Source organism: Tiliqua scincoides, chromosome 2 (assembly GCF_035046505.1).
Source record: "Tiliqua scincoides isolate rTilSci1 chromosome 2, rTilSci1.hap2, whole genome shotgun sequence".
Taxonomy (NCBI): domain Eukaryota; kingdom Metazoa; phylum Chordata; class Lepidosauria; order Squamata; family Scincidae; genus Tiliqua; species Tiliqua scincoides.
Window position 1 is genome coordinate 201,006,450 of NC_089822.1, and position 122,764 is coordinate 201,129,213.

The window sequence follows — 122,764 nt, forward strand, 5'->3', positions numbered from 1 at the left end:
ATATTGGGGCAAAAAATCAAGACATATAGGCTAATGGATTCTGAGCTATATGTGATAGATCAGGAGAGAGATCTTGGGGTGCTGGTGGACAGCTCGATGAAAGTGTCGACCCAATGTGCGGCAGCCAATGTGCGACCCAATGTGCGACCCAATGTGTGAAGAAGGCCAATTCTATGCTTGGGATAATTAGAAAACGTATTGAGAATAAAACAACTAACTTATAATGCTATTATACAAATCAATGGTAAGGCCACACCTGGAGTATTACATCTTGTTCTGGTCACCACATCTCAAAAAGGATATAGTGGAAATGGAAAAGAAGCAAACAAGAGTGACTAAAATGATTACTGGGGTACTTCCCTTAAGAGGAAAGGCTACCGCATTTGGGGCTCTTCAGTCTAGAAAAAAGGCAGCTGAGGGGGGACATGATTGAGACATATAAAATTATGTAGGGGATTGATAGAGTGGATAGAGATGATGCCTTTGAACCCACAAAGGCAGAGTAAGATTCATAAACCAGAGTGCTAGATCCCAATTTAATGCTCTGAGGGAAGGTATAGCAAAAAACAACTTGTTTGTTGCTGGTACCAAAGCAAGGCAGCAAGGAGACCAGATGCCTCAGATCATGCGGAAGTGTCAGCTGAATGAAGTCAACCTTTTATACTCAGTTCAAGGCAATGTGTTCAACAGGCAAAAAGTTCAGTAAATTTCCATCCCTGCCACACTCAAACACCCCCTTTACCCCTCCTATTGGTTGTTGCTTTGGCAAGATAATGCAGACCTGCTCTTTCTGGTCTTCAACTGAGATAACCGAGATACTGGGAAATGATGCTACTTTGGCCAGAGTTTAGTGAGAGCTCTTGGCTCACGGCATCAGAGAGATGCTCTTTTCCCTCTCACAAAACTCCAGAACTAGGGGACATTCACTAAAATTGAGTGTCGGGAGGGTTAGAACAGACAAAAGAAAATATTTCTTTACACAGCATGTAATTAGTCTGTGGAACTCCTTGCTACAGGATGTGGTGGTGGCATCTGGCTTAGATGCCTTTAAAAGGGGATTGTACAGTTTTCTGGAGGAAAACTCTGTCACAGGTTACAAGCCATGATGGGTATACACAGTCTGAGATTAGCTGGTCATTCATCATAAAGGCTGGATAGGAATTTTTTTCTGTCATCTGAATTGGCCATGGATGGCAGTTTTTTCATCTACCCCAGACTGCCAAGGGAGGGAAGATGTGTACAGTAGTTTTCATGCATTAAAAATTGGTTACTTGTGTTTAACAAAGTGCCCCAAGTTAAGCATAGTACAGTCGGATATCTTCTTTGGGGGATGCAAGGGTAAATAGAACGTCAAGTACAAGGGAGTGGCAGTGAGATGCAAGTATCTTGCAGTCTTGTGTGCTCCCTGAGGCGTCTGGTGTGCCGCTATGAGATACAGAAAGCTGGACTAGATGGGCTCTGGGCCTGATTAGCAGGGCTCTTCTTATGTTCTTATTTTCTTAACATCTAATGGAGGCAGTTGTGAAAGTGGGCCAGAAATTGCCAGAAAAGCATTCTGAAATTCCAGAAAAACAAATCACCAAAAATACATCATTGAGCTTAGAGTACCAGAAAAATTATGAGAGTTCCAGAAAACATGAGAACATAGGAAGAGCACAAAAACATGTAGTCTACTTGCATCATTGGTTCAAGAATGGCTATATGAGCCCAAGTGCCTTCATTATTATGTGATAAAGACCCTAGGAAGATGCCATATGCTGAGGCAAAACTCTGATCTGGCAGCAGCTCTCCAGAACTTCAGACAAAGGTCTTCTTCTCAGACCTACCTGGAGGTGCCAAGGGCTTTAGCTGGGAATTTCTGCATTTAGTCACTAGACCGAATCCCATTAATTTAGTACTAGCAATCTCTGATGGGAGGTAGATCAAAGTCCATGGCTACTTTAAAATATATTCACAGAACTTACTGGTCCACAACATTTTTACAAGCCAAGTTGCCCACATCTGTGGCCTAAAATAAATTTAAAAAAACCTCTAATTTGGTTTCTCTGCCTGGTCACCAGGAAGGAATTCTTGCTCACCATAGGCAACTGGGCAAGTGGTTATATACTAACCTGTTCTTAAGTGTGCCACTGTGTGTTCTTCCTATGCCTATTGGTGCCTCTGACCTATTTTTGTTTTCCGAAAGTGACAGGCTTAGAAATGTCTATGTAAAACTAAGAGTGCAGAAAAGTTCACCACATTACTCAGCTCTGGTTTCTGTGCCCTCCTTGAAATAGCTGGCTTCCATTCTGCTATTCCTAAATTCCTTATGCAAGCAAGGAACAGAAATAATGCCACAGGACACCAGGCTGATCTGCAGATAATTAATGACTAGTTGACTCCCAGAAAACTGTGGCCTCAGCTGGAATTTCTTCCCATGAAACCACTGAGCAATTCCAAAGAGTCCAGGCTTGTTGCAGTCTACGCATAATTTACTAATGAGTGCACAAACTCCTCCCTTCCCAAGTCATATATTATGTTTACCTGTGTTGTTCACAACTGGGGAGGACATCTATCTTGTTGATCTTGTCTTGGTTGTGATTATTAGTATTTTTGTAAGCTCTGCAGTATGGGAACTTTATCCTTCGTCTCAGTTGCCCTAGCAGGAAAGTATGAAACATGCAGTCAATCAAATGGCACCTCCATATACGGGTCTACTGGTTTGATTTCCATACCTCAGTCTGGAGTCCTCATGCTGACACTCCATATGCAACTAACCCAGGACTGTAGTCAGGGTAAGGCCAGTGAGTGCACCTCCCCATCTAGAGCACTGCATTGCCCCACCGAGGATCACCTTTATTCAGGGTCTATGAAAAGAATTTTATCAGGGGGTACAAAGTTTCTTCTGGGCCCATTCCCAAAGGGGGAGAGGGGCAATGGGGGCAGGCAGAATGAGGGGGGCAAAATAAGGCAGGGAGACGGTACTGACAGCCACAGTAGTCTTTAGAGCCCAGGTCTACTAGGCTTCTTGATGCAGAGCACAGGTCTACCTGATCATGTGGCATTGGCAGCTAGATAAAATAATATGGAAAACCAAACAAACTCCTAAGTTTCTCTAAAATCTTGGAAATATAGAAAAGCGATTGCAGAAAATCAGCATCATTATATTTAGGCTCGCACTAGGATGGACCAAAATGAACTTCTGCAGCAGCAGTAGACACCTGGGTCTCTGAGCTTCTTTACACTCCTTCATGGTTATGGGATCCACAAGCCAAAGAGCTACTGTAGCAAGTCTGTTTCCTCCCAGATTTGACTCTGTGTTCAGGAGGGTCATGGATGCATTCCTGAGCCCGGTGTGTATGGCTTGCAGCAGCAGTTAACACTGCATATACGTGGTTGTGCCCGAGCATCATGCACAGGCAGTGAGTTCAGATGAGACAGAAAATGTCAGATCCCAGGAACTTTCTGGGCCCCCTCCTTTGGCTCCTGGGCCCCCTTTCTGACCCTGGGCCCAGGTACAAATCACCCCCTTTACCGCCCTCTCCTAGGCCCTGCCTTTATTCTTTATTCTTTATTCTTAAGTGATCCTGAAACAAGGATCCCAGGAGATACTGTAGGTGACCACTCTCATCTCCTTCTGCACCCCTTTGCCTTTTTAAAATCACGAGGAGCAGTTGTTGGATCTGAAGCTGGTGCAGTGCAGAAGGGCCAGAAGGAAAAGGTGGGATTGTGGAGGCTAGTAGAAGTGATGTGCACTGATCCTCTGATCTGCCACCTCCTGCCAATCTGCGGCCTGAGGGCCAAATCCTATCCAACTTTCCAGTCCTGGTGTAGCTGTGCCAATAGTGTCTATGCGGCATCCTGTTGTGGGAATGTACTTATGGAGGCCTCCCAAAGGTAAGGGAACATTGCAGCTGAATTGGGTTGCATTGCAGCTGCACCGGTGCTGGAAAGTTGTATAGGATTGGGCTCTGAGGAAGCAGACCAGCTGTGGTTTCACCTAGAAACATGGTTATTCCACCTAGCAAGGAAGGCCAGCCACAAAACCCTGTCTAGCCTCAAAACTATAGCTGCAAGTTAAACTATTAAGGGCAAGATACAAGAAGCAGTTTACCAGTGAGTTTACCAATGAGGTAAACTCAAAATATCCTGGCTGGCTGTCATACTGTATTTTGGTTGTCTAGCTGGTTGCCCATACTGATGGTTGCCAGTTTTTGTATAGGACCTGAATGATCCTGTTTAACTATTGATTGAATACTACAGGAAGTTCATGATGCCAGATTTTTCACATCTATACCGTTTATGCTTATTCCTTCATGGTGGCAGATGTGAAATGTCTAGAGCAGCAGTTCCCAAAGTTTACCATGCCGCAACCCAGCTCATCCTCATGCTCCTGGTGGTGCTGGGAGAGACCCCATTCAGGTTGCACCAGGCCAGTGACCCACTCTATTGACCTTCATAGGCCTCAGAACGGCCCACAGAAGCATCCACAAACTACTTCTGGTTTTGCAGGCCATTCTGAGGCCCACAGATGGTTGGCAACCTTCAGTCTCGAAAGACTATGGCATAAGCCTACAGCCCCCGGTATTCCCAGGAGGTTTCCCATCCAAGTACTAACCAGGCCTGACCCTGCTTAGCTTCCAAGATGAGACGAGATCAGGCATCTGCAGGGTAATATAATGGGTTGCCGGTGCAACTCGGAAGAGGTCTCTGGGACCTCCCATTAAGAGTTCGCAGTTAGCAGTGTTGCTAGGCTGGCACTGCTCCTTCCAAAATGGCTCCAATTTGGAGCCAAACAATCCCAGGGGCAAGCACGAGGGCCCAGGTCAGGACCCACTGTACAGGGGCTTGCAGCCTACCATTGGATCATGAGCCACATGTTGAGAATCGCTGGTCTAGAGGTACTGAGTAATCTACTGGGTTTAAACTCACTGTTCTGGGAAATCTTTGTTATTTCTTAGATAGATTCAGGCAGTGCATTTGGGGACAGTGACTTGCTCTAGATTTATGGAGGGGATGGGTCTCCCATTCCTTAGGAATAATAGGCAATGACTTGGTGCAGGTTGAACTTCTCTATTACAGATCTTTTCAACCCAGGATATGTATGAATGCTGTGCTTATCTGTCCCTGGAGTCATAATGAATTCAACATGAGTGGCTCTATGGTTAACCATGGATGATTTCCATTGCCACAGGCACACCATACAAAGCAACAGAGGAGGTTGATGACTGTAAACCAAGAGGGTGAGTCTCCACCACTTCCTGTCCCCCAAGACTACAACTGAGGCAGTCTGTGCCAATTTGTGAAAAATAAAAGAGGCTCAAGTAAGCTTTCATGTCCCCAACTGTTCAGTAAACTAATATTTAACAGGTATAGTACCTTTGTGTATGGGATGCTGGTATGTATTGAACAGTACCTAATACCAACTTTCATCTACTAATGATACCTATTTGGCTGGAACTATAATATCTGTCTTACCCAGAAACGGCTTCTCACAATTTTGTATTGAATCTTAAAAAGAACTTATTTTGGTTAGCACATACTGAACAAGCTTTTCAATAATCTGGCAAGTGAGATGAGATTTATGACAGAATGTGCACATTTTTGGCATCCAAATATGTGCTTTCCAGGTTGCAGAAAAACCTATAAACTAACATTTCAGAAATTATATAGCAAGCATGCCACAGAGTTGTGCATGTGCCTTTATTTTTCTTGTGTCTTACCACAATTATGAACCTTTTCTTTATTGATCATAAAACAAATGAACCTATATTTCTCCGTTCGGATAGTGGGAGGCACTTCCTTCTTTGATTTAGGGAGATTTGCAAACAGAACTTTTTGCATCCCTTCTCTAGAAAGGAAAAAAAAAGGAGCTATGACCTTCTCTCTTTCTCCCAGTGCAGTATAATGCATACATAGATCCCATTTATGCACTCAAGCTTCTGGTTTCTGAGTGATAGCACTCTTTCACCCTCCCAAGCCCTTCAGCAAGAGGCTACACTGATTAGCAAGGGGCTGTCAACAGCAGTGTCACCATGGTAGCCCATGCTGCTGTTTAAGGAACACAGTCAGTGGGCCAAAGGGAGCTAATGCAGCCATGCTGTCCTACTGCAAGGAGAGGTGGTTCTGCACTAGCCAGAAGTGAGAGGCACATGTGAGGCCTGTCCAGGGCAGGGAAGTGGGGGGGGGGGGGCTGCTCAAAGCCCACAACAACTGGAGGCCGTTTTATTGTTTAACATTCCTGATATTTTCAGTCAGGGCTGAACCAATTGTCCCTAATCCACCAGGCTCTGCTGGCCAAACAAATGCAGCTGAATCCTCGGCATCCTGTTTCCACTGAACAGGCATCTTTTGTGAGGGGGGATTTAGAGCGTAGCCCAGTAAATCCAGCTAGTTTCCTGAGTTGGGGTTCCCACACACACTCTCCCAGCTGCCAGGCCTTGCCCATCACACAGGGTATGGAGATGACTTCTTCTGCCTCTGTTGAACAAATACTGGAGGTCCTTCTCTCTTTCAGGACCCTCTTGGACAGAGAGTAGATGGACCTCAGAAATCACTTTGTCACACTGCAAACCACTTTTAAAATCTGTGAAGGGCCCCCCCTTCATTGTCACCCACTAACATGACAGTTAACACATCCCACATCTGTCCTTTCCAGGAGCAACTGCTATCCCTTTCATGCAGTCCTTCTTAGAGAATGGCTTCCAGTAGGCAGAGCAGCCATTTTGAAACTGTACTGTTCAGGGCCCCAGCTGGCATGCAATCAAGCCAGTATTTCCAAGCTTTTGTGACATGTGCGGGTGGCAAACGGGGATTGGAGGAAGGTGATTGAGATCTGAGAACTAGCTTGTATTGACATAGTATAAGTCTTGCCGCTCTGGGAAAGATCAGTCAGGGTTACCCCCTGGGCAGCAGGAAGTGCTGTTCCAAGATCTTTGGCAGGAGGCTAGGTCCAGGCAGTGTTCCAAGCACTGCAATGGGAACACATGAGGCAGAAAACATTCAGAGGTCTGTACACACGGAATAGGAAGTGACTGCTTCATAGGTGGCATTTTCCCTATGTAGGTAGGGAAAAGTTGTCCGAAAGTATACACTTTGTGATGTGGAGAAACTGCATTGTTTTCTATGTTGCTGCATTTCTGTGAATTTGGAAGATGCAATGGCTTCCAAACACAGGTAATTATGGCAAAATAGATGCACAATTTCCAGGCATGAAAAGCCAAACACACATTGTCTGTATGGTTTTTCCTGTACCCACATAGAAAAATCTCACATGTGAAGTAACCCCCAGAAGGGCTACAGCTAAGACAAATACGCTCAAGAGGTAAAAAGTGTCAAAGGAAAAATATGTTTGATTCGTCTCAGAAGTAGAGATGGATGGAAACAAGTCCCAGAAAGTGTTCCTCCTTCTGAGCACAGCACTTCGGCATGAGTGACAGACAGTAATGACTTGGTGAGATTTAAACTGCCTTGAGAAGAGTTTTGATGTGCGGTGTCTATGCTACTCTGGATCATGTGCAGGTTTCAGATGCTTACCCAATAGTGAGCATGCTGGGCTGACCATGGCGGACTGTCCTTATGCACAAGGAAAGGGAGGAAGCTAGAACACTAACCTTAAAATGTTTTCATGACTTATCTTTAAAACCACCTCATAATATGGCATGCATTTTAATAATTTACCATCTCTTTCATTCCTTCTCTCTCAGTTTTCTCCTTTCTTTATTCCACTCTCTCCTTACTCCACTTTTCTTAAAAAGAAAAGGGCTAAATTAAAGACTCTTAAACTAAACTCTTAAAAAGGGCTAAATTAAAGACAGAAAATGGTGTGATGTTGCTGGCCTGGTCCATCTTAGGTCGGCCAAGGCATAACCCATTTTTCAGTCCCAACTCACCAGACGAAGCCTATTGAGTAAGTGCATGGATGACAGGCCCAGACAGGTGTCACATAGAGCAATACCCTCCCTCTGAAAACAAAACACATGAGGGCGGTTACAAGATTCCAAAGCCATTTGCAAAGAGCTGACTGTTTTCACCATCCGTCATATTCAGCATCTGAGAGTTGGGAGGCCTACACAGAAACCAGCTTCTCAGCCTTTGGATTAGCTGTTTATCGCTGCTTCTTTCATAGATACAGCTTCTGAAAACTTCATGGATAAAAACAGCACTGCTCTTTGTTAATGTCAACCACAACAGTTTTCCTACAGGAAATCTACATCCCTGTTGCCTCTGTGACCAGGGAACTGGCCATTGTTATCTATACTCCCCAGAGAGATTGTATGTATTTGTGAGAGATCTCAAGGTTTTGGCAAGGTCTCTTTCCTTAAGCCTCTGTATTTAATATAGTCTCAAGAAGCTCTCTACCCCATATATGCAGTTCTTTTTATATATTTTAAGTATGGACAGGGACAGAGGCCAAGATTCATCATGTAAGTCTATGGCTATAATAAGAACGGCACATAACATACACACAAAAAAGAAACGTTGGTCAAAGTTCCGCATGCAGGTCATATTCTTTGCCAGGAAAAACTAGATTCATCAGTCTATATAATTATGCAAATTGAGTAGATTGTATATTTGCTTATATTTGCATATACAGTGCTTTGCTAGTCATGGGGGAGAGCAATGCAGAGTACTGAAGTCCTGCCCTCTCTCCATTGGAAATTCTGCTCACCCCTTCTCTGGATTCTGTGAGTCTACCAAGCATTAGCCTGGTACTTTCAAACTTTGAGAAAGCCTTTCGAGCTGAAAAAAGTGAAAAAGAATGCCAGAAATGCTTTCAAATTCCGCACAAATATGGAATTACAGAATACACTCAGTCCTAGTCACAGACCTTCACTTCCTTCGAGTAGGTGCAAAATATGAATTGTCCTCTTGCAAATCATGTATGAACCTTCAGGAGGGAAAAATGAAAATGTGAGATGGGTTTCCAGTGAGTGAGAACTCTAGGCACCTCCTCTGGAAATGTTTCAGGTTGTGAAATGGTCATCTCAGACATTGATGACTGGAACTGGGGTGAGGCAGAGATTGGGGCGAAGGTTCCATATCTGTGGAGAGCTGTCAGCAGTTTCCTAGCTGTACAGATACACCTCAGCAGCCCCGAATAAGGCCATTATCCCAACTGCTCTCCAGCAGACCTCTCTCTCTCTCTCTCTCTCTCTCTCTCTCTCTCTCTCTCTCTCTCTCTCTCTCTCTCTCTCTCTCTCTCTCACACACACACACACACACACACACACACACACACACACACACAGAGAGAGAGAGAGTAATGAGATCCTTTCTGGTTTAACCCTTTCTGGGCTGATCACCCTTCCTGACTGTAGTGTGACCCCGTGCTTTCTCTTTCCTGACTTTAAATTTGTCTGCATTCACTCATCACTCTGACAATCTGGGATTGCTTGTAATCACTCTGCTCCTCTTTCAGTTCGGCACCATGTCAATGTTAGTGAAGGAAAGACCGGCAACTATTTTAGAATATTGTGATCATCTACAACTCTTAAAGTAAAATGCTGCCTAAACTGACAATTTCGTTGGTATAGTAAGTCATTCCATTGGCTTTTCTTGGAGGACTGAAAGCTATAAGAAAATAAAAACACAGAAAGAGAGAAATGTATTTGAATTTGGTAGCAGGACATCAAGCATTTCACATATATCAGCAGCTGTTTCCTTTGCAAACCTCTCTGCTAATGCTTTCTCAGTTCCCTGACGTATGTTTACTACTAAGTCAATGATAAAACTGAATTTTGCTTGCAAAATCTGGACTATGGAAATATTTCCATATTAGAGGCCAGACCATCCTTGAAAAACCACAGATCACAGTTCTGGCCCAAAGAACACCAAGGAATATTCTGCTGGTGAATTCTAGAAGCAACATTTGCAGTGGTGTCCTCCCTGAAAGTTGCTGTATTTCATTCTGCCAATGAGAGAATCTCTGGGTAGGACAGACACACACAGGATCTGGAATAGCTTTGCCCAAGTGGGTAACAAACTACTTGCCAGACTAACAATTGTACTGCAGATATGAACTCCAATAAGAACTAACCTTACCCCTGGTGAGGTCCAGTTCGATCAGCAACTGAATCTGAACACAAAGCACAATTGACTGCCCTGGGAGCAGATCCCAGAAGTTGCTGCCTCTCTTTCTCTTGTGGTTTTACTGTTTAGTTCTATTGTGATGGAAAGTCTATGAAAGGGAGCCTCAGCTCTGGTTGTATCCCAGGCTTTTTGGCCCTCCATGAATCCACGGCATCTCATTCATCAACATTGCCTTTCCCTGCCATGCATCTGACAGACATTACCAGCTGCCAACCCACACTATGGCCTTCACTTAGCCCCAGTCATGTTTCACGTCTCCCACTGAAGCATGGGGGAAGGGGACTGTATCCCTTCACCAGCTTAGATGGCTTTGATTTCATTAGCCCATTTGTGCATAGTTTCAGTGCATCCCATCTCACCACTTGATTCCTTCTTTTAAACCATGCCAGCAGGGCCTTAGGCACAGGCACAGCTGTCTTCCTCTGAAAAGAACACAGTTTTTGAACGGATGGAGTCAAGAGATAGTCAAGAGATAGCTGGATCAGACCTTGGCAATTGCAATATGGCTGCGGGTGATGGCAAATCAAGACCATCTTCTCCATTGCCTTGTGCCTCCATCCACTAATTGCGCAAAAAAACCAAACCTCATTCAGTTTCCCTATGGTGAACTCCCTTCTCTCCACCTTGCCCAAATCCTTCTTCTTGGCACAGTTTAAGTAGTTGCCTTTGCCTGAATATTCAGGCAGCATGCTGAAAGGAACTCTTGCATCTGCTGGAGAGCAATTAATCTGAATCCCAAAGAATCTGCATGGGGAGGGGGCACAGTTGTGTTGCTCTCTTTGGGAATGGCAAGAGAGGGAGGGGAAAACAGGGCCATTACTGTGAGGAATTATTTCTTTATTTTCCCAGTGTAGAAATTTGAACTCGGGTAGCACCTGGGACAACAGGCTGTTGATTGCTTCAGCTATGCCTCCAGCACCCCCTCCCTTTCTGCAAAGGAGTTAGTTAATCCTGCTCCAGTGCCCAACCAGGAGGAGATAGAGTGGCTATTAAATAATTAAATCCTGAAATCCGAGTGAGGGCTTGCTGACCTCTCTTGGGCAGGTAACCCCAACCCAATTCCCAGGACTCACCCCCTAGTCAAAACATAGCAGTTCTGACACTTTTGTTTTCATAGCTGGAAGGGCTGGAGCTGGGCTCACGCCAAGCAAAAGGATCCCCCCCATCTCTCTTGGCTTTCCTCAGTTATTTCTCAAGGGTCTTTCCATGGCCCATGGCTACACTGATGCACAGGGGATTATGACCATATTGAACCAAGAGCACAATAAGCTAAGAAGGGGTGGGCAGAAAGTAGATCTACTGGTAGATGTCAGTGATTTGCAAAAGACTGGCAAAGGGTCTCTGGCGCCCAAACTTGCTTACAATAGCAAGTAAAACAATAGCAAGTCCAAAAATGGCTTCAGTGTTCCTCATCTGTAAAACAGGAGTATTAATTGGTTTTGACTGGGCATTTGTACATCTCAGTTTTAGAGTATTGTTAGAATCTCTGGCCTTTAGTACTGTATGGTAGTAAGTAAGCTTTGGTATGTGCAGGTTACCCCAGCATGTTTTCATAAGGTGCAGCAAGTATTTCGTTCTGTTCCCTGAACCACTGTTTTGCATCCGGCTCTGGCTGGTGGATCTCAGAGTAAGAGGAAAGTAAATCTTACAAGCCTGAAGTGGGTTGCCTACCCATGAGCTGGTTTCCCTCCAAAAGTATCAGTATTTTTTTGTATCATCAGTATTGTAACACATCCTTAAAAATACCACAGATTTCCTGAAGCCAGGAAGTCAGGAAATCTGTCATCTTTTGACCACAGCTTCCAGGTAGCTATATACGTTCTTGAATGCAGTGAAAGGGTGATGCTGCTACAACCAGCATTGACCAAATATTTTAACAGAACAACCAGTTTGCACAGTCTTCTAAAAAATTTTCTCCTTAGTAATCTCAATAACCTATCTCTTTTTCTCTTAGCAATTTCCCCTTCCTCTGTATTGTCACCGGCATAAATAACCTGTATTGTACCTGAACTCCAAACACATCTGAGCGAACCCATAACGGACCTTGACGGACCATCTCTACTCACAAAACCACCCAACCACAGTAAATGTGATTGGTGGGGGGTCAAGACAGGGCCTTCTCAGTAGCAGTCCCCAGGTTGTGGAACATTCCCCCACCCACCCAAAGCCTATTAGACCCCTTCCTTGCTTCCCCCCCCCCCCCGAAACACATAGTTAGAGCATGTTTCTTCTGTTGTGAATTTGTGTTGGGTCCATTTGGGGTCAATTTTTCCATTGTTTTCTGGGTCTTTTGTTTTCATTATTGCTCAAGTCTTCATTGTTCTCTGTGGTTTTAAATTGCTTTTGCTACTTGTTGATTGGCTGGTTTAATTCTATTTTATGAATAGTTAGCCAGCTGCATGGGAGGCTGATTAAGGGCTAAAAAGCAGGATATAAATCCCTAGATTTTTTTCTTTAAACGTTCTTAAATCTTACTGCTTGCCTTTGCATAGCATCTACTGTATAATAACCCTATTTTAACCCTTCAGAGAAGTTCAACCCTTCTCTCATGTTCTTTTCCAGACTGTCCCACCAAGCAATGAGACGCCAGCATGGCTCAGTAGTAGAGAAGTTTGTTTCCAGTGAGTAAGATAGGATTACAGCATAAGTCTTACTGAACACAATGGTCTTACATCTTAGTAAAATAAATACCACCATTTTCAAACACCCCTACTCGTTAGTCAGTTTGGATCAGGGAGTGTGAAAGGACTTGGCCACTCTGGATTGGTCCATGCTGCTCAACAATACGTTACTGCAAATCTCGAGTTATGTAGCTTGTGCTGCCCACCAATATGGTATGCTGTTTTGACTTCATTGAGTGGGGGTTTCTTACATGCTCAGAGCAGCTCATACAGCTAACAGTCTTACAGTCATCAACACAATTAGCAGTCGTACAGTGCAGTCCTGTGTGTGTTACTGTACCTGGTCCAGAAATGAGGCAACCTGAAGGTGTGGAGATGGGCTGGTGGACGCACCTATAATTAGATTCAAGATTTGGGGGAGACAAATAAGAAGATTTTTATATGGAACAGACGCCATTTGATAGACTATTGCTAGAAACAAAAGAAAAATATACTTTAAAAAATATATATGTTTATATTGGATTTTGAGATGCAAGAAGAAATAGTAAAACAATGTATGATAAAATGGGCACAAAATATAGGCCATAATATCATAATAGATCAATGGGAACAGATCTGGAAGCATAATATAAAACTTATTAGAGCAACACATTTTTTTAAAAAGTATATTTTTAGATGTTATAGATAAAGAAAAAGATGTGTATTTAGTTATTAAGATTTTAATTGTAGCAAGGATTTTATATGTTAGATATTGGAAGGATTGTAAAATATCAGTGAAAGTGAGGCAAGGCCATGAAAGCAAGTCATTTATGTTAAAACAAATCATTTATGCAAATGTTTACAAGCTTCATGAACCAAATGTTTATGCTATGCTATGGGTGTTTATAGCTAAATTAGTTTAAAACAAATTATTAGTTTATATGTTTAAGTAATAGGGAAAAATGTACACATGCTTAGGACTTAAAATCACTGTGTTTGTCTAAAGAAGTCTGAAGCTTCAGGCAGACAGCTTTTGCTGAAGTTGCAGGAGACAGGTTTGCTAACATTGGCAACTTGCCTGGCAAAGAGATAACTCAGAACAGTGCTTGTATTTAGGGGGGAAATTCCATTTTTAGCTCACTGCCTGTTTACTCCTATGTGAAAACTAAACTGAACAGATGAATACCCTTGGAAAAAAGGGATTTTTGGATTTTTAAAACATTATTTTATTAGTTCTGTTTTAAACCAAAATACAGTCTTGAATGTATATATTGAAGACTGGAAGGGGCTAATATACCAAAGTTTCATGTCAAAGAGATCACAATGCTTGTTTACTTAATAATTGTTGCTTAAAAGTGTAAATTAATGTTAGTTGCAATATGTAGTAGTTTAAAGTGAGTTTTAGAATGGTTTGATTAAAGAATAAATACACAGAATAGTAGAAGCCATTAAATTAAAAAGCCACAAATGTGATTCAGAATGCAGCCTTAGCAGAAAAGCTGTTCCCAGCTAAAAATCAAAAGGGTCTGACAGGAAGACTCTGGAATGTGGTATAAAGTTACTCCTCAAAGATAAGACTCTTGTCTTGGGCAAAAGCATTCCTTACCCTGTATCTCCTCTGTAGACTCAAAGTCCTGCTTGATACTTTTAATGTGAACAAGGGAGTAAGCCTCCCAGAGAAATTTGCAACAGGAAATGGGGAAGCAAGAAAAAGTAACTTCTCAAAATAGACTCTTGCAACATTATGCGAGCAAAAGGGGAGAGCAATGTAATCTGCTGGCACCAAGAAGTAGGAAAATTGAAAAGTTATACACAGGTTTGAAACATTAGATGCAAGTCTTAGCATATGCAACTTTTTATCTGTTGGCAAATGGAAATAGGGATACAGACACCTGCAAACACCAGCTAGACAGAAGATAACAGAAACAACATCTATGAGAAAGTCCCCTGATCAGCAAAACATCATGAGAGCCTCTGTCTGAGCTGAAAGCTAACAGAAGGGGCTGGATTTCGTTAAAATGAATGAGAAAGGTCTCTTAAAATCCTTTTTACAATAAGAATTTAGTTTGTCCTGTATTAAATGAAATTACACCACTATACAGATCACATATAGAGAATCACAACATGGAATAGAGGCAAGTCAAAAGGCTTAGACAAGGGTTGGCACAAAGCCCCATGGTATCTGGGAAGAACAAAGAAAAGAATGTAAGGAGATAGCACTGGTGGCTGTTTGCAACATGTCAGGGTCAAACAAGTGAAGAGTGCCAAAAAGATAAGAACAGAAGACATACCAAAATGCCAGTTCTGTAATAATCGAGTAAAGAGTGCCACCTAGTGGTTGTTGAAATCTTTAAGATATATATGTCTCAATGTACATTTTTGCCTTTTTTGGAATCTGTAACTTGAAACCAACCAATCAAATGCTTGTAAAGTTATCTCTAGCTAATCCTGAGAAAGCCCCATCTCTGATGTCAGACCCCAGCCAATGAGAGGTGCACAACACCTCAAACAAAGGAGCCAGAATAGAATAGAATAGAAGCAGGAGGGTCAGACTGGGAAAATTGCTCTCATTGCTCTCTTCGCTTTGGACAAGGAGTCCCTGAGAAGCTCGTTGCTGGCAACGAAATAAAGCTTGCAGACGATCACCACTCTTGCCTACTGAGTTTGCTTTTGAACTTTGCTTTTGACCTTGCAACAAAAGTTGAATTAATAGAGAAAATAATGAATGTGGCAGAAATGGACAGGTTTTCAGAAAATTTGGATCAACAACATAAGAACATAAGAACAGCCCCACTGGATCAGGCCATAGGCCCATCTAGTCCAGCTTCCTGTATCTCACAGCGGCCCACCAAATGCCCCAGGGAGCACACCAGATAACAAGAGACCTCATCCTGGTGCCCTCCCTTGCATCTGGCATTCTGACATAACCCATTTCTAAAATCAGGAGGTTGCGCATACACATCGAAAACCAACACCAAATTGAGCAATGGAAATTATTTTATGCTTGTCTGAAAATGAAGTTTTAGAAATATATAATAGGGCATTTAGATGATTGTATTACATATATACTATGATATGATATAATAGATGAATGAAAAATGATATTAAGAGGTAAATTTAGAAGAGGAAACCGATTAAGATATGTAATAATTTATTAGTTTTAGTGATATATGATAATGATATATGATTTCCTGCACCCGCTTTTTTTGTGTAGTGAAGTCTGTTATTTTTTGTGTTATGTGTGTTTATATTTGTTTTTGGAAAATAATTTTTTTTTTTTAAAAGGAGACCTTCATGACTGCCCCCAAATGCAGGATGCAGCACCTACCCCACTCCCACAGCTATGCCAGTGCTGGAAAGTTGGTTAGGATTGCGCTCTAACACCTCAACCTTACCTGTGTTTATTTTGAAGTAACTCCAACTAATTAGATTTACTCCTAAACATTTGCGTAAGATTGGTCTTCAAGATGGCTGGGTGGAATCATTTAAAAGAATTCAAATCATCATGAAAAGAGGCCTTTTATATCGTTGATTAAAATCAAGTTTTCCAGTTACCACATATTTCTAAATAAATATGCACAGCAATTGGTTGCTATAACAGTGAACACATATTGACTTGCAACATATTTCATAACCTTTGATTATGCAGCTCACATATCTTTTGCACTATGGAATTATCTATACTTAGAGATACAGTGGTGAGCGGTTGAGGGGGGGGTTCAAAATTAATGAATTTCTGCTCCACTCTGCACAGGCAGGATCAGTTCAGGCAGAATGACACATTATGTATAGTGTCAAATTTTTTTGAGGGGGAGGGCTTTTATTTTTCAGACAACAGATTACAATTTGAAGTGAAAGGACAGTATGAAGGGAGAAGAGTTTCTTAAGCTTTCCCTTCCTGGCATTGTTGTCCTACTGGAAATCATTCCTCCTGCTGCTTTTACTCACTTTGGAGAAAAGATACTCCTGTAACTTTTCCCCAGGAAGGTCACAGCAACTTGGGGGTGGGTGGGTGAGCAGATTCTTAGTGGGGGGGATGTTTTAGCAGGAAAAAATGCAGCACTATGAACTCTTAGCTAATTATTTATTTAGAGTATTTTGAAAGCACATTCTAAACAGTACTCAACCAGCCAGGAGGGGAAGGGAAGCAAGCTTCACTGAACACAGTAGGACTACACAGAATCAGGCTATAAAAACCCTCAACTCCATAGCAGAGGAAACTGTATGCAGAATAGGCACTTGTGTGCCTATTCATTTGAGAAGCTTACCACCCTCAAATGTGCAAAGGATGCAGCCTAGCAGAGCTAGCCTATGCAGATTTACTCAGAAGTAAGTCCAGTTCTGTTTAATGCAGCTCACTCTATCTGCACAGGACTGCAGACTTAATCCCCAGAGAACACATACACTTTTCACAGAATCAGGATCGATAAAGGATTGTATGCATTACTGATTAATTCAACTGGTGCTGATTTGGGGGTGGTTTTCTTTCAGCATACACATTCCTGAAATACCTTCTCACCTGCGGCTCTTTCATGATACATTGTGCTCTATCTGCCCAAGTCACTTGATTCTTGAGCACATCTTTTTCAGTCGTTGTACAGATAGATTTCAGATCCCACTGTCCCAACTTCAGAATTTTTCCAGTCTTCCAGCTCTTCATCATTCTTACAAAGATGAGTGGTTACTCTTTTTAACTATAACTGCATTAAATGTATTCCTGACCAATCAAAAAGGTTCATAATAGGAAACTCCATGTTTTTAAAACTGTGCTACTGTCTTTAACATCTTCACTTGGATGTCTCATTGGTTTCAGTGGAACTGAGTTGCAAATGAGTGGGACACGATCCAGAGCGTGGTGATGAGTTGGCATCCCATTGCAAAAACAGAAGGAGAGGATGGCATTTCTACCAGATTACTGATGCTGGTGTATGATCTCGTGAATGCCTTGGTCAAGGGACAGTGTGTCCTGCTTCCTATTAGCAACTAGATCTTGCCCTCCTCCTCAGTGCTTTTCTGTATTTTTTTTCTCCAGCCTTTTGTCAGGCTCATTTTGCAACCACCTCCAGCTTCCTCATGCCTTTTGAATGGCAATCAGTTTTGTCTCCTCCACTTTCAGACCAGCTGTTGGAGCCCTCTAGGACAGGGGGGAGACAGTTGAATGGGAGACCTGCTGTGGGATTGGAAGCCAAGCCAGCTGTTTCACTTCTTGCCAGCACCCAAATCCCATCAAATGCAGGCTCTCATCAGATCTGCACTCCTCAGCACACACTCTGGCAATGAAATGCCAGCATCCACTCACACCACAGTAAGGGTGTGTGGTGTGGTGGGAGGGGATGGGAGCTGTGTCTTCGGCCTCAGGTTACAAAAGAACTGGCATGCCACAAGCCAGGTTCAGGCACCCACTTCCTAAACCACAACGTGTGGGGAGCTTCCTAGCTTTATCTGTGACTCAGAGTTGCTGATCCATACATGCAACCATTGAGCAAGAGGCTGGCTGATTAAGGAGAGCAAACACAATCATAACTAAGTGGGTGCAACTTCATGTTGAGTGCTAATGTTCTGCTGTTGAAGCAAACACATCTAGCCCTGTAGGTACCTGGGTAGGAGAGACTCCCCATAAGGCAGCCTTTCTGAATGGAGAGAGGGTGTCAGAACTCTAATATTGTCCAGCTGAGTAGCTCCCCTGTACAGGTTGGGTGATTTTTTAACTGTGTCGTTTTTGACTGATCCCAAAAAGTGGCATGATATTGAGTTGTTAACAGTGGCAGTGGCAATCTGGAGTTCCTGGTACCTGAGGCCAGGTGACATGGAGACACAGAAATGTCACCCCCCCCCCGTGTGTCATTGCATCACCCCCACACCTGTGTGCTACACTCCTGCTTCTGGAAAGGCTCCATTTTGTGTATGTTCCATCCTGGAAAACACCAGGAGTGCTGCAGAGGGGGATGCATCACCCCAGCTGATCCCCCCATGCACCAGTGCCCCCAGACACATCCCTTGACCTGCCGTCCAGCCCCCTCCCCCGGCCACCTGCTTTGTCTGCCACAGAACAGTGATTTGATTTGCAAAACTAAGCATCAGGTGACTTTTTTTCTTGACATAGAAAGGCATATCCACATGGGCGTGCTGAAAATTTAGCAACCTTCGTACCAGGCAAGTCTCAATGACAGCAAAATTTGAGTTACAATGCAATCAATCCTATGCAGGTTTACTCAGACGTAGGTCCCATTGTGTTCTGCATATTCTGCATAGTCCCAGAAAAATGTGTATAGGATTGCAGCCTTATGCAGTGGCGTCACTAGGGTTTGTGTCACCCAGTGTGGGAGGCAAGCATGTCACCCCCATGATGGACCTCCTTCAATGCAGTGGGTGGGGCACTGCCCTGGGTGGTGAGCATGGTGATGCATCATTTGCCCTGCCCCCGCTGGCTTTTGGGCTATAACTTTTGATAGAATGGAGATATTTCAATGCAGTTTGTTTCATTCCATTCCACATGAAATTACACATTGAATTATATATAACATTATGGTATTATTCAAAAATACCAAGATTTTAAAAATTTTGGCTAGTAGTGGTGTCACACACACCCCCTTGGACATCACCCAGTATGCCTCGCACCCTCCGTGCACCCCTAGTGACGCCATTCGCCTTATGGCCCAATCCTATCAACTGCCAGTTTATGTGATGCAGCTGTGCTGCCAGAGTGTAAGCTGCATGCAATTGTGTGTGTGTAGGGGGCTGTCCAGAGAGCCCATGAGAGGTAAGTAAAAAATTTTATTTTTACTTTCCTCTCCATAGGCCACGTGGCCATCAATGGACCAGCTGTCTTGCTGACGTAGGTCCAAGGAGAATTGGGGGCACAGGTCCAGGCCAGGAACAAGGCCTAGGATCTCAGCATATGCAGACTCTCTAGCCTTATGTGGCAGCAGCTCTGCTACGCATGATGGCAGCATGACTTTTTGCACCGCTGTAATAGATCATGAGTCTAGGATCATGAGTCCTGTTGCCATAGGCCCTGCATTGGATTGGGCCATTAGCAACTGAAGTAACTATGAAATGTGACTGCAAGTGCAGGAGGAGAGTCATAGCAAGGGTTGGCCAGGGTCTTTGTTCAACTGCATCCCCAACCAGACCCCCTTCCAAACACAGTTTCTGGGAATTCTGGTCCATATAATTGCATCTATGTTAGTAAAAATGCTTATTTTGAGTGCAATTTAATAAGTGGCATATTTATAGGCTTTTAAAAATATATAATGGTATGATGAATGTCCCAGACATGCTAGTAATTTCTATCACTGGGCATATCAATGAAAGTCCAATGTTCCTTCGTCCAGAGGGCAAATGATTGTTCCCTCCACCCTGATATTTGCCACTGTTCTTTGAACAGAAATCTCATTGCCAATTTGCCATTAAAAGCCATTTCTACCCAATGTTGCATATACGCAACAGGGACCAAATGTGTACGCCTGTGGGCCAGGCAAAAATGGGTTAACAGAAATGGATACAGTGAAGTTGCAGGAAGAAGCAACATTAACACAACTTCAAATGAAATTAGCACCCTCTCGGACAAGATGACAACATGACACACTGTTTATTGTGTTCCAACAGCAATTAACACATAAAGCATGTACAAGCAGGTACACAGTTTGCAGCCAGAGAAGGAGGGTACTTCCTCAAGCAAATAATCTGCAGAGAGAAAAAAGTGCAGTGCAAATGAAATATGACCACTGAATATTGAATTCACAAAAACAAATGCCATTAGAATTCATGAAGTGGCAAAATTAATCAGGAAGCACAATTAGCACATTGGAAGAAAGCTTCAGGTTCCAGTTTGTGCAATTACATTTCTGGGATCCAGCCTTCCCTTCTGAATTTTAACTCTTCTGGTGCTGCTGAAGGAGAGCTGGGCAGGTTTGGAACTGGCTGCCTTCGCAGAAACGCCAAAGGGGGAGGGGAGAGAATTACTGTGGTGGCAGCATCCGGTGGTAGCCCAAGCATTGAGCACGTTCCTAGTTTTATTGCACACACATCCTCAATAGCTCATTCAAAACATTTTTTTGAAAGAGCCATTTAAACCTTGCTGCCTTCCAAATGCTTTGCACCAGGGGGCGCGAGGCTCAGGTTGAGTCAGGCAAGTAATTCCTTAGGGAAAACCTCATCAATCAGTCACAAGGGGGGAAAAGCTTCATGCCTGGGATCTGGTTTGTAATTATAATTGAAAAAAAGGAATGTGATTCTGTTTCTCTTGTTCCTTTCTACTGGTTTGTTTGGAGGCTTCGGAAAAAATGTGTCTGTCAGTCCTCCCAGCAAGAAAATAGTTGCTTTCTCAATATGCTGACTAAAGAGGTGACAAGTCATAAATAGGAACATAATTTTTGAGCTCCATCCCCAATGCTTAGATTGGGGGGGGGGGGTCTAGAGGGTCCTTAGTGAATTTCACAAGCCCCATTCCTGACTCTCCTCCACCAACCTTGCAGCCTCTTGAAATAGAATTACTTAGGGCACAATCTTGAATGGCAGATGGTCATTGCAAAAGTGTTGTAAAGCACTTTCACACTGACACGAGGGGGATTAGGTTGGTGCACAGACATGCGTCGCCTCCCTGAGCTGACTCAGGCCCCCAGCAGGGTGAGTTTGCGTCAGCTGACCTTGGCTGGCACAGGGGTTGCAGGGGTATGAGGGCAGGGAGGAAGCAGGAGGGAGGGGGTGGGGAAGGGTGGGTGGCAGGCGTTCCTGGGGGCAGGCGGGTGGCTGGGGAGTGGGAGGAGGGGCCAGGATCCAGCACTTATGCCAGATTCTAGCCCTGTTCCTGGGTGGCCCGGGGCAGTCCCGGGCTGCTCAGATTTGCACGACCTTGTCAGGTGGCGCAGATCCAAGTTGACCCATTGAGGTTGCTGTGGCTCTCCCCAGAGTAAGGGGGAAAGCTTCCCCTTGCCTCACCCTGAGCCTCAGATAGCCCCAAACTTGCGCTGCATACAGAGCAGGCTGACTGGCCTGCCTGTTCCAGCACAAGTTAGAATTGTGCCCTAAAGGATTACCCTTGGAATTTTATATTCTGGTACAGGCCAGAATCCAGTAAGCAACATCCACATCTCCGTTAGAATGTCTGTCTTGTTCTGAGAAGGAGAACTGAAGTGCAGTTATGCATTATGATTTAAAGGTCACCATTTCCTTCAGGGGAAATAGTACTTGGGGTCAGATCCTAAGATAAATGCTGCTTTTGCTATTTCTTAAAGGGCAGCACTAGCTGCTAGAAAACACAGGATTCCTAACCTATGTTTTCCCTTTGATATGCTAATATAAGACTTGGGAGACACATGGAAAAGAAGTGGTTAGTCCTTCCCTTACTTGTCTAGTCTCGGTTCTGCCTTGCAAATGCACCATCCACTGGCCATTTTTAATTGTGTTTTGTTTTTTTCAAAAACTGGAATAAAATCAGCTAAGGTAAAAACTGCCTGGGGTATGATTTGTGGGAGAGAATTGGTGGGTGCAGGAGGAGTTGCCTGTAAATGTCCATTAATCCTGTTATCTTAGCAAATGCATGTTTGGGAATATTTGTTTGGTGAGATAACATCTAGCCTCACCTGCCACAACTGGTGTTTCAATTTTTGCACTCTGAATGTGATGTCTTCTCACATAAGTGGTCCATAGCAGGCCCATTTTAAGTCTGGATTGCAAGTGAGCCATCTAATTTATTTCTATCTTATTAATTATTGCATTGTTTTATTTAGTATTTTATGTTTGTAACATTATTAATCTTGTTGTACACCATCCTGGAATCCTTGATGAAGGTGGAATGTAAGTACTGTACTGTACATTAAATAAATATCTTCCGGCAAACTTGCCATGAACACAAGGGCCTGTTACAGCTTTCCTAAGCTTTCAAATAAATCCTATTCTGTACAGATTTTAAAGGCCTCCTGTGGGCCCAGAACTGGTCACTGGCAAGCTTCATAGTATCAAAACCTGAAGTAGCTTCGTATTTATTGCATGGTTAGGAAATGATGCCATCTGCTGGCAAGCACATGAACTGGTGAATGTAAACCTAAAAGGTACTCTGGATGTGACTTGCCATTTTCCACAACTGGTGCTTATTAATATTCCATTGTGGCTGGGCAGTAGGTTTCAGTAAACTTTGCCAAAGGTATTACAAGGATATTTTAGATAGCGGTATGGTCTTGGGAAGAGGGACAATCCAACCAGTATGAGTAGCAGATTCCTAGGAACATGGGGCAAAGCCCCACCAAGGACCCCCTATGGCATCCCCTGAAGACACATCAAGCATTACCCCTGACACCTGTACTAAGAGTTCAGGGCTTGGTCTGGCTGAGATGGTGAGGGCCCTATGCCAGTGCCCAACATGGCTCAAACAGTGTCCCCAATTGCCACCCCCCCCATCCTCTGAATGATTATTCAGGATTGAATTTCCAGGGATACCAGGGGTTGCTCTCAGTATCTACCCTTTCTTTTGAATCACATGACAAATGCCAGGACCTATAGGCTGAGGCTCTCATCTTCTTGCTCATCACAGTAGCAGGAGGCAGTATGTATTATACGTGTCACAGCTTTGTACTGCACTGTACTCTGAGCGCACTGATGGGAACTGAGAATGGATTTCTGGGACTCCCGTTTAATATCAGTGGGCTGGAAATGTCCCACTACAGTAGAAGCCAGTTCAGTTCCTTAATGCTGAGCTGCTTCCTGCTGAATGTTGTCCTTTCATCACTCCCTCTCATCCTCCTTGGCATCACAGACCCTCCCATTCTAACAGGAAACATGATTTGCCCCCTCACTACTCTTGAAGGTAAAGGAGATGGAGAAAGGGTGATAGTCCTCAATGGCTTTGCCAGCTGTTGATTTAAAGGGTCAAAAGTCAAAACCTTGGAACATCCTGAACGGAAACAGAAATAAAAACAAGGAATGAACTTGGAACTCAGGGTCAATGAGGTCAGGGCTACAAATAATAACTTCCTGCACCCGGCACATGGTCAGGGAAAGTGTTTGCCAGCAGATTAATGGTCAGTGACATCTGCCTTTGTCTCTCCCACTGCAAACAGCAGTGCTATAGACACACTGTACAAAGTTCTTTGCTCTGTCTTGGCCATTCTTTTGCCTGCTATGCAACATCGAACCTTTCTTGACTGGATGAGAACTCTCATTTCCTTGGAGCTCAGTATTAAACCAGAGATGTTCTCCCAAGCTCCAAGTGCTTGCTTAAGCTATGATGAGCTACCGTAAAAGATTGCAGGCTACTACAGTCTTTTGTTATCTTTATTCAACAACTGTTAATTTGAATTTATTCTATCCTCACAAGACTGCTATTGGCTTAGGCTTTTCTAGATGATGTGGTGGAGGGTGGGGGAAGGTGTCTCATAATTAAGTATCTTTCCTAAGGCAGCATTTACACTTTGGGGGGGGGAAACTATTTTCACAGCCCTCAAACCACATCTTGCACTGGGAAAATGCCCCCTTTTCCAGCTAGTCTGGTATGCCAGGTGTAATCATGAGTGCTGTGTGGAATGTGGCTGTATCACTGAAACTATTTTAAAAAATCATAGGTAGTCATGTCAGTAGCCATCAGAAAAATTCCAAGAGTCTCAATCTAACAACACCTTTATTAAGACCAACTAAAAAGGCACACAATCTTAAGAAAGCTTTTGAGTTCTCTAGAACCCTGCATTGAACTGGATGCTAATAAAAGAAAAAAGGGAGGCAGGGTCTGTATGGTCTGCCAGAGTCTGTAGTATCCAGTGTTGATATTGTGCGGCTAGAACTGGATCCGGACAGTGCAGGTTGGCCCTTGCTATCCGTGAAGGATCTGTTCCCAGACCCTCTGTGACTACAGAAATTTGCAGATATTTAAATCCATGAAGGGGTCCTCACAGGACCTCCAATCCTGACTGGAAGTGCCTTCCAGTTGTACCTGGAGGTGTTCTGAGGCACAGGGAGACTGCACCTGGCCCCCTCGCGCCTCAGAAAGCCACCAAAAACCTCAGAGAGGCATTTCTGGTTTTTTAAAAAACAGGAAGTGTTTCTCAGAGGTCTCCAGCAGGCCTTCTGAGGTGCAAGAAGGCAGAGCACGACCTCCCTGCATCTCAGAAGGCCTCTGAGAGGCCTCTGAAAGGAACTTAGCGTTTTTTTGAAAAACTGGAAGTGTCACTCTGAGAGATGAAGTGAAACCTCTCAGAGGCTTTCTGAGATGCAGGGATGCCTTGCCTAGCCTCCCAGTGCCTCAAAACACCCTCCAGATGCAACTGGAACACACTTCACATTCATCGTGTTCTGGATGTAAGGTGAGACCCTCCAGATGCAGGTCGGGGAACCGCATTGAGTCAATTCTGTGGGTCCCAAACCTACAGATATGGAGGGCCCACCTGTATAATAAGAAGAATGTACAGCTGTTTATTTGCCTGGAGAGGCTCTTCAGGGTATCCCCTTGCCCCCATCCCCACATGCATGATCTGAAAGAAAACAAACCGTTCATTCATATTGTAGAAAGTCCATCTTCTAGGCATTTAAGACTGAAGTGTACATTTTTTAAATTGGAAGGGGTTATAGATTTACAACTGCAGTCTGAGACGTTGTGAGAATTCCCTCTTGCTATTGCCTGAATGTTTGCTCTCTGGTGCTATGTGGATAAAGCTATATTGGAAGGGGCCACTGGAACCAAATGTTTGAATTCTGCACTCAGATATAACAGCTTCTGCACCAGGAAGTTTCAGATTTCATTACAAAAATGAATGGAAAGCCCATGCAGCAACAACTCTTCCATCCATTCAATTCTGTTTTAAGCTCTGGCAAAATGAGAAGCTTTTGTTTTGAGGCAGAGGACAGAGAAGAATAATGTGTAGTGCCACAGAAGAGCATGAACAAGAGGAGCATTGAAGCTCAGAGACAGAAACTGGGGTTGGGAAGGAAGTAGTTCCTGTGCTGACAACAGCATCTGTATTCTGCTAAGAAGAGCTCTACTGGATCTGACCTACGTAGTTCAGCATCCCATTCCCAACAGTGACCAGCCAGATGCTTCTGGAAAGCCCACAAGCAACAGCATGAAGGTGTCAGCCACACCCCTTCTGTTGCTCCTATTTAACTTGTATTTAAAGGCAGTGTTACCCAATACTCCAAGGTACCTTTGATAAGTGTCTTTGGTAAGTAGTCAATATTAGAAATACACATAGCCCAATCAAATGTGACTTCTGGTCCTTGTGTAGTGCTAGAAATGAATTTAGCCCAAACCAGAATCAAAAGGACACCTTCCCCCCCCCCCCACTTTGCACCATTCTCCCACTCTACCTCTTTGCTTGGAGAAATGGTGTGGAAATTTCCTGAAGGGAAGGGACCACACTTTCATAATTGCATAATTGAGATGCAAAGGGCATAGCACAAGCATTGGGATCTCCTGCCAACCAAGAAAAACAATGCCATTTAGGTCAAGAAAAGAACAATAGTCTCAATCGTCTAGAATCTTCTACCAAATCATATGCTAATTTGATTTCCTTGCTATCTTAACTATGGAAAAGGGTGCAGTGATCAAGATTCTTTTGAGATGCTGAAGATCTCAGGCACCTCCCAATCTTTAACTCAGTTTTCTTGTTCTGACTCAAAACAATGGACATACCCAAACCCTAATCAAATTAAATTATCTCAAGAAAACTGAATCAGCCCAACCCTGAGGAAACCTTGTAAATAATCAAATCCTGGAGAACAAAAGAAAGACAGAAAGACAGTAATGAGCCTCCATTGCCTCAGAAGACCATGCTGTCCCTCTGTTGGAAAAAAAAAAAGGATTGATCCCAGTGGAGACTGAGAAAGAAGAAGAAGAAGAAGAAGAAGAAGAAAGAAAGAAAGAAAGAAAGAAAGAAAGAAAGAAAGAAAGAAAGAAAGAAAGAAAGAAAGAACCCTATATAAGTTCTGGCCAGAGACCCCCACATTGTTCACTCTAATTCAGTCCCCTGTTCCAGAGTCACTTGCTGTGCTGTGTCCACAGAACTCTCTGTGCCAATTCAGAGCCCCTAGGAAGGTAATTGCCCTTAGCTCATTTTTGGACCAGTCCTAACTGGGCTTTCCAACAGTGGAACTGTGGTTCTGCCTTTGTAAATGGCCATATGGCAGCACACACAGCATGCTGCTGGCACCCATTTCTGGAAAGAGCACCACAAACAGAGATGCCTGCATTGGCTCGGTCATGTTGTGAGAATGGATGATGGCCAGATCCCAAAGGATCTCCTCTATGGAGAACTCGTGCAAGGAAAGCGCCCTACAGGTAGACCACAGCTGCGATACAAGGACATCTGCAAGAGGGATCTGAAGGCCTTAGGAGTGGACCTCAACAGGTGGGAAACCCTGGCCTCTGAGCGGCCCGCTTGGAGGCAGGCTGTGCAGCATGGCCTTTCCCAGTTTGAAGAGACACTTGGCCAACAGTCTGAGGCTAAGAGGCAAAGAAGGAAGGCCCATAGCCAGGGAGACAGGCCAGGGACAGACTGCACTTGCTCCCAGTGTGGAAGGGACTGTCACTCCTGGATTGGCCTTTTCAGCTACACTAGACGCTGTTCCAGAACCACCATTCAGAGCGCGATACCATAGTCTTTCGAGACTGAAGGTTGCCTACTACTACTAACTAACCGCAAACAGTGGCAGTATCAGAGGTGTGCTGCCACTTTCTGGCAGGCGCACAGGTAAGCCAATGCAAAGGGAGGGAAGCAAGGTGGGGAAGGTGGAGGAATAGGAAAGTATCTGGGCAGGGAGTGGGTGGACAGGAGATGGAAAGGGGAGGGGTGATCCCAGCATTATGATGTGCACCAGGATCCTCTCCCTGTTCCTTTGCTACTGCATATGTGATTTTAAACTATATATCTGTAGCCTGGCCATGGAAGATATGTGGCAACGGAAATGGACTCTCTGTGCCCTTACGATGGCTAATACTACAAAATTGGAAGGAAAAGCATCCACCGGAATAGAAGATTTATTGAACTTGCTGACTTTTGAGCAAATGGCTTATAAACATCAATCACAATTGGACATATTTGGTCATATCTAGAAACCATTTCTTGATGCAATATTGGCCAATATGCAAAGTGTGCAAAGATAAGTTGTATTCTGATAAAACACATATATCCTTTAAAAAACAACTATGGAGTTTTTAATTTATCATATTACTGGGTTTTGTTCAGCTGGCCCCAATCTTTCCCAGCTATTACTCAGCAATTTGCCCTCATAGCTATCAGGGGTGGGACTTCAGTTTAGCAGTCAGTATCTGCTTTGCACACATAAGACCCCAAGTTCGGTCCCCAGCATCTCCATTGAGGTCTAGGAAGACTCCATCTGAAAGTTTTCTTGGAGAGCTGCTGATAGTCAATGTAAGCAATACTGACCTTGATGGATCTCTTATCTGATTCAGTGTCTATGGCAGCTTCATATATTCAATGAGCAACATCATAAAACATGGCAATATAAGAACAGAAGAAGAGTCCTGCTGGATCAGGCCAAAGGCCCTTCTAGTTCAGCTTCCTGTATCTCACAGTGGCCCACCAAATACTTCAGGAAGCACACAAAACAACAAACACAACCTGTGTCTGCCTCCCCCCCCCCCCCCGCATCTGGCATACTGAGGTAGCCTAAAATCAGGAGCTTGCACATACCTATCATGACTTGTAACCCGTGATGGACTTTTCCTCCAGAAATTTGTCCAGTCCCTCTTAGAGGATTCTAGGCAAGATGTCATCACCACTTCCTGAGGCAAGGAGTTCCACGGCTAATTACATGCTGGATAAAGAAATATTGGAATTTGCATAATTTCTATCTGTCACAGAATTAAGCTTTTCTTGGTTCAGAATTTGGGGGGCTTTGATTTGATTGACTCTTTTAAAATCTTTTCTTAAGCAAAGATATTTTAATAGGTCCTGCTGCTATATTCCGCTCTTCAGTGGTGGATGAATTTGCCACATGGTGGCAAGCACAAGTGGAACTTGCCATCAGGTTCCAGCTTAATCAACTTGGCAAGGCATCAGATGATGACAACACACCTAAGAGTGTAGCAGAATGAAGACTTCAGGGGAATTGATCAAGGAAGAGAGGTCAGAGGTCAGAACTGGGGCAGTTCATTGCTCTCCTCAGAATGGAATTGTTAACTGAAGCATTTTGGCTGGGAGCCACAGAGCTACTTGAGGAATGCATGCCCAAAGGCTTGGGCACTCCTGGTGGGATTTTGGAGAGGTGTTTCTTCAAACAGGAGGCCCCTGTACCATACCACCAGGCACTGTTAAAAGTCCCCTCCATCTCACAGTGCTTTGCTCTGCAGCATTTGGAGGTGGAGGAGGGCAGGAGAGAAGAGCCATTGTTCTAAAAATGGTTTCTTGGGCACACAGACCCAGTTGGGTGGTTATTTGGATCCCATCCACTATTTAGGAAAATAAATCATCCCAATTCCCAGAGAGGCCAATTGTTTGGGCTTGGCTGAGTCCTGCATCTGTTCGAAGGCAATCAAAAGCATACAGTCATTGTCGGTTTGCCACTGTGAGTCAACCCATTTAAAGCCTGACAGGTGCACCTCTGCAAAGGATGCCTTCGGCTTCTTCCGCTAAAGGACAAAACAGAGCAGAAAAACAAACCAAAAAAAGCAAAGAAACAAAAATTATTGCCACCCAGAAGATGGAACAACAATCAGAGTTGCTGGGTCTCAGCCCAAATTTGGAGGTTGAAAGGTAGCTTTCCTGTGTGTTAAAGGAGAAGGGAGGCAGCATTCAAAAGGAAGATTAGTTAAATGGGCAAAATTCTCAGTGCCCTCATCTTCACATTGGAGGGGGACGGGACTGGAAAACTACAGTTCTGCTTCTTTCCCAAAACAGTGATGAAACAATGCCCTCTGCTGGATATAGCTTCATTCAACAATGCTTTCCAAGTGAGTTGAGTGCTGAGCAAAAGAAAATGAATTTTGGAGACAGTTTCCTTAAAGCGGAACTGTGAACCAGGAAACCCCTGGTTTGAATCTTGCCTCAGCCACAAAGTCACTGGAATGCCTTAATCAAGACAGTCTTTCAGCCTCAGTCCCCCACCCATAGAAGGGGGATAATAATACTGACCTAATTTACTGGAATTAGGTATTGGCCAGGGAGGACTCTGACCACAGCTGTCAGAAGTCTACTTGGCTGGGGTAATCAGTTCTGATCCCTCAGTTCTGATGACCATGCACCACTGCTGGTGCCAGAATGCTGACTTGCTTGCCCTGGGGCAAAGTCCTCTACTGGGGCATCTCAAAGCACCCCTAATGCTGCACTGCAGGGATTGCATCAGGAGTTAGCCAGATAGGGTACTGCCTGAGGGTTCAAGTCCATCACAGAGTCCCCAGGCTGAATTCTGACCAAGGTGTCAGTGGTAGCAGCAATTACACTATCAGAGAGGTGGGGACCAAGGGAAGCCCAGTGCTGTGACGCTTAGGGACCAGTCTTATCTAGCTTTCCAGCACTGATGCAGCCATGCCAATGTAGTATGCACTGCAGCTTGTGATTGGAGGGCAACCATGGAGGCCTCCTCAAGGTAAGGAAACATTTGTTCTCTTACCTCGGGGCTGCGTTGCAGCTGCAATATTGCTAGGAAGTTGGTTAAGATTGGACCCTTAGGCTGCAATCCTATTCATACTTTCCTGGGAGCAAGTCTCATTGAACACAATGGGACTTCTGAGTAGACATGCATAGGATTGGACTGTCATTCAACACTGAAATTTGTACAGCTGAATTTGTGAATGAAGTGCAAGCCTATGGCTGCTTGTGCCAATTGTCCTTTTATTTTATTTTGTTTTATTTGCTTTGCTTTGTTTTCCTTCACAGCTCTGAAACCAGATACAGAGACTCTGAAACCAGATACAGGTGATTCACCACAGTCCTACTCCTGTTATACAGAAGATTTTGCAAATTTGGTTATAGATGTATAGTTCATATTTTCTCTTATGTATATTCTTTTTGCAGTATTCTTAGGATACTTTAGAGTAAGTTCATTTGTGAATCAAATGCACTGTGATTGTACGTTTTGTTCATAGTTGGAGAGAAATTCCCTGAACATTTGAATAAATATGGCTTATATATGACCAACTGACATGTAGGAAACTCTTTATTATGCACAATGAAGTATAGTAGTAGAATTCTAGACTGCTCAATTTCAGATTGCAAATGGGAGGGTCACTACATATTTCAGTACTCCCCACCTAAAACGTTCCCTGAAGTAGTAACCTAGTATATCAAGGAAAGGGATATGTTAAATACATGTCCTTCATGTGCTAGTTTGCTATATGAAGAGTTTGTGTAGAGGAGGATTCAAAAGTATAACCCTTAGTAGCAGCCTAAAATGGTATTATTATGGTTCTTATGCACAGTCTACCAGATGTTGGTGGCTGGATTTGGCTTGTCAAATGTTGGGACCTGAGATATTCATATATATTTTCAACGTTTTTAGGGTCCTTCCAGGAATTCTGTAGTCTCCAACCCTAGTTGCCTAGTCGGTGCCTGAGTCCTGTAACCCATTTTTTGCCAGGTTCCCCAGAACTTTGACAATTGACACAATCTTTGTTGTTCCAGATGATGACCAATTCGGATTCTTTTTTCTAGTTCGCACCCTGGTAAATTACATTTGGACACATTTAATCTGGCTCCTCATCACATGCCTGTCTGGCTTGTGTGACTCTCAGGCTTAGCCCCCTGAATCTTTGAAGCATGTAAGCCCACCACCACAACAAGGTAGTGTCCATTAGAGGGATATTAATCATATTGTTATTTAATAATATTCCACTTTTTCTTGTTTAAATAACTCAAAGTGGCTAAACAACCAATACTGAAAAAAACGTGCCTCAAAACAAAATAATAAGCAGCAATATGGCAATAACAAAGCATTGGGCATCAAAGATATCTCTTTAGCTACAAAATAGTAATCTAAAATAGATCAGCTTAGTTCAAAAGTGCTCCAAATGACCAGGTCTTAGCCGGATGTTTGAAAGAGTGCAGGTTCATCAAGAGTGCAGGATTGATGAAGCTCCCAGGGTTATTCCCAGGGCAAGTATTCCCTAATGCCACTGTTAAAAAACCTTGTTCCTGCCAGACCTCAGCTGGAAAGGTCCCTAGGGTAGGGCTGAATGGAGCGCGCAGGAAAGGGCATATAGGACAAGGCAGTCCCTAAAGTACAGTTCAATATTCTGCCACATCAGTTGCCTCTCCTCCTGTACAGAAATGCATAGAAAGGCTCTATGCATATAGTTAGTGTAGTTAGAGGGGGGCAAAACTGTAAGTACTGCAGACACCACAACATGCCATTTAAGTGGTCCCTCCCACTTGCCGTCGAAGCCATTCTGGGCAATGATGGGAATGCACAGGCACTTGCTGAACCAAATGGCATCTCTTCAGTGGCATCGCTAGGGAGGTGCGAGGGTGTGTGGCCTGCACCGGGTGACGTGTACAGGGCGGTGACGCACCTGGGGGGGGGTCACGTGCTAATATCGTGGTTTGTATGAATACATGTTGTATCATCATGTTATACCATTTGATGTATAATTTACAGCAGAATGCTATGAAGAAAACAGGAATGAAATATCTCCATTCTATCAAAAGTTATGGCCAAAAAACTAAAAATGCATCTGTCTTAACTAAAATATACATTTCTTTAATTCAAAACTGACCAATGAGAGTGATAGGTCAAAGAGCCAATGAGATACTATTATGACACAGCATGGAACCAATAAGGTGTTCATAAACTGATACCCTGGCGGGAGTGACACCATTAATGACCAAAATAGCTAAAATTGCGGTTTTTATGTATAATACCATCATGTTATACACCATTCAATGTGTAATTTACAGCAGAATGCAATTAAACACACCACTTTGAAAAAACCTCTATTCTATCAAAAAATATGGCCAAAAAACCAATGGGGTGGGGCAATGGTACATCACCACGCTCACCACATGGGTTTTTGCCCCTCCCACTGCATGGGAGGAGATCCATCATGCTGGTGATGGGTTGGCTCCCAACAACTGGTGACACAGAACCTTGTGATGCCACTGCATCTCTTGCATATTGCCGTCACTGCTCAGAATGACTCTGACTACAAGAGGGAGGACCACTTACACAGTGTATTGTGGTTTTGCGGTTTTGCCCCCCCTTACCGTTTTGCCCCTCCTAGATACGCAACTCTGCATGTAGCAGAATGAGGCGGCAAAATCCTGTTAGTGTGACTGCATTGCTTCAAACTGCCATTTTTTAATGTTGTCTGCCAGGACCAACAAAGAGATTGCCTGAGGATTTTTCACACATAGCCATCCTGTATTGTATTGGCAACCTTCAGTCTCGAAAGACTATGGTATCGCGCTCTGAAAGGTGGTTCTGGCACAGCGTCTAGTGTGGCTGAAAAGGCCAATCCGGGAGTGACAATCCCTTCCACACCAGGAGCAAGTGCAGTCTGTCCCTGGTCTGTCTCCCTGGCTATGGGCCTTCCTTCTTTGCCTCTTAGCCTCAAACTGTTGGCAAAGTGTCTCTTCAAACTGGGAAAGGCCATGCTGCACAGCCTGCCTCCAAGCGGGCCGCTCAGAGGCCAGGGTTTCCCACTTGTTGAGGTCCATCCCTAAGGCCTTCAGATCCCTCTTGCAGATGTCCTTGTATCGCAGCTGTGGTCTACCTGTAGGGCGCTTTCCTTGCACGAGTTCTCCATAGAGGAGATCCTTTGGGATCCGGCCATCATCCATTCTCACGACATGACCAAGCCAACGCAGGCGTCTCTGTTTCAGCAGTGAATACATGCTAGGGATTCCAGCACGTTCCAGGACTGTGTTGTTTGGAACTTTGTCCTGCCAGGTGATGCCGAGGATGCGTCGGAGGCAGCGCATGTGGAAAGCGCTCAGTTTCCTCTCCTGTTGTGAGTGAAGAGTCCATGACTCGCTGCAGTACAGAAGTGTACTCAGGACGCAAGCTCTGTAGACCTGGATCTTGGTATGTTCCGTCAGCTTCTTGTTGGACCAGACTCTCTTTGTGAGTCTGGAAAATGTGGTAGCTGCTTTACCGATGCGCTTGTTTAGCTCGGTATCGAGAGAATGTGTGTCGGAGATCGTTGAGCCAAGGTACACAAAGTCATGGACAACCTCCAGTTCATGCTCAGAGATTGTAATGCAGGGAGGTGAGTCCACATCCTGAACCATGACCTGTGTTTTCTTCAGGCTGATTGTCAGACCAAAATCTTGGCAGGCCTTGCTAAAACGATCCATGAGCTGCTGGAGATCTTTGGCAGAGTGGGTAGTGACAGCTGCATCGTCGGCAAAGAGGAAGTCACGCAGACATTTCAGCTGGACTTTGGATTTTGCTCTCAGTCTGGAGAGGTTGAAGAACTTTCCGTCTGATCTGGTCCGGAGATAGATGCCTTCTGTTGCAGTTCCAAAGGCCTGCTTCAGCAGGACAGCGAAGAAAATCCCAAACAAGGTTGGTGCAAGAACACAGCCCTGCTTCACTCCACTTCGGATGTCAAAAGGGTCTGATGTGGAGCCATCGAAGACAACAGTGCCCTTCATGTCGTTGTGGAAAGATCTGATGATGCTGAGGAGCCTGGGTGGACATCCAATCTTGGGGAGAATCTTGAAGAGGCCGTCTCTGCTGACCAGGTCGAAAGCCTTTGTGAGATCTATGAAGGCTATAAAGAGTGGCTGTCGTTGTTCCCTGCATTTCTCCTGCAGTTGTCTAAGGGAGAATACCATATCAGTGGTGGACCTGTTGGCTCGGAATCCACACTGCGATTCTGGATAGACGCTCTCTGCAAGTACCTGGAGCCTCTTTAGTACAACTCGGGCAAACAGCTTTCCTACAACGCTAAGGAGAGAGATGCCGCGGTAGTTGTTGCAGTCACCCCTGCAATTCAATTGCCCCTCTGAAGTCTGCCACAGGTGAGGTCATCCAGGATCGGGTGCAGCAGATGGAACGCTGGGTGCAGCACTACTCTGAGCTATATTCCAGAGAAAATGTAGTCACCGAAGAAGCACTGAACAACATTGAGTGCCTGCCTGTGCTGGAAGAGCTTGACAGTGAACCAACCCTAGAAGAACTTCACGTGGCCCTGGACTCCCTTGCCTTTGGCAAGGCACCTGGAAAAGACAGCATCCCTGCTGAAGTCCTAAAATGCTGCAAAGAGATCATAGTCACTGAGCTGCATGAAATCCTCTGTCTCTGCTGGAGAGAAGGTGGAGTACCTCAAGACATGAGGGATGCAAACATCATCACGCTAGCCATCCTGTATGCCTAAATCAACCCAACACCCTCCAGCCCAAGCTTCTCTGGAGATCTGCACCGTGGTGGAGAAATGTTTCTCAAACCATGCCCAAAGGGGAACATGACCTCAGTTGGTGACCAAATTTAATAGTTGCCACCAATACCTCAATTAAACAAGCCAGGATTCCCAACTGAGGGAGCAACAGGGGACCCTATAGCCTCTTTACCCAAAGCTGAGTGAGGATGGATGATTCCCCACACCCCTTGTCTTACTCAGCGTTTCCCAAATAGGTAGAATGACTGGAATTAGCTGAAGGTCTGAGCTGAGATTGAGCAGCTAGAAAATGTCTACAGCAGCCCCAGCAGTGGCTGCCTCATGTAGACCTTCAACCACAGATTAAGGGGGTACATGACTTGCACAGACAAGTGTGACGGAGGAAGGAACGTGTAGGGGTGGACTCGATGGATACAGTACCTCACAGTTAGCAGAGGTTCTTACTCTCATGTCCCTCTTACTGGCCAGTTAGGGTCAATGTAGGATTGATAGAATTCCATTAACACCATCCACATCTAGGAAATCCAGACAGAAAAGAGATCACCTTGGAAAAACCCCTTTCTAGGAATGCCTAAGAATTACCCCATCAAAATGCATGGCCACCCTTAGACCCAAACAGTAGTGAAACTAGGGTGGTTTTAACTTATTTTAGGGTACAATCCTAACTAGGTCTACTCAGAAGTAAATCCTATTTTGTTCAATGGGTCTTACTCTCAGGAAAGTGTGGTTAGGATTGCAGCCTTAAACTTTTAACTTATTTGAACTACTGAAAGACGAAAACAAAGGGCCTGTGTATGCAAAGGATCAAAGTAAGACATATTAAAAACAAACAGGCAAGCTTGGGAAGAAAAGTACTTCTGAAAAGGGGTGGCAAGGAAATTAACTGTTCAGTTATGCAGTGCTGCCAACACTGTGCCCAGGGAGTTTCACCCACTGGAGGCCTCCTAGGGATAACTAAACATTTTTCCCTTGCCCTGGGGTAAGCCCCTACTGGTCCAATGGGTCAACTCAGAAATGCACCAGTGATATTGCTGGTGCAAGTCTGCATGGACCCATGAAGATGAACTGAGCCTGAGAATGAGGTTTGGATTTGGTGGACACCACTGCCACTGAGTCTGCTGTCCTATGGAGCCGGCCACTTTCCACTTGCAGTGATCAGCCTGGGTGCTCCAATGTATGTTACAGCTGGAAAGCACTGACAATGCTGGAATAGTTGTTTCAGTGACATATGGCACCAATAGGATTGGACCATAAATGTAAACACATAAAATAATAATAATAATAATAATAATAATAATAATAATAATAATAATAATAATAATAATAATAATAATAAAACTTTATTTCTATCCCGCCCTTCTCCCCAAAGGGACCCAGGGCGGCTAACAACATATAAAACAGATTGAAACATAATTTCACAAACAGATAAAAACACATTAAAAAACACATTAGCAGAACCCATAAAAACAGTAGTCAGATAAAAGTCAGAATAAAAGAGCATAAAACAGCAGTACTTAGAGGAATCAAGCCTGTAAAAAGCAACTAAAAGATGTATAAAAGATGTTAAAAAGGCCATGAAGTCAAAAGGCTTGATTAAACAACAAGGTCTTCAGGCCTCGCTGAAAAGTCTCCAGAGAGGGAGCCATTCTCAAGTCAAGGGGAAGGGAGTTCCACAACGTTGGTGCCACTACTGAGAAGGCCCTATTTCTTGCCGCCGCCCCACGTACCTCCTTAGGCGGCGGCACTTGTAAAAAGGCCTTCTCTGATGACCTGAGAGGACGAGCCGGATTGTATGGGAGTAGGCGATCTCTAAGATAGCCTGGCCCAGAGCAGTATAGGGCTTTAAAGGTCAATACCAGCACCTTGAATTGGGCCCGGAAACGAATGGGCAGCCAATGTAGTCCCCGGAGAAGCGGACTGACAGAGTCCCTGACAAATCCCTGACACAGATAGCTAGGTCCTCCTTTCCCCCCTACTTTTTCTTACCCACACGGTTTCAGGATCAGTTACAATGCAGCAAGATAGGTGGCTCTTCCTTTTTCACTAAATGGCATCTGTTCTTCAGCTATGGACTGGAAACACGTCCAGGTATCCCCCTGTGCATCCTTATAAAGTATTGGATTAATGATGTCATCTGACTGGATGGTTTACAATCACCTGGACACTTTCACCTGCCCCTCTGACCTGGTCAGGTGGAGTACCTAATTGGCTAGTATTTGCCAATCTTAGTCGGAGGGTGAACTAGGATCTGTTATTCTGGAGGGAAAGTCAGGAGGTGGAGAGAGCAATTGCACTCTCTGACTGAGCTGCCCTGACATGTGCCCTGACATGTCGTAATGGTGCTGAATTCAAAGAGGCAACAGGATGCTTCAGCAGCCTGGTTCAGGAGATTGAAGCATCCTAGAAGCCCTTGCAAGAGGCAGTTTGGAAGGGTCCAAAAATAGGGGAAAAGCTCAGATTATTTCAATGAGGCCTCATTTCCAATGATTTTACGAACACATTTCTCTTGTCTTGCTGTTGTCTGTGGGCAAACAGGCTTTACAGGTTTTTTTTTTCTTTTGATGATTCAAAAACTTTCAAAACTTGTTTATCAGAAACGAAATGGGATGAGTATACACTGCACAACAGGCCCGGCCTACGGCCCAGTGGCTTGCGGCAGTGCACATTGCCTTCCCAGCAGCTTGCTGAAGCTCAAAGAACAGCCTCCTCTGCAGCATTGCTCTCCTCTCCTCCAAATGTCCTCTTCAGCACCATTCCCCTCTTCCTTTTTAAATACAGACAGTGCTAGAGGATGAATAGTGAAGGCAGACATTGTGGATAGAAAGAGTGCCCTCTGCCAGTTGCCTGCCTGAGGTTATCGGTTCACCTCATGGACTGGCTCGAACTTGTCCGCAAGCAGCAATTCCTCTATCATACTATCTTCCACATTCTGAATCATCATCTGTCTCCAGCCATAGCCTTGCAGTCATGGGAGGAGCAGAGAAGAGCCCGTTTTCAATGGTGATTATTACGTTCTTACTCCTTGCCCCTCTCTGCCCCAGGCAGTGGCATCTCTAGGGTTTGTGCCACCCGGTATGGGAGGCCAGTGCGTCACCCCCATGATGGATCTCCTCCCATGCAGTGGTTGGGGCAACATCCCAGGCAGTGGGTGTGGTGATGCACCACCGCCCTACCCCCACTGGTCTTTCGGCTATAACGTTTGATAGAACAGAGATATTTGAATGCGGTTTGTTTTACTGCATTCTGTGTGGAATCACACATCGATTGATATATAACATGATGGTACTATTCAAAAGTACCAAGATTTTTAAAATATTGGCTAATAGTGGTGACACCCCCTTGTACGTATCACCCGCCGTGGCCTGCACCCCCTGCACTCCCCTAGCAATGTCACTGCCCTCAAGAGAGAAGGACTTGGTTTTCACAATATGAATTCCGCACAAAGATTTTATCACAGAAATTAATCACGGGTGAGTTGAGGTGGATTAGTGAGGTGGAGTGGCAAGGAAATCTCACATGGTCACAAATGGTTACAAACCTCAAGTGATTACACGAATAATCACACGGTAAGCACATCATATCATTCTGAGCCAACAGGTCCACTACTGATATGGTATTCTCCCTTAGACAACTGCAGGAGAAATGCAGGGAACGACGACAGCCACTCTTTATAGCCTTCATAGATCTCACAAAGGCTTTCGACCTGGTCAGCAGGGATGGCCTCTTCAAGATTCTCCCCAAGATTGGATGTCCACCCAGGCTCCTCAGCATCATCAGATCCTTCCACAAGGACATGAAGGGCACTGTTGTCTTTGATGGCTCCACATCACACCCCTTTGACATCCGAAGCGGCGTGAAGCAGGGCTGTGTTCTTGCACCAACCTTGTTTGGGATCTTCTTCGCTGTCCTGCTGAAGCAGGCCTTTGGAACTACAACAGAAGGCAACTATCTCCGGACCAGATCAGATGGAAAGCTCTTCAACCTCTCCAGACTGAGAGCAAAGTCCAAAGTCCAGCTGAAATGTCTGTGTGACTTCCTCTTTGCCGGCGATGCAGCTATCACTACCCACTCTGCCAAAGATCTCCAGCAGCTCATGGATCGTTTTAGCAAGACCTGCCAAGATTTTGGACTGACAATCAGCCTGAAGAAAACACAGGTCATGGTTCAGGATGTGGACTCACCTCCCTGCATTACAATCTCTGCACATGAACTGGAGGTTGTCCATGACTTTGTGTACCTTGGCTCAACGATCTCCGACACTCTTTCTCTCGATACCGAGCTAAACAAACGCATCGGTAAAGCAGCTACCACGTTTTCCAGACTCACAAAGAGAGTCTGGTCCAACAAGAAGCTGACGGAACATACCAAGATCCAGGTCTACAGAGCTTGCGTCCTGAGTACACTTCTGTACTGCAGCGAGTCATGGACTCTTCACTCACAACAGGAGAGGAAACTGAATGCTTTCCACATGCGCTGCCTCCGACGTATTCTCGGCATCACCTGGCAGGACAAAGTTCCAAACAACACAGTCCTGGAACGTGCTGGAATCCCTAGCATGTATGCACTACTGAAACAGAGATGCCTGCGTTGGCTCAGTCATGTCGTGAGAATGGATGATGGCCGGATCCCAAAGGATCTCCTCTATGGAGAACTCGTGCAAGGAAAGCGCCCTACAGGTAGACCACAGCTGCGATACAAGGACATCTGCAAGAGGGATCTGAAGGCCTTAGGAGTGGACCTCAACAAGTGGGAAACCGTGGCCTCTGAGCGGCCCGCTTGGAGGCAGGCTGTGCAACATGGCCTTTCCCAGTTTAAAGAGACACTTGGCCAACAGTCTGAGGCTAAGAGGCAAAGAAGGAAGGCCCATAGCCAGGGAGACAGGCCAGGGACAGACTGCACTTGCTCCCAGTGTGGAAGGGATTGTCACTCCCGAATCGGCCTTTTCAGCCACACTAGACGCTGTTCCAGAACCACCTTTCAGAGCGCGATACCATAGTCTTTCGAGACTGAAGGTTGCCAACTACTAAGCACATCATTTAGACTGGGTCTAATACAGAGCGGGAAGCTCTGCTTTTTCAAGTGAAAAAGGTTACTTGCTTTTCTGTGTCACAAAAGGAAGAGATTTTTGCTTATAAACTGAGCAAAGTAGCCCTAAGAAGAGGAAAGTACAGAGAAAAAGTTCTCTCTCTCCCACTTTCCATCACTAGAGGGCGGCAAGATCAGGTACCAAGAGCAGCAGCATAGTGTGGCCTGCCTTCCAGCTTCTTTAGAACCGCACACAACCAAGAGCTGCCACAAGATCCAGGATGTGCATTTTTCTTTGCTGTTGTCAGAAACCAAAACATATTCAGTGGGAATATCTCTGCAAATATGCTACACTTGGTATCCAGACTCCCATTCCAATTAATACCGTGGAGAATGTTAGTTCTTCTGATCTGAAGTGCCACATGACTATGCAAAATATATATGGTTCTGGTCCCTGGCACATTAGAAAATAATTGCCAGTCCACCACATCAGAATGTTTGAGAAGCACTGTTCTAGAGCATCTTTTGTGGGCTGTCTGCCTTTCTGGAAGTGCTTGTTATAGGGATTTTGCTGGAAGGGTGGGAAACTGGATTTTGCCTAGAGGGGGTGGTGGAAAACTGATGGTTTTTATATTTTTAGAACTTTAAAAACAGAACTGTAGAATGAGGATGTGTGTATACACACATGGTTTGTGATTGGCTGCAGGGGGGATGGGACTAGATGAATTGCTAAGGAGAAGTTACTGGGAGATGGCATTATTAAAACTTTGACTGCCCAAGCAAATGTGAGAATTGGGCTTTGACATACTCCTCCCCTGCCAATGCCCATCACTAAGTCCCATAATTTTGACAACTGTCCATCACACAACCTGGTGGTGCCTACCACTTTGGAGATGGGATGCCCAGCTCTTACAGACTTCCTGGCAACCAATAGGATTATTGCTCTTTAGTCAACAAGTGTGTTTACACTAGGAGCTTAGGGGCCCAATCCTATCCAATTTTCCAGCACCTGTGCAGTAGCAATGCAGCCCTGAGGTAAGGGAACACATGTTCCCATACCTTGAGGAGGCCTCTGTGACTGCCTCTTCACCACAGGACGCAGTACATGCCTCATGAGCACAGCTGTACTGGCACTGGAAAATTGGATAGGATTTGGCTGTAGCTGAGCTACCCAGTTAGATGTATACTGGTGAGAAAGTGTGTCATTTGAAAAACATTGCATACAAAGGTTGGGATGTGGGTGTGTACATGCACTATTATTTCAGTTGCGTAAGCATGGGTAGGTCGTGAAAATTATCAGATGTGTCACATAGTTTACAGCTAGCTCAAGGTTGGAATGCTTATTCACAAAAACAATAGTTCACCTCTAATCCTATGTCATAAAAACATTTTATTTTGATAGTGCCTCAAGACTCAGAGTTCTGAGACGTTCTAAAAACGACATGCTGATTTATTGAGCATGCTACAATGTTGGTATGTTGACACTTCAGTGTCCTTGTCATTCCTCAGTTCCCTGACCTTTGACTTGTAGCTGCATATCCTGTTCCTTATAGCTTTTGAAAGTGGTGTACTCAACACAAATCTGGCAACGCCTTTGCTACAGCACCCTCTGTGGGATGGGTGGTTTTCAACAAGTACCTCTAGAGGTCACCTTTAAAATCAGAACACCAAGCTGCCCTTAATGTGATCTGCACAAGGTTAAATATATACATTTCTTATATATCTCTTAGAATGTGGGTCAATCTAAACATGACACAATTCAGATACTTTGGCATTTGCAAGCTCAGACTTATAATGGCAACACCCCATTAGGCAATGACAAGAGACAAAGGGAACTCGGTTACGCACAGAACTTGAACCATCCTTGTTTCCGATTTATCCCAAAAGTCTTCTCATTCCTGCGGCAATGTAATTTTCCATTAACCTGCCCAACTCAACCAGTAGAGATTTCTCTTTTCTATGAAAGGAAACAGGGCAAGGAGGGGCAGAGTTTGGGACTGGGAGGGGGAAGGATCAGCGATGCCAGCACATGCCATATCCTACCCCCCCCTTCCCAGACTCTGTATGAGCAGGCATCAGTTATGCTGCAGGTAAACGGATGGAAGGGAAAAATCATACCCATAGAATCAGGGATATGCCAAGGATGTCCAATGAACCCGCTCCTCTATGTTTTGGCATTAGATCCGTTGCTGGCCATGCTCCAGGCAGAGCCCAGAATAAAGGGAATCGCCATGGGTGGGGAAGGGAATAGCGCAGAGGCTGGGAATTCCATAAAAATGGTAGCCCACGCAGATGATGTGTACATTATGGTTAGAGACATGGGTGAGATGGAGACATTGAAGGGAATAATAGATGAATACAGCAGGGCCTTGGGAGCGATGATAAAAACCAAATGTTATTTTCTTGGGTCGAGGGGGAAAAACATAGAGGTGACGGCCATGGGGGCTGTTTTTGAAATGGATGAAAGGAAACAAAAGGTTCAAAAGGTGGAATATGTAAAAATTTTAGGTATAATTTTTGGACTGAAACAAAGAGGGTGGGAAGAGAACTGGAAACTGTGGGCCTCTAAGGTGCAGGAAAAACTGAAGAGGTGGAAAAAATGGAACTTTAACCTGTACCAGAGGGCACGTTACGTCAACGTGTATTGCATTCCGATGGCATCTAATTTGGCGGCAATCAATCCCCTGCCGAAACAGGTGGTGGACAAGATTACCCATCAGGCTTTGCTTTCTTGTGGGGCACTACCTTCTTCCCTCTTGCCCGAGTGATGGCATATAAGAATGAAAAGGAGGACTGGGGTTTGGGCCCTGGGACCTTTGTTCTTGGCAACCTTTGTCTCCTGTAACTTTGGCAACTGGGCAAAATGGAGGCAGAGACCACAGGAAGGGGGAGCCTTTGCATCTGTATGGGCCCAATTCAGAGATACTTGGGGAAAGACGACTTGGTGACAGAAATGGTGGGCGAAAGAAGAGACGGGATACGTACTCACTCAGGTGATAAAACGATATTTGCCGGAGTACATGAGGGAGGCGGTGACTTTGATGAAGGAGATGGGGCACTTGGTCAAGCCGTATAAAGCCAGCGGGCTGGAAGGGAAACAACTCAAACGTTATGTGTATGAAACGACAGTACAGGAGTTTATCATGAGGCCTCACCAAGAGAAACAGCAAAGTAAGATGCACCATTCCACATACCTCTTGCAGGAGGAAGTGGCGCACAATGCCTTTAGGGAGAAGAGAATCCCCTTTAGTTTATGGGAATTAAGATGGACGGCTTTCCATCAGGTCCTCAGGGTGGGAGCGGCAAACCCATAGTTGCAAGAAGATCAGAAAAGGTGCAAGAGGCCGACCTGTTCAGGGTTGGGACCCTCTAGATCGGTAGGCACCCCGCCGCTGATAGAAACGGTAGCCCATTTCGTCCAAGAGTGTACACCAGCAAAGGAGTTGTGAAGGGGCGTAGCGAGGGCCTTTAAGCAGCCCAACAGGCCTGGGAGATGATCATCTCTGGGACGGAGCCGGCGGGAGGTATGAGGGGACCCAAGAGGACAAGTAATGCGGGACAACGGAGGGGAGGAGACGATAGGTGGGAGGTGCTGTGGTCTACGGTAAGATTGATAAATCTTTATGTCCTTTTTGAGCTGGGCATCCAAAGGGGCAAAGAAATAAAGGAGAAAAAGGCCTCCAACATGTAGGGATGGATCCGCTTTGTGGTCTCCAGAGTATATGGCATTGTGGCTTACGAAAGGGTGAGAACCGGTAGAGACAGGTGGGGAAAATGTTCAGAGTGGTTAGATGGGGTAAATCCACCTATAACATGATGTATCTGTGTTCTAGTTAAACAGTTGATGTAATGTGACTGTAGTTGAAAATGTAAAATGTGATTTCTTTTCTTTGTATTATTTATTGTAGTATGAAATTTTTTAAATAAAATATATTTCCCCCTCCCCCAAAAATCTATATTTCCCCTTCCCAGACCCAATCCCACAGTGTGGGTCCATGTAGACCTGCTCCAGCTACTTAGCTAGCGCAGGTCCTAGTAGACCCCCCCTGTACCATGGTGGTTTACCCCTGGATAAGGGAATGATTGTTCCCTTATCCTCTGTAACTGCCCTTCTCACCATAGGATGCAGCAGTAGCCATTTTGGCATCACTGCATTGGCAGAGGTGGGGGAATGGATAGGATTGGGCCATAAAATGAGGATTGTGAAGTCTGTGATGTCAGTTTGTGGCTGTACAGTGTCCTAGCACAATGAAATTCTACCACATTTCTTTTGACAAAATAACTATGGACAACTAATGAGATGTAGATCTATCCATATATCTATTTTTGAAATCAAAGACAGCTTTGGATCATTGAGTAGGGCAAGGCTATATTTGTACAGAGATCAATAAGGTATTGAATTAAAACACAGGACAAGTAGATTTGCCACAAATTATAGTCGTTTTTTTCCTTGTAATCCTTGAGGCAAGGCCACAGGCTGAGTTCTGTGTCTAGGGGTTATTTTCTATTATTCTGTTCTGGCTTTAGCCCCCGTGTTTGGGAAGTGGTCTTCCACCCCAACTTGAGATAGAGTTAATATTAATTTAAAGCTAGCAAAGAAACAATGGCATAAGCCAGGAGTCTCTAACTTTTTTGGCCAGAGAGACACACCAAATATCTGACATGGTGTCAAGGGCTGGAAAAATAAATAAATTTGAAATACAAAATTTAAATAAATATATTAGAAAGCCTAAAGCCTTCAGACGGTCCAAAACGTCACTTCTGGTTTTTCAGGAAGTTATGTTTTTACGCCTTTAGAAGGCATTCTGAGGGAAGGTGCATGGCCTCCCCAGCCCTCAAAACACCCTCCAGATGCAACTGGAGCACAGCTCTGGTCACATTCAGATGAGCGGGCCAGAGGCTTGCAGGGGACCAGAGGTTTGCGCGGGCCAGATAGAGGCTCACCATGGGCAGCATCTGGCCCCCAGGCCAGGGTTTGGAGACCCCTGGCATAAGCAAACACCACAAATCTATCCCTTAAATTAAAAGTCCTCATTTTCCTTCCAAAGTCTGGTGCACCAAGGCAAGTTTGAATTCTTTCAAACACACTCATAGTCACAGGTAGTTTGTTGGTCAGCATTGCTACATCTGTTCAGCCACACCACGGAACATTGAGAACAATAGATTTAGAATATATATCCAGCAGATGGTTAGCAGGCAAGTCCCAGTAACTCTTCTGGTCTTTGCAGCATCAGCAAATAGAAATGGCCTGTCCACTTGCAAATCCCAGCCAATAGGAACTTGATATCAGGATCCCAGTTGGGAAGTCAGGACCTTCCTTTCCCAATAGTGATTTCAGTAAGGAATGACTGGCTCACCCATTGTGTTTCAACCAGCCAGAATTATAGACTAGGGTTCCAGCTATAAAGACTCTCTACACCAACCAATCAGTTTTCCAAATTGAGAAAAGTACTTTCCAGCTCTTCTATTGTCCTTCAAACAAGACCTGAATCCTTTAATAGGAAGACACTTTCAGGGCTGAATCCTATTCAATTTTCCAGGGCTGATGCAATGAGGTGTGCGCTGCATCCTGTGGGGGCGGCGGGGGGGGGGGGAGTCATGGAGATCTCAAGGTAAGGAAACGTTTGTTCCCTTAAGTCTGGGCTTCATAGAGGCTGCATTGGCACTGGAAAGTTGGATTGGGCCCTGAGAGAACAACAGCCTTCACCCAAATGCTGAATAAGCTGGCTGGAGGAATAGCCACAAAATAACCCAAGCATCAATTTGCAGTTTAACTGTTGTACGCTGAAGCACATCTCCAATTTGGTCTTTAGCATACAATAAACTAGCCCAGCAATAAACTTGGCAACTAATGCAATTCTGCTCAATGTGCAAATTGGTTCCCTTCCTAGCAAGGATCTCAGGTTCCTTTCATACTGGTGTAGTGTCTGTTTTCACCATGACATGGCTGTGGTTTGCATTTTTCTAGCATTACACTCTCTCTCTCTCTCTCTCTCTCTCTCTCTCTCTCTCTCTTTTCTTACAAAACAGATATGCAGTAGTCAAAAAAGAAGGGAAGGAACCCTTTGATCTCAGAAAATTTATTTGCTTGAAGTCTCTGCAGCTCTTGCCTGTGAGAGTTCTGGCTGTATTTGATTGAAATGAGCAGTTCCTAGACATTGGCTGTGCTGTTTAGGCACTTCAGAATCCTTTAGGAAAATACCAATTATTTAGGGTCCAATCCTATCCAACTTTCCAGTGCCATTGCAGCCACAATGCTTGAGGAGGCCTCTGTGTCTGCTCCTCCGACCACAGGATACAGTGCACACCCCAATGGCACAGGTACATCAAAGCTAGAAAGTTGGGTAGGATTGGGCCTTTAAAAATTTGCAAAATTGACATCATAAAACATTTTGGTGTTTTGATAAGGTTGTTGATAGGAAGGAGTGCAGGGTAGGCAGCAATGTCAGTGCCAAATTGGGGAGGGACGGGCTTGAGTAAAACCCTGTATTGGAAATCCTCTGATGGTGCATTGGACACTGTCATCAGGGCTTACAGTTCACAGGTTGGCCCAACCAGGTGGGCCATGTAATGGGCCAGGGACCTCAGTCAGTGCTGAACTTAGCTGACTATTGATGCCACTTCTGGAAGGCAGGATGTATCACTATAGTAGTCAACTTTTAGGCTGATTGTGCCAGTGAAAGCTTCCCTTTCAGAGAAACTAGCTGTCATGGAGAGACCCAGACCAGATCAGTGGAAGGGGCAAAAGGTTAAAACTCTTCTTCATGTGTGCCAGAATCCCAATCCTGGCTCCTATTGGCTCCTGTTTACTGCCACATGGGGACACTGCCACATGGAGATCAACCTCTGCATTTAATATGTAGTTTGGCTCCGAGCTTATGAATGGATGTGTCTGTTTGAGAGACTAGCATATATGGAGCACATGAGGAAAGTGAATGGTGGATGTACTGAAGAGTCAATGAGGGAACAGAAATGGAGATGATATTGCAAACAAAAAACATGCCTGCACATTTCCACAGGTTCAGATTTATTTCTGAGTAATGGCTGCCAGATGCCTGTGATCTAAAACTGCAAAGAAACAGGGTTTGCTTCAGTCTGAGCCATTTTTTGATGAATGAAGATGGCTCAATAAACATGAGGCAACTGTGTGACTGAGCATGTGACTTCTGCAGAAGAAGTTGTGTTGTTTGTTTGTGGCAAACCTTGAGAAGGCAATCCTTCAGGTTCCCAAGCTCTGGAAGGCTTTAAGGGCAATCACCAGTACTCTGAAGTGCTTAGAAATGCACTGGAAGCCAGTGGAGCTATTTAAACATGAGATGTGGCCCAAATACTCAGTTCTGGTTAGCTGCTTAGTGGATGTGTTTTGAACAACCTGTAGCTTCTGAGAAATCTTCAAAAGTAATCTCATATAAAATGCATTATGGTTGTGTAATGTAGAGGCTACCAGAACATGGATAACTACGGCAAGCTTCTCTCTAAGAGGGGTTACAGCTGGCACATCTGCTTCAGTTGATGAAAAGTGCTCCAAGTCACTGAAACCACTTGGGCTTCCAGTGACAAAGGTGGAACCAAGAGCAACCCCAGGTTATGAACCTGATCCTTGATGGGAAGTGCAACCCCATTTAAAATGTAAAACCCCATTCACTTATGAGCTCCCTGAAAAATAGAACACAAACCAGCAGTACTTCTGTCTTATCAAGATTGAGTTTCAGTTTATTGGTAGTCACCCGGTCCATCACAAATCCCAGGCACTGATTTACCATCTCCACTATCTCACCTGAATCAGATGTAGAGAGAGTGCTCATCCCAACTCCCCAAATGACCTCACTCAGCACCTTAATATAGATATTAAGGGGAATCCATTTTCACAACCACTAAACTGACTCAGGGCCAAGTTCGTATCCAACTTTCCAGCAGCACCCTTAATGCAGCCCCAAGTTAAGGGAACAAACATTCTCTGACCTTGAGGAACCCTCAGTGATTGCTCCCTACCACCATAAGGTGCAGTACATGCCCTGTTAACATGGCTGCATCAGTGCAGGAAAGTTGGGTAGGATTTGGACCCTCAGGCTTCAATCCTATCCACACTTACTTGTGGGAGTCAGTGCCATTGATTGTAAGGGGACTTACTTCTGAGTGGACACGCATAGGATTGGACTATCAGAGGTCCTTTAACCTGAGCTGAATTTGTAATATCAGAAAGTTTCCTGTATGTTATCTGTGAAAATGAAAAGTGGATTTATTTTGCCTCATGGAAAACCTTGGGCCAAACATAAACCACAGGTTTGTGTGTGTGTGTGTGTGTGTGTGTGTGTGTGTGTGTGTGTGTGTGTGTGTGTGTGTACCTGTGGTTTATGTCTGGCCCAAGGTTTTCCATGAGGCAAAATAAATCCACTTTCCATTTTCACAGATAACACACAGGGAACTTTCTGATATCCCCTTACAATCAATGTCTATATACACATTGATATATGTACATACATATATTATATATATATACGATAAATGCTATGTACTCTTTTTGCCTTCAATTATTCAAAGCTCTGGGTTTCACATATGTGGTAACATGGTAGCAACCATTCTGAATGAAGTGCTAATGTGAATACTGGTTATTTAGCAGGCTCTTGCCCTTGCATGTTTTAGCAACCCTTGGGCTGGGTTTGACTCACTATGAGAACATGTTGCCTCATCTGGATCACCTCCTGAATCTACGAGAACTACCAAACTACAACTACCAAAGCTCCATGCAATACAAGGCAGAGCTACTCTCTTTATTTTACAGTTAGGAAGCTTAAGCAAAGAGGTGAATGAGGCCATGGTCAGAACTGCTCCAGAGTATTTTACCTCAGATAATATGAAGCAGCCTTATACAAAGAACAATATCGGTCCTTCTAACTCAGTATTATCTACAGCAGTTGTTCTCAAACTGGAGGGTCTCCACCCACCAGTTCGTGTAATGCTCCCCCATCCCTTTAAGGGGCGGGGGAAGGGGAGGGAGGCAGCAACTTGATCCCCAGGATCACGTGGCTAAGGAGGGTGAGGGGGGGTGCTTTGCACTTATTTTTTAAATGTAGGGCTGCTGCAGGAGGTGCAGGGAGCTCTGCGCAGCCCTCCGCAGCGCTCCCTGAGGCTTGGAATCTGCAATCAAAGCAGGCGCAAAGCACTTCCGTTTTGTGGTAGGAGCTTTGTGCCCGCTTCTATTGTTGATTCCAAGCCTCAGGGAGCGCTGTGGAGGGCTGTGCGGGCTCCCCACATCTCCTGCAGCCTGCTGCAGCCCTACATTTAAAAGGTAAGTGCAAAGCACCCCCCTTGCCCTCCTTAGCCACAAGATCCTGGGGGTCGAATCGTTGCCCTAGCCCCTCCCCCACAAGAACTTACTGAAGGAGTAAAGCTCCCTCAAAGTTTGAGAAACCCTGATCTACAGGGTTTCAGACAAGGAACTTTCTCAGCCCTGCCTGGGAACATCAGTGACTGAGCCTGGGGACTTCTGCATGTAACATCTGTGCTCCACCACAGAGCTACTCCTAAAAAGTTGTGTAAATGTTGTTGTAGGTTTTTTGTTTGGTTTTTTCTAAAAAATGTCTACCATACAATTTTTTTCATAGATGTTTGACAGTAATTTCTGTGAGGGAAGTGAAAGGTCCATTTTGGCCAGAGAAACAACCTCACATGACTTAAAACCAGAAGAGCGGAGTGCTGTGTCTGGGATAGGGCAGGAACATGCACAGATAAAGCAGCAGGCCAAGAAGCTGAATGGAAAGGAAGCCCAACAGATGGGAAGGATACACAGGACTGGGTGATAGAGAGGCAAACCAGAGAGGGAGTTGAGAAAAGCATTCAGGAAGGCCAGGAAGAGCAGGAAGGCCTGCTCTCTTCCATGAAATATATGAAAAGCAGGTGGGTAGCTAGGCATGAACTCCTATCAGTTGGATCCAGGACTGGGAGAGGAAAACCTGCCAAGTTCCCAAGGTCAAGGGGGTGGGAGAGGACTAGTTTAATGGAAATCACAAGATCTAATACTTGTGTGTGTGCTGGGCACCACTGGCCTGTTCACAAGGAAGTTCTCTGAGGTCAGCCAGTTTGGGCACATGTCTATCAGAGAGTCCAGATTGATCCCTGAACTTTCAATATCTTGGTTGTGATAGCACACAGTGTAACATCTGGGGAAAGGCAGAGGGTGCATTAGGGGGGCATTGCCCCAAGGGTCCTACATGTCTTCAGTAAGAGCTAAACTGCCTGAGCATTGAACTGGACAGAGAGTGGCCCTGTTCAGTTCAGTGGGCAGTCTGTTTTATAGCAAGGTTCTTGAAGACATGAAGCAGACTTTGATTGGGAGACATGGACAGGAACAAGGAAGGGGCAAACTTTTTTTTATCACCTGCCAGTGGGACAGAGGTATTAATGATGTATGGCAGGGCTTTTCAAACTGGGGCGTCGCGACACCCCACCCTGCGGGCCCTGGCCCCTGCCCCCTTAAGTTGCAGGGGCAGCCTGGAGACAGGGAGGAGGAAGCGGCGCAATCCCCAGGATTGTGCCGCTCAGGGGGGCTGGGCTTGGGCAACCTGCAGCAGGGCTCCCCGCAGCAGTGAAAGTGGATGCGGAGCAATCGCGCTCCACTTCCGCTTTAGCAGGGGCGGGGCGCGATTGCTCCGCATCCACTTTCCCTGCTGTGGGGAGCCCTGCCAAATGTCGCGCCGGGCTCCCTGCACCCCGGGGAGGCTGCAGGATGCTTGGGTGAGTGAACCCAAGTCCCTGCAGCCCCCTGAGCGGCGCGATCCTGGGGATCGTGCCGCTGCCTTCCCCCCGCCGCCTCCTCCCCTTGGCCCTGCAAGGACTTACTGGCTCTCAAGCTCTCCCAGAGAGTTTGAGAACCACTGATGTATGGTGATGTATAGCAAGTTGAACACTTGAAAGCACTACAAAAATGCTAAGTACAGTATTATATTCATTATCCAGTGTGTCAGGAAACTGTAAACTTGCTCCCCCACACCCCTTCACACATACAGATCTGCTGCACCTCCCATTGTGTTGTTGATTATCTGTGCCTAGGAGCAGAGCTCCATTTTGTGCAAGATTGCCTCTTGGAGGTGGGGCTTGCACTTGGCCCCTCCTTCTTTACTTCAGACTTATTTAGACTGCACCCCAGGTCAAGAAGAATGAATAATGCCCAGCAAGTTATTGGGGCTGGTTATGCATGTATGAAGCTGCCCTATCCGGGTCGGCCTCTTGCTCTATACCAGCCATTTCCACCCACTGTGCCATGGCACTCTGGTGTGCTGCAAATGATCTGCAGGTGTGCCGCAGGAGTTTGGGGGAGGGTCATATATTAGTAGGGCCATTGGGGGATGTGAGCCCCCCACCGACAGCATGGTGTGTCTTGTTAATTGTCCGGAAACTGATGGTTTGCCTTGACAATTTTAGTACCTTGTCAGTGTGCTGTGAGATGAAAAAGGTTGAAGATCACTGCTCTGTACAGCTGAGTTCTGTGTCTGTTGTGACTGGGAGGCTCCAGGGGTGTTTTCCTTACTTCATGATATATGATATGCTAGAGAGAGAGAGAGAGAGAGAGAGAGAGAGAGAGAGAGAGATCTACTGTATTAAAGATGTATTTTGAGAACTTGTGCCCTAGAGTAATGAAATGGTATCAGAACACCACACGGCAGGTTCTCTTGCTAGCCAGCTACTTTGTGGTGCTTTCATCAGGGAAGCTTAAGTGACCTGCCCAGGCTTGCACCAAAAGTGTGTGGCACAGAAAATCAGCTAATGCACCTTTCTCAGTGCTAGATTCCTCATTATCAGCTGATCCAAGCCTCCACTATAGGGTGCCTGGGCATCATGCCTTCCTCTCTGCTTGGATGGCAAAGTCACCACACGAGGGCTGTTTTTTTCCTCTTTCTCCCTCTCCCTCTCTGGAAAACATCTTGCACATTAGTAGCGCTTATCCAAAAACAAACGAGGACACTAGCTGACGATGGCCTTGGGCCCCACAGTGCCTCGCGAGCGTTTGCATCTGAATGGACCCACTCAGGGTAGGAGGAGAGTTTTGCAGAAGCTGAGGGCATTTAAAAAAGAGGGGGGGAAATAAATATTAAATAAGAATAAGAAGAATAAACCGGCGATCCCGGTTCCCCGAGCAGGCTGCTTGTACGCAGACAGCTGGCGAAGACTGCGAGGTAGAACGAAGGAGCCCACCAGCCACACCAGCCCTGGGGCTGCACCCCGGGAAGATCTGGTGCGCCTTGGCTGCTGCCGGCTCTAATGGCCGCGTTGCTTCGCAAGGCAGGTTGCACGGGCGGCGGGCGGGGGGAAGGGGAAGGCGAAGGGGGCGACTGCATTCCGCTCAGCAGCCAAGCAGGAGCTGCAGCAGGCGGAGGAGGGAGCGCCGCACCGCCAAGGCCCGCCGCTGGCTCCTGACCGATGTCAAGGCGCTGTGGAGGAGTTGGGCACGGGGGGAGCTGGGGCTCCCCGCAGCGGGCCCCGGGCACCTGGGGATCCGGCTGCTGTGGCCGCGCTCTGCAAGGTGCCTGCCTGCCCTGGAGACGGCAAGCGCTGCTCGAGGGAGGAAGGCAGCGTCCCGGCTGCCGGCCCTGGAGACCAGCTGCCAGGGCGGGAAAGGGGGAGAGAGGGCGGGCGGGCGGCCCGGGCAAGGGAGTGCAGGGCAGCTCCCTGCTCGCCTGGGCGCTGAGAGAAGCTTCCCTCGGCTCATGGGGAAGGAGCAGCGCACAAGAGTTTCCCTTCCAGCCCCCTTGCTGGGCAAGCCATCGGCTGGGGGCTGGAGCCCTCCCTTCCCCCTCTGGCGCTGGGGAGCGGCCTGGCTTTGCACGCAGCGCTGAGAAACCTTCCGCCAGCTCCAACCAGGGGCGCAGTGTGGCCCTGCCCGAGTCCCTCGCCTCGGAAAGCAGACTGGGCGCCCCCCGTTCGGGGCCGCAGGGCAGCCAGGAGAGCGTCTCCCCTCCCTTAATCTGCCGACGGGGGGCAAAGCAGGCGCGCAGCCTTTCTTGGTTCGCCACCCCCATTGTTGGCTGGAGATAAGGGTGACCTGCCCTGCTTCCCCCATTGTGTGGGGCGGGAAGGAGGGGACGGCCTGGCTTCGTCCTCCTCCCAGCGTTGGCCAGCGGGGCTCCCCTCTCCTCTCCTGAGTGAAACGAGCCTGCGAGGTCGCCTGGGTGCCGTGGTCATGCCCGTGCAGGAGGTGCAAAGCAGCTCCAGACCCTGCAGTGTTGCCAAGAGCCCCGAGGCAGACTCGCAGCCCGGGTGGCTGCTGGCCACGGGGCGCCCGGGGGCTCCCCCTCCTCTCCCCTCCCCCGGGCTGGCAAGGGGAGCGGCAGCTGCCCAGCGGGAGGGTGGGTGGTGGGTGGGCGAGCTCCACAGCCACCATCTTTGCTCGCTCCTGCTCTCTGCTGCAGCGCTTGGTGGGGCGCTAGCCAAGGCCTGGCCTCGCAGGCGCAGGCACCCTGCCGGGGTGGTTGCGTGGATTGGGTTGGGTACGGAGAGCCCTGTCGAGGCTGCGGGCAAGGATGGTGCTGGGCGCTGGCAGCACGAAAGGCAGGGCTTGCCCAGCGCGGGCACAGAGGAGAGCTGCGGCGCCATGTGCCCTGGGAGGGAGGGAAGGGAGGGAGGCCGAGGCCAGGCCGGGTAGCGCTGCAAGCCGACACCAGCCGGGGCGCGCAGCCCTCGCAGACCGGCCTGGGCGCCTGAGCAGAGAGCACTAGGTGGGGCACGAAGGGTTTGCGCCGGGCAGCGCTAGGGGGCGGCTGCAGGCGCAGGGGCTGGGCCGTCTGGTGCCCAAAGGGGGCGAGCAGGCGCGCACGCGCCGATCGGACAGCGCAGCTTTTGCAGCTGCTGCTGAACCCCAAGAGTCAGTGAGGGGGCGCGCGCGAGCGCGCACGGGGGGGGGGAGCGCGTCGTGGACGCGCGGGGCGAGCAGCGGCGCGCCAGGACGCGGGATCGAGCAAAGGAGCGAGGCTGGCAGGCAGCTGTGTGGAGACGGAGCCGGTAGGGCCAAGTCGGCTCTTCGCTTTGGCCCTGCACCGAGCGTGGGAGGGCAGAGTCGGGCGGGGGGGACGGCAGGTAAAGTGGTGGGGGCTTCCTTGCCCTCGTCAGGGGCCGGAAAGGGTCTCCGCGGAGAGCTTCCAGCAAGGTCGCCGCAGCACACCCCGGAGGGCCTCTGGAAACGGGGTGGGGGCACCTCTTGCAGCCGCTGCCAGCCGGGCCCAGTGGGGCACCCGGGCTGTGCAGAAGGGGGGTGGACGAAGGTCCAGAAGCCTTTGATGCATCGCTCAGCAGCTGCAGCTTTGGGGGGAAGGGGTGGCAGAGGGGAGAGTGCGCGAGGCCAGGCCTGGCCAGGCCTGCAGGGCTCCCGGGCAGCCACTGCAGGACAGATGCTGCGCTATTGTGGAAGCCACCTCGGGAGGTGCCGATCCGGAGGCAGTATTGCCCTGGAGCGGGTGGGGGGAGGGGAGTGGGATGCACCCTGCACGTTGCAGGCGCTCTGCGGCCTCCCAGGCAGGAGCAGAAGGCGTCTGCTGGGCCTCGGCCGCCGCTGCCGAGAGGAGGAGGAGCAGCAGCAGCAGAGTGGCTGCCATTTTGGAGAACAAGGCCCTGGAGGGTTTCCCTGACCCCATTGTTGCTGTGTCTGCTTCACAGGTTGATGTCCGCCACACAGGATGGATCAGGCCTGCGAAGTGAGCAGGAGAGGCTGCCTGCCGCCTTTTCCCGGCACCTTGGCTTTGGATGTAGCAGAGGATGGGGACAGCCCTTATGGGGGGGAGAGTCAGAGCTGCAGCCCGGAGCCACCTAATGGGTGCATCATGCAGTTGCCCACGGCAGCGTCCAAGGCCGGCTTTGGCCAAGACCCTTCCTCCTGCTACATCCCCTTGAGGAGGCTGCAGGATTTGGCCTCCATGATCAATCCCGAATATCTGAATGGCTCCAAGGACGACTCCGAGTGTCTGCAAGAACTGGAAAGGAGCGACTCCAGCCCAGAGCCCCCAGATCTCTGCAGGGACTCTCCGGTCTTAGGCAACCCAGAAAACTTTGGCACTCAGCAGGACTCTGCCAGGCTCCTGGATTTTGACTCTCTGGCGTCTTGCTTGGAGGAAGATAAGGATTCTGAAGCATCATTCCTGACAGCAGAAGAAAACCCGGAGGAAGAAATTAAGTTTGTGATGAAAAATAATACAGTTGCAACTACCTGCAGTGAGGAGACAGGGTTTGAGAGTGAGACAGAACTGAGTCAAGGGAACCAGCCAGGTGGCTCCATAGAAATTAGACACAATGAGACAATTTCTGCCTTTTTGTCAGCCCCCTCTGCTCCAGAGCAAATACAAAGTAACTCTTACAAAGAATCTGGAGTAGGAAGTAGAACTGAGAAAATAGGCTTGCACTCAATGACTTATTTATCTGGAGATACAGATCTGAAAATGGAAAAACAATTCAGCTTTTCAAAGGTATTGGAAAAGGAAGAACCAGATCAGAATTCTATCATGTTAGGAAACTTGATAGAAAGACTTGAAACATCAATTACTACAAAGCCATCAACAGCTGGATTACCATCTGTAAGCAGTCTTGGGGTATCAGTTAAGTTCTCTGCAAATTTATTTATGGGGAAATAATTTTATATAGTGTTCCTCTGGTATATTGCTGTTGCAGAGAAGCATATGAGTGGGAGGTGGGTGGAGTTAACAGGTTGTCAGATTTTCACGTGTTTCCCTTTGCAAAAGCTGAAGTGAGAGAGCTTTAAAAACAAAGTTTTTTTGGTAGCTCTTGTGCATGGCATACAATCCTAAAAGTTGGTTCAGTGAAGAATTTCACTGGTTGTTCACTTTATTCTAGAAGCTGAGTTAAGTTTGTTTCCTTTTATTTATTTTTTTGGTACAGGAGCTGTCATCTTTCTTGGCTGGTTTATGGCAGCCATCCTGCCAGATTTATTATCTGATAACTTTCTAATGATTTGAAAATGTGCATCTCTCATAGAATCCTGCTCTCTGGCCATATTAGTCAGTTTTTATTATTAGCTAAAATAAGGTTTTTAAAAAAGCTTATGTGAAAACCGAGACATTCTTGGGAGAACTTGCTCTTACAACTATTGTTTTATGCAAAATCTGAGCTGAGATTTGAAAATAAGTTATATGCGGTAAAAGCTTTATTCTTGGATTTCTAGCTGAATTTGTAAGATTGCTAGAACTGCTTCACACACAATGTTTTAACTACACAGTAGTGTAGAAAATATTACAATGTAAAAATTGCATTAATATTATTTTTCTTTGTGAACACACTTCAAAAACTTGTCAGTTGTTGCTTCCCCCATTCATATACATACGAACAATGCAAACTTGCGTACATGTATCTAGATAGTACATTATTAGTTGTTAAAATGTTGTGTGTGAAGTGATCCTAGTTAGAAAATACATTCTTTTATTAGTAAAATTAGAAGATTTCATCTAAAAATTTAGGAGATGAATCTGGCCACCTTCTGTTCCCTTTGAGTTGTGTAGAATGATTTGGTATGTTCAGCATAATTTTTCTGTGGTGTTAAATAAATATAAGAGAAGCACTGGAGTGTGTATACATTGGGTTTGAATAGTGGTGAGAGTCACCTTGAATTTGAAGGTATATTTCCAGCTACAACTTTGGGCCCAACCCTATCCAATTTTCCAGCACTGGTGCAGCCACTATGCAACCTGGAGGTAAGGAAACAAATGTTCCCATACCTTGAGGAGGCCTCTGTGACTGCCTTCCCACCACAGGATGCAGCGCATGCCCCATTATCAGGGCTGCACCAACACTGGAAAATTGGATAGGATTGGGCCCTTTGTAAATAATGCTTAAGAGTGGCAGTGGTTTATTGATTTAATCATATGAATAATTTGAAAAATTATTGGTTAATACAGAAGCAGATCTTAAAAATACATATATTTGTATTAAATATATGTATTTTCAAGATCTGCTTCTGTATTAACCAATAATTTGATTACTAGCACAAATACAGATGGCAAGCACCATCTGAAAGGAGGCATTCCTCCTTTACTTTCACATCACAGGGGAAAGCCTCTTCTAGGTCAATGCTTGCTATGACACGTGTTTATCATTTAAAAGCAAAGTGATGCTTCTTGCTCAGCACTATTATTTTTATTGATATGAAACATCTGCAGGTTTAACTGATGGACTAATCAACTAAAACTCATGTATTTAATCAACTCAGATTTCTTTAAATGGATGACAACCCAACTTAAAATGATTTCCAAAGTGGTTAGGAATTTTCACCATGGTAAAAAAACTCCAATGTGGTGGTGGTATTATTATTATTATCATTATCATTATTAATAGTATTTATATTCCGCTTTTCAACAAAAGTTCACAAAGTGGTTTACAGAGAAAAATCAAATGGCTTCCTGCCAAAAGGGCTCACAATCTAAAAGATGCAAAACACCAGCAGACAGCCACTAGAAAAGACACTGCTGGGGTGAGGAGGACCTGTTACTCTCCCCCTGCTAATTAAAAGAGGAGCACCCACTTGAAAAAGTGCCTCTTACCCAGTGAGCAAGGGTAACAAAAGAACAATGTTTTCTGCAATTTTATTACAGAGTACCTGGAGTTGATATTTTGGTTACTGTGACAAGAAACTACTTATACAAAGTAATCTAATTTTCAGATAGTGACATCTGCTCTTATTTGAATGATAGCTACAAACTCCAGAGAGGTAACTATGTTGGACTGACATAGCAAAACCAACATAAGTGTTCCTATGATGTCTTTTAGTTTACAGCGGTATAAGTTTTTGTGGGACGGAACACACTATGGGTGCAATCTGAGCCAACTTTCTAGCACTGACCTAGCCACAATGCAGCCCCAAGGTAAGGTGACAGACATGCCCTTGCCTTGAGGAGGCCGCCTTGACTACTTCCCCATTGCAGGATGCAGTGCAGGCCACAGTGGCACAGCTATGTCAATGCTGGAAAGTTGGTTAGGATTGCGCTCTACATCAGATACATGAAGTGGTCTCCTAAATGGATATGTACAAATTAATATGGACAGGTAAATATTAATATTAACAAAAATAATTAATATTGCCTGGTTTGTATTAAAAGAAAGTTAATCAAGTCAAACCCTATTCAAATTCATGGGACTTACATTAGTCTTGACAAACGTTTCTCAATTTCAGTGATCCTTAGTCATGGTTTTTTTGGATACGACTCCCTAAGTACAAAGAAAATAAAAAGATGATTTTTTTTTTTTTGCAAAGTGAGCCTAAAAAGAAAGACAATACAAACAATATTAGTAGGTATGCCATATTACTGTGGCAAGTTATACAGTGGACCTGCCTTATCTGTGGATCCAGTATCTGAATTTCACTATCCACAAATGGTCCTCCTTTAAAAATGTTTTTAAACGTAAAAACCAGTAAGAAAATAGCCTTCCCTACCTTCATGCAGCAAAATCGCACCATTTGCAGTGCTGCAAGCTAGTCTTATGTGCTTCTATAAGCTGCTTCCAGGTCATGTAATGCATTCTTGGGCAAACCAAGAGGTTGCACGACCCCAAAATGGCTTACAGGAGTACAGAAGACTGCCCTACAACCCTGCAAACAGCACAATTTTGTGGCATGAAGGTAGGGAAGGCTAATTTCTTACTGATTTTTACTTTTTAAAAATGTTTTTAAAAGGGGCTCCAGTATCTGCGAATATCGGTATCCAAGCCCTTGTGGATACCAAAGTTCTACTGTATTCTGTAGTCATGACCAGTGTTGTCTGTAATAACCCCTCTGCTGTGTGGAGCCCTTCTGTGGCTGCACAGTGGCAGGACAGGGCCTCTGGATGCACAGTGATGATGTCTCATGTTATAGTTGACTTCTGAGTAGCTGAGCTCTGAGCTATGCAAAGATTGACTTTAAGTTCAGCGGCTCCACAGTGCTTTGATAGCATCATTTTAACTTCTAAGTTAACAAGTGGAAAAACTGTGTGTGTGTAAGTGGAAACAGTTCACTCGTATACAGACTTTTTTGATGTATATGATCTAGTTCATGTTAGAAAAACAAGCAAATTGAGTTTATTTGTGTGGAATTCTTATGATCGTGTCATCTCATTGCTTTAGGTCATTGGAACGTGGTTCTTTGGAAATCAGATTTTATTGTGAGATTTGTAAAGTTAGAAGGCAACATAATTAATTGATGCTGTTCATTGCCACAAGATGCGATGGTGGCTGTTAGCTTAGATGGCTTTAAAAGAGAATGTAGACAAACTCAACAGAGCACACACTGGCTCCTAGTCATGAAGGCTGTTTGCCACTTCCAGGTTCAGAAGCAGGATGCCACTGAATGCTTGTTGCTGGGGAGCAACAGTGGGAGAGGGGATTTCCTGCTTGTGATCTTTCCAAAGGCATTCTGGGTAACAGGTTGAAGGACTGGGTCTGATCTAGCAGGGTGTTTGTAGGTTCTTAGGAAGGCAGGAAGAAAAGGAAACTTCATTTTAAGTTGCAATACTAAGGCTTTCAGAATGAAAGGAAACATTATTTTAAGTTTTCTGCGGTTTCATAGTACTGACCTTTGCAATGGGCTCAGAGCAAGGAGTCCAGGTAGGTGTCAAATTTATCAAGTTATCAGTCGTGCATTTAGCTAAAAGACTTCAATGGTAGTATTAGCAAATACAGGTGTTCGCCACTTAACGACAGGGATATGTTCCCTGCTCCCTGTTTTTATGCGATCAGGTCATTAAGTGAACATTCAGTCCAATCCATTGCTTTTGTGTAAACAGTGTCTTGCCCTGCCAAACACTAGCTGGCTGCACAGGCTGCACAGGCTACTGGAGATAGATTGCCTCTTCTTTGTATTAACAGCCTCTCTGTTTTGTAAACAGACATTCTGCTGCAGGCTATGGGATTGCCTCATTAAGAGCATCTTTATTGTGCTTTGACCACTGTCATATATATGGTCTATTGTTAAATTAAGCAGTTGTTAAGCGGTGCACGCCTGTGTATGACTTGATTATTGTAGTTATCAGGGTCTCATAAGGGACTATTGAGCCATTGGGGTTTTGCTGCTAAAACCAATATGCTTGATTTGGGTCAGTGGTGGACCTCCCCAGCCCTGCACCCTGGGGCAAAGGTCCACAATGGCACCCCCTACGGGATACTCCCGCCCCTGTGCTAAAATCTGCCTCCCCCACTTACCTAGAGCGCACCGAGCCTTGCACCAGAAAAACCTACTGAAACTTCACCAGGCTCTTAAACTGTGCTTCTGGCAAACTGGAAGCACAGTTTCCGACTGTGTAGGGAGCCTCAGTGAAGCTTCTGTGCAGTCCTAGAGGTGCACGAGGCTCTGCGCCCAGGGCATTTGCCCCTTTCACTGAATGTCAGGTCCACCACTGGTTTGGGTCGGTGTTTTTTCCTACCATTGGGTGGGTTTTGAGTCCAGCAGCAAGATTCATTATCTCTCCTTCTAGTACACATGACAAACTTGGGCTAGGATTATTGCGAGATATGTACTGGGTGTGAGTTTTTCTTATCATTGATGCTCATTGCTGGTTTGCATGAAGTGCAGTCAGGGTGGATAAAATTTGTTTTATTTAAAATTTAATTTTTTAAAAAAAGTTAAATATTGTAAGATTGTAAAAAAATAGTTAAATTAAAATTATGTCTGGATTCAAGTAATTTAATCCTATTTTTATGCTCTATAAATAACGTATTGAATCTATCATTCTCTGATAATGGCTGTTTGAGAAACATGTGACTTATAGGCTTTTTTCTGTATGTACTATATTATTATTATTATTATTATTATTATTATTATTATTATTATTATTACCCCGCCTTTCTCCCTGAAGGGACTCAAGGTGGCTTACAAAACAAGGTTAAAACAAATTAAAAACATAGTTTAAAAACAGATAAAACATATCATATCATAAAAACAGTAGTCTGATAAAAACTAGTCAGATAAGAGCATAGCGCAGCAAATTAAAAAAGGATCTGGCCTGTAAACAGATGTTAAAAAATATTAAGATGTTAAAAGATGTTAAAAAGGCCAGGAACTCAGAAGGCTTGTCTATATAGAAAGGTCTCCAGGCCTCGCTGAAAAGTTTCAAGAGAGGGAGCAGTTCTTAAGTCAAAGGGAAGGGAATTCCATAGTGTTGGTGCCACTACTGAGAAGGCCCTATTTCTTGCCACTGCCCCACATACCTCTCTAGGCTGTGGCACTTGCAAAAAGGCCATCTCTGATGACCTAAGAGGATGAGCCGGATTGTACGGGAGTAGGCAATCTCTAAGATACCCTGGATATATATATATATAGCAGTATATATGAAGAACATGAGCAAAAAGACTTTCTCAGAACAAGTATAAATACGATGCAATAAGTTATCTTTTATAACGTTATAGGCTTGATAGTGGGGGCCTAGGACTTGCGTGTCATCACTGGCACTGGGATCCAGCACCTGGCTCCAGGAGATGTCAGTCTATATAAATCTAGGTCCTATATTCAGGTATACTCCTAGAGGAGGATCATCCTCTGTTTCTGTATGTGTGATCTTTTATTTCTGTGTTCTTTGACTACCTGAGCTCTGCAATTTGCTCAGTTTTCATATTATGAATATTTATCTGTCATGGTCCCTTACCTCTGGGTATACCTGTCAAGACCTAGGAAACAGCAACAGTGGCTGTGGTGGTGGTAGTAGTAGTAATTGGGCTTCTCTAGCGACCGCGGTACCTTCTCATGGTGCTGGCAATGATGGTGGTGCCAGCGCTGGGAAACTCCCATAAGGGGTTATAAGCCCTATGTGCATCTTCTTTTAGTATTTCAAAGTGGCTGAATGCTCCAGCCAAAGGAAAGACAAAAATCTGGATGGAGAAAACTCCCTCCTCGCCAAGTCTGAGGCCATGGAAGTAGGGAGGAAGGAAGAAAGCATGCCACACTTTTTATAAACAGAAAGGGTCATTTCCTTTTCCCATTATGAAAGTAAACTGTTGTGCTTAGTAACTACACAGGCCTACAAAATTGAGGGCCAGAAAAGTTTTTCCCAAACTTTATGGTGGTTTGATATGAATTTGGGGTGCCGATGCCAAAAATGGCATCCGTTTTGCCCTATCACGTCTAGTTTTGGAGATATAGTATAGCCTCATTAGTGAATGGTTCGAGCAGCTTTCTCATGAGGAAGCCATGGTGTAGGCATCCTCATAAGGAAGCTGCTTGAACCATTTACTAATGAAGCTATACTATATCTCCAAAACTAGACGTGATAGGGCAAAACGGGTGCCATTTTTGGCATCGGCACCCCAAATATACCCAGGAATTGGTGTAACATTTAAGGAAGCCAAATGTGTGTTGGCCTGTGCTATCAGCTTTGGTATCTGATAGACATAATGAAAACGTTACCCATTAAAATAGTATAGATGTAAGATGTTCTAAATTTAACCTCAAAAATAAATAATTGTTCAAAGTTTATATTCCTCTATAGGGTTTTGTTTTTTTTACTAAATTGTAAACAAAATCTTCAATAAGTAAGGCTGCACTCTTATGCATTCTTAATTGGAAGTAAATTTCACTGAATTCAGTGATACTTCTGAGTAGAAAAAATAGGATTGCACTGTGTGTTAACAAATCAGAGCCTAATCTTGAGCTCAGCGCACCGGTTTATCGCCGGCACGCACTGTCACAAACATGCCATAAGGCATGTTCGGGAGTCCTAATGCTGGGCAAGCACCCGTGCTAGCCCAGGGCTGGCCAGTGCAGGGCTAGCGCCAGGTAAGCACCTGGTCTCCACTGCTCGGCAGTCACACAGACTGCTGAGCAGTGGAGAGGAAAGGGGGGCAGGGGGGAGGTGGGGAGGAGGTGTTCTGGGGAGGGGGGAGATGTGACGGGGAGGCGGGAGGTGGGGGGAGGTGTGCTGGGGAGGGATCCAGAGCCTTCGGATCAGGCTCAGCGCCTGACATGAAGGCTCTTACCCCACATTGTTGGGCTACTCCCTTTACCCAGGGGAAGGGGACAAATGTCCCCTTCTCCTGAGGTGCCACCCGCAGCTGCTGTGGGTGTGCAGGATGCAGCAGCAGCCGTTTTTGGTGCCGCCACAGCCACGCACCATGGGAGCTCAGGATTGGACTCTTAGTGTGCATAATTTTTTTCATTCTTTTTTCATTCATTCATGTTTCTATGTACTGCATTGAATTTTTTGAATTAATAAAAATTTTATTGATAATATGTGTTAAGAAAATAGATAGAAAATTGTTTGAAAGGTTTTTTTCTTGATGATTAAAATTGTCATTCAATCTGGGTGAGATATGACTTTCTATGTGCTATCTATGAGCCTTTTATGTAGTAATTACAGCTCATATATGAAAAGCAGCTGAAAGCAATATTTCTAATCTATTATTTTTGCTTTATACTGAGAGTCCTGAACAGTTTATGGACTGCAATCTCAAAATTGGGTCATTGGGATGTATTACAGGGTCACACACTGACTTGGCTGTATGTTCTGTTTGTTTAACTAGGGTTTACTAGGTTATAAAGACTGACGTGGATTTTGAGCTCCTGCTTTACTTATTTGTTTAGCAGTTTCAAGAAAACTAAGCAATACATATTTTGACGTCTATTAAGTAGTGGACCACTACATGTAGTAATCTTATATTTGCTTATAATATGGAAAAAATGAGTTCATTGTGAAAATATGTTTGCAAAAGTTCTTTCCAAAGGAAAAGCAAATTCTTGAGGCCACTGGTTCTCAAACTCTCCGTGAGTTAAAGGACCAGGATCTTTGCCGGGGCGCAGTGGAAAGCAGCGACATGATCCCCAGGATAGCGCATCTGTGTAGGAAAGGGGGCTGTTTAACTTACTTGCTGTCTGGGATCACAGCCTAGAAGTGGGTCACAATAGTTTCTTTACATTCTGCAAGCCATGGGGAGCCCTGAAGAGGGCTGGCAGCAGATAAGTAATATTAAAAACAGCCCCCTTTCCCCTGCAGTGGCATAATTTTAGAGATTGTGTTGCTACTTTGTCTTGCCCTCCACCCCTTAAAGGGAAAGGGGCAGTGGCTTTCCAGCTGGTGGGTCACAACCCTCCTGTTTGAGAACCTTTGTTTTAGGCATTAGCGCTAATGTAACAGCATTTTTTCTTTAGTTTCTCGTAGTCCAGAATTTTGTCTTCATTGTAGATTTTCAAAAATTGCAATTAATATCTCTTTTAGCCATTATATAACTGTAATGATTTGAGATCCAAGTTTGCAAAAAAAAAACACACATTTTGCTCTGAAAGTTGTCTGAAATGGTAAACGAATTCTGACAGTAAACTAAATATGTTTATAATTTGCTGCAAGTTTTCTTATAGATGAAAAAGCCATACAACTTGGAGTGAAACTGAGCTTGCCACCTCCCCCCTTCTCAAAAAAGACAGTAGAGAAAGTATCCATGGGTTAAATGCAGAAAGACTTGCATACCAATCCTGTGCATGCGTACTCAGAAGCAAGTTTCATTCTAGTCAATGTGGCTTACTTCCAGGTATGTGTGGATAGGATTGCAGCCTTACAATCCATTCTGCAATAACAATTCTGTTTCATGACTAATGAAATATGAGGCTTGATGGTGTCAGTTGAAGCACAAAGCAAATCTAATGTTGTCCATTGATGTTACTGGAGTATGGTAACAGCTTCCAGAAGGATAACTGTGTTACTCCATTGCAGCAGAAACATTAGTCTGATGCTGAAATCAGTTGATTAGTCTTAAAGATGGTACACGGCTCTGTTGTTTTTAGAAAATGGTAGGCACTAAAGCGCAATCGCTACCCCTACATCCTGGTTCCCTTAATACAAACCACTCAGTCTGTCTTCAAGTTGGGATCCCATCTCCCTTGTCCTTTCTTTCAGCCCCTACCTACTTCAGTCTTCCTTTCCCTGTCTCTTCTTGCTGACCAGTGATCCCCTCTTTTCACACCTCTTCCAAAGATCCTTACCTCTTTCAGGCAACATTCATTCTCTCCTTGCCTCAGATTTGAGAGCAGCAGAGAAGAAGCAGTTTTGTGCTTTGGTGAAAAATAGCAAGTGACTGTTTGGATAGATCTTCCTAGGTAGCTTTTTTCTTTAAAATAAGAAAATGAGGAGAGTGGAGAAGCTGCCCAAGAAGGAGAGACGATCAGAATTATCTTTCCAGCAGTGTATCCTTCCCCATTTTTTAGTCAAGCACTGCAGATGGTTCTCAGTTGTCCATTCTTAGAAGGGAACATTTTGAGCATTGGGAACCTAAGAGCTACATTGTATCTAACTTCAGTGTGATTTTTCAGAATCTTGGGACAAGAGGTTGAGGGTAACATCTTTCAGATCGTTTACACTTTTCATAACACAGCTAAACTAGGGGTCTTCAAACTACAGCCCATGAGCCACATTCAACCCACCAACACTAAAGTATTTCTGGTATCCTTGGGGGGGGGGGGGCAGGAACGCATCCACTGCAGATACTGGGGCCCATCTGTATTTGCATGAGACCCTTTCACACAACAGTGGGATGAGAGACAGAGGCACAAGAGTGGGCTCATAAATAACCTTGCACAGGCAAGTGGTATTCCTTGGACTTTGATGCTGGTAAGCTAAAGTGTCTTAGTGTCGTAATGAGGTTTTTTTGTTGTTGTTTTTTTTTGAGGTGGAATAGTAGTTCTGGGCTTTACAGTTAGGCTGAATGGCCTGACTGTCTCAGTGGAAGTGCTCTTATTTTCCAGTAGGACTATTTTCTCATTTTGGTTGAGAATAAATTCTAAAATGGGAAATATTATTTTAAAACAGCCTGCAAAAGAAATGGGACAGAAGTAGTCTGAGAGCCTGCACTGAACTCTTTAAAAACCTGGCAATATTTAATTTATGCCAACTTTTTGAAAATTAGGGAGGATGATAAGGGAGCGTAAATCAAAATGTCACTGCATACTGTGTGGTACAATTGAAACTTGATGAAAAGTTGTTGTTTTTTTAAAACAAAAATTATCACAACTTAGGGTACAATCCTAACACAATTTCCTGCACCGGCATAAGGGCAATACAGTATCAAGGTAAGGGAACTAACATTCCCTTACTTTGAGGAGGCCACCGTGACTACTACCCTACAGCAGGATGCAGCACATGTCCCACTGCAACAGCTATGCTAGTGCTAGAAATTTGGTTAGGATTTGGGCCTTAATTCTTTCATGTTTTTACTAAAACAATGTGAAAAGTAATGCAGCCACTATTTTGAGGTTATTTCTGATGGGACTAAGGTTCTAATGTGTCTTTTTGAAATCAAGGCAACACCTGTGCTTAAATCAGCTTAAGACTAGGATCAGCATTATAAAATAGTTTCTATTAATAATTATTCCCCACATACATTTGTTTCCCAAGCGCTGTTTTTGTGGCATATGATACCCTTAGATAAGAAAAGGTTAGAGTTTTAAAACTTCACTTGCACTCCATTACAGTTTAGTTCAAAAGATGAAATTAGGGGACCTGAGGTTTTTAACAAGGCATTTTTCCTGCATCTTTCTGAAGCTCTTACGTGTTTTCTTAAATTTAGGTCCTTCCCTACATGAAGAAATGCAGGAGAAACTTTATACGTAGTCTGTGAAAGCATTTATGCAGGAACTTTTTGAGAGCTTGGTTTGTTGTTGTTATTATTATTATTAGCAGTATTTATATAACGCTTTTCAATGAAAAGTTCACAAAGTGGTTTACAGAGAAAATCCAATAACGAATGGCTCCCTGTCCCAAAAGGGCTCACAATCTAAAAAGATGCAAAAGAACATCAGCAGACAGCCACTAGGAAAGACACTGCTGGGGTGAGGAAGGCCAGTTTCTCACCCCCTGTTAAATAAAAGAGGAGCACCAACTAGCAGTTACCCAGTTAGCAATTAACTGGAACATAGAACAGATTAACAACTTTAACCTTTAATTGGGACTGTTAATTTCTAAAATACTTGAAGTAGGCTTCTTAAAAGCCATTAGTTATTTCACTTTCTGTGTAAACCGCTTTGTGAACTTTGTGAACCTTTCATTGGAAAGCGGTATATAAATACTATTAATAATAATAATACAAGTCAATGCTATTCAGATTTACTTAGAAGTAAGTTCCACTGTGTTAACTGGGAATTAATTGTATATAAGCTGGATAGGACTGCTGACTGCCTTATGGTAGTTGTAAACCTTCCTCTGACAGTGCGTGGAGGCACGTGCTGTTGGAGTGCTGGTGGGAAGGCTGGAGCATTCCCGTGTGCATTGGTAGATCCCCCTGGATCCACCAAGGCAGGTAAGTTGGTGGGGGAGGCTGGACAGGATGGGGGAGGGCAGAACATGGTGGCGATGGGGCAGGGGAGTAAATACTATTTACAAGATAAATGTGACTGTGCACCACAATAGCGGAGAGAGGGAAGAGGAGTGCAGAAGCTTTCTTGTAAGCAAGCCCTAAGTATAAATATTCCTAATAATAAATATAAACAAGTATTTTCTTGAAAGTGAAGGAAGTGTGTGCTGTACCTGTACTTTCCTCCCTATGCTTGTTGAGTGGTGTCTGAAAATGTTTTACACTTAAAACTTTTCTCCTTTTTTCAGTACTTCTTCTCTGTGGAAAACCTCTGTGTTTCTGCTGAACAAAACCCAATTGGATTACTGTTTTAAAAATATAAAACAGTTTGATCTGTACTCTGACTAAGCTGAAGTATGTAGAACTGTAGAGGTTCCAAGGTGGTGATCTCAATCGTTAGTGCAGGGATTTCCTCATTGTTCTTCACTGTCAGTGGGGAATCCCTTTCAGGACCCACTGTGGATACCAAAATCTGTGGAAATTCAAATCTGCAGGGGGCGCTTAGAGGACCTCCAGACATGACTGGAAATGCCTTCCAATTGTGCCCGGAGGTGTTCTGAGGCACAGGGAGGCTGCATGTGACCTCCTCATGTCTCAGAAGGCCTCTTAGAGGCTTAATTAGAGGCTTCTGAGAGGCACTTCCAGATTGCTGAAAAACCCGAAGAAGCACTTCCAGATTTTTGGCAAACTGGAAGTGTCCCTCAGAAGCGTCTGGGAGACCTTCTGAGGCACAAGGAGGTTGCATGTGATCTCTCTGTGCCTCAGAGCACCTCTAAAAGTGACTGGGAGGTCACTTCCAGTCACGTCCAGGTGGATTCTTGAGGCCCTCCAGCTGCGGGTCGGCATCCACATTGAGTCGAATCTGTGGGTGCTGAACCAGCTGAGAAGGAGGGCCAACTGTATTCTCAGATTGGTCCAAAACTAGGAAGTGTGTAAAATTTCAAGTGCTTTCTTAATGAGCAATGAACATCACAGTTATTAATGAGATAGCTTTGTAGTTTTCAGTGATATTCTTAGTAGCCCGTATCTCCAAAATGTTGATTTATGCAAGTATGGGCGCGATCCCAACCAACTTTCTAGCACTGGCATAGCTGTGCCAGTGGGATGTGTGCTGCATCTGCAGTTGGGGGGCAGTCACGGAGGCCTCCTCAAGGTAAGGCAATGTTTGTTCCCTTACCTAAGAGCTGCATTGCCCTTATGTCAGTGCTGGAAAGTTGGTTAGGATTGCGGCCTATATTATTTATTTTGCTACCTTGCTTCCAGTGAGTCCAGTAGAGCTGACCATTCAGGAACATGCAGTGCAGGGGTGGTAGATGAGGCAGAACCACCCTGTCATAGTCCATGGAAAAGCACTGCAGGCACCCCTCCTGCTTTCACCCGAGGAGGCTCTCTTTACCCCAGAGGAGGCTCTCCTTACATCTGCTTTCTTGGGTGTAAAGAGAGCCTCCTTGGGTGTAAGCAGGTTCTTTTCCATGGACTATGATGGGGTGGTTCTGCCTCACACGGTCCCACCAGAGGTGGTTCCACCCCTGCTCTGCATGCTCCTGAATAATTTGGCTTCAACGTAATACATTTAAGGATATGTTCAGATCATTGTACTTAATTGTAATTAAGTACAAATATGTACTTGTGGGGTGAGCTGGAATCTTTTCCCAAGGTTTTGAAAAAAAGAGTTTGTTCTAATTAAATAGTTAAATAATTAACAGCCCAGTCCTATGGTTCCCAGCTCCCCTGGCTCCGGCAGTGCCAAAATGACAACCACCTGATCCTATTGGCACTGTGATACTGCCAGAAGTCTCCTTGGGGGAAGGGAGCATTTGTTCCCTTACCTCAGGTAGACAGCAGCTGGAGGCAGTGGGTCTCCTCAGCTTTGCACTTGTGTTTGAGCAGGCGCAGAGCCAAGGAGACCCATGTCGGGCTGCCCGGGCCAGGAGGGAGGATAGGATATGGTGGCATAGCCTCAAATTCTGTCCCCCTCACAGGCCCAGTCTTCCTCCTCTGCCCTGTTTCATCCACCCCCTGCCTTCCCCCACCCTGAAAATACTGCCAGCCAGTGCTGCAGGAGTGCCAACTGGTTGCCCGCGCGGTGTTGAGGCTCAGTGCCAAGTGGCGCTGTCCCAGTGCCAGCAGCCCCTCCTCTCCAAGTGCCATGAACATGCTTTACAGTACATTCACGCCACCAGCACCAGCTCTTCGAGCCAGCTCTTAGGCTCTAAGGGCCCAATCCTATCCAATTTTCCTGTGTTGATGCAGCCATGCCAATGAGGCATGCGCTGCATCCTGTGGTGGTGGGACGGTCACAGAAGCCTACTCAAGGTATGGAAACATTTGTTCCCTTACCTCAAGGCTGCATTGTGGCTTCACCGGTGCTGGAAAGCTGGATAGGCTTGGGCCCTAAGTCAGTACTGGAAAGAAAACACATAATTATTCAGTATTAGGTAAATATTTAGGAAAATTCATAGGTTAAAACAGTTTCTAATTTGCCACAATCCAATATTCTTCCAATAAAAGTAATAAAAGATGTCTTGTAACATACTGTTTTTTGGCTTTTCCCCTCTTTCTTTCATTGAACAGTTAATTGTGCCATGACAGCATACTCTCAGTTTATTTACCCATTTGTTTATAGTCTGGGCACTTGTAGGTGCCAATATATCACGTATAGGACCCTGGCTATAGTGATTTTGAAGTCTTTAGCATAGTAAATGATAGGATATGGAATTATAATTTATAGTATATACTTTATAATATGTTCCTTTTTTTTTTTTAGTAAATTATTTTTTCATAAACAATTATTTACAATATTTCACCTTTCTTGTGAAGTACAGTTCAAGTACCTAGCAATAGAAATATATTGGAGGAGATAAGCCGGGGAAGCAATGTATATCTTCTGCAGTTGCCTCCCCACCCAGGGTTCCTAGAGGCATGTTTGTCATGGCTTCAGGAGCAGAATTTTCACAGTTTTATGTTACTCTCTCTAGTTAACAATTATTGATGAATATAATTAGTTAATGGATTATTTTTCTGCCTTCTGGCAACAGCCCTTCATGCCTTTGAAGAGCTGAACTCTCAACATTTGAGGGTGGGAGTACTGTACTGTTGGAAGGAAGAATCTGTAAACCCAGCTCTGTGGGACCCTTTGGAACCTGACCATCAGGAGATACATAAAATGTAGTCAAGAAAGTAGAGCCACAGAAAATATTTTAAAAGCTACATTAATTCAAATCCAGTTGGAAGAAGCAGAATATCACAGAGAGAGACAATACAGGTGGGGCCCTCGGTATCCACGAGGAATCCATTCTCAGACCCTCCCCCGTGGATACTGAAAATAGCAGATCATGAAATCTGTGGTTTTGAGCCCCTTTAAACCCTCTGAAGGCGACTGGAGCAGTGCTCTGGTCACCTCCAGAGGGCTTTCTGAAGCCCGCAGAGGCTGCATTCATCCTTTCATAAGACATAAAAATGTCACTTCCGGTTTCCCTCTGTAAACCGGAAGTAACTTTTTTTGGCTGTTACAGCCATTATAAAGCCCGCAGAGCAGTGGTGGACTTCCCTTTCACGCGGTGGAGCAAATGCCGCAGGTGTGGAGCCTCACTGCTTGCTCTCTGAGGCTCCTGATGGGGTTGGAAATTATGCTTCCAGTTTGCCGGAAGCATAGTTCAAAAGCATCAGAAAACCAGAAGGCTTCCCCGATGCGTCCTGGAGTCGTGTGAGGCACTGTGAGCTCCAGATAAGTTGGGGGGGGTTTGCATGCAGGAGGTGGCGGCATCCCACAGGGGGGCACCGTCGCAGACCTTTGCAATGTGGGGCTGGGGAGGTCCACCACTGCCACAGAGGCCACGGGCAGATGTGCGTGGCCTCTGGGCTTCAGAAAGCCCTCCAGAGGCAACTGGAACTGAGCTTCAGATAGTTCAGTTTGGACCAAGTCTAGCTCATTGTGACTCTGGGGTCCCGCATTGAGCCAGATCTGTGGATATAAAATGGATAAACCTGTATTATACAAAGTATCAGAAAGCTTACTGCAGTATCTTACAAGATTCTTCATCAGACAAATCAGCGTTTCTCAAGCTGTGGGACCCTCTTGGTGGGTTTTGACCCTGATTTCTGGTGGGTCCTGCAGAGCCTTCAGTGAAAACAAGGGTGATGGAAAGCTCAGATAACTAATTGTCTCAAGCCCTGAGACTGTTCAAAAATATGTTAATTGCCCAGCAAGGAACTGAGTTCCTGCAGTTTGCAAGCTTGTGTAAGTATAGAGAGAGAAATGCTGGCAAGTTGTTTTCTGGGGTGTTTTTTTCAAGTCGATGACAGGTAGTGGGGGCAGGTGAAGGCTGGGTCACATAACTAAGCCCCTCAAACTTTGAGATTATTCCAGTGGTTCCCTGATTTTTTAGCACTGGAACCCACTCCCTGGGCTTCTTCAGCCAATTCTAAGAGCCCCCTTGGGTTCATTCTCCTGCCCTCCCTCAACCAAAGAAAAAAATCAGACCTCCCATCCTTTGTCCAATGATCATTGGTTCCTTCAGAGACAGAAAAGAGAGCCCACTCCCTCTGCCTCCTGCTTGATGCATAAGCAAAATATTAACCCTTCCCTGCCTCCTGGCAGGAACGTCTCTGCTGCTTATCTGGTCTGAATGATGGCCCCATGAGATCTTTCATGCCGTGAAAAAAAGTAAGCAAGCACACAGAGACACGTGCAGACTCAAGTCTGCATGTGCGGGGCCTGAGTTCTGAGTCAATGGCCTCAGACTCATTGCCCAAGACATTGATGCAGGTGACTAGAGTCTGCACAAGTCAGTGGAAATCACATGTTTTTGCAATTCAGACTCAAGTCACCTGACTTGAGGTTCCATCCCTGGTAGGAGATCAGTTAACTGTGTCCCAGCAGTGTTCTAGCCCCAGTATGCACAGCCCAATAAAGGTGAATTGGACATAGTATAATTGCAACACCCCCAAACTTCTCTCATTTCCTGCTATGTGGAAGGAACATTGAAATTTCCTGTATGACTGCATGTAGAAAAATGACAACTGACTGGTGTTTCAAGGTACTTGTCTGGAGGTGCCTTGGAGCAGCTTATGCCTTGGTTCCACACACAGACTTGCAACAGAAATCGCAAATGGAGGTCCCATTTCTATGAAAAGTCTACACTATTAAAATTAAGATATGTGCTGAAGAGAACAGTTTGATTGTTAATTCCATTCCTGGGAGGCTCTCTTATGTAAAGTGTGAATCTAGAATGCTACATATTAGAGTAACACTCTATTCACGTTATTCCAATTCTATTTTTGATGAAAAATGTGTTCTAGAACAAAAGTTTACTCCAAATATGAAACTCAGCAAAATATTGTATTAGCAGAGTTTTGTGTTTTTGTCTTTTGTGCTACGAGATCTTAGTTCTTTATATATGATGGCAGCGGTTTTCAAACTCTTGGGGAGAGTTTGAACCGCAGTAAGTCTTGGTGGAAGCTGCTTGAACCATTCACTAAAGAGGCTATACTATATCTCCAAAACTAGATGTGATAGGGCAAAACAGATGCCATTTTTGGAATCGGCACCCCAAATATACCCAGGAATTGGTGTAACGTTTAAGGAAGCAAAATGTGTGTTGGCCTGTGTGACCAGTCTGTAACAGTTCTATCAATCATAACTCAGCACAACAGTTCAACATCTTCATGAAAAATGTTGAAACCTGATAACAGCCAGAATGTTAAAACATTTAAACATGCCAGAATGTACAATGCGGTTACGGACCTGTGTTGCGCCGTGCACAGGACTGCAATGCCATCCCCCTGCATCACACACCCCCTGCGCAGGATACTTACCAAGTCGCATGGAGAATGGCAGAATACTGGCAGAATGGGCAGCAAAATTGCAGATGCATTTCAATTTAAGTGTAAAGTCATGCACTTTGGGGCAAAAAATTTAAAACTTCACAGATAGGCTGATGGGTTCTGAGCTGTCTATGACAGATCAGGAGAGAGATCTTGAAGTCATGGTTCTGCTTGAACTCTGTATTGGTTAGACCTCACCTGGAGTACTGTGTCCAGTTCTGGGCACCTCTTTTTAAGAAAGATGCAGCCAAGCTGGAGCGGGTTCAGAGAAGGATGGTCAAAGGGCTGGAGAACAAACTCTGCAAGGAAAAGTTGAGGGAACTTGGTATGTTCAGTCTGGAAAAGAGAAGGTGATATGATAGCTGTCTTCAAATACCTGAAGAGCTATCATATGGAAGAAGGGACAAATTTGTTCTCAACTGCCTCTGAGAGTAGAATTAGATCCAATGGGTACAAATTGCAAGAGAAGAGATTCTGATTGGTTATCAGGAAAAAATTCCTGACCATAAGGGTGGTTTGTCAGTGGAATATATTGCTGAGGGAGGTGTTGGACTCTCCCTCACTGGAGATCTTCTAGCAGAGGCTTGACAAGAACCTGTTGGAAATGCTCTAGGAGCGTTTCCTGCTATAGGCAGGGGGGTAGACTAGATGACCTATTAGGTTCCTTCCAGCTCTATGTTTCTATGTTGATGATAATAATAATTTACTGTTCTCAGGATACACAATATTATCACAGTACCTGATTTAACAGAAAAATTGGGACATACAAGTAGATAATTAATCCAGTAGTTAAATCTAGACAACTGTTGTCAATCACTAAAAATTATAAAAATACCATCTGTGTATCTGCAACAACATAAAATATTGCTCCTAAACTAGTGGTAATCTAAAGACCTGTTTCCTGTTTTATTAATTGCATCTCTTCTCAGTGCCCCCTGTTTTGTTCAGTAGCTCTTGTCCAAAATGAGAAGAGCAACTTATGTGCTGAAATAGGTGCACTAATCCCAGTGGGATATGATAAAAGTACATTGCCCTTGGTTTCTTATCTGAATGAATGTGGAGAAAAACTAAGGTTGATTGCTTATAGGATCTCAAAACACATAGACGAACAGGCCTTGCTGAGGGAGAGTCAGCATGGCTTCTGTAAGGGTAAGTCTTGCCTCACGAACCTTATAGAATTCTTTGAAAAGGTCAACAGGCATGTGGATGCGGGAGAACCCGTGGACATTATATATCTGGACTTTCAGAAGGCGTTTGACACGGTCCCTCACCAAAGGCTACTGAAAAAACTCCACAATCAGGGAATTAGAGGACAGGTCCTCTCCTGGATTGAGAACTGGTTGGAGGCCAGGAAGCAGAGAGTGGGTGTCAATGGGCAATTTTCACAATGGAGAGAGGTGAAAAGCGGTGTGCCCCAAGGATCTGTCCTGGGACCGGTGCTTTTCAACCTCTTCATAAATGACCTGGAGACAGGGTTGAGCAGAGAAGTGGCTAAGTTTGCAGACGACACCAAACTTTTCCGAGTGGTAAAGACCAGAAGTGATTGTGAGGAGCTCCAGAAGGATCTCTCCAGACTGGCAGAATGGGCAGCAAAATGGCAGATGCGCTTCAATGTCAGTAAGTGTAAAGTCATGCACATTGGGGCAAAAAATCAAAACTTTAGATATAGGCTGATGGGTTCTGAGCTGTCTGTGACAGATCAGGAGAGAGATCTTGGGGTGGTGGTGGACAGGTCGATGAAAGTGTCGACCCAATGTGCAGCGGCAGTGAAGGCCAATTCTATGCTTGGGATCATTAGGAAGGGTATTGAGAACAAAACGGCTAGTATTATAATGCCGTTGTACAAATCGATGGTAAGGCCACACCTGGAGTATTGTGTCCAGTTCTGGTCGCTGCATCTCAAAAAAGACATAGTGGAAATGGAAAAGGTGCAAAAGAGAGCGACTAAGATGATTACGGGGCTGGGGCACCTTCCTTATGAGGAAAGGCTACGGCGTTTGGGCCTCTTCAGCCTAGAAAAGAGACACTTGAGGGGGGACATGATTGAGACATACAAAATTATGCAGGGAATGGACAGAGTGGATAGGGAGATGCTCTTTACACTCTCACATAATACCAGAACCAGGGGACATCCACTAAAATTGAGTGTTGGGCGGGTTAGGACAGACAAAAGAAAATATTTCTTTACTCAGCGTGTGGTCGGTCTGTGGAACTCCTTGCCACAGGATGTGGTGCTGGCGTCTACCCTAGACGCCTTTAAAAGGGGATTGGACAAGTTTCTGGAGGAAAAATCCATTATGGGGTACAAGCCATGATGTGTATGCGCAACCTCCTGATTTTAGAAATGGGCTATGTCAGAATGCCAGATGCAAGGGAGGGCACCAGGATGAGGTCTCTTGTTTTCTGGTGTGCTCCCTGGGGCATTTGGTGGGCCGCTGTGAGATACAGGAAGCTGGACTAGATGGGCCTATGGCCTGATCCAGTGGGGCTGTTCTTATGTTCTTATGCTTGGTCTACACATGGGTTGCTTATAGGGCTGATTACACATTCATTTTGGATGATTAACTTTCTTTTAATCAACTAATTGAATACCTTAAAAAAGCTACAACTCACCAAAATGTAATATTGGTGCTCTTTCAAGATACCAAAGGGAGTGTTAAGTAATTTACAATTTATAAGTTGCAAATTATTACTTATGATTTCTTTCACTACAATAAAAAGGTGCTGCCACATTTTTAGAAAAAAAAGACACTCGTAATGTTTTCTTTCTCAGTCCTTATCTCTGAGAAAAATCCATATCAAAATCCAGATAAACTCTAAAAAGAAATAAGTGTACCCTTGTTGCTCATTCCCACCAATTAACCAATTTAAACTGTTTATCACTTCAAATGCTGGCAGCTCCTGCAGTTTTTGTGTAGGAGGTCTTAGAAATTGTTGAGGGTTTGTTGAAGAACATGCATGGATAAACTTGCACCAGAGAGGCTCATATCTTAGGATAGTTTCTTGTTTCTCTCCAAAGGGTCGAACCAAAAAGAAACCTACTCCAATAAAGTATGAAGCTGGAGATCTTGTATGGGCAAAGTTCAACAGACGTCCATGGTGGCCCTGTAAAATTTGTCATGATCCAGTACTGGATACACATTCAAAAATGAAAGGTAATACATTTGGTATATTGCATAGATGAAGATTGAGGGCACAATCCTAACCCCTTATGTCAGTGCTTTCCAGCACCGATATAAGAGCAATACATCTCTGAGGTAAGAGAACAAACATTCCCTTACTTTGAGGAGGCCTCCGTGAGTGACAGCCAATTGCAGGATGCAGCACATGTCCCATTGGCTTCGCTATACCAGTGCTGGAAAGCATTGACTTAAGGGGTTAGGATTGCGTCCTTAATGCTCTGCATTGGAGATGATATTCTGGGGTCTATATTATTAATTGTTAATCTTGTTGAATAGCTGTATTTTCCATACATAGCATTTTTCTACTGGTCAAAGTGTTGATTAGGATGTCCATGAGCAAGTGAAAGGGCAGTATTAGAAATTGCAAGGCACAATCTTGAGCAGATTTACAGAAAAATAAATCCCATTGATTTCAGTGGGACTCCTTGCTTGGTAATATGTTCAGGTTATAGCCTTAAAGTACTAGATATAGGGTGATAGAGATTCTGGAATTCTCTACATTCTTGTTTTGCAGAATGGTCAAGAGAAAGGTGTTGTTAGAAATTCAGTCATGAGCTTGATAAAGGAGAACAATGCATATTTGTGCAGCAAAATAGTCAATGGTAGAAGAACAATGTGAAAAGTTTATATGTGGTTGACAGGAAAGAACAAGTACAAGAGGACTGGTTCAAGTACAGTGAGCAAGATATTATGGAGAGCAAGGATCAGGAAAGTAAATGTTCAAGGAGGCACACTGATGCAGTGAATTTACTCTCTTATTTTTTCAGTTTATTTTAAATATATATATATATATATATCTTCTCTAAGCAGATTAGTATTTTTATTTAAAGCCATTGCCTTTCAGGAGCTCATAAAAATCATACTTGCAAGTTGTTGCAAATGTACTTTATGGCTAGCACCAGCACAACACTACATTAGGTTTCGTCTGTTAGTTAGGAGACAAGGAGGTTCATGTATTTCCGTTTAATTTTACCCTCTTGTGCAAAATGCTAATCTGGTTTTTATTTCAATAGTTTCAAATCGCAGACCATATCGGGAGTACTATGTGGAAGCCTTAGGAGAGCCATCTGAAAGAGCCTGGGTTGTAGGAAAAGCTATTGTAGTCTTTGAAGGAAGACATCAATTTGAAGAACTCCCTGTCCTTCGGAGAAGAGGGAAGCAAAAAGAAAAAGGCTATAGGCACAAGGTAAAGCTCCTATAGTCTTGTATTTTGTACTTGGTTCTTCCCACTCAAGTACAAAGCATAGAGCATGATCTAGCTGAAGTTAAGCATCTTTTCGCCCCATTTATTTTATTGAAGAGATTTAAGCGCATACTTAATTACAAGCAATGGGATGTCCATGTACTTAGCTTTGGCTGGTTTATGTCCATAATATTTTGAAACTGCTCTGAGAGGGTGTGTAATGTGACTGTTGTGATTCAGGATTTTGAAGTGGCTCATAAAGGAATGTCTTATGCATTGTCCTGTTCATGTCCTACGTTCATTGTCCTGCCTGGGATAGGTAGGGGAGCAAGTCAGGATAAGGCCAGCAAACTGAACTACAACTCTGAGAACGTGTCATAGTGTTAGGGATGGAGAACCTTTTGCACTTAGAAAGACAAATGGGGCATAAGATGGGTAGGGCTGGTGAACTATTGCAAAATTCTAGGCATCAGCTCAAATTCTTTTACAAGCTGGTATCACATTTTTTAGATGCTAGCACTGCATTAATATTTCCGGTTCCAAAATGGTCACCTACAATATGCAGGCTGACCAAGTTTTTGAGGCTGTTCCAGTCTGGATGACTGAAAGCATCAGAATTCAGTGCCATAGCATCCGGTGTTGAAATTGTTAGGATCATTTGACATGATTCCCATGTGCTGGCTGCCACTTTGCAAAGGAAGATACTCTTATCTGTCTGTGTGATATCCTTTTGCATGCCATATGTATTTATTTCATAACTTCTTTCTCTCTCTCTCTCTTTTAATTTGAAGGTTCCCAAGAGATACATGGCTAAATGGGAGATCAGTGTCGGTCTTACAAATGAATATCATAAGCAGAATGGTACTCCGAAATGCTCCCCGTCTTCTAGCAAATCAGACTGTGAGAAGGATATGGATTTAATGGGCTCTTGTATAAAGAGCTCCTTAAATGAGCCAAAGAGGCAAATAAATGGATGTTTGAAATCACTGGCTTTGGACTTCAAAAATATGAACAATGAGAAGGGAAAGACATTCACTAAATCACGAATGAAGAAGAGCTCTGACTCCAGGAGGAGGAATAGAGTAAGAAAAAGTAGCACCAAACTGGAGATATCCAAGAGAGAAGGAGGGGGGAAAGGGCCAGTAAGCAAAGTTAAGAATATGATTGCTGAAGATCTCCCAGATAAGCAGGCATCTCATGAACTTTGTAGGATAGCAGAGAGCCTAATGGGATCTAAAGGCACAGTGGAAAACTACTTGCTCTCTTCTTTTGGAGAGAGACAATTTGAAAAGAAACCTATGAAAGCAGAGTATGAGCTCTCAAATGGACGCAGTGAACAGGGAATGCTCCAGGTGGACCTGAAGAAAAAGAAGAACCCAGCAGGCTTTATATGCAGTTCAAAATTACAACAGCACTATTCTGCAGCTGATGCTGAAACCAAGAGGAAGCACATGGATTCCGATTCATCAGTCAGTGGTACCAGTGATCTAGACCCCCTTGACCAAAGTATAGCATCGGCAGCCTATGGTGTCCTGAAAAATGGTGATTCTGTAAATAAAAGAAGAAAAAAGCTGTCTTCAGGGCAAAGAAATGTTAAACATTCTGCATATGTCTCAAAAAGCAGCAATAGAAGTCACAAATCTTTGGAAGGCTCTCGAGATAGGAATTCCAATGTTGAAGCAGGAGGTGAGGAATTCCATGAGCCATCTATTGCAGCTGAGGTGGCTTCTGTTTACAAAAACGACAATCTAACCCTTGTAGATAAGCACACTACACTCCAAAGTAAGGGGTTTACAAATCAACTGTATACAAAACAGTCTCAGTTCAGAAGTATAAAATGCAAGCATAAAGGAACTGCTGCTGTGACAGAGTCTTCTCTTAAGGAAGATGAATGTAGCCCCAGCTGCTGCTTTTCTGCTACCAAAGGTTCTTCTGGGTCTCGGTTAGATACACCTCCCAAAAGCGGGCTGGTTGATGATCGCACACTGCCAAACAGCACAAATGAGAAATCCCATGATTCTGCTGAAATAGAAACGGCAGTTGTGAAGCATGTGCTTTCAGAACTGAAGGAGCTGTCTTACAGGTCCATGAATGATGAAGTGAAAGACAGTGGGCCACCTAAGACCACCATGCCCTTACTCTTTTCATCTGTCTCTGGGCAGAATCATTTGCCTATTGAACCTGATTATAAATTCAGCACCTTATTAATGCTGTTGAAAGATATGCATGATAGTAAGACAAAAGAGAAACAGATAATGACTACTCAGAACATAATCTCTTATAGGAGTTCTAACAGCGGCAATAGTTCTGGAAGTAACACTTCGAGTGATTTGACATCTTTGTCTACAGTGGGAACTGCTCATAAATTAGAAAAAAATCGAGATAGTATTCAAGAACCAGAGTGTCAGAAACCCAAAGAAGGTCAGTCCTCTTTTTCACATGGTGTCGCAACAAACTTGATCCGTCCTGGTGCTAACAAAAGGGAACTCACAAATTCTACTGTTTCTGGTACAAACTGCACCGCAAGGCGCAGCTGTCCAAAATCTAAGCAGCTATCCAGAATAGTAGCTAATGCAACATCAAAGAGCAAGTCACTAAACCGGTTATCCAGTGCAGCTGACAGTGTACCCTACCAGCGTAGAGCTACTCAAGGCTCAGTTGATAGTCCTCTAGACAATGGAAAGGAAGATATTGCAAGGAAAGTGTCTCGGGAGTTGATGGGACACTCCCTTGATGAAGACTCTGCAAGTTCCTCTGATGACAGTTTAGTTCGTATAAGAATGAAGTCAGAATCTGATAAAAAGAGAGAGAGCTACAGCTCCTTTGAAAATGGGGAGTGCCTAGAGTTGGATTCAGGACTGACTAGAGAAGGCTCCTTGGGTGATGAGCCTAAAGATGTAAGCCACGTAGCACCCAAAAAGCGATGGCAGCGTTTTAACCAAAGCAGTGCTAAAGCTGGTAAGCGCATCAGTAGATCTAGGGAAGTGGACCACTTATGTCCCTTTTGGCCTTTGCCAAATGAAACAAGTGTTGGAATACAGGCCTCTTAACCTTTCAAAGGTGATTCAGAGAGGCAGGAGAATCTGTGAGAAGCCTGCCAGGTTTGACAACATTTCACTGTGTATGATAAATGAAATAAAAAGAGAGTTCATACAAAACTGGAACTTATCAGTTTGGGGCTCTCCAGTTTAAACTTGCTATACAAAGTAAGGGATTTTTAAAAATTTAAAAAAATCCAAGAGATGCCAGTAGTAAACCTGTGTCTGGACTGTATCACTTCTGATTGCTGGTGTAGGCTTTATGAGGGAATATTTCATGCAAAGAAAAAGATTCCTTTACACAGAAAGCTGGCACATGGGGGAAATTGCAAGGATGGCACACTCCTCTCCAACATGTGATTTTCTTTGTGCTAGGAATTTTGTTTGTATGAGAAGCGTTCTAGCATGTGAACTATCACTTGCAGTTTAAAGTGGTATGGCTCAGAAACTTTTCATCTGCTGCTTGTGTGAATGATGCCTTAGAAGGTCCAGTTGTTACTGCTAGGATACTTTGACAGTGTGTGAAAACAAAAGTTTAGATAAGAGACCATTCTGTTTGGGTTTGTTTGATTTTTGTCATGACTTGCAAAAAATGAAGCAAAATCTTAGTTTATAGTGTTTATTCTTACTACAGTTTTCATCATCTATAGGGCTGAATTCAGGTTTGCTTCTGTTCTTTTTTTTAGGTTCATAAAAATAAGTGATGATTTGAAAATACATGTATTTGGTTTTCCCATGCCTTTTGCAGAAGCTTTATTTACACATTAAACCATAGTGTATTTCAGGTCCAGCATGAAAGCAGTATGTGCTGCTCGGTGCTGAAAGAGACTCATGAAAAGGAAATTTGGGGATGCTTCATACTGTAGTCTTGCAGAGAACTAGATTGCTCAAGTTCTATTCAAGTCAGTGAGAGCATCTTATAGTCGGTTCTACACATAAGGTGGTAGAGCAAATGATATTCCTTTTAGACCATGGGTGCCCAAACTTTTTGGCAGGAGGGTCACACCATCTCTCTGACACTGTGTCAGAGACCGGGGGGAAAATAATTAATTTAGATTTGAATAAATTTTACATACATGAATATATTAGAACTGAAACTTATATTAATGAATGAAGGTCTCGCAATAGCTTAAGGCCAACAAAAGGTCTTGCACAAAGTGAGGCCAGCCTTTCCTTTGCTGCGGCTGCTTCACAAATGTCAAACAGCAAGCAGTGGAGGGAGCCCTCAGTCTGCAGCTCTTGCAAGTGGTCAAACAGTCACCCTCATGCTGAGAGCAGTAGCATTGGGTCATGTCTCTGGAGGACCAGAGGCTCATTGGAGACTGGGGGCTTCCTGTGGGCTGCAAATGGTCCCTGGGCCGGGGTTTGAGTAACCCTGCTTCAGACTTCAGGTGATAGATCGCATTTCTGAATGCTCCCATATAGAAATGAAAATCCCTGCAAGTAACGTTAGATGCTGCCTTCTCCTGTTTCAGACCATTGTCCATCCAGCTCAGTATTGTCAACACCAAATGGCAGTGGTTTTCCAGACAGGAATCTTTCTACTGGAGATGCAGGTGAACCTGAACCTTTTGCATGTGAAACTGATCCTATTCCACTGAGCTGTGGCCCCTAGAACATTTCTCCTTGATTTTTTTAAGTTATTGTATGGGAACATTCATGCTGTATGACTCACAACCCAATCCTGAGTTGCCCAGGTCACACAGCTGTAGCGGCACCATAAACGGCTCCCGCTGCATCTTGTGCTCCTCAACCTGCTGCGGGCAGCGCCTCAGGAGAAGGGGACTTTCGTCCCCTTCTCCCAGGTAAGGGAAGCAGCCCCACAATGGGGCTACTCACTTTGGTAAGGTAAAGGCGTTCTTGTCGGGTGCCGAGCCCCATACGAATGTCGGGGATCCAGTGGAGCAGAGCTCCACGGGACCCGCCTCCCTCCCTCCCCTGGCACACCTCCCGCCCACCCTTTCTCCACCTCCCATCTCCCTGTCACGCCTCCTCTCCACCCTCTCTCTGCCCTCTGCCTGCCTCCCCTCTCCCCAGAATGCCTCCTCCCTGCCCCCGCTTACTGTGCCACAGCTCGGCGGTCCGTGAGACTGCCAAGCAGTGGACGGGTGCCCGCCTGGTGCTAGCCCAGAGCCGGCCAGTGCTGGCCTAGCATGGGTGCTGGCCCGGCGGTAAGCCTTACAGATGTTTGTGGCTGTGCTTCGGTGGAAAGCCGGAGTGCTGAGCTAAGGATTGGGCTCTCAGTAAGCTACTGACATAAACTGGAATAATTTTAAATTATTATTTAAATTTTAATTATTAAATTTTACAGAATTTTATTCTGTAGTTTTGTAGTAATTTTATTCTGTAGTAATGCTTTGTTGGTATTTTTTGATCAGTAATTATTCTGAGGATGGCACCATACATTAGTTGGTATATTAATTCCCCAAAAGGGAAGGGGCCAGTCAGTGCACCTCTGCCTTTGTGAAAGAGAGGCTGACAGACACATAAAAATGGTGTAGCACAAAATTTATGAGACAAAAGCACTTGGTGCTACTTGATGTTACTTTGTGTTCACTTACAAAACATAAAGTTCCCACCTTAGTAGCTCCCTCTCAAGTTTAATAATATCCTTTCTATGTATATAATATTGTACCATATTTTGAAAATAGACAGCATGTTTTGAAGAATGGACATATTGATCAAGAATATTAATAGAAATTAGTCAGTTGTAAATACGTTGCAGGACAAGCGTAAATGAATTTTAAAAGCCTTTTTTTCTGTGGGAGACAAAAGCCCAATTTGGATGTAATGGAAAAGCATGGTTTCTTATTATGTAACTGGCATTGTCTGTTTTGTGCACAAGAGAAGCATAGGGAAAGCTTTTACTTGGACTTAAATACAGTTATGCAATACATGCAATCTTAAAGAACTATAATTTATTTCATCCTGTAAGACTACAGTTTGATCCTGGTTTGCTTTCCCTAACTATAGTTGGAAGTAAGCTCCAGTTATCTGAGGTCATAAGTAATGCAGAACTATGGTTTATTTCAAAGCAAAAGTAAAGCTCCTTCCCCCCAATACAAGAAAGAAATGGAGGGAGGAATGTGTAAACCTGTTGAGTTGCAGAGGCTTTTTACTGTAGCAGAAAATCATGGTTTTCTGTTGCGTCTGAACAAAAACAGGAGGGTTCCTTTGGAAAAGACACAAATTCTGCTTTATTTGTTTTTTGTTTGTTTTGGCCATGGTCAAGCACACGTGTATGTGGGCTTATCAGCTTCCCAGTTCTATAAGCAGCTGTCTCCCAAGGTTGAGGAACCTTCCTGAAAGGGCTCTATGAAGTGCAAAGGATTATAGCTAGAAAGAAAAATTGGCAATAGGCACCCTAGTTCTCATAAATTGCTGATGAGATGGAGCCTTGCATGATGGAACCTCCCCTTGCTCCCTCAAAATCTTCACCTAGAACAGTGGTACTCAAACTGATGGGTCGTGACCCACCAACCCGTATAACATGGCCCCTTTCCCTTTAAGGGGCAGGGGGAAAGCAGCAGTGTGATCCCCAGGATCGCTTTGCTGCAGGAGCAGGGGTGTTTTTTTTTTAACCTCTTGCCAGGGTCCAAGGGGTGTGGGGAGCCTCACAGAGCTCTCTGCAGGGCTCCCCTCAGCTTGTAAACAGTGAAAGTTGTGATCGCAATCCATTTCTTGCAATCACAAAACCGGAAGTGGGTCACGATCACAAGTTTCAGAATAACCTGGAGAGGCAAAAAAAGCACCAAGGGAAACCGGAAATGATTTTTTTTGCCTTTTAAGACCTGGAGAAGCCTCAGGAAACCGGAAACATTGGGAAACTAGAGTCGCATTTTTCCACTTCTCTGAAGGGGACCAGAGTACAGCTCTGGTCCCCTTCGGAGAGGTTCATGGGGTAAAGATCACGGATTTGAATATCTGCGAAATTCAGTATCAGTGGGGGGTCCAAGAATGGATCCTCCACAGATACTGAGGCCCTATCTATGAAAGATAATTCTGTCAGGAAAGCCCCCACCTACAGTTTAAGGAGTACAGTCAAGAAATACATTTACCACTTTATTTTTTATTTGTAAGAACAAGGCTTCTGTCCAAGCCGCCTCCATATGAATTGCCAGAACATCCTGTATTACAAGTTGAGTATTCCTTATCTGAAATGCTCCAAAATCCAAAACTGTATTTACACCATTATTTTTTCACTGTATTAATGTACTGTATTAATGGTATGTCTTTTTTTTTTTTTTTAATGTTAAGTATTTAGGTGTGACTAACAGCCCAGTCCTAACCTCCACTGGAACAGTATGGCTCTATGGCCTGTGCCATATCCAGCACAGGTTAGGAGGTGGCTGGACAGTAACTTGGGGTAAGGGGATATTTTTATCCTTACCCCATGTCGATTCCCAGCCACCCCTATGGGGCTACTTAGATCTGCGCCAGAAAAATTGTTGGAGCAAATCCAAATAGCCCACGTAAGGCTGTAGGGACTAGGAGTGAGGGTTTGGATATGGCATCCTTCCACCTGTCATGGTCCCAGGACTGATCCCCTTCTATCCCACCTTCCCCCCACTGAAAAACCCATCTCCATTTGGCTCTCCCACCACTCTCTTCCACCTCCTACGTTGACCTGCCTGGGCGTGCACAAACATACCCCTTCCGATCTGCGCCAGGGCTGGATCTGGCATTAGTAGGCCGGCACATGTCCTTGCACCAGTTCAGATGGCTCAAGAGTAGTCGTGAAAGTGCTTTATGGCACATTTGCAACACTCCTGGACCGGTGCAGGGGCCTGCGCCAGCCTAACTGAAAGTTAGGATTCTGCTCTAAGGCTGAAATCCTATCCACATTTACCTGGAAGTTAGCCAATTGACTATAATGTGGCTTACTTCTAAGTAGCCATGCATAGGATTTGGCTCTAATAACATATTGTTTATGTTATCAGTAGCATATCAATTCAGAATCAGGAATGATGGTGATGCCAAACAACTACAGATTGTTCATGTGGGTGGCTGAGATAGTGATGTCTTGGCTTTCTGTTGGTTCAGTGTACACATACCTTGTTTCCTGCACGAAATTATTTTAAATACAGGTTAAGTCATTATTTGTAAGGGTTCAGTTCCCAGAACTCACATGGATGGCAAAAATTGCATTAAAGCAAATCCATTTAAAAAACAATGTCCCTTTGCTAGGTGATTTAAAAACAGTGTCGCTGACCTTTGTGATGTAAGACAGAGGGCGCAATCCTAACCCCTTATGTCAGTGCTTTCCAGCATTGACATAAGGGCAATGCAGCTCTGAGGTAAGGGAACAAACATTCCTTTACTTTGAGAAGGCCTCCATGAGTGACATCCAACTACAGGATGCAGCACATGTCCCATTGGTACCACTATGCCAGTGCCGGAAAGCACTGACATAAGGGGTTAGGATTGTGCCCAGAGTCATTAAGCAGACAATCCATCAGTCTCTCTCCAGGCGCTCAGAAAGGCTTCACTCCGAGCCAGCAACCCCTCCCTTCACCCAGAGCAAAGTAATTATCTTTCTTTTATGTGCTCAGGCGGAAGGGAGGGAGCTTGGCTTGGACTGAAGCTGTTCTAAGTGCCTGGAGAGAGAATGATGGATTATCAACCAACTGCCCTCTCTCACATTAACAAGGCTATTGTTAAACGACTGTTTCCCTTCAATAAGAAAAGCAGTTTTTTAAACTGTGATTTAAAAGGGATGCATTTTTCCCCTTTTCCAGGGATCAGCACATTCCTTCTCATTTGCAGGGGCCATTCGTGTTGAGTCAAATCCACGTATAAAAATATCAGTGTATAACAAGGTTGGACCTGTATTGTATAAAATTACCTTCAGGCTATGTGTATAAGATGTATATGATACGTAAATGAATTCTATGTTTAGATGTGGGTCCCATCCAAAATTTCTCATTATGCATAGGCAAATATTTCAAAATCCAAAAAAACTTGAAACACTTCTGGTTCCAAGCTTTTCGAATAAGGGATATTCAAACTGTATTGCATTATGCTTTCACCTGTTAGACACTCCTCTTTTGAGACACACTTGTGGCTAGGCTTTATGTTGTTAGAATATCCATACATTAATAAGTAGTTTACTTACATATTAAGAGTTGGTTGAAAAATAATTAGCTTCCTTTCACAAACTATATACTAACAAGTCTTCTGAAGGATCCAACTAGGTTAATAGAATTCGATTTCTAGGCTTCTTAGGTCAGTGCATTCTGGGGCAAACCTAGAAGAAGTAAGGAACCTCTATGTGACCTGGAAATGGGTCTTTCAGTGCTAAAAAATGCACCTCAGGCTTGGAAATGGCACAGTTTGGTTGTGAAACAGTAGGAGCCCCAATTTTCATGCTCTTTTTGTTTTTAAAGACATTTAAACTTGGACCCCGGTATCCACTGGCATTTGCAGCAAGTCAAATCATCCACGGATACTGGCGTCTGACTGTATCAGGTTTCTTAGGCTATATGAGTTCATGACTAAGAAGGTACTGGAACCAGAGATTTTCTCACTTAAATATAGCATTCTTAGGCCACAATCCTATTCACATTTACTTGAAAGTTGGCCCCATTGACTATAATGAGACTTACTTCTGAGTATATGTGCATAAAATTGGGCTCTTTGTGTAGAATGGAAGAGAAATATATCTATTTCTCTAAAAATATTGTATATAAACATTAACCCAGTTTGGACATCAGAGCCAAACCATAGTTTGGCTAGCAAAGATGTAACCAAGGGTGGAGGAGGGGTGGAATGCAGCACCAGGACCTCTTCTAAAGCAGGAGCAAGTTTCTACCAGTTTCAGCAAGCAAGAGGCAAACAGATATTTCCTAGGAGCACAAGCTCCTGGTTGCTCTCTCCTGGGCTGTAGATAGTTGATGGATAGGTGAAGAGAGTGGGGTTAATGAATGGAAAGAGGAGAGAAGATAAAGTTGGATCATGCCTCCCCCAGGAAGGAAGTGAAGGTTTGTTGTCTACATTGATTTAATTGAATGAAATGGCTCAGGAGTCATGGATGGTGGAAGGAAGTGGAACTTAACTCTGAGTAAACATGTATTGGATTGCATTCTTACATTCATTGGGGATATATATTTTACCCATCTTCAGTTTTTGTACATCTGTGTTAAACTATTGCAGCTCACACCAAAAGTCTAGGCTGAAATCTACTTCATTTAAGGATGTTGCCTAACAAATTTCAACGTAGAGTTTAAGAAATACTCTAATGAAGAAATGTAAAATAGACCTTTTTTGTTGTATGGCCTTAGGGCCAAATCCTATCCAACTTTCAAGCATTAACGCAACCATGCCAACGAGGCCTGCGCTGCATCCTGCGGTGGAGAGGCAGTCACAGAGGCCTTCTCAAGGTAAGGGAACAAAAGTTCCCTTATGTTGGGACTGCATCGGTGCTGGAAAGTTGGATAGGATTGGGCCCTTATTGGGGCATGATTATGGAGAAGTCTTCCCTGTGCTTCAAAATTTACCACTACATCACTGACAATTGGTGCTATGCCTTGGGTTTTTGGTGTTCCCTCCCCCTTCTTCCCCCATGTCATGACAGACTCAGCAAGTCTCTGGTATGAACAAACAAGTGGTTTATCTTAATATCCAATTCAGGCAAACTGTGGTTTGTATAAACTACAGTTGACCTAGCTTAAACTGGTTTCCAGTTCTAATTCATAGGCAAAATACAGGTCCAGACTATTTATACACAGATTTGACTCAACACGAATAACCACTGCAAATGAGAAGGAATGTGCTGATCCCTGGAGAAGGGGAAAAATGTATCCCTTTAAAATCGCAGTTTAAAAAACTGAACAGTCCTTTAACAATAGCCTCCTTAATGAGAGGGGGGGCAGCTGGCTGACAATCCATCAATCCTTCTCTCTCCAGCAGACCCTTCCCTTCCCCCTGATTGATGGATTGTCTTCTTAATGACTCTTATCTTACATCACAAAGGTCAGCAAGGCTGTTTTTAAATCACCTGAGCAAAGAAAGTTTGTTTTTTAAATTGATTTGCTATAGTGCATTTTTTGCCATCCACATGAGTGCTTGGAATGGAACCCACACAAATTATGAGGCTCAACCTGTATAGTATGCACAAACCAAGCAGTGCAAGAATGAGAACAAATCCTATTCAAGATGACTAATGGCCCAGTCCTATGAATGTGGGTTGCTGCTGGAATTAGTGCTCCAGCAGCAGAACCCACTTTCTGGGCTGTAATAAATAGTCGTTTGTGCAATGAGGGGGGAAATTTTGTGGACTGCTTCATGTAAGGTTTGCTACTCCTGCAGTTACATAGCAGCAGGAATCTATGCCTCAGTAAATCATCTGAACTGGGTCAGTGTGTCTTACAGGTCCTAAAGGTCCCTTGAGCTGGTGCAGGCCTCCCTGTGCTGGATCTGAGTGTCGCAAACATGCCAAAAGGCATGTTTGCACCAACTTGAGAGCCAGCTGGGCTAGTGCAGAGGTCCAGATACTGACCCTTCGCTGGTTGGCATAGCTAATTGCGCTAGGTAGTGAAGGGGGTGGGAGAGGGTTGTGGAAGTGGAACAGAGGCAGGGAGGGGCATTTTTGGGCTGGGAATCGGACCCTGGAAAGGGTGATATTGGCTGTGGCAGCAACTGCTGCCTCTTAACCCCTCCCTTGGCCAAACTAGCATTGCTCCAGTCTTCCTAGATTTGTACCAGCTATACAGCTGGTGCATGTTCAAGAAACCCCATAGGGACTGCTGGGGCTTAACTCATGGTAAGGGGAAATATATCCCCTAGCCTCCATATGCCTCCCAACCTGCTTAGGATACAGCACAGCCTGGCTGTACTGGTGCAGGTTAAGATAATGCTGTGAATACCATATTAGCACATCTATGTCATTCTTCAGCTTGTGAAGTAGATCATTAGAAAACCTCAAGATTTTAGGTTCACTGTTTCAAAATCAAGGAAAGGACTATTCTGTGGATGGGAATATTTTTGCGGTGGGCACTAGCACTACTTCAAAAGTAGTTTAACTACAATTATCTGAAAGTAGTTTTAACTCCATTTTAGTAAAAGTAACGAGCTGCAGGAAGCTGGACTAGATGGGCCTATGGCCTGATCTTGACAACAAATGTGTTGTTAAACAGCATAAACATTTCCTTTACTCAGATATTCTTTACTGTAAGTAGACAAAGCAGGCCTGTCAATGGAAAACTTCAGGCCTTTCCTCACCTCTGGTGCAGTTGCTGTCCTCTCATCCAGGCTAAATTGCCATAGTATTCTGAGTATAGCCAGCCCTTTTAGAAATGCTACCCCCCCCCCAAGCATGCTCCTAGCAGCTGAAGAAGAAACAAGAAGCATCAGATGAGTAGAAGGAGTATTGCTTTTGAACCAGTAGAGAATAATAATATTAACAATAACAACAACTGTGCTCTTCAGACTTTTACGAATGTCTCTTGTTAGAGGCATTGGAGAACAGTGCGACGACAGCAACTACACAAGGCTGTCATGAAGGATTCCGTTCCAGCCTTTCTGCTGTTCTCAGAAGACTAACTCTGAAGGTGTTTTTCCTTTTTCTCAGGGTCCCATTCAGAGAAGAAACGCCTTAGAAAGCCAAGTAAGCGACTTTTGGAGTATGCCGAAGAATATGATCACATATTTGCACCTAAGAAAAAAAAGAGGAGGCAAGAATCATTTAGGAAGGTGAGTGTAACTGCTGCATGATTGAAAGGGGGGGAGTATTTCTAAGTAACTTTTTCAAAATTTATGTGACTGTTTTAGAAATTAAGGAATCGGCAAAGCCTATGTGGATGCACAAAGGCTGGAGGTGCCCATTTTCCTTCCAGGCTGCTCTGGGGACTGCCCCAGGATGCTGCTTGTCAGGGGATTCAAAAAGTGGCAGTAGTAAAAAAGGACCTGAGACATGCCCCTTGTATGCTGAGAACAAGTCCAGCCTGTGTTCTGCCACAGTCCCAATCCAAGCCTCACTTATGCCCACTCTAAGCTAATTAGCTCCCCTTTCACTCCCCAAAAATGACCCCAGTTCTCTACAGCAGTACTGCTAGACTCCACCACCAGGGTAGCTTGCCTGTTTAAACTGCAGGGACCCCTCCTCCCAGTTCCTAAGGCAGCAGTCCTTCCAGGTATAGCAGCACACCTCAACTCTCCAGCACTCCACAGCCTGTTTGAGTAGTCCATTAGTCAGTCTGTTAGTCAGTGAACCAGATAGTCAGTCCAAAAAGTCCAATAAGTCGTTAGCCAGTCCGTTGGTTGGTCAGCAGAGTCATGGGTCAGTCCATGCATCAATAGCCAGTCAGTCAATTAGCCAGAAGGTCAGTCCACAAGGCAGAGTCATAAGTTACCAGTCCAATAGGTTTGTTAGTCACAAAGTCAGTCCTGCTAGTTAATCAGCAAGCAAGTCTCCTTCCACCACTCTCTCTCCACTACAACCCACAAACCCTTCCTGCCTCAGGTGCTCCTTTTATCCTTAGGGACCTCATTGCCTCTAGTGGCTGCAGCTGTGCAGCACACCCTTTGCTGAAAGCCCAGGCCTTAACTCTTAAAGGGGCCAATGCAGACACCACATTCTACCTCCTCACCAGATCTTCCGCGATTCCAATACAGCCTGTTAGGGAAGCAAAAAAGTATAAACAACTCAACACTCCCTTTTATATCCTTGAATCAGTTAGAGTTCTAATAAAAAAAAATGTTTCATTCCCTGGCAGAATCTTGTACTTTCGAACTTGATCACTTGCTCTATATATGGGCAAGATTTAGAGCACATGAACAGTAGCCAGAAAATAGCTGAAAATAGTTAATAGTTGTAGTAAAGCTTGAGCACATCATGTTTAGCATTCATGCTAGAGCAGTGTTTCCCAAACGTTAGGAGCTTGTGGACCACTGAGGCAAAAAATGGAGTTATTGTGAACCGTACTCCCCCTGCACACAAAAAAATACAATTAAATTTGTAATAATTAGAGAATACTTAATAGACTGATTATTTTGAGAGAAGATTTCTGGGTTGCTGCTTTTGTTGCCAGCTGTGGCTGCAGGTGGTCCGTTCTCTACTGTCTCTGATGGTTTGTGGGAAAGCATCTCTAATGCAAGTGCCCCCACCATGAACTACCAGAGATGGTGGAGAATGGACTACCCACAGCCACAACTGATACTTCGTTGACGGCTATAAGACAGTCTGTTCTCCAGTGGGATCTCCATGTCCGTCTTAGTCCTAACAAGTGGGTAGCTCCTCCCTCTCAGGTAGGTACACCAGTCTTTTGTTCCTCCTGAGGGGAGGAGCTGCCTGGACTCCCCAGATGGGCCTAGCCTTTCGGCGAAGCAGGACAGAGTTGGTTCAGCTCTGCTGAACCCCCCACTGGAGAACACAGGGAGGATAATTTTTTCTTTTTCCTTTTCCCCCCAGCTTTCCCTCTCCTCTCTCCAGCCTCTCAGCCTCTCTCCCGCCTGCTCTCGTGGGGGATTGCTTACTCGACAAGATGCTTGAAGTGATCAAAGGTGATCTCTTTTTTTGAGATCTCGCAGACCACTTCTCAGGGTCTCACCTTGGACCACAGGTTGGGAACCTGTTTGCTAGAGGGAGCTAGCTGTGATGATTTGAATTAGAACATCTGTCACTTTGAAAATATTTTTGCCTGAAATAAGCAAGTGGAAGGTTCTGTTGTGTTTCTTTAATATTTAATTTTTCCAACTTTTTTTAGTGAAAAGGTATGCACTTTGGGAAAAATGTTTTTTGTTGGCGTGAAGCCTTTTTTCACAATTTGAAAATTTTTGCTTTACTGATATGTATTCTTGGTTTTGGATGATCCAGGACTGCCATCAAGAACAGCGTCCTTGGACTTAACTGATTCCCACTAGCATCTAGTTAAACTCACCCGTGACAAGAAGTCATCAAACTGTTAGGTTCCCCAACCTGGCGCAGTAGCTCCCAATAAAGTGCATCAGGGTCAGGGAAATGAGTGACTTGATTTCATCATGTCGTTGGGTGAGATCAGCTAGATGTTACTGGGGATCAAGGGGACAGAACAACACATGAAGATGCTCTTCTGGTGGCAGCACTGTGACTTGCGTAACTACCAGTTTTAATTGAAATCTACTGTGTCTCTCTTCTTGTCTAACTTGATTTTTTTTTTAGTTTTACCTATTGCAAGAAAGCAGCTCTCTCCCTGAATGGTGATTTGTGCTCTTCATTAACTCTCTTTACCTGCCCAGATTTGACCATTATGCCTTTTCTATCTTTGTGTGACTGCTAATAGGCAAGTTCTCTAGACAAGTCTGAAATCAAAAAGGATTGCAGCATAATCAGCCAAGGGAAGAATAAACACCAGGGAAAGAAGCCTATGGAATCAGATTCACCTGCTTCTTCATCAAAAGAGACTCCTCCAGTCCTTGAAGCTGAGTGTTCACTTTTGGATGAACCTGACTCCCATTCCATGGAACCAAGATCTGAAATGCCAGTTTTGACCTTATTTTCACCAAATGCATTAGAAGCTGCTGCTACTTGTACTACACAGGGAGAGGAGCAATTAGTGAAATCAGGTAAGATGCGTAATTACTTGTATCTACATTAGTGATGGTGGTGGAAAGTAGTGCCAGTTTTTGCCTACGTATTAGTGGAAGGAAGTGCCAATTTCTGCCTACATGTTAGCCCTTTTCAGACATTACTAAGTAGAGTGAAGAACATGTGGGGGTGGGGGTTCAGCAGCACGCACACACCAGCAAGACCCACTCTGGCATTCCTGCCAAACATAAGTCAATCTTTGTCTGTTGTGACAAAATTGGACCTGGAAAGAGATCCTGCCTATGAAAAGGAATGCTAGGCATCAGGTGACAGACAGTGACTGGACCAGTCTCCCACTGCTGAGTAAGGATTTGAACCCACATCTTCCCAGTCCAAGTGCAACTCTCCATCATCAGCCTCCAGTTGGTCAAGTAGCAGCACTACCTGTTTGTTCTGTGGTGTTTAGTTTTGGAGGGAGACAGAAAGCCAGGGAGAGACTAAATGTAAAGGAAGATGAAGCTCCTTTACCCTATGCTGAGAAGTATTGTAACAGCTGCAACTTGTTACTCAGCAATGAGACATGTCTGCCAAAATTTCTTGTTATGCACAATTATTAAAGATGCAGGAGTTCCAGTTACCCAAAGAAGATGGATACATAGTGTCAAAAAACTAAAAGTGGTCCTTGCATCACCAGTTGGGATTAAAGATGGTTCTGGGTTTCAAAGTCAAATTATGGCAGTACACTGCACTGAGTATATCTAATCCCCAGTTATGCTGTACACTGCTACCCTCTATAAAACTCTCTTCCAAAGCACTCTGTAGTAGTTTGCATTTGTCAATATCTTATGATGGGGAGGGGGGAAGCAATTTTAATGCTTCTCACTGTTTAGCTCCTTTCCAGTAGCTAGAAGTAATTTCTTTTAAGCCCCCAAGGCCTTTATAACATTCCTGTATTGTGGCATTTTGCATTTTGAAAATGTTCATCTCTTAGCTCTGCTTGTCATTATGAGGCTAGTACCTATGTGTGACTTGAGGGATGCATCATACTAGAATGCATCATCAAAGCAAAGATGTTTGTTCATTATACAGGATGAAGGCAAGAGGAAGATAGTGGCTGTGAACATGAAGTGAACTGAGCCCAAAAGTGGATGGGTTGGGGGGCTCTTGGTGCTTAGTTTTTCTTTGGAAAGAGAAATTATAACAAAAGATGTCCCAGTTGGTATACTAATTGCTCTTGGAAGCTTTTAAAAATGTTAGTTTCTATCTCCTGTTGAAAAAGGCTTACTTGTATCTCTATTGCAGGGAGCTTTGAGAGCAAGCGCCAGAGGAAGCCAACAAAAAAGCTCTTGGAATCCAATGATTTGGATACCACTTTTATACCAAAGAGAGAGTGGATTTCCATAAAGAAGGTATGTTTGCTCCTTTGGCTTCAGAATGTCCTTGGGTATAGAATAATTGCAACTACTTGGAATCTTTAACAGCATTCATTTGAATGAGGAATATTTGATTGAGGAATGATAGCTAATGGGAGAAACCATGAAAAATCATTCTGAACAATGACGTGCAATGTTTTCATTGTAAGTTTTTTGTAAATAAACCCCGTCATTATCAAAACTGGGTCAGCGTTAGGCATGTAAATCCTACAGTCTTAAGATTCTTCTGTGATGACTAAATACTCTATCCACAGAACAGTATTTATATACAAAATCCCCATTTATTTCAGAGGAGTGTGCTCTAGAGTACTTCTTAGTGCAGTATATTCTCCTACAGTTGTTGTTCAGTGCCTTGGCTGTTATAAAGACTTGAACGCTTCTGATGTATGAAATCTCCTAGGTCTTGCTTTGTGTGTGTGTGAGTGTGTAAATAGCACAAGCACCTGCTGTAGCACACAAGGAGAACTGATATTCATAAACTTTTCCTGTGCTAACCTGTGAACACTTCCTGTATGCCAGCGGTATCCAAATCATGGCCTGTGTCCCAGGATTTCCCATTTGGACACAGCATGGTGGTGGTAAAAGCTTTGTGTTCCGGGCTGCAGCCTCCAGTTTTAGCAGCCAATCTTAGCAGAAACTCACATAGGGCTTCTGCTGCCTGTCACCCCAGAAGTTTCTTCACCCTTATTTCCTGGGGGAAGTGGTGGCCCAGTGCAAGTTTCTGCAAAGATCAGCTGCAAAAACTGGAGGCTGTGGTGCAGAATGGAAAGCATTTGCTGCATGGAGTCCAGATTGGTAATCTTGGGATGCCAGATTCAGGCCCCAACTGGAGTTTGGAGGCCCCTGCTATATGCAGTTCAGGTCATGAGAGTGAAGCCATGGACCTTTTTCCTAAAGTGCCTCTAAATTTGTCCCCTGTGGCTTTGTGGCTTTTCTGAGTTTTCTTTTGCTACTGCCCATGTGATGGCATTTTCTTATGTTTCTAAATGTGTTGTCTTGACAGCTATAAATTGCCTTGTGGGTTGTAAAAAATGGAAAGGCAGGATATTGCTATTCTAAATGTATTAAAATATGAGAATGGTATCTTGACTACATTTAGTTTAGCAAAGTCCCCCGCCAGACATAAGAACTTTTATTTTTAAAAAAGTAAAAGATTATTTTTCTTCTGCTTCAGCTGTACAGAAGTCTCTTCAACAATTAGTTAAGCAAATGTGATTTTATTCCATACTTGATGCCATTCAGTGATGCAGTCACTGGCTGTTCTCCTCTTCCTCATTCCAAGCTTAGTAATCAAAGTTGGTGTTTTTCATGACTATATGTGAATACTTTGAAGTACAATTGCAGTTGAGATGAGCTCAGAGAAAATGCAACTCTTTCTAGGCACATAAGCCTGTTTGGTAAATTGTCAGTGTTTCTTGTCCACAGTGTTCTGAGGCTGGTCCTTTGGATTCTGAAATGTCTGAATTTTATTCCACATCTCAACTTCTGGACTCTCGTGAAGGTAGGTGATGCTTGTGCTCTAGTAAATGCTGGAAAGAACAACACCAGTAATGAAATTATTAGAAAACAATTCCTCTGAGAGGAAAGGGGCAGCTCTGTCCGTAGATAATTTTCCAGTAGTCACCTCCAGGTGGTGTGCGATGGCCTCCACCTGGCGCTAGCTGAGCTCAGGCTCACACTGAGTCAGCGCTAGCCTGCCGGTAAGTATCGCAGGTGTGCCATATGGCATGTGACAGTTAGTGCTGGTGCTGGGTTGGCGCTGGCCCAATAGGATTGGGCCCTAAGAGCCCAACCCTGAGTTTCCCGCAGGTGCACACTGCTGCAAACGTGCCATAAGGCACATTTGCAAGGTTTACCGCACGGCCGGCACCCGTGCTAGCCAAGTGCTGGCCGGCGCTGGGCTAGCACTCGGTGGGCACCCATTCTCTGCCACTCAGCGGTCGCACGGACCGCTGAGCCACGGCACGGTAAGCGGGGGTGGGGAGGGGGTGAGAAGGAGGCTTTCCGGGGAAGGGGGAGGCAGGCAGAGGGCGGAGAGAAGGTGTGACGGGGAGGCGGGGAGAGGGCAGGCGGGAGGCATGCCGGGGAAGGGAGGGAGACGGGTCTGGTGGAGCGGAGCTCCTACGTGTTCATATGGGACTCGGCACCCTACACAAACACCTTTACCTTAAATTGAGTAGCCCCATTGCAGGACTACTTCCCTTACCTGGGAGAAGGGGCCAAAAATTCCCTTCTCCTGAGGTGCCGCCCATGGTAACCTGAGGCACGCAGGATCCAGCGGCAGCCATTTTCGGTGCTGCTGAAGCTGCTCATCCCGGGCAGCTCAGGATTTTGCCCATCCTCTGCTTTTTGAGAACCTGAATGTTACAATTCCCTGTTCTTTTGCCTCCTGCATACCCTTTCTTCTTCATAGAGCTTTTAAAGGGACAGTGCTGGAGATTTAATACTGTATTTTGCCATTGCTGTGCTTGTGGGCTGTGCTTGTGGGCTGCTCTTTCTCCTTCCACCAACTTCTGCTTTTAAAAAGACATCATTATTCACAGTATTACAATACTGTATTTTCAGTTTTGCCATTTGTTGTGTTTTGGCATTGTATGTTGTCATTAACTGAAGTAACAGAGAGAGTGTCCTTCAGTTCAATCCAAGAATATCTACTAAGCCCTAGAATAGAACTTACTTCTAGTCAATATATAAGATTGCAGACAAAAGCAAAATAAATTCCTTTACACATCTAGTTAAGATTAAAGTTCCTATCACTAGCTACGCATTGTCCGAGGAATGCATGAGGTACTTGCTGTGAACTGCAGTTCTCAGGTGACAGATCTTAGACTTTGGTGACTTTGCTATGTGGTGTTCATAGAGATATCTAAAATTATCTTGTGTATGAACTGCTTCAACCAACTGATGGTATTTGGACAATAAAACAAAAGTGTTTGTCTCTGATTTTGATGCAAACATGCTGAGTACAGTATGAATGTACATTATATCCTTTGCACAGGAAGAAAGTTGCAAGCATTTATGCCAGTACTTGTTGAATGGTTTTGAAACATGTGCTCTTCCCAGCTGCAGCTCCTGACAAGATTCCTGGGAAACAGAGAAGGCGAAAGCGGCAGCGGCGCACTGTCATTACAGCCCCATGTAAAAAAGAAAGAGGTGGCAGTGCACCAGGAGAAACCCCAAATTTGGAGGTACTGCTAGGCTTTGAGTTCTGCTAACGGTACAAAACAAAACACTTGATTACTTTTTCTTTCAAAGTAGTATTAGCTAGAAATGAACTCAGATAGCTGATGGTGTTGCAGAAGGAAGTATAAAAGAGACTTCTCAGCAAACACAAGGGGTTTTGCTGAGGAGTATTGCATTCCCCTAATCATTTTAAAATACCACTTAAAACTTGGAATTCATTCTTAGGGATATTGTTAAACGAATGTCACTGTTAAAATCCATGTTAAATTAAAGTATGCTGAATTTCGGTGAACAATTTGATTTGACATTTCTAGCCCTTTCCTATCACAGTTTTTAAGCTCTTGTCTTGTTCCACATGGATGTGAAAATGAAAACTGCACATTTTGGACTTCCTTAATTTTGTCCTTCTCACAACTTGGTTTTTTTTAAATGGATGTTTAATTTTTTAAAGTATACATTCCACTTATATTTACATAATCATAGATCAACAATCTTTCCCCCCCTTTTTCCCCTCCGCCCATGAACAGCAACCATTAACATTAATTATTTATATCTGCAGCCATAAGCACACCTTTTGGATTTTATCCATTATAACAGTATTGGCCCCCCCCTTCCCTTACCCATCTTATATATCGCAACCATTTCTTTTTTATCTCGGTTTTCTTATCTTCCCATGTCTTATCCTGTTTCAGTATTGATACTATATCTGATTGTATCTATTCATATAAATAATATGAATGGATACTTCTCACAACTTGGTGGATTGTGCCCTCTGGTATTTCATGGAACAGGCGTGTATGCTCTGTTTATTTTTTCTATGGCCTCTTGCTAGAGTACAGCAATCCGTTCCGTCTCTGGGATCTTCCTGGACAGCATTCCACTGGTGGTTTAGAAGTGGAAGTGCCTAACTTTTTCTTCTCAAGGCTTAGTATCCTCAGTGAAGATCTTGTAAATGAAGGTGTCGTACGTTCACTTTATAACCAGCCTCATTCACACAGGTTAAGCAAATTAGGGTGCAATCTTAACCAACTTTCCAGCACAGAGGTAAGGGCAATGCAGCTCTGAGGCCTCCCTGACTGCTCCCCAACTGCAGGATGCAGCACATGGCCCATTCGCACAACTGCATCAGTGCTGGAAAGTTGGTTAGGATTTGGGCCTTCCTCTTAGAAGCCCCTTTCTTGGACTGTGCTTATTTGCTATCAGTTCTGTACTGCGTGTCAGATTTGGGGATGGCTGTGGAAGTCTCCAGTGGTTAGTAAGGATACTGCAATACGGACCACAAAATAGTTGTGTTTAATGTGTTGTATTAAAGTTCAGAATATTTCTTTCCCCCAGTGAAACCTTAAAGTGGAGCAGTGTGATGAGAGTTAGCGCCACAGCATGAGGCACCTTCTGCAGGCAGAGTGATTAGGGCTAGAGGCGTTGCATGCAGCTCAGCAAGCAGGTTGGCAGACATCTCTATGTTTTGTAGCCCAACTAACAGCAGTCCAGAGGAGGGTGTAGACTGAAGAGAGAATTTAACTCTCCAAAATGTTGGTGTCTTTTTCCAAGGGTGATAGGACTACTCATGGGACAGCTGGAAGCCCCAAGGAGACGGTTGAGGAAGGGTCTGAAAATGACCATGGAGTGCCTTCATCAAAGAAGATCCAGGGGGAGCGAGGAGGAGGAGCTGCCCTCAAGGAGAATGTGTGTCAGGTAGAAATCTGAGATGAGCTTCTTGAATGATGGTGACTGTGAAGAGGACATGGAGGACCTGGACTACCTGGGGAGAATTGTGTTAACAGGAACCAGCCTTGTTCAGCTTTCCATGGAGTTTGCATGCACTGCTGTTCTTTCCTGTCTTGCTTTCCCCCCCTGAAATTCATTTGCCCTTTTGCAAGCAAGGTGCTGAGTTTCTGTTGACTTCAATTTGAATAAATTCTGTCTGCAGCACTTGGTGTATGTCACCCGGGTATCTCTAGAGTAGATAGGAAATGGAGGGAGGGGGGGTCAGCCATACACACATTAGGTATACTCTTTCCATTGGACCATTTCAGCGACGTGGAGAGGGAAGATTTGCTGCATGGGTAACAGCCTATCCTCCATACCTACTTTACCCAGGCTTCGCGCACTGGAGAGGACACTCTGTTTCAGAACCACCATTCAGAGCGTGACACCATGGTCTTCCGAGACTGAAGGATGCCAACAAACATATACTCTTACACAAAAGGGTTAATTGTAGAAAGCTATTTTGGAAAGCATTTCAGGCAAGGAACCTGTTGGTTGTATGTTTTGCATGCATGTGCAGACAGGGCTTTTTCAGTCTGTGTGATAACATCAGATCATTTCTTTGCAGATTTGTGAAAAACCGGGTGAGTTGCTGCTGTGTGAAGCTCAGTGTTGTGGTGCTTTCCACCTGCAGTGCCTCGGGCTCTCAGAAATGCCAAAGGGCAAGTTTATCTGCACAGAGTGTTCCACAGGTACGATGCTGGGTGGGTGGACAAGGGTCACTGCTACCATGCTCTGCTTTTGTGCTGCTTTCAGGTGTTGAATGCCCATCTAGTTTTGCTGTGTGGAGCAGATGGCCACACTATAAATCTGAGGTATTCAATCTGTGTGTTCTACCTCCCTAGTGAGGCGTGGCTAGCCTCCAGGGGCATCACCAGGCATCTCGGGGAGAGAGGTGGCCGCAGCTGCTCTGCTCAGCTGCAGGTGCTGCCTCCTGACTTGATGTTTTTCCTGAGAAAGAGGTGAGTGGGGAGAGGTGAGGCTGAGAAAGCAGTGAGGCTGAGAAGGAGGTGGGTGGGGCAGCGTGAGGTGGGGGGGTGAAACGGTGGGGGAGGTGCGAGAGAAGGCTGGCTGGGAGGTGGAGGAGGAGGTGCTGCATCTCATCAGCACAGGGTGCGCTTCTGGCAGGCTTCAAACTGGGAGGGAAGCCTGACCTAGAGAGAGCAGCGAAGCGCTTTCCTCTGCTTGAGAAGGAGGTAGCCCAGCCTGCTCTTGGGGGGGTTGTCCAAATGCCCAGCCTGCATCCCTCTGTCTTGCCTGGGGGGAATAGGGGTGGCACCTGCATGTTGGGGTATATGTGTGTGAGTTGTAAACTTGCTTTGTGTGGCTGCAATCCTAGTTGCACTTTCCTGGGAGTAAGCCCCATTGACTCAAATGGGACTTACTTCTGAGTAGACCTACATAGGCTTGGAGTCTGTGTCAGGTTAACCAAGGATCCTCACCTTTCTCTTTTTCTTCCCCCTTCAAAAAAGACAAAAAAACAGCTCTTGATGGCTTTGTCTCCAAAAATTGATTAAAAAAATAAAAACACCATTCCTTTTCAGCCACCCCCCCTTTTTCCTCCTCCCTCCTCTTGATGTGGGGGGGGGTTTACTTCCCATGTTAGCTGCTATTATAAGACAAAAGGCACAATCCTAGCTAGGTCTACTCAGAAATAAGTTCAATTGTGTTTGGTGGGACTTACTCCCAGGAAAGTGAGGTTAGGATTGCAGTCTCTGAATCTCAGTTTGCAATTAGCAGGATACACACAAAACAAAGTCTTCCCCTTCCCCAGCAAATTCATCACTTTCCCCCCTTTCCAAAACCCTCCAGGTGTGCTGGTAACTCAGGGCACAATCCTAACCAGGTCTACTCAGTCCTATTTTGTTCAATGGGGCTTACTCTCAGGTAAGTGTGGTTAGGATTGCAGCCTCAGAGTGCTGGCAGCTGTTTTTTTGTTTCTAGTGTATAATTATAACACCTTCATCCCCATTTTGGGGGTAAAGGGGGTGAGGTGTTGTAATGGGGAGCCGCAGCCAATGGCCACAAGGTTCAGGGGAGCCGCGGGCTAGAAAAGTTCAAGAACCACTGCTATAAATAAATTTGAAACAATTCAGATCTGTTGCCTTCACCTAGTTCTCGATGGTTGCTTACAACGTTTTGCTGCGCTGTTTCTTAGAACTGTTCTGCATTCTGCGCTCTGATGTTCTCTTCTACTTTGTTGCCTTGTTCTTTTAGGGGTTCACACGTGCTTTGTATGCAAGAGCAGTGGAGAAAATGTGAAGCGTTGTTTGCTTCCTTTGTGCGGGAAGTACTATCATGAAGATTGTATACTGAAGTACCCTCCCACAGTCATGCAGAACAAGGGCTTTCGATGCTCGCTACACATCTGTATGACTTGCCATGCAGCCAACCCAACCAATATTTCTGCATCTAAAGGTGCCATTACTTTTATGTATCCATAATGGAAGCCCTTTTCTATATCCAGTTCAACTGTGTTACATTCTTCTCTTCTTGGAGAGAGAGAAGAACTTGGACTGTTTTTTTTTAAACTAGATCTGTCTAGTTTTTTCAAGTATAAAAACTATAATTCAATATGTTTCTCTGCCAGGTCGCTTGATGCGTTGTGTTCGATGTCCTGTTGCATACCATTCAAATGATTTCTGCCTCGCTGCCGGGACAGTGATCCTTGCTTCCAACAGCATGATCTGTCCGAATCATTTTACTGCTCGAAGGGGCTGCAGAAACCACGAGCATGTAAATGTCAGCTGGTGTTTTGTCTGTTCTGAAGGTAAAGTGCTCTGTGTTAGGCCTGGTATATTGTGGTCATTGCCTTCTCTTAAAGGACATTACTCAAGAAGGGAGATGGTGGACAAGCTAGTTTTTGTGGTGAATACTGCACCCAACTGACAGCAGAAGCAGATTCTCTCCACACTCTGTTACATGGAAACATTTGACCTCTGATGTGTTAAGTAGCTTGGAATTTGATTAACTGCAGCAAAAACCAAATCTTTTTATTACCACAATAATGCCACCCTTATTACATCCTTCTTCCAAGTTGCTCAAGGGTGACATATGTGGTTGTCTCTCTCCCCCCCCCCCCCGCCATTTAGCTTCACAATACCCTATGACTGAGATACGTTGGGCTGTGTGGGTACACCTACCCCCACAGGGGCAGGCCCACATTGTAGGGGTTGGGGAAACACGGGTTGGGGGAGTGAGTGAGCTGGAAAATAAGGCTTCTGAGGACAGAGACGGTCTGCTCAAGCGGGTGGGTTGTTTTAGCATAGGGCTTTACAAGTGGGTGGACCTTTCAGGGTACAACAGATTAGCTCTTCCTAGTTGTTGCTTCGTGGCAGGGTCCTGGTGGGAATTTGATGAGATGAAGACCCTCTTTCTTCAACTCTTTCAGCCTGCCTCTTGCCTCAGCCATGATCTCCTCACACCCCACCTCCCGTGGCTGGGTCAGCACTACTTTGGAGATGCTACCTATCTCTGGAGGCTTTCCCTGTAGTCTCTGCATTTTGTGATAGCCCATCTCCCCTCTTGGAATCCCCCACAATGCTCCCTCTGAATCCTTAGTCATGGTACACTCCTTCTGCTGCCTTCACCCTGCCTCTTTGTGGTCCTGCTATTTGCTACGTCTTCCTTGTGTGGTGTGTTTCTCTGTTCCCACTTTTGACTCCATCCAGTGGTGCTTCTTGCCCTGCCCTTTGGTCTCTCTTCCATCTCTCCCCTCATGTCCAGTCTTCTTGTTGTTCCTTTCACTCTCTCTACTTCCTCTTTACCTGCTCTCTCTGATATCTCCCCATCTGCTCCGCCTTTCCCTTCATCCATCCTTCCTTCTGATTTAAACCCTTCCACCCCCATGCCCCCCCTCCAAATAGAAGCACCTCCAGCTGATGAGCTGCCAGCATTCCAGCTTCTGGGGCAGCTGGGCTATGATGTAATCCATGAGCAGATCCATAAAGCTATGGCCCCGACTGCATCCTTGAGGCAGTGGTCAGGTTGGGCAGCCACAGGCCTACTGAGTAAATTTGATCAGAGTGCAGATTTAAATATGGATCTTGCTGGTCTGTCTGCACTGCACTGGTTCCCATTGGCTCTTTATACTGTAGAGCTGTGCATTTCCAGTAGTCCAGAATAAAGGTCCTGGCCATCTGATGTACTCTTATTAGTCAAAAACAACGAGGGAGCTAAACAAAAGAGGACTACAACCAGTTTTAGAGCAAGTTGCTCTGTTTGCTTTCCTAAATTACACCCTCCAGCATTAAAGTAACAGTATAAGAAATAAAAGGTAATGGTCTGAGAAAGCAAAGGTGCAATCCAAACTGTGCTCTGGGCCGAGACAAATCCCTTGCACCAGCCCGAGAGTGTCGAAAAACTATCATCAAGCACTTTTGCGCCACTCCAGGGGAAGAAAGGCCAGTGCATGGGAGGGAGGCATTTGGGGGCAAGGGAGAGTGGGCAGCGGGCATTTCCTGAGCGGGCAGGGAACCAGATGCGGGGCTAGGATCCAGCAGTTATACTGAATCCTAACCCCGTTCCTCGGTAACCCGGGGCAGTCCTGGGCTGCTCGGATTTGCACCATACTGGGACTGCAGTGGCTATCCCCGGGGTAAGGGGGAAAGTTCCTCTTGCCCTTAGCAGAGCCTCTGGCTGTCTGAAGCTTGCACTGGATACAGTGCAGGCCTGTTTACCTGCCTGTTCCAGCACAAGTGAGGATTGGACTGTAACTGTCCTAGCCTGCAGGTGCATTCTCTATGCAAATAGGTATGATTGGGTTTAGCATTGATTTTTTTATAGTGGGTTAGGCATGCTGGAGACCCTTAAAATAAAATTGGCAATTTTGGGTGAAGCCAGTGTAATGCTGTTTCTCATTCTGAGATCTGAAGTGGGGTTGGAGTTCCGAATATCTTCTTTTGTAAAGTAATTGAAAATGAGAGTTTCTGTTCTTGGGGTCTGACTTCCTTCACAGGTGGGAGCCTTTTGTGCTGTGAATCTTGCCCTGCGGCTTTCCACCGGGAGTGTCTGAACATTGATATGCCTGAGGGGAGCTGGTACTGCAATGACTGCAAGGCTGGCAAGAAACCACACTATAAGGAGGTGGTCTGGGTGAAAGTTGGGCGTTACAGGTGAGTGAAAAAGAGTACATGTGGTTGCACTGAAATTTGTCTTCAGTTTCTGTCACTGTCCTTTGGGAAAGCTTGAGTCTGCTCATTTCTGCTTATGATGATGTCCTTTGGTTTTAACTAGATTTTGGCTCATAATGTTAAATTGCATTGTAACATGAATAAGCCGCCTTTGCATGTACCTTTATGGACGTGGCTGCTGCCTCCGTGGTTTCTTTCATGCTGCTAAGAGAATGTGTACATCCTCGACCTGAGCAGCAACCTTGTAGTTAATGTACCTCCTGAGGGGTGAATGTACAGAATAGAAAATCTGGGCTGTATCAGGAGGCCAATCCACTTTCCCTGAATTTCTTTTATTCCCAGGTGGTGGCCAGCTGAGATTTGCCACCCTAAGACCATCCCTGTCAACATCCAGAAGATGAAACACGTTATTGGTGAATTTCCTGTGCTGTTTTTTGGGTCAAATGATTACCTTTGGACGCATCAGGCTCGGGTTTTTCCCTATATGGAAGGAGATGTGAGCAGCAAGGACAAGATGGCAAAGGGAGTCGATGGTATTTACAAGAAAGGTGATCCATTTTTGTTGTTTTGAGGTAGCGATTTGTAACAATGTATGCCATGTGTTTCTGTGGTCCTAAGAATAAGATACTTAAGTATTTTAAGGATACTTTTGATAAGCTATTGGTGTAATTACACTTTAAGAATAGCCCTACTAGAGTTCTATCATTTTTCTGGACTACTTGTATATTTTTCTTTACTACTTGTATATCATCAGTAGCCTGACCTTGGACCAAGATAAAAAAACTTTCTGAAGTCTTTCCCTGCCTTTCCTCTCTTTTCCCTCCTTACCCCCTTGGTTCAAAAAAATCAAATACAGTCGACCCTTGGTGTCCACGGGGTTTCATTCCTGGATTCCCTACAGATACTGAAAACAGTGGATAGTCAAATCAACAATTCATTTTTCAAAGTGACCTTTTAAATTTTAGTTTAAAAACCACTTTTCTTAGCATTGTAGATTAGTGGGCAGTGTCCAGTTATTAGAATGACTATTTTCAGGTCACACTGAGGCAAGTGACCCCCTCCCTTAGCCCTGGCACACTGAAAAATGAAACACAAAAGTGATTAAATGCTTCCACGTTGCTTTCTGGAGCAACCAAGGGAGGGGGTCGTGACTTTGGCACAACCTGGAAATAGTCATTCTTAATGGCCAGAGACTGCCTGTCTGTGAATTTACAATAGTAAGAAAAGCAGTTTTTCAACTATGATTTAAAGGGTTGCTTTTAAAGAACATTTAAATTATTGGCAGGGACCTTCTCATCCTTGATGGCCATCTGTAGGCCCAATCCTATCCAACTTTCTAGTGCCGGTGCAGCGGTGCCAATGGGGCATGTGTTGCATCCTTTGGTGGGGAGGCAGTCACAGACACCTCCTTAAGGTAAGGGAACATTTGTTCCCTTACCCCAGGGCTGCATTGTGGCTGCATCGATGTTGGAAAATTGCACAGGATTGGGCCCTGTGTTGAGTCAAATTAGTGGGTGGAAAAACTGGATGAGATGGGCCAACCTATAATACTCAAAAACCTGCCTTGAGGAAAGTAGAATATTAGAAAGGTATTCAATTTGGACATTCCATGATGTCCTAATTGAGAAACCATGGTTTGTGGCTTGTCAGCGCACCAGAATCAGAAACAGTGGTTTAAAATGAGTTTTCAAACTATGGATTTTGCTCACAGTAACTTAGCATGATGTTTGAATGGAGAAACCAGAATTGCAGTCTTCTGCTCCCAGAAGGCTCTGCACTTCGAGACAGCAGTGCTGAGCAGATGGAAAATGAAAGCAGAGGTGCAACTCTCAGGCTGCAATCCTAACTACACTTTCCTGAGAGTAAGCCCCATTGAACAAAATATGACTTACTTCTGAGTAGACCTGGTTAGGATTGTGCCCTCAATCTCATTACCTCTTGCAGTTGGTAGTTAACCATTTGCCTTGCTTCTTTGCATCACTGACACAGGCATACACTATTTACCAAGATTTGGTCAGTTTATTGTCAATTTTGGGAGGATTAATTTTGTAGGGGCAGAAAGCTGACATTCTGCAAGGCTTTGGATTCCCCCCCCCCTTACAAGTTTCAGTGTAGCTGCTGTTACTTTCTACATTTCTTATCGATATATCTGTTTTGTAAATGTTCCTTTGCAAAGACAATGCACAAAAATTGCATACAAATGGCTGAATGTCTGTTGTATGCAACACAAACTTTTTTTTTTAACAGCTCTGCATGAAGCTGCTGTGAGATTTGAAGAGCTAAAGGCACAGAAGGAACTAAGGCAGTTACAGGAAGACAAAAAGAATGATAAGAAGCCTCCTCCTTACAAACATATCAAGGTGAGGGTGCCAAAGATCATAGGAGATGCTGGACTTGTGCAAATGTGATACTCCCAATCCCTTAAATATAAGTAATAGAATGGACCAAAGAGTTCTGGAGTCCCCATGACAGCCTGAATCATTGTTAAGGGTGATGCTGGCAGTATGAGTAGTGCTATCCATGGTATGTTCCTCTTGCCCTCTCTCACTTAAATCTCAGCACTTGCCACCATTATACCGAAGCTTAACACTGTATAGTCCCTCTTCTGTGATATTTACTTCTTTCAAAATGGTGTTAGATTAAGGCTGCTATCCTATCCACACATACATGAGAGTACGCCCCATTGACTCTAATAGGGCTTACTTCTGAGTAGACATGCATAGGATTTGGTTCTAAACCATACAAGCAGTTTTCAGACAGAACCTGCCACACAGATTCCCAGACACTGTGTGTGTGTGTGTGTGTGTGTGTGTGTGTGTGTGTGTGTGTGTGTGTGTGTGTGTGTGTGTGTGTGTGATTTTTTAATGTAGATTAGGTCATCTGTTTGCATTAAATTCAGCTTTGTGCTGACCTATAGTATAATGTGTGAAAGCTCTGTTTAGAGAAAGGGGGTTGATATTTTGCGTTCTCCATCAATGAAGATGCCTGATTTCTGGCAACTATCTGCTTCCCCCTTTGGAAGGCTCACCTCACTTTTTGAGAGCCATAAGAATATAAGTAGAGACCTGCTGGATCAGGCAAGGGCCCATTTAGTCCAGCTTACTGCATCTCACAGTGGCCCACCAGGTGTCTCTGGGAGTACGCAAGACAACAAAATATAGTGGGCCCTCAGTATCTGTAGATTCCACCATCCACAAATGCCAAGCCTGCACCTCAGAGGACCCCCCCCCCCGAACACAACCAGAAGCCACTTCTGGTTTGTGAACGCAACTTCTATTTGCATCCAGGAGGTGTTCTGAGACATGGAGGGGGCATGCGGCCCACTCCGCAAACCTTCTACAGTCTCAGAACACTTCTGTGATGCAATAGGAAGCCACTTCTGGTTCCAGATGTGACTTCTAGAGGACCTGGCATGGCCCTAATGTGAATAATTGCAGCACCCTGCTGGTCCTCTCTGTGAATTCCAGTATTCATGGGGAGTGTGTGTCCTGGAATGGATCCCCCATGGATGCAGATGGCCTAGTGTACCTGTTTCTTATTGCCATTTCCTTGCATCTGGCATTCATGGATGGGCTATCTCTAAAACCTGGAGATGATACAGTCATCATGACTTGTAAACGGTGATGGATTTTTCCTCTATGAATGTGTCTAATCCCCTTTTAAAGGCATCTAGACCAGATGCTGTCACAGCAGCCTGTGGTGAGGAATTCCACAGAAAAAGTATGTGCTGGGTAAAGAAATATTTTGTTTTGTCTGTTGTTGTTGTTGTTAAAAATATTTATATACCACTGTTCAACAAAAATAGTTCCCAAAGTGGTTTACAGGTACAATTAAATAATTAAATGGCTCAATGTCTCAAAAGGGTTCACTATCTAAAAAGATGCAGAAGAATACCAGCAGCCAGTAGGAAGGACACTGTGCTGGACTGTATAGGGACAGTTACTCTCTCCCTACTGAATATAAGAGGAGCATCACTTGAAAAAGTGTCTCTTAACCCAGTTCTGACTTTCCCGCCAGTCAATTTTAGTGGATGTCCCCGCGTTCTGGTGTTGGTGAGAGCAAAAAGAACTTCACTCTATCCATCCCATGCATAATTTTTAATGTCACAATCATGCTTCATGTGCCTTCTTTCTAGAGCCCCAAACATTGCAGCCTTTCCTCATTAGGAAGGTGCCCCACAGCCCTCTAATAATTTTTGTTGCTCTCTTCTGCACTTTTTCCATTTCCACTATATCCTTTTTGAGATATGGCAACCACTACTAGACATAATGCTCCAGATTTGGCCTTACCATCAGTTCGTATAATGGCATAATAATATTGGCTCTCATATTCTCAATCCCTTTTTAATTGTTCTTAGCATGGAATTGGCCTTCTTCACAGCTACTGCACACTGGGTTGACACTTTCATTGAGCTTTTCACCAGCGACCCAAGATCTCTCTCCTGATCCATCACAGACATTTCATTGTGAAATCACAATGTTCTTACTGCAATGTGCATTACTTTACACTTACTTTGTGACAGCTGATGATTGAAGTGGAGGATGCAGTTTCTGTGGTGGCGGCAGCAGTAATGAAGGTGTAGTCACAGATTAAGATAAAAATGCAATATGGGCTCATTTCAGCCCTATACTCAAATAATATGCACCATTTTGAATATTAAAAAATTCTGATTTTCTAAATGCTTCATCTTATCCTGTCTAATTACTTGGTGTTGTATGTTTGTGCTTAAAGGTAAACCGACCTGTAGGCAAAGTACAGATCTTTACTGCAGACCTATCTGAGATACCACGGTGCAATTGCAAGCCTACGGATGAAAACCCCTGTGGCCTAGACTCAGAGTGTATTAATCGCATGCTGCTATATGAGTGTCACCCTGCAGTCTGCCCAGCTGGGGAGCGCTGCCAAAACCAGTGTTTCTCCAAGAGGCAGTATCCTGAGGTTGAAATCTTCCGCACGCTAGCACGAGGCTGGGGCTTGCAAGCCAAAAGGGACATTAAAAAGGTATACCAGGTCGAGACTCGAGACTCATTATTCGTGAGGGTTCTGTTCCAAGAACTCACATGGATGGCAAAAAATGCACTATGGCAAATTAATTTGAAAAACAAAGTTTGTTTGCTCTGGTGATTTAAAACAGCCTTGCTGACCATTTGAAATGCACACAGAGGCAATCAGTCTGTCTCCAGGCGCTTAGGCTTCACTAGGAGTCAACAATCCCTCCCTTCGCCAGGAGCCCCAGCGAGGGGGGAAAAATGGAGAAGGTGATAATCGCTGCCATTTAGCCTTCTTTCATGTGCTCAGGGGGAAGGGAGGAGTGAAGCCTGCAGAGAGAATGATTGATGGATTGTCAGCCGGCTGCCCTCTCTGCATTATTAAAGGACTGTTTTCCTTTAATTTAGAGGGCCCTTCTCATCAGCTTTGAGATAGAAAAACCTGTGGTTACTTAGGTTATACCTGTAATCACTTGTATGACTGTCTCTCTGCAACAGTAAAAAGCAGTTTTTTAAACTGTGATTTTAAAGGGGTGCATTTTTTCCCCTTCTCCAGGAATCCGCACATTCCTTCTCATTTGCAGAGGTCATTCGTGTTGAGTCCAATCCATGTATAAAAAAATCCATGTATAACAAGGCTGGACCTGTACATTGTTTTTATATCTTAACACTTCCCCTGAGATTTAGTTTTAACAGACAGCATTCCACACTTTCTATAAATGAAATGTATTTAATTACTGTGCCAGATTTGTAAAGTCAAGAAATGAGCCCTCCTGTCTGATGTTTGAACATATGGTAGGAGCTTGTTTTCCATGGTTACCTAAATGGTTAGTCACTATTTTCTGGCAATGCAGAAGGGACCTTGAAATGAACTAAACTGGTTCTAGTAAAGATTTTCTGAGATGGTAGTACTGATTGCTGTTCCATTCCACTAACCCTGAGTTTTTGAACCCGCTTCATCTTACAAACTCTGTTTTCAGAAATAGGCAGAGGTCTGCCCTATTAGACTGTTTCTAATCCCTATATATTCTCACACCAAGACTGTAATTAACTGATTAGCCAAAGTTCCATAAAAATACCTTTTTGGCTTTCCTGAAAACCACATAGCCGATCTATGAATGGTAATTTTTTGCCTTTTGTTGATAAAATTTTTTTCCCCAGCTCTTTGAGGTTAGTTGGTCTGAGCCTTTTGTTTAGAGTATTTTTTTTGTTTCACTTTTCTCTCCTCCCCATGCTTTCAGGGTGAGTTTGTGAACGAATATGTGGGAGAATTGATAGACGAGGAGGAATGCCGAGCCAGAATCCGTTATGCGCAAGAGCATGACATCACCAATTTCTACATGCTGACATTGGATAAGGTATGTGAGCATTTTATTGCTTTCTCTATTTCAAGTGAAATATGACTAGTTTCCAGTGTGTACAGTGCTTGTCAGAAACTCACAAAGAGTCTAAATATAAATGTTTCATCTGGCTAGGATGTCAGGCACTCCAAAATATTGAACATTCACTGGGTTTAGAATGCAAGAGTTACTGACAGTGTATATGCTTTCTTGCAAAGATCACTCACTCCTCCTTTGATGCTCCATAATGCTCTTGGGTGTTATGTCATGCAGAGTTCTAGCTGTTGTTGAAAACCCTGAGTTCATTCCTTTCATTTTAGGATCGAATAATTGATGCAGGACCAAAGGGCAATCATGCACGATTTATGAACCATTGCTGCCAGCCAAACTGTGAGACTCAGAAGTGGTCAGTGAATGGAGATACCCGGGTTGGACTTTTTGCTCTTACAAATATCAAGGCAGGTGAGCAAGCCTATTGAGAACAGATTTGTTTCTAAATTGTTTGGTCTGCATCTCTTAAGAAAAGGAAGTCTCTGGAACCTGAGTGTTAAAACATTTTTGTTCACTGTTGATTAACCCCTCCTTCCCTACCACCACTCCCCCCCCCCCCAAAAAAAAACCACATTGAGGCTTGGAAGAGATAAAGCACACAAAACTTGTAAATAACTTTTTGGTTATTTTTTACTTTTCATTCCATTGCCAAAAGCAGAATGTAATGCTTAGAAATCTCTACACTTCTGGTTGTGTTTCACTGATTTCTCTGATTCCCAGGGACTGAGCTGACTTTCAACTACAACCTAGAGTGTTTGGGGAATGGAAAGACAGTTTGCAAATGTGGTGCTCCGAATTGCAGTGGATTTCTTGGAGTACGACCAAAGGTATCATGTCCCAACGCTCCATTCCCCCCTCAGTCTCCTCTTGGAATTGCATTAGTCATGTTTGTTACTTAATTATAACAATTTTGTCTTCTACAGAATGTCCTTTTCTACAGGACGGTTTTTGTTGTCTGATTCTTGATTAGTGATAAATAGAGAGCACTCCTTTGTGTCTGCTGCCCTCTCTGAATCCTCTAAATGAGTTGCAAATACAAAAAATTGGGAGAAAGGCAATTTAACACAAATCTTTTCTAATTCCCCAAGGCTACTTTCCTAAAGCAGTGATCAGGGCAAAAGCTACACTTCCAATATGCCTGTAAGGGGAAAATATTGTTTTACTAAGTCAACAGTAGAAGCAAATTCTGTAGCAAACTAGACATCTACGTCTTTGGTTTCTTTCATAATCTCAGTATGTGGTCTGTCCTGTAGTTGCTGTAGTCTGTCTATGGTTGCCTCTCCTCAGGAATTGTGAGGATTGTGACTACTTTTCCTCACAGTTCCTGAGGAGAGGCAACCATAGACAGACTACAGGAACTACAGGACAGCCCACATACTGAGATTATGAAAGAAACCAAAGACTTTTAAAGAAACTTTTAAGTCATGATACTTACTTTTAGTGAGAAGCAAGGAATTGTTCCCTTCGGACCATTGCTTAATGGAACATTTTTTTGCCTTCAGAACCAGCCCCCAGTCTCAGAAGAGAAATCCAAAAAGTTCAGGAGACGACATGGGAAGCGCAAGTCACAGGCAGAAATCATGAAGGAGCGAGAAGATGAATGCTTCAGCTGTGGGGACGGAGGACAACTGGTTTCCTGTAAGAGACCAGGCTGTCCCAAGGTGTACCACGCAGACTGCCTCAATCTGACCAGGCGACCTGCAGGTCAGTTATGTCATTATGCTGTTCGTAAAGACAGAAGAGGCAATATGCACTCTTGGCATTGCCTTTGGGGGAGGTGAGCTGGAAGGGCTTTCAGCTGCTGGTGGCAGGTTGTGTCGTGCATACTGGGTGAAGACTGAGAACCAGACCTTCTTCTGGTTGCTGTTTTTAAACAAGAGGAAGAGGATTCTGTCACATGAACATCTAGCCATCCTTAACTTCCTATGTGCTTTCTAGTTACATTTCTCTTTGTTATTGTGCTAAAGTGTGGGAAAACTAGCTAGACTTCCTATAACATAACTTGCCTCATTGCAAGCTAAGTGCAGTACTGTGATAAAGAAATATTTGATGAAAACGAGGTTAGTTGTCCTTTGATTTGTGTTTTCAATTGACCTGCTTGAAATACAACAAGGTTTGCGGACTGTGCAATTGTTTGTCACCACATTCTCCCTTAATTAGCTCTTTATGAATAGACAGTTTGACAAGGGCGTGTAGCTAAAGTGGCATGTGCCAATAAAACAAACTGGGGCAGAGGAAGTTAGGGGAAACCTAGGGGGATGCATATCACCTGAGGCAGCTAGAAAATAGACTAAACCATTTCTGGAACTCTTTCTCAAGATGACAGAAGTGGAATCCCTTATGAGAAATTGTCTCCTCCTCTTTAGGCCACCGCTAGCACATCTCCAACTCATAAGCTGCCATCCACTTACCAAGGAGTAAGCCTTATTGGCTACAATGGAGCTTTCTTCCAAATATATGTCCATTGGTTGCATTATTGGAGTACAAGTTCTTGATGGTGTTATGTTGCATTCACACCTGCTGCCCCCAAGTGGCAGAATGTGTCTGTAGTGTTCATTTGCAGACTTATTTGCTACTTTTCATCAACCCTGCTATTTGTCTGCTTAGGAGTCATTCTTTCCTTCTACTATTTTTTTGCAGTTTTCCATAAGTGTAGTTTCCCACAACCATATAATAAGGCCACGCAGTGTTCTCCAAGAAGGTGGCTACTCCCTATCACATGCCATACCTCCATACAGTAAAAAAAAAAATTGAATTAATAAATGTTTTTATACCTGGAACCAAAATTAAATTGAAACAGTGATTAGAACTGAATAGAACCAAAATCAGTACTGAATTTGATTAATAACTCTTTAATTTTATACTATCAAGTCAGTGCCTGGTAAACTGAACCAGCTGATATTTTTTGCATGGTCTCCATTCGTTAGGGCTTTCCGGCTTCTGGATTTCAGTGATTTCTTTTTTCTGATGAGAGAGTGTCCTGTGCATCCCTTCTCAGCTGTGTCTCTTCCTCTCTTCCCATGCTGCAGGAAAATGGGAATGTCCTTGGCATCAGTGTGATGTATGTAGCAAAGAAGCGGCTTCCTTTTGTGAGATGTGTCCCAGATCCTTCTGTAAGCAGCATCGAGAAGGCATGCTATTCATTTCTAAATTGGATGGACGCCTATCATGTACAGAACATGATCCTTGTGGTCCTAATCCTCTAGAGCCAGGAGAGATTCGTGAGTATGCGCCTCCCACAGAATCAGCAGCTGGCTGTCAAAATTCTCAGCAATCAGACCAGCAGCCTGCAGCTACAGGCTTGAAATCACAGCCATCAGAGAGGCTACCTCTGACTGTGGCTCTGAGGCTGCAACCCTCAGACAAACCACCATCCTCTTCATTGGCTCTGAGACTAAAGTCCTCAGACAAGTCACCTTCCTCTGTTGCTCTGAAGTTACAGCCCTCAGACAAATCACCCTCTACAGTGGCAGTGAGGCTACAACCTTCAGATAAACTACCCTCCACCCTGGCCCTGAGTTTAAAACCCACAGACAAATTGCCCTCCACCTTGGCCCTGAGATTAAAGCCCTCAGACAAATTATCCTCAGCCCTTGCCCTTAGGTTGCAGTCATCAGACAAGCCACTCTCGGCTGTGGCTCTTAGGCTGCATCCCTCAGAAAAACCACCCTCCACTGTGGCCCTGAGGTTAAAGCCTTCTGAAAAACTAGTCTCCACTGTTGCTAAGAGGTCGCAACCCTCAGAAAAGCTATCCTCCACTGTAGTTCATGACTTGCAGCCCTCAGACAAGCTGCCCACCACAGAGGCATCGGGACCTGGAAACAAATCGCCTGCCACAGAGTCATTGGGACCCCAGACATCAGACAAAATTCCCACTACGGAGATTCCAGGGCCTGAGATGTCAGACAAGTCACCTTTTGCAGACACATCCAGTTCTCAGATGTTAGACAAGGCATCTGACACAGAGACTTCAGATCCCCAGGAGTTGGACAAGCCTGCAGAGCCTGAGACTCTGAGGGCCCAGTCACTGGGTAAGGCCATGTCTGTTGGTCCACCACCTCAGCCTTCAGGCAGGTCTTTTGTTCCTCTGAACCTGAGACCTCAGCCAGTGGTCAGGCCAACCACCCCCATAGCACTGAGGTCTAAACCATCAGAAAAGGTAGTTGCTCCTGTGGGATTGCAGCCTCCGACACCCCACAGGCTTTCTACCCCTGTGGATGCTCGGCCTGTGTCATCAAACAAGCTTTCTGCCATCACAGAGCTGAGGCCTCAGCTGTCAGAGAGGCTTCCTTCGCCCCTAAGCCCTAGGCCTTTGCTTTCAGAGAAAGCCCTGAGGCCTGTTGACCAGAATGCTCAGCCAAAAGAAAAAGGTTCTGGGACTGTGGAACAGAATCCTCAGCAGAAAGAACGGACATCTGTATCTGATGAGCAGCCTTGTAGGCCTATGGGGAAATTTTCAACACATATGGGGCAAACTACCTGCCCTTTAGAAAAGGTGCAAATATGTGAACAGACCCCATGGCTTGGTGCAAAAGGACTGTCATCTACAGAGCAATCACTTTGGACAGCTGAGAAACTGCAGTCCCCTGAGCCCAGTCATTGTCCAGGCCAAGAAGTGGCGTCTGCACCTTCCACAGAGAAGACATTTTGGTCCACAGAAAGACTATGTGCATTTGAACAGCCCCCTTGGCCTGCAAGGGAAGCTTTGCTGCCTGCTGGGCAAACTTCATGGCTGACCAGAAGCATTCAGACATTTGAGCAGATCTCTTGGCTCTCTGGGAAAGCACAAACACCTGTGGGGCAGGACATTTTGCCTTTGTCGGAACAAAATGTGGTGCTAGTACTGAACCAGGACTCTCCTGGCCATGAACCTACTGAGTCTAAACCTAAGTGAAGCCAGTTTGAGACCAGACGGGTCACCATTTTTGTTTTTGTTTTGTTTTTTATTGTATGGGGAAAGGTATTTTGGTTTTTTGGGTTTTTTAAAATTCACTTCCCCAGATCCTTAACCTCCAACAACATCCTACCAAACCTCTTATGAGCTATCCAGGTACATTTACCTAAATATGAATATCCCTCAACCAAGGAGCAAGAATGTAGATGGTTTGTTCCTTCTTCATTTTGCGAACAATAAAGTTGAAATAAAGGATTCCACTGTGGATAAAATCTCTAATTCCATTCAAATAATCCAGGTCCTAAATTTGCATATCTAAGTGACAGGCCTGCATCAGTGTGTTTCTCAATATTCCTACATAGTTCCAAAGACGTAATTTCTTTCCCTAGATGCAGCCATTTTGCACTGGCATGTCACATTTCCAAAATGTTTAAGTGGGGAACCTAGTTATTGGTGAAAGGAAGGGACTTCATACTTTTTCTCTCTAAATGCCAGTTCGGTTTTAGGAGTGTTTGCTTGAGAACCTGCTGCCAGGGAAAACTTGTCAAATACAGGTGCTTTGGGAAAAAAAATGTTACTTGAAGTTAGATGAGAAGCCCAGTTCTGCCAAGCAGAACAGTTCGCTCCACCATGAATGCCTGAGGTTCCCTCCTAGGCCCTACTATTGGAGGCGGGGATCAAAGAAATTCCAAGATGCCACTCACCAGTATTCTTCTTAGATCTTTAGTGCAATGTAGTCAGAGCTCCCACTTCTGCAGAATTTTGACCACTAAGGGCAACAGCAGGTTAGAGAAATGAGTCGGTTCTCTTCTCGATTTTGCAATACATTATTGCTGTTTCCGATTCCCTTTCCTTCCCAGTCCAGTCTCTTTGAAGCCACAGTTGTTAGTGCTGTAGACAAATTCAGTTAACCATCTTTCCTTCTTCCATTGCAAGTATGTGCTTAAAAATCATGTTTACATTCGATGCTATGGTTCTAGCAGCTTTGGTTTCTTGCTCTGACTAAAGCATAGCCTAATTCAGAAGGTGGGACAATAGTTCATTTGAGAATTAAAAGTGTCCAGGCTAGAAAGTGGCTTTTTAATTAATCTTATTCTGATTAGTCTCTGGCTACTTAATGCATCTCTCATCTTACCAAAAATACTGAAAGAAGACTTGAATTAACTGGGCTACACTGAAGAGTCTCTGCATGTCAAAACAGAGACAGTTGAGGTCAGTTCTCACACTGGAACACAAAGGCTCCAGCATCTGGCTGAGATCTCGCTCTTTTCCTCTTCTCCATCCTTCAGTCAGTGCAGCATTTGATGTAAATTCTGGGTAGATCTGGGAAATTGTTTATGTTACCCAACAAGCAGAAATGTTACTGGCACACAGAAATGGCACTTGCTGCAGCACCAATTATATCTGGGAATAAGTGAAGTTGCTACTTGGATGTGAATGTGGCTCTATTTCTACTGTTCTTGGAGGTAGGAGGGACAGGCAGGCATACCGTGCAGGTACTTAACAGGCAGTTGCAGTTCAACACTACATTATCAGGAAGAAACTTGACCATTCCTCCCCCACTTTTATCGAAGCTTTTCTTGCCTGGGCAGCTGGCGGCCCACAGTCTGTCATGCTCCAGCTTCAAGCAGCAAACATTTGGTCACCTCCTGCTTTGCATTTTTAGTTTTCTAAGCTTTGAGCAGGAGTCCTAGTTCAGTCCTAACCCATGTCCTTTCACCTTGGAACAGATAAAGCAGGGGGTGTTCAGGTCCTACAGACAATTGCCAGTATTGCAGTTTTATGTTATACAATAGCTGTTCCCATTCTGATTCATTACTTTTTCCAACATTGGTTTTCCACAATGACGGTACCTGCTGGGCACTACAAAACATTCCCTACACCGTTGTGCATCTCATCCTCTCTTCTGAATCATTTTGCCTTCTCCAAGTACAGCTAGTGACTTTGCAAAGCATTATGGCTAATGGAATCTTAATGCTTAACATTGGTTTTCCTTGAAGACCTGCAGACCAAGTGCTGCTCATTGCTGAAACGCAACCACCTTTTGTTTCTGCGTGACTCCTGCACAAAGGGAAACAGGACAATGCTTCTGAATGAGAGAAACAAGAAGCCAAGGGCATTTTTACTAACACTTTTTTAAATGAAAAGATCACCTTTTTAACCAAACAAGCAAGCCAACCCAATTATGAGGCTCAGTGTATTCAATGTTTCTCATGTGTGGAAAAAAAATAATAAAGCTCTAAATTTTACATATCTAGGCCTTCCCGCGAGCTGGACTTCGTCATGTAGATTGTGTGTTTAGGGCTTCCTTTGTGCCAGCCCCCTCCCAGCCAGCTGTACCTGTAACAAGAAAAATATCTGCACTGCTTTGTCCAACTCTGTTCTTGCAATGTCATGTGTTTTATCTAGCTATTTGTTTCATGAAAAAAAATAAACTGTGAATATTTTTGGTGGAGGCTATTTTAAATCTTTAAAGCAGAGACATTTTCATTTTGAAGTGAATTCTCCTAAGTGCAGGTCCCAGGGATCAAGTATGTGACACTGTAGCAGCAAATTCTGTATCTTTGGCTAGGACCAGCTAGTTCAACCTGTTTGAACTAGGTTGAATTTGTGCATGGCATTTCATACCTATTGCCCGATGTCTCATTTTATCCTTCTCTTCTCCCTTGAGAGCTTCTCTGTACAGATTCATTTACAGCCTCTTCCCTCCCTGATGGATGTGTTTCATGGAAACAAGAAAGCTGTTAAATTAAACTTAGCATCTGAAGTAGAAGATGTCACAGAAGTGTATGTGGAATGTATGTGCACATGCATGATGGTAGCACAGTTTTATCCCGTAGAGAGCAGCTCTCCAAGTCTGGACATTGTTGGCTGGTTTGCTAGGATAAGTGAGAAAGCCAGAAGGCACAGCTTAGAGGAGTGTTCTTCCCAAGACCCGGAAGTCCTTGATCAGTACATATTAGGCAGGAGGAAGAGTTTCCTCCTGTGGAATGGGAAGAAGTGCTCACTCATATAAGGCATAACACCCCCATCGGAAGAAACACTGACTAAGCAAAAGGCAAGTGCTGTAGCATGCTGAAGAACCCTGAATGCAGATAGATGTCCAGAGGACACAGACTAAAGAGTGATTGGGCTGGATATTTGTATAGATCATAATGCTTGATAAAGAGCAATTTATATGCACACATCCCTGTCACCTGCCCTTTTCCTAGCCTGAATTAACTAGTTTTGCCAGGAGCTGGGCTGCCAGAAACAAAATATACACTAGCCTTTGAAAACTTTGGGCATGCTGCCTTTTCTATTGTTGCTTATGTGATACTTTGCTGGGGGGGGGGGTGAATGCAATAATAAACCTCTGGTGCTTGAGCTGCCAAGCTCCCACACATGCTTATATATATCATACAGAAAACAAAGTACTCCATTGCTGAGATATGATGAAGTGGCCGTATGACTTTGTGCTTAAAATCTGTGCCAAGGTAGGGCAAATTCTGTGGCAAGAAAAGTTGAATTCAGCAATGGGCAGAACCTACACCTGTTTGCGAATTGAATTAGGACACAATCCTAACCGTGTCTACTCAGAAGTAAGTCCTATTTTGTTCAATGGGGCTTAATCTCAGGAAAGTGTGGTTAGGATTGTAGCCTTAGTTTGTTTCTGCTTATCATGGAGTAAGGCAAAGAGTTGACTGTTGCATTTGGCTCAGCCCATCTTTGCCTGCCTTCTGAAATTCAGTCAAGAACTACCCCTTTTTAGGCAGCTTTTAGAATAATTACTTTTAGACAAAGTCACTAGTTAAGATGTTTAATATACTGAATGCAATATCCAGTACCAGGCTGTACACCTGGAACAATTTGCTGTTACTGTAATGGAGTAAGGCAGCTGTTCTTGCAGCCTTGATCAGCAAGAAGAATGGTTTGTATGGAGCTAATGAAAGATCACATTTCTCTTGCATAGAATTTGCATCAGGGGCTCTAATTACATCATGTGAAAAATAATATGACAAGCCTGCTAATTAGTATTACATCTATACGAGATATGAGAACAGGCTGCATTCTCTTCAGAACTGGCTTGAATATCTGGCCTTTCCAGAAACACTGAAGCTACTACTAGACTCTTCCAATCTTGTAATTATTTCTCAAAGTCTTTTAACAGTTGTCCTACCCAGAGTGGATCTGAAGGGCAGACTTTAGACTTAGCTGCTTCCCTTTGAGAAATATATGCCCTAACTTAGAAAAAAGAGGAACTGTGATCAGAAAACCTGCAAATGTAGAGATCTAATAAAGATCTTAACCTTTATTTTTATTGAGTATTTGTGGCAGCCCAGCAGGGTAAAGCTACATTCAGTGCTTTTCTCACTCTTTTAATGTTGCAGAATTCCTTCCCCTTTTTAAGGGAGACAGCTGGGGCCTCAGCTAAAACCGGGAGGGGGGAATAGATGCATATTAAAATGCATTAATTGCATATACTGGAATATCTACACACACACCCAGTGCATTTTAGGGATGTACTACTGTACTTACTAACTGCACCTTTAGAGACCCTTGCTGCTCTGAAATACCTTCCCTTTTGCATTTTTCTGTGGGTGCTAAGCTGGTTAAAATTTCTTTGGATTAGGAAGTATAGTTTGGAGTGGAAGACCTGAGCTTTGGACTCTTCTCTTAGAAAGAAGTGTGGAATTGAATTTAAACATTCCTTAGACCCCAATTTTTTTGTCCTGAAGCTGTCAGGGTTAATATGCTGATATGATGATGGATTGTCAGCAATCTGTCAAGTATGGGCATTTAACAATGTTGATGAATTTGCTGCTGTGAGATGCTAGATGTATACCGTGACATTTATAGATTAGCTTCTTATCTGAAAGCAATATATTTCCAAGCATATTTGTCAACTACAGATAAACAGAAAAGCATAACTATATTTCATAATGGCCACCTAAATTTTATCATTTTCAGAAAGTTAGGGGTTATGTATACATTGAACTTATTGCTCACTGAAATCTCAGTACTGGTGCAGTGTGTACTTGCACAAGTATGTAAGCAGCTATTCCTTTGCAACTTTGACTGTTTTATAAAACATCTAGCATAGCATAGCTATCCAAATTCAACAACTCTCTTTCGCGCACCCCCCCCCAACATGTTGGGGAAAGTAGAGAAAAAGATCCAACGTTTCTGATGCCACATAGAAACCAACAATTGTGATTTCAATAACAGAAGAATCTCTAAGGCAACTGGAGAGGGATGACTCTGTATCACATTTTGATAAGTTACATGTGTGGTGCTTATGAATTGGTCAGGTCTGTAGTGTGTTGGAGAAAAATACTTCTTTAAAAGCTTAGTAGTCTACCCCAGTGTGTGTTTGCAGGGGCTTAGAACTGGGCTCAAATTGGAGATTAATGGTGAGAAACAAAGTAAAAAAAGAACACCAAAAGAGGAAATTAACATTGAGTAATGCTAACATGCGCTAGAGAAAGATTATATTTCTCCAAGCCATTCTGTATTGCTTCATCCTCAGGCATGCTGGTGGCTGACTCTGGAGAACATCTCAATGGGAGTTGTGACTGAGCAGGGTCGTTGCAGGAGAAGGCCTAAGCAAATTCCTGTTTTGCAGTGCTTTATTGCTGTTTCTGCATGGATAACGAAAGGGAACATAACAGAACATACATTGGTGTTAGTGACAGCCAAGCTTAATGTGTTTGTGTAGAGCTACCCAATTATAATCTGTGTTCTCTTTGGAGAGGACTGAAGTTGGCGAGGGACATGTTAACATGATTTATATTTGAAGAAGAGAGTTTTGGATCATTTCATTTTTGCCCCCCTTAGCCAGTTGACTGTGTATGTGAAACTTATGATAAGAAAAAAAGGCTACCCTACCCAGGTGTTCCCAGAATATGTACTGTAATTCTTTGTATATAAAAGAAAGCAATTACTGTAAAGTAAAGTTTAACTTTACTCTTGCTTGTGTGTCCTGTCTCATTAAGCCTGGGCAGAGTTAATTCTGAGAAGCTTTTTAAGCTCAAAAACAAAAACTGTGAGTTTGAATCCCATGGGTCACGCAAGTGGGGACCTGGCACCTTCCTGTGAATCAAAAGAGCAGTTTTATAGCTATACAGTTCATAGTTAAATATAATTTGAATATTTCCATCATGAACTTCCTGGGTGCACTTGCCCATTTTGTAGCAGCTTTCTGAAAATGACACCTTGGTAAATGAACCAGAGAGAGTGTACCCTGATTCCAAACTGTTCTGATTACTTCTATGATGTGAGAGGCACCCTTGTTTGCATCAGGCCTTTGAAATTTGACACAGAGCTAATGGCAATGGAAGTGCAGTATGAAGAGGGCTGCTCCCATACTGCAAAACTTTTACTTTTGCATTCTATCATACAGCACTGCTAGTGTGACTAACAGCCCAATCCTAACTTGTGTTGGAAAAGGGAGGCTGGCAGGCCTGTCCCGTATCCAATGCAAAGTTGGGGCCAAAAGCGGCTCAGCCTAGTGCAAGGGGAATCACCTTGGGTAAAGTTGCAGCAGCCCCAACAGGTCTACGCAGATCTGCGCTACCTAAAGAGGTAGCACAGATCTGAGCAGCCCAGGGCTGCCTGCGGTTAGGATCCTGTGCAAGTGCCGGATCTTGGCCCCTCGCCACGCACCCCGCCGCCCGCCCTCCCCCTGCTCCTGGAAAGGCCAGTGTGAACTTAGTGGTCCTAGGACTTGCTTTGGGACAGGGAGGCCTGCCACCCCAACTCAAATGTTGTCACAGACATGCCTTTTGGCATGTTTGCAACAGGACTGGGCTGATGCAAGGGACTTGCGCCAGCCCAAGGAGCACTTAGGATTGTGCTCTAAGCTATGCGCAGCTGAAAGCTTTTACACACACATTTATAGTTTGGTGCAAGCTATAAATGATGGCAGCAGATCTGTTGGCTTAAACCTGAATCTGTTCCAGACACAAATGAAACCCCCAGTCTGCTGGGCTCACTT

General features: G+C 44.4%; 1 protein-coding gene across 4 annotated transcripts; it reads left to right on the plus strand.

Annotated features, from left to right (window-relative positions):
* The first annotated feature begins 53,919 nt into the window (after positions 1-53,919).
* On the plus strand, positions 53,920-121,673 carry NSD1 (nuclear receptor binding SET domain protein 1). Of its 4 annotated transcripts, XM_066613503.1 has the most exons (24): positions 53,920-53,973; positions 54,625-55,535; positions 76,115-76,250; positions 77,291-77,463; positions 78,252-79,881; positions 81,974-82,054; positions 90,067-90,188; positions 92,756-93,038; positions 94,303-94,409; positions 95,859-95,934; positions 97,497-97,621; positions 99,168-99,311; positions 99,952-100,075; positions 101,601-101,801; positions 101,974-102,153; positions 104,341-104,497; positions 104,858-105,063; positions 106,763-106,875; positions 109,247-109,516; positions 110,745-110,861; positions 111,164-111,305; positions 111,615-111,721; positions 112,397-112,598; positions 113,924-121,673. In XM_066613503.1, the coding sequence occupies exons 2-24, from the start codon at positions 54,645-54,647 to the stop codon at positions 115,786-115,788; spliced, it is 7,452 nt and encodes a 2,483-aa protein (XP_066469600.1). In that variant the 5' UTR covers positions 53,920-53,973; positions 54,625-54,644; the 3' UTR covers positions 115,789-121,673. The 4 variants fall into 4 exon arrangements, with proteins under 4 accessions (XP_066469600.1, XP_066469599.1, XP_066469601.1 ...); XM_066613502.1 differs by lacking the exon at positions 81,974-82,054 and having other exon boundaries at positions 78,252-80,418; XM_066613504.1 differs by lacking the exon at positions 81,974-82,054.
* Positions 121,674-122,764: the final 1,091 nt, after the last annotated feature.

Coding starts and splice junctions, on each gene's coding strand:
- NSD1 (XM_066613502.1), top strand. CDS start 54,645: ATGGATCAGGCCTGCGAAGTGAGCAGGAGAGGCTGCCTGCCGCCTTTT. Junction 99,312..99,951: donor TCAAGGAGAATGTGTGTCAG/GTAGAAATCTGA, acceptor ATTTCTTTGCAG/ATTTGTGAAAAACCGGGTGA. Junction 101,802..101,973: donor CAATATTTCTGCATCTAAAG/GTGCCATTACTT, acceptor TTTCTCTGCCAG/GTCGCTTGATGCGTTGTGTT.